The sequence below is a fragment of the Corythoichthys intestinalis genome, chromosome 15 (genome assembly GCF_030265065.1).
Source record: "Corythoichthys intestinalis isolate RoL2023-P3 chromosome 15, ASM3026506v1, whole genome shotgun sequence".
NCBI lineage: Eukaryota > Metazoa > Chordata > Actinopteri > Syngnathiformes > Syngnathidae > Corythoichthys > Corythoichthys intestinalis.
Window position 1 is genome coordinate 50,957,379 of NC_080409.1, and position 144,179 is coordinate 51,101,557.

Consider the following 144,179-nt stretch of genomic DNA (forward strand, 5'->3'; position numbering starts at 1 on the left):
GGAGAGAAAAACGGACCAAGATTAGTCCTGATCGATGTGCCAGACTGATCTGCAACTACATGAAGTGTCTGGTTGAAGGTATTGCTGCCAAAGGGGCGGGGGGGTCACAAAATATTAAATGTGATGATTCACTTACTTATTTTTCTCCCCTTCTGTCATTGTTTGCATACAATCCTCATTAAAATATGAAAACCTACAAATGTTTGGGTGGTTTTAGTGAAAGGAGACACTGTTTTTTCATCTGTGTGATTTTGACAAAGATCAGATGACATTTGATTGTGATTTTATGCAGAAATATGAGAAATTCCAAAAGGTTCATACCACTGTATGGGGTCCATATTGTCGCAGACAGCAAGGTGGCTGATGGCTAGAAATCCGAGTAGTTATTGAATGCGGCACGAGCAATACCTCGCTCGGTGGGCACACGACCGAGAACTTTCTACCTACTCCTTCCTTCCTTCTGCAACTCCGGTTGGAAAACACTGTGCTATGTCAATGGCAACTCCCTTTCTACTCATTTAGTGCCATTGAAAGCAAGAGACGTCCAATCAATTTGGCCTGGGAGGGTTGGCAGTGATAGGATAAAGCCTGAGTTATACTCCCGCGTTGCGGTGACGGCGTAGCGACTACGGCGTCATTCGACATTCGATAGTTCTGCGGTGAGGGAACGCGTTGTTCTGTAATTCACCGCCAAGCCACTAGAGGGATGTGGCGTTATGTTTGTACGGTTTTGGGGCATGCTTGTTTACTTCCGCTAGTCGGAGAAAAAATAAACAATGCAAGATGGAACTCTTGAAAGTAAATATTCTGCTCATCAACACTGAATAAATATTGAACATACAAATGTTGACGGGCAGGCGACGCAGAAGACGGTTTCGAGGCGGTCTGGCCGACTTTTGATGCCGCACAGAGAGTTTTAAAGACTCGGGTGGAGAGAGCTAGCTGTGGCGGCTAGCTTCAAACTGGCGTCGAGCACTGCGTTCAAGGTCTGCAAAGCCCTCCAGCCTGATTTGTTTGCCGTGTCCTACAACCAGCCAGTGGGAAGCCATAGCAGATTTCTGGCGTCTAGGGAACTTCCCAAACTGTGTTGGGAGGCTTGCTCATAAAAAGCACCGAGGCACTCTCAATCAGTGATGATGTATTGTGTGTGTGAACTGTCTGTTATTGAAAATTAAAGATCAAAACAACTCTTTTGACACCAAATCTGTGCTTTATTCTTCATATACTTGAAACATATGTACACAGTAAATGATGAAGTGCACCAACCAAAAATACGACATAAAGTGATAAAAAGTTGGCAGTTTTTGGCCGACTGGGTCACCGCTTCGTGTGGCCACTCGATTCCGAACACCCACGTCTCGGTGGTTCTTCCATTTTTTTTTTTCCGATCGCCGACCTTGCCATTTGGCAATCACAATAATAATGTCTTGACGAGACTTGCTCTTCGATGATACCCCCGTCGGCTTGGTGCATTTTTGCGTGTAGAAAATGATGTTTGATTCTATTCTACAATGGCGGTGTTTTCGCGGTAAACCGGAAACAACAGTCTGAGCGGACCAATCACAGTCCGTTTTCGCTACGTCATACGCGTCTACGTGACGCGAAGGTTAGAAAAATCGAGAGGCGCGCGTCAGGCTACGGCGTAGGGTCGTAACTCGATTCTTCCTTGACGGCGTAGGTCTGACGCGGAAGTATAACTCGGCCTTTAGGGTTTGAGAGATGTCGTCACACATTGTATTGCAACTTTTGAGACATTTCTGCTCAATTATATGACCCTGGTATTCAGAGCACAAATCCATTTTTCGAGATTTATGCGTAATGTCTGTATTGTATTGTTTGTATGTTTTGTTGTCATATCTGTTGAATATTTTCATGCGCAGCAGTCAAATAAATACAATGTTTCACGTATATTCTCTGAAACTTCAGAACACGGGCTTCAGAGGCCCCCCCTGTTCACTAATATCAGCAGGAGTGGCTCAAATCTAGAGCTGACGCCGTGGGATTTCCTATCCTATTAATATTGCTATTTCTAGCCATCTGGCCTACTGTGGACAAGACGCGCTATAACTGAGAATGTCTCTTCAAGTGACCGAAATAGACGTCTTACTTCCTTGACTGGAAGGCAAATGCAAGTCTGTACAAGCCACAAAAAAACACGAGGGGCCTACTTGTACAGGATGTTAGCCTTTATGTTCTTTCCTGTTGCCTACCTCATTTTGTGGTCATAAGGTTTTCCCCTCAAACAATATGATGGACAGCTAGCAAACAAGTTGAATTGGTGGATAAAATATTTTTTGTTCACCTCGACAAACTAATAAATGCGAACAAAATGGTAGAAAAAAGGCTCAATTGGAATGGTATATCTGCCACACCCGCTTCTCGTGTCCACTGTCTGGACGTCGTGCCAAACGATTGGACCATTTTTACCATGGCAACGTGATGACGTCATCTCCCTTGCGCTAATTGGAGGAAACCCCGTGCGACCAGCCGCTGCAGCGTTCCGGTCAACCGAACTACTTCTTGATATCCCACCCTTCACCCCCGCGCTCGATGCCAATTGGCCAGTTCCCCTACAACGATTTGTCATTCAAATGAGATGACGATTTACCATTGGAAAGCTTCCAGAAGATGACCCGCCTTCTCCCGTGATCAAGTTCAGTGGGACTTTAGCTGCCGCTGCTTGTTCTTTGCCTTTCTGCCCAATCCATCGAATCGAACCAATTTGTGAAGCGAATTCGGACCTCTGTAGGTGAGCTACATCGACGATTTTATTTAGTAGTTTCCCGTAACTGTTCGAGATAACATTTCGGTAGGCAATGTGATTAAATGGCTTGTGCTTTGTTTTAATGAGCTGCGCTTTGGCTGACACATTTTCATTGATAGGAGTGGCCCGTTAGCTGCGGATTTAGCATCTCGATGCTTCCAAGCTAGCTAGCCTGTTCAGACAGCTTTGTGGCGGGCTGCGGTACCGACGTGACTCAGCTCGGCCGTCTGAGTGGCTCGTTTTTGGTGCTGAAATTCAATTTTAGAAACGAGCTAAATTCATTCCGTTAGGTTCCTAAGATGAATTGATCGTTACGTAATCGCTTTAAAGCGCAATTGTGTCGAAACCTTCAGATTGTCTTTAATAATGTTGTAGCTTTACTACGCCTAGCGTTTTAAAACGGTGATTTTTTTCCTCAGTCTATATTTGCTTCAAATGTGGTTATTTTCTCTGCCTGTCACGCTGCGGTAGTAATAACGCCACTCCTTGTTCCACTCCCAGTTCACAGTCCCCGACTGTCGCTCGCCCCGTCCGTGCTGTCTGATCCCTCGCTCTCCAATCAAATATATACTCGTTAATAACAACCAAAAAATGGATAAAGTGGATCTTATCCAGAAGGCCAAGCTGGCAGAACAAGCCGAGCGTTACGACGACATGGCTGAATGCATGAAAGTGGTCACGGAGAAGGGCGACGACTTGACGAACGAGGAGAGGAACCTGCTGTCCGTCGCCTACAAGAACGTGGTGGGGGCCAGGCGGTCCTCATGGAGGGTGCTCTCCAGCATCGAAGCCAAGTCTGACGAGAAGAAGGTCCAGCTGGTTAAGGAATATCGGGAGAAGGTGGAGAAAGAGCTGCAGGACATCTGCAAGAACGTTTTGGTACGTGGCCTCCTTTTCTGTTCGAACCGGAGAGTCAGTCATATATAATTTAATGTGCCAGAGTCCTATTAGTGATTCGTTTGTCACTAACCCCCCCCCCCCCCCACACCCCCCAACCCTCGCTTCACTACCGTGAAGCGATAGATACACTTACAAGTCAAAAGCACTAGGTACACCTGTCTCAAGTAGTGCTGCAACGATTAATCAATTAACTAAAGGAAATCAATTAGGGGGAAAAAGCCTTGAATCAAAGTTTGCTGCTTCGAGAATATGTTTAATTCGAGTGGCGTTGTAATGGTTTGTTTTGAAAGTGTTTGCATTTACACTGATCCCTTGCGAAACTGAATGAGGTTTAGCAATGTAGCGATTTCCATCCGGGTTGGTTTAAAATTCTAGTGTTTTGGGGAACATATCTGGAAAGATTGACTTTTCATCGTGGGGCATACAAGGGAGTATTATGTAGATTTGATTGCCTTCTGGGAATCTCATATTTCCACTGATTATGATAAAGGTTGCAGCTATCTAATATTTCAGTAATCGAGTATTCAACTGAAAATTCTATCGATTAATCAAGAAATCGGATACTTTTTTTATAGAGCAATTACAAATATACATGAGGAATCATTTCACCTAATATTGAACCAGTTTTAGACAATCATTGTCTTTATTTTAAATGTACATTGTTAAAAACGGCCGACAATTGCATCTCAGATGGGACTAGAAAAAAAAAACACCAACAAATGCACTTCTTTCACTCAAAAAAACTTAAGATCTGATTTCTTACCCTAAGCATGTCAATACGCTTGATAACACACATCACTTAAAAGTTAGGTGTCTTTCTCACATGTTTCAATTAAATTTCTATTTGTGTCAAGCTATTTTTAACTTCTAGTCAGGTTTTAACTTGGCCAAAATTGTAAGTCCTGATGGGATTTTGTTTTTCCAATGTTCAAAATAAATAAAAATATGAGACCTGCTGTATTGGAGCACATTAAGCACCAGTGCTACTTGGTGTTTTATCCATCAATGACTACAGAGATAAAATTGACAGTTAGCTTTATTATGTTTTTATTTTACACTCTCATCACTCTACAGCGCTGTTTTTTTACGAATTAGATAAAGCCTGGATGAGATGTTAGCCACGCATAGATAGTAGGGGTGCAATGGTTCAGTTAGCCCACGGTTTGGTGGGAACCTCGGTTTTGGGATCACGGTTTCGGTTCGATTTCGGTTTGCGTTTTGCTTTTTTTTTTTTTTTTTTTTTTTTTTTAAACTGCCTTTATTTTGCTTTTAAGAAAGTGAACACTTAAAATGTAAACATTTTCGACTGTTAAAATGCCTCTTAGCTCTTTGGCTAGTGTAGTGACTAACTACTGAAATACACAATAGTAAAAAAGTTACCTGGCAAAGTAACTGGTGTTACCTTTCATGTTTTTTTTTTTTTCCATTTTTTCAAAAAAATACAAAACAAAACAAAAACATAGTAACCTTTGCTATGTTTGGAGGTCATTTAATGTTGTGAATCAACCGTTAAAGTAGAATAAAATTGCTCCCGTTTTTGCATTAGTTCCCTTCTGTCTACTTTCGACATGTGAAAATTTTAAAACTGTTTCATCCTTTAAAGATACTCAAGTCAAGATTTTGCAGATATAGGAGTATTTTAGATAAAACGTTACTTAGGTTCGCTAGGAAGGTTCACTACAACAGAGCCTTTCTGAGAAGTTTACTGCTCTAAAATGGCGGCTGTTTACTAACACTACCGAGTCTGTCATTTCGTTTGTAGTTCTATATGCTTGAGATATCTAGACGTACATTGTAGGCTGTCGGCTACAGTCAGGAAATATTGGAGCCACCTAGCCTAGCATCGCGTTTGCTACAGCGTCACAACAAAGACTCTTCCCTGTCCGTGTCTCTGACTTTTCTGGCGCCTGTTTACTCGCGCGGGAAAGTCCGTCATTTCGCATCTAGTTCTTGGTATATGTGATATCTACCATAGCCGTATGTTGCCGTATGTTTGTAGCAACTAGCAACTGTGCGCTGTTTGTAGCGGCTGACGGCCGCAGATTTAAAGATGGATTCAAGTTAAGATTTTGCCGATTTTGGAGTATTTTAGATATAAAGTTAATTAGGTTTGCTACAACAGAGCCTTCTAGAGAAGTCTACTGCTTTAAGATGACTGCTGTTAACAACGCGGCAACTACTAAACGGCAAGTCTGTCAGTTTGCATCTAGTTCTTTTTACATGTTCCACCGGCGCCGTCGTCTGTCATTTTGCATCTAGTTCTACATATATGTGATATCTACTATAGCCGTATGTGGCCGTATGTTTGTAGCAACTAGCAACTGAGCGTTGTCTGAAGCAGCTGTCGGCCGCATTCAGGTATTGTTTTGTTTTTTTTATCTAGCGGCATGAGTTGAACATGATATTAACTCTCGGTCCGTTCCTCATTGCGTCCCGAAGACTGCGCTGACTGTGTTTTAGATCTGCTTTACCTGGTTTAATTCAATAATCGGAATTTGGATTTTTGTGAGTCGTTCTCGAATCTTCCACGGCCGAATCGCGAATAATCTCAGAATCGTAAATTTCGCACGCCTCTATAAACAACACTGGTCGTTACCTCTATATTCATGCGTGATTGAAATCAAATAGAACCGCCCCCTCTCTGTTCTTTCTGTACGCACATGACGTCAGCATTTTGTGCCTTAATAAAAGTTGTCGGGGCAAAACGTCATACTTAAAGCTGGCACAGTTAGATTCCTTGAGGCGAAGAAAATTCCTCGATCGGTTTTTAGAGTTACTCGAATTATTTAATTAATCGATTTAGCGCTAATAATGTTATCAATTTAATATAAATGATTTTTTATAATTTATTAATGCTTTTGCCACCAAAAGTCCTAACCTTTTTATGGGATGCGGATCGATTCAATCTCATAATTTCCCTCTAATTTAATTGACTCGATTCAAAACGTAATGCAGGGACAGAATAAAACGTCACCAATCCTTCAACAGCGAATGTTAAAACAAGAAAAAAAGGAAAACCACTCACCTATGAAGATGTTGATAGACAACAGAAAATCTACAGAAAGGTCTTGGCAGAGTGCCGCTGTCACCTAGTGGTGTTTTATAGGCATTTCTGAAATTAATAGCTGAATAAGTGGATTTATGCTAGTTTTATCACTTTCCAATTGAGTGGCTGTCATTATAAGATATTAAAAGAGCCAGACCCTTTCCTATTAGTAAGAAAGTTGTCCGAAATATTTTTTTAACCAATACTCTGTTATTGTCCAACTCCGAAAATCTGATCCTGATGTCAAACCGAAACCGAGAGATGCGGTCTGGGACTTAACATATTATGGCTAATTGCATTGTGATGCCCCACTTGATACTGTAAAGCAGTGGTCTCCAAACTATTCCACATAGGGCTGCAGTGGGCGCAGGATTTCATTCCAACAAAACAAGACAACACCTATGCACCACTCGGGTGTCTTACAATTGTAATCAGTTGATTGCAGTCAGGTGCTGCTTGTTTTAGCAGAAACTTAATTGGTTAAACTGTCGGTAAACGATGGCCTGGAACAAAAACCAGGACCCACAGCGGCCTTTTAGGACCGGCTTGGAGACCCCTGCTTTAAAGCAATACTAGGTAACTTTTCGACCTTTATAAAATATTTTCATAACATAACTTGTTATATGTTGACTGACAACTAGTTAAATGACACCTCTTTTTATATCTTGAAGGGGTCTATCGCTTTCACCGGCACTAATTAACTTTGAAGAGGGTGGTAGGAACTCTGCCACACTGTTGCTAACCGGCATATGCTTATGATTAGCCACAACTGGTTTCATTACCTTATAACTATTCGTCTTTCACAGTCGCTAGAAACAGAAATGTTTTTAATCCATCTGCAGGCGACCGGGAGATTGATTTTTGATTCACTGATGATTTTACGACACTGCGGGTGTGCGCTGGTCCTCACGGGAAAAGCAGTCTCCCTTAAGGCAAAACACTACAGCTTTTGTCCACCGGCGCCGCTAAAATCAACCAAAACTTAAAAGTGACCAAGTGTTGCTTTAATAATATAATGCTCAAATAACAAATCCCAGGTATTTTGGTTTGGAGTCATCTAATGGTCACCACCAACACCACCACCAATAAGCATAACTGCTGTGCTAAACTGTGACCAGCCCGTGTACAAAGGCAGACGACTTCTCCATTCACTTTGAAGGCAACATCTATGTTGGCCCAAAACTGATGTCAATATTATCCAATATCCTTTTAAAATTCGTTTATCGGTCAGTATTATCAGCTGCCCGATAATATCAGACAACTCTAATTAGTAAGTTGAATTTGTCTTTGCATCACCAAAACCACTTGTGGATATGATCTAGTGCTGCAACGATTAATCAATTAACTTGAGTATTCGATTAGAAAAAAAATATTCGAATTAAATTTTGCTGCCTCAAGTATTCGTTTAATTAAAGTGGCGTTGTAATGGTTGGTTTTAAAAGAGCTTGCATTTAGTTGTATTGATTTGGGTGGATACATTGCCCTCTAGTCTGCCTCATTTCACATGGTTGAATCCAGCTGCCCCGTTAACACCAGCAAGTTTTTATTTGAGCTAATGTTTTTTTAATGCATTCGTAATTTAGTTTCGAGGTATATTTGGCCATTTTTTGTGGGAATATGTGAACTATTTATTAAGGGCATTGTATAAAAACGTTGGCATTCTATAGCATTTAAACTAGCGGACTTATGCTATGTAAGTTTGCCAATTGTTCTTTTTTTGTACATATATCCTCATTTATTTTTTATACCGTTTGAGGCTCAGGTCAGGTATTTTAATTTTTTATGTTCCTCATCCGATTACTCGATTATTCGAACGAACGACTTCATCGATTAATCGACTACTAAAATAATCGATAGCTGCAGACCTAATATGATCCTTTGATTGGCCACTTGGTTGAAGACTGGCGAGTCATGACACAGTGGAGATTTTGGGGCAGCAAAAGTGCTGCAATGATTAATCGTTAAACTCGAGAAAAAAATTATTCAAATTAAATTTTGCTGCTTCGAGTATTCCTTTATTTAAAGTGGCGTTGTAATGGTTTGCTTTTAAAGTGTTTGCATTTAGTTTTATTGATTTGGGCGGATACACTGCCCTCTAGTGGCAACAGTGAATATGACATAACTCATTTCACATGGCTGAATCCAGCGGCTCCTTGTTAAGACCAACATAAGCTCAGTTTTTGTTTGAGCTAATGTTTTTTTGAATGTATTCGTATTTTAGTTTATTAGTATATTTAGGTGTTTTTTTTTTTTTGTATGAATATGTGTTTGAACCATTTGTTAAGAGCATCTTATTTATAAAAAAAAAAAATAATAACAAAAAAAAAACATTAGCTTTTTATAGCTTTCAAGCTAGTGGACTTTTGCTATGTAAGTTAGCCAGTTGTTCTTGTACTTAGATCCTCATTTATGTATTTTTTGTAGCATTTGAGGCTCAAAACAGGTATTTTAATTTTTTTTATGTTCCTTATCCGATTACTTGACAATTCGAACTAACTAGTTTATCGATTAATCGACGACTAAAATAATCGCAAATGAAAGAACCCGGGTTATGCCTTGATACATTTCTCACAATGTATATATACAGTGTGCTCTGCAGTTCTGCGTGACTTGCCCCCATGGTGAAACTGATATTCTCCCAGACTACAGGAGGCACCATGAAGTGTCTATGGCATTTGAGTGACTTAATATTATAGGGAGAGAAAAAGTGAGAGAGGTAGAATCTGTTATCCTGCGCCGTAGGAGAGCTCGAGGAGGAACAACTTCTTTGTTGTTTGTTTGCATCGTCATTCCAGTGGTATTTATCGGCCGAATCGTATAATTATTTCTACTTTTGAACATTTGCAATTAGTAGTTCAGCCACCATATTTTGCCACTTGAGTTGATGAATCCTCTCCGCCCCCTCCACTCGCCTCCGCCAATAAGCAGCTTGCGTACCGTGCATCTTTCCGCATGGTTTAACATTTTCAGCAGGTACGCGGTGCGGAAATTTGACATGTTCGTGCGCCGCGCGGAGATGCGTGGTCGCTGATATGACGTCATTTTTCCACGTGAATGCCTCAGGAATAAACCAGCATTTACTATAGACCTATGTACCATAATTTTCGGACTATAAGGCGCAGATGACTATAAGCCGCCACCCATGAAATTTGACACGAAAAGGACATTTGTTCATAGATAAGCCTCACTGGACTATGAGCCGCAGCTGTCCTCGCTGTATGATGGGATATTTACACCTAAAGATATTTATCTGTAACACTTTATTTGACAGCAGCATCAGATAGTCATAAGACCAAATGAACCACCATGAAGCTTTGAACCAATCGGCTGCAAAGCTTCGTTGCTTCGAGAAGCTTCATTTTGCTCCCTTGAGGGAGACAGTCAACCTCTGCTGTCAACACTGTTGTCGTCCAACATGCCTCCTTGCATGCATTGCAGCGCTACAGATTTAAATAACAATCAAAATTCATGTTCTGTGCGAATTATTCTTCAGTTACTGTTCCAGTTGTTTCATTAATTGCTAGTTGTGGTATTTTGGTAACACATTTGACAGTGGTGACAGAAGACTGTCATAAGACCATCATAATTATGACATGACACTGCCATGAGCAATAATGAAGGCTTATAACGGATGTCATTTAGTGTTATTGAGCAAATGATCTCACTTTTGAATGGATGTAAAAGATCCGAGCTGGACATTAATGGAGTTAGTGACATAATTTGCTGGATGACACTTAACTCACTTAACTCCCAGCCATTTTCACCGGAGCAAGACCCTTCGCTCCCGGCCGTTTTACTGGATTTTGACTGATTTTGCAAGGCCCACAGAAAATTCTGTTCTATTGCTATGTAAACATGGAACACACCAAAAGAAAGATTTGACTCTCTTCTTTCAGCAGGAAAAAAAGTTCGTATCTTTTTCCATTCTTTACAAATCAGCATTAGAAAATAGCTCAGTTGGAGCAATTTTCCAAATTCTGATGAAAAAACAAATTGAGCTTTTTGTGAAAGCACACATTTCAAACATTGACTGTAACACAGCTATTTTTTTGCTTTAGTTACATCCCAAACATCTGAATGTTTTTCTTTTACAAAATAACATAACAAGACAAATAAAGCTTTTGATAGCAAAGTAACAATTTATTTACACATACTGAGAGATGACGCTGTTTTGGCCGCGACAGCCGGGCTGACTTTTCCCTCATCGCCGCCTGGCTCATAAAGATGGATTTTTTTGAGTCTCTGTGGGGTCTGCTCGGCGAGCAGCACAGACTCAACGACATCGTCCGCTGCACTGGTGGTCCCGGTCGTCCTGCTCAGTCGTCCAGTGCCTATCATCCAAGGCGTCCTCTCGGTTGTTCTGCTCGTTTATCCGCCGCCTGGCATCCTTCCGCCAGCGCCCCGGCTGTTTGTTGCCATTGAATCGGGTTGCAAGTTTTACCAAATGCGCTACTGCCCTCCAGTGGCCAGTTTTTTTTTTTTTTTTTGCTTTAAAATGGATTTTCAGCTTTGTGCTTTGGAGCTCAGTTGAATCAGAACCCAGGGATGTCTCTTACGGGGAAAAAAAACGTAAAAGATGTATAAATGTCTTTGGGACACTGAAACAATCAAAAATAGAATGTATTCATACGTTTTTGGGAGCAAATGAGTTAATGACATCTGTCATAAGCATTCATTAATGCCCATGATAATGTCATATCATAGTTATGACTGTCTTATGACAGGGTTATGGCAACGCTGTCAAATAAAGTGTTGCGATTAACCCAAATAAATTGACAAATAACCCGCACTGGACTGTAAACCACAGGGTTCAAAATGGGGGGGGTGGGGGGGGTAGCGGTTTATAGTCCGAAAATTACGCTTAATCTCCGTGTATCTATGCAGTCTCATCTGGCAGATGGATCGCTAATGTGGCAAGCCATGTGCAATAATTGACACGCACAAACAATTCCCACTAGTTAAGCAGTATAACTTTCAGCAGGGCCACGTTTCGAAGCTAATGACTTTGGCCTACATTTGAACTAGTCCCAAGCCTGGATTGAAAACTAGCGGGGGCGGGGCATGCTTTCACTTCTTGATTAATCTATCTCAACAGCAGCGATTGGGCTTTACATTGTTGCCATCCTGCCTTGAGTGGATTAGAGATCTGGTTGGAAGATTCCAGTTATGCCTGCGGGCTACCGTTTGCAATGAGCCGCCGCAGGGGCAGTTCACTTTCAGCATGCGTGTCCTCTGCCAGTGACTCAGCCTTTTGTGTTTCACCGCTGAGTGTTGCAGAAGGGTGTGTCTCCTAAGACTTAGACATGTCTTTGGAAGCCTTCCGGGCTGCCAACTTTCACCAAGTAATAAATCTTCCTACACCTAAATTGGCTGTTGATGGAGGATGGACGCAATACAGGTAGCTTGGGGTTACGTACGAGTTCCGTTTCTAGTTTACGCTGGCGACGCAACCCGAATTTCCGCATAAGTCGGAATTAACCCTTTAAAAATTTAAAATAACTATTTCAAAAGTATTATATCTTGTTTAATAGTGGAGGATACACTGCCCTCTGGTGGCAGCGTAAATTGCTTCAGCTAATATATGTTTGTGTATGCACTTATAATTGTTTAGAGCTACAGTTTGTGGAGTTATGTGTGAGCAATTTGCTGTGAGAATGGTATATACAGGTACTAGGGCTGTCAAAATTATCGTGTTAACGGGCGATAATTAATTTTTAAAATTAATCATGTTGAAATATTTGACACAATTAACGCACATGCCCCACTCAGATTAAAATGACAGCACAGTGACATGTCCATTTGTTACTTGTTTTTTGTCTCCCTCTGCTGGCGCTTTGGTGCGACTGAATTTATGGGTTTAAGCACAACTAGCATTGTGTAATTACTGACATCAACAATGGCGAGCTACTAGTTTATTTTTTGATAGAAAATTTTACAGATTTTATTAAAACGAAAACATTAAGAGGGGTTTTTAAATAAAATTTCTATAACTTGTACTAACATTTATCCTTTAAGAACTACAAGTCTTTCTATTAATGGATCGCTTTAACATTGTTAATGTTAATGCCATCTTGATTTATTGTTATAATAAACAAATACAGTACTCATGTACAGTATGTTGAATGTATATATCCATCTTGTCTTTCCATTCCAACAATTTACAGAAAAATATGGCATATTTTATAGATGGTTTGAATTGCGATTGATTACAATTAATTAATTTTTAAGCTGTGATTAACTCAATTAAAAATTTTAATCATTTGACAGCCCTTGTATATACGTTAGAATTCGTCACATTTAAGCTAGCGGACTTTTGTGAAGCAAATTAGGCTAATTTAGTCTACTAAATTTACATGTTCATCAAACTAGATGGACGTTTGAACACCACTTGTTTGTGTCAAGTGTTTTATTGTTACAATGTTTGTCTGTTTGAACGGACTTGTATATACAGTGGGGCAAATAAGTAGTTAGTCAACCACTAATTGTGCAAGTTCTCCCACTTGAAAATATTAGAGAGGCCTGTAATTGTCAACATGGGTAAACCTCAACCATGAGAGACAGAATGTGTGTGTGTGTGTGTGTGGGGGGGGGGGGGGGGACAGAAAATCACATTGTTTGATTTTTAAAGAATTTATTTGCAAATCATGGTGGAAAATAAGCATTTGGTCAATACCATAATTTCATCTCAATACTTTGTTATGTACCCTTTCTTGGCAATAACGGAGGCCAAGCGTTTTCTGTAACTCTTCACAAGGTTTTCACACACTGTTGCTGGTATTTTGGCCCATTCCTCCATGCAGATCTCCTCTAGAGCAGTGATGTTTTGGGGCTGTCGTTGGGCAACACGGACTTTCAACTCCCTCCACAGATTTTCTATGGGGTTGACATCTGGAGACTGGCTAGGCCACTCCAGGACCTTGAAATGCTTCTTACGAAGCCACTCCTTTGTTGCCCCGGCTGTGTGTTTGGGATCATTGTCATGCTGAAAGACCCAGCCACGTCTCATCTTCAATGCCCTTGCTGATGGAAGGAGATTTTCACTCAGAATCTCTCGATACATGGCCCCATTCATTCTTTCCGTTACACAGATCAGTCGTCCTGGTCCCGTTGCAGAAAAACTGCCCCAAAGCATGTTTCCACCCCCATGCTTCACAGTGGGTATGGTGTTCTTCGGATGCAATTCAGTATTCTTTCTCCTCCAAACACGAGAACCTGTGTTTCTCCCAAAAAGTTGTATTTTGGTTTCATCTGATCATAACACATTCTCCTAGTACTCTTCTGGATCATTCAAATGCTCTCTAGCAAACTGCAGACGGGCCTGGACGTGTACTTTCTTCAGCAGGGGAACACGTCTGGCAGTGCAGGATTTGAGTCCTTGGCGGCGCATTGTGTTACTGATAGTAGCCTTTGTTACTGTGGTCCCAGCTCTCTGTAGGTCATTCACTAGGTCCCCCTGTGTGGTTCTGGGATTTTTGCTCACCGTTCTTGTTATCATTTTGACGCCACGGTGTGAGATCTTGCATGGAGCCCCAGATCGAGGGAGATAATCAGTGGTCTTGTATGTCTTCCATTTTCTAATAATTGCTCCCACAGTTGATTTCTTTATACCAAGCGTTTTACCTATTGCAAAATCAAGTCTTCCCAGCCTGGTGTAGGTCTACAATTTTGTCTCTGGTGTCCTTCGACAGCTCTTTGGTCTTGGCCATAGTGGCGTTTGGAGTGTGACTGAATGAGGTTTTGGACAGGTGTCTTTTATACCGATAATGAGTTAAAACATGTGCCATTAATACAGGTAACGAGTGGAGCCTCGTTAGACCTCGTTAAAAGAAGTTAGACCTCTGACAGCCAGAAATCTTGCTTGTTTGTTGGTGAATTCTTATTTTCCACTGTAATTTGGAAAGCTTTAAAAATCAATGTGATTTTCTGTTTTTTTTTTGTTTTTTTTTTCCCCACATTGGTAAACCTCAACCATGAGAGACAATGTTGACAATGACAGGCCTCTCTCATCTTTTCAAGTAGGAGAACTCGCACAATTGGTGGTTGACTAAATACTTATTTGCCCCACTATATCTGTGTTACAGCTTTACATGTTGTCAAAAGTGAAGTAAAAAGCTTCAGAAAGCAAAATTGCTTTGTTTGCTATCTGTAAAGCTGAACAACTTCACGTTTAGTGAGGACAGAACACGTCATATTAAAGGGGATGTAGCGCCCTGGGAAATTTTTGATATTCCATCATTTATCCATAAACGCATGCCTTTTGTATTCATATCATGCCACTTCGTGTAATTACACACAAGAAAATGAGAGAAATTTGGCTCGATTGTCAAGCTAAAACGACCGGCGCCCGAGATCTGGCAGATTGTGTGCGTGACGTCACGTCAAGTGAAGAGAGTGCCACCGGCCACTAGGGGGGCAGCGCCTGTCTGCATCAATATACAGTGATACCTCGGCTCACGAACGCTTAAGCTCACGAACTTTTCGCCTCAAGAACATTAAATTCGCGAGCATATAGTCTCTGCTGGCGAACTAGTTTTCGGCGGACGAACCAAGCCACGCGGTCGGACAGCGCCACGAGAAGCTGACGCACGCTCACGGCGTCCCAGTTCGTCCCCTCCCTTTCGTTGAGTGCGGACGTGGTTTGTGTTTGATAGACATTTTGGACCATATTGAGTGTACTTTTGCTATTATGGGACCGAAAAAGAGTTACATACAGTCCTTATGGAAGGTGACTCGTGTTACCAATTCGCCCTCGACTGGTAATTGGCGGTGCTTTCAGCCTTCCACCGTCGTGAGAAGTGGACCGGCGAGTCACGTTGGCTCGTTGTCGTCGGTTGTCTTCGGTGCGCCCGATGGCGGCTTGCATACAAACACCCAGAGGTGTCGGATGGCTTTTTGTGGGCGCTTTTATTAACAACCAAAAGCATGCGGGGGGCACAGCAGTGGAGTCTACGCTAACTGCGCACTTTGCCGGTAACACTCTCCTTCCAAACAGTAACTCCCTCCCTCCTCCTCCCACTCCTCCCACTCCCATACCATCGCAAAGGTAAATAAAACAACTTTATTATACAGTACAGTTTATTTCTTTAATTATAATACAATAGCACACTTATTATACATAAAATAAGGTATATTTTTGTGTAGTTTTAAGGCTTATTTAGTAGAAAATTATGTTTTATGGGGACCTGGGAACGGATTATTCTCATTTTAATGGTTTCTTATGGGAAAAAAATGTTCGGAAGACGAACTTTTCGCCTCACGCACACTTTCTGGGAACCAATTATGTTCGTGAGCTGAGGTATCACTGTAATTCCTTCTAGTGTGGGGAGAATTGGGGGTGTTTTGAGCTGTTTATGCTGATGCATTGTGTTCGTCCTGCACATATTCCAGGTTCCCTCATGAAGAAACACCGCTCGTTGTCAATAAAAGAGAATTCAGAGTTGGCAGTGAGGGCTGTTTCTTCAACAAGAAAAAGGCTCAGTGCTTTAATACTGAATGGCGGCGATGATGGCAGACAATTTCGTTTCTAGTTTCAGCGACGAATCCGACGTAGAAGGACGTAACGAATGTTCATCTAATGGTGACGAGGAGAGTTGCAAAGCTTTAATCGGTGTTATAGGTGACCAATTTGAGCCCAAACGAACGCCAATGCAGCGTAATGAAACGGTCATTGAGGGGAGCAATGACACTGATGAAACATCGGCAGCAGATCGTGTGGGAAACACCAATGATTTGTTTAGCATTTCTTTTTGTGAAGCTGATACACCGTGACTGCAAAATAAAGGAATGCATAGAATAATTATAATTTATTGCGCTATCATAGCTTTTCGCTCTGCCAACAGACACAAATATGAACGGGATCAGAGGATTTGTTCTATATATTTTACGAACGATCATTTATACATGTGTCGAGTCCTGTATCCAAAGGCGTGACATTTTTTTTTATTAATTATAAAAGAGTACTCACTCTGGCCATTTCAAGCTTGGCTGCTCCCTTCTTTGCGTAGCTTTAGCCTCCTTTAGCAGTCATCGTCTCTCTCTTGAGATCTCGGGACATTTAGGTGGCTGTGCATCTATGGTCGGCACCGCATCTCCTTTGAGCAGCAATCTTTTAGCAAAACCCGATTTCTCTTGTCCATAGTTCGAGAAGCTTTCAGTTGGAAAATGCGCACCACAGAAAAGCGTGCCGGAGGCTGTGTCTAGAAAATTAGCCCTCTTTGCACGGACGAACTTTACCCATTTTCTGTGTAGTCCAGCTTTTTTTTTTCGCGTTCAGGAACTCATGGATACTATATTCCGATAAACAACTATTTGTACACCACATAGCACAGCAGTTTTGAACCATTGTTGTGATGTTTTGGTCAAACAAACCCCAACGCTACTCTCTCGTCGTTAAAAAACAATGGCACCTAGCTCCGCCTCGACTTTCAATCACTTGTCGTGACGTCGCCGCCCCATTCGGCTGTTTCCGGAACACTTTCGGTAGTGTTCGTCATTTTCGATCTATTTTCGATAATTGCTCATTAATGTGATTGATTTTTTTGTTAACTTTATCAATATTTGTTATCTTGGCGCATAACGGTTCTATTGATGTCTCACACCCCCTTTGCCGAAACATCCCCTTTAAGTAAAGTAAAAAGATACTGTGAGGTACAATTGGGGACTGTTTGTGTGACTAGACTGGAGACAAAATGGCGGACGAGACTCTGGCGTCGTGAAGTCGAAACTGCGCAAGTGGAATGCGTCGTAACCTGGGGACTACCTATACATTGTTCAGATGTTCGAATTTTGCTATTTCACATTTTATGTGGAAAAGTAGCAAAAAAATTCTTTTTTTGCACAATAACATTTGCTCTTCTGTATAATAGCGAATTAGCTATTTAGCTTAGCGCTCGGCACTAACTATTAACATCTCAAAAACAACAACAATAAAGGTTAAACAGTACAAGAGGGTTTGTGTACTCACCTCTTATAGACGCACACAGGTCTTAGCAACACACTCAAGACCCTAACCCTAACCCCTAACCCTTAAAACTACTGCTGGACATCTGAAAGACAAGGAGCAACGAACTCTCTCTTCCCCTCTCGCTCTAAAAAATACACAAATACACAATTCATACACAAATTTATTTTCCAGTCTTTTAAAAAGGAGTAAATCTCTCTCCCAGTAACCGGGAGCATCCATCATAACGTTGTGCATGCGTCAGTTAACGGTGTCCAGGCGGCAGACGTCATGAATTTCGTTCCGCTACGAGCGGCTGTCATAAAGTTATGAGGGGAAAATCATCGTTTTTGAACCTTTATGAATCGTAAAGGAATCGTCACGTGTTGAATGGATTTTTTTGGGAACTCTCATTATTATAATTAAATTAATTGGTTAATCCTTGCAGCACCAGTTGTTTCATCTAGTGCCGCAACGATTAATCGATTAACTCGAGTATTCGATTTAAAAAAAATATTCGAATTAAATTTTATGGCTTCGAGTATTCGTTTAATTACATTGGCGTTGTAATGGTTTATTTTGAAAGTGTTTGCATTTAGTTTTATTGTATAGGGTGGATACACTGCCCTCTGGTCTACCTCTTTTCACACGGCTGATTCCAACTGCTCCCCATTAAGACCAACGTAAGCTAAGTTTTGTTTGAGCTAATGTTTTTCTTAATGCATTCATAATTTAGTCTATAGGTATAATTAGCCATTTTTTGTGGGAATATGTGTCTGAGCCATTTGTTTAGAGCATTGTAAAAAGAAAAAAACTTTCGCATTTTATAGCATTTAAGCTAGTGGACTTTTTCTATGCAAATTAGCCAATTGTTCTTTAGTTTTACATAGGTCCTAATTTTTAAAAATTTATACTGTTTGAGGCGCAGCTCAGGTATTTTATTTTTCATGTTCCTTATCCGATTACTTGATTATTCGAACTAACTAGTCCATTGATTGATTGACTACTAAAATATTCGATAGCTGCAGCCCTAGTTTCATCATCCCCACAGTCTATCCTCACGTGGTATTGAGGTGCTGAAGCCTACCCCAGCCAGAATTGCCAGCCAATTGTAGGATAATCAATCTCTGTCACTCAAGGATAATTTATATTGTTTGAAAACTGAGGAAGGCTGGATCCAGAATTTGACGTCTTGATCTCAGAACTCTGAGGCAACATGCTAGCCAATCATAATTATTAGCCCCCTCCCCCCTTTTTTGATCAAATTCAATTTCCAAAAGCCATCAATGCTCGAAGGCAAATTCTTGTCCGATGTGTGAACTGAATCTCAACTAGTCACACCTTTCCATCTGGCCACGCCGTTTGCAGTCTCTCGTGAGCGCCGATGACTAAAATCGGAGCTTTGTGCGAAAGCGCTGTGAAGAGAGCATCCCTCCTCTTGTCTATTGTGCATAGCTCGGAGGGCAAAGGAATGCTCGGCACATGAGCCGTTTGCGTGGTCTGATCTAGCCAATGGTAGCTTGCGGACGTGACTTGGGAGTGGTTGCTAGGAGGGATTTGGCTCAAACAAGGACGCTTTTTTCCCTGCCAAAGCATGGATTCCAAACCTTTTTTTTTCCCTCATTAGGTTTGAAGTTGGTCGCGGTTCACAGATGGTTAATCTGGCCCATGCTTTAATTGAAGCAGCGCTCATATTTTCCCTCCTTTAATCTCCGTTGAAAGGTTTCCTAGAGGCCAATCGCAGGTTATGATTTTGTATTTTACCTTAGGCAATATGTTATTTATAAACCACAGAGTATTAAGTTCCTAGTGTTTTTTTTTTCTCTTTATGATACCTTTGGAAGAAGCAAAGGCCACCGATAAATCGCTAGTTGGATTGAAATCAGAAGTACATCTTGCACAGCTGTCATAATTCAGTAACCTTTTGTCTTTTAACCCTTTACACTCTGAGCATTTATTGTGAAATTGGGGGTTGATTTTTCTAAGTAGTTAGTTTCCTGTGCAAAAATAGGGCAGCACCATCTTTTGACATTTTCTTCTACGGACTTCCGGTTTAGACAGAACACCATGAATTGCGGTTGAAGTAGACAAAGATTTAAATTGCCAAATCAAACCAGAGGAACCCACGGAAGAAAAAAATAATAAATCTCCAAAAATGGATTCAGTGTGACGTAGTTGAGACTCCGGGACTTTCTTTGCTGTGCTTGGTTGTGTGAACTCCTGGAAATGCATATATGTATTAGGGTTGTCCCGATCCGATATTTGGATCTGATCAACCGCCAATATGCGCAAAAAATGTGCATCGGTATCTGATCGGCCGACACGGAAAAGTTCCGATCCAGACTCCCGATCCGATTTACATAAGCCATTCCAGTTTTTGCTTTGGTTTCCCTAAAATCCGGTCCACATTTTACGGCACACCTTCAGCACAGTAGCATTAACCTGAGTTATACTCTCGCTTTGCGTTGACGGCGCAGCGACTACGGCGTCATTCGACATGTGATAGTTCTCCGGCCAGGTGACACGTTGCTCTGTAATTCACCGCCAAGCCACTAGAGGGGTGTGGCGTTATGTTTGTACGGTTTTGGGGCATGCTTGGTGACTTCCTCTTGTCTAGTTTAACAGAGAAAAAATAACAGGGTACCCGCGGGTTATTAAAAGTATTAAAAAAAGCATTGAATTTAGTTTTCTATTATTAAAGGTATTAAAAGTATTAAATTAGCTGTCGTAAGTCTGGAATTTTTTCACCATGGTTTTAATTTTGAAGAACATCTCAGTGCAACCTAAATTATATCTGTGACGAAGTGTTTTTTTTTTTTTAAATCCATAACGAAGATGACGCGTAGAATTTTTACGATGCACTACACTACAAATCATAATGTACCTCGTGCGTGTGCGCTGTTAGTATCATTAGCTTCAACATCACAACAGCAGGCAATCGCACAGTACTGTTTGCTAACGTAAGGAACTGCTCAGATGCCTTGGTTGTTATGTTCGACAAAAGCCTCAACAAGACAACCAAGTCCAAACAGTTGGACCAGCATGTGAGGTATTGGATCGGCGACCAAGTCGCATCCAGATACTTTGGGTCGCAGTTTATGGGTCATGTGAAGGCAGTGGACCTGTTTAACATTTCAAAGTAAGTTGCCAATTTCGCCAATTAAAATGTGTTAGATGTAATGTATTTATGCACGGTTTGCCTTTCGAATGAATGTGAATTTCGTAGTTTTAACTCAAGAGTTAGCCATGTTCAATGGGGTATTGGCAGGTGCACTAGCCTTAGCATGGATAAACCGGAGTCGTAGATCAACAACTGTTATGCCGAAAAATTGCCGCCCCGCGTGAAATGTCCCCCCTGACGGGAACGCTTATTTATAACGCTTTATTGAGCGTTTATTTTATTTTATTTTATTTATTTGCGTATTTATTTTATTATTGAGCACCCACACGTCACTCGTACAAACAGCTTTTTCTTCCCAAACGGAAACAATTTTCTTGTACCGTGTACCGTGAATATGTATTATTTTACTCTGCTTGAACTAATAAATGTCATACCTTTGTGATTGTCATTGGGATATGGTCGTGAAAACCTGAAGACTAATACATTTCTGTTCAAAGATGGTTATGTGGCCCAGCCCACGATTTGTTAATAAAATACAGTACTACTACTTTGTGTAATTTATTTATTTAAAACTGATTTTACAGTCGTAAATCCATTCCTGTAATGCGTCCATGAAAACATTTGATGTTTTCACCTCAATAAAGCGTTATAAATAAGCGTTCCCGTCAGGGGGGACATTTCACGCGGGGGGGGGGGGGGGGGGCATTTTTTGGCACAACACCACCATCACCCTCAGATACACAACATGGTTGACACTATTATTGGAATGAGTGCGGGGTAATGTTGATCTGAATAACATGGCATGGTGATAGGCAAATTATAATGTAGGTGATAGTAAAACACCACCTGGTATATTTAAATGTTTTTCTTGATTGAATAAGAGTATGGATTTTCTCTATCTGATTAAAATACATTTCTTCAATTGCTAACAAAGGATTAACATGTGTTTTGTATACTTGTAATGTGATTAGACAAAAATTACCAAGGGAAATGGTCATGTGTAGCTTTATTATTTTGTGGTAATTATAGTAAACTGCTGCCATTTAGTGGCTGTTTTTTAAACTTTCACTGCCAATTGCAAGATTTTCTCAAGCCCTTTACAGTTAAGGTGACCAACGTGGCAATCACCAACCAACCTTGACTAGGTCCTCTTAAAAGGGAAACCTGTTGTATTGCAAATGTAATTTCTGAAGTTGCTTTACAAAAATAGTGTAAAATCCATTTTATCCTGGGGGAAAAAAATCTGAAAGACCTTATATTTAAATGTGTTTTAATTGTATCTTCAGTAAATGTGCATTCTTTTGTCAAACACACATAGTGAGGTTAAATTCGATGTTCAGTGCTTTATTTTTTTTAATGGTTCAATATTATCTAAATAATGGGTGCGAGAAAAGTATTAATTTTCAGTTGAAATGGGATTAAAAAAGGTCTTAAAAGTCTTGAATTTAGATTTATCAATCCTGGGGGGACCCTGAATAAACAATGCAAGGTGGAACGCTTGAATGTGGATCTTCAGCTCGTCAACACTGAATAAATGTTGATCATACAAATGTTGATGCGCAGGCGACGCAGAAGACTGTTTTGAGGCGGTCTGTCCAACTTTTGATGCTGCATAGAGCGTTCTAGCCTCGGGTGCAAACCAGCTAGCTTTAGCAGCTAGCTTCAAACTGGCGTCGAGCACTGCGTCCAGCGTTTTGTCCGAGGTTTGCAAAGCCCTCCAGCCCGATTTGTTTGCCGTGTCCTACAACGAGCCAGTGGGAAGCCATAGCAGATTTCTGGCGTCTATTGAACTTCCCAAACTGCGTTGGAAGCCTTGATGTTAACGTTATCATAAAAGCACCGAGGCACTCTCAATTAGTGATGTATCGTGTGTCAACTGTCTGTTGTTGAAAATTAAACATCAAAACAACTCTTTTGACACCAAACCAGTGCTTTATTCTTCATATACTTAAGTGTGAGACGTAAATAAGTCCGACTCACAGCAAACATATGTACACAATAAATGATGAAGTGCACCAACCAAAAATACGACATAGTGATAAAAAGCTGGCGGTTTTTGGCCGACTGGGTCACCGCTTCGTGTGGCCATTCGATTCTGAACACACACATACTGTATTTGTCTTGGTGGTTCTTTTTTTTTTTTTTTTTTTAAATTCAATCGCTGGCTGACCTCCAGCCCCGTATTTTCAGCAATCTCCTCCCCCGAATTGCTTGCCATTTGACAATCTTCATAATGTCTTGATGAGACATTGTAGAAGTTGTCGTATTTGCTCTTCGTTGATACTCTCGTCGGCTTGGTCCATTTTTGCGTGTAGAAAATTAATGTTTGAGAATGACGGTGATTTCGCGCTGAACCGGAAACAACAGTCTGAGCGGACCAATCATAGTCAGTTTCCACCACTTCATACTAGTGATGCACGATAATGCATTTTTCAGCCGATACCGATAACCGATAATTTCCTCCTCGTTCCAACCGATAACCGATAATGTCAAGCCGATAATTTTATTAAAGATTTATGTAAAAATTTTAAAGTATACACAAGAGAAAATATTGCTGTGCAAAAATAATATTGCTCTTTTTTTTTTTTTTCAACATCAAATGTGAACAAGTAGTAGTAGTAGTAGTAGTAGTAGTAAATTTCAACATCTAAATAAAGACAGATTGTCTGACATTTTGTAATGGTAAACTTTTGGCAACAATTACTTACGGAGTAAATACATAAGTTGCACAAAAATGGCTTTAAAAGTATGCCATTCCTAAAGTATAACATTATTACACAGCAAAAACACAGCTCCTTAAGACTAGTTAAAGTCCCTTGTTTTCAGTGTAAATCTATTGGAAATAAGTTAAATTAACTGCCAGCACTTCAAGTATATTTCACTCAGATTTCTTGAAGAAAAAGGGCCAGCTGAAAATAAGATTAACAGCCTTATTTTAAGCAATAAATTATTATACATAATCCTAAAAAAAAAAAAACTTGTCAGAAATGTTCTTTATTCAAGAATATGTATGGTTCAAAACATTATTTGAAAGCAATTTTTTCTTGATTTAGGTGAAAAATGACCTTATTTTTTTTTAGATGTTTGGGCTTAATAAGAACAAATTGCAATATTTAGTTGAAGTAAGTGGAATAATCTGGCGCATTCAACTAGTCTTCAACACTCAAACAAGATGGGGAAAATTATTTGACTAGATTTAAGAAGAATGATCTGATTAAGACGTCATAATGCGTACTGAATGCATTACTGACTGGATGACTTCTTTGTGTCGTTTGGTGCATGTTACAATTATCAACTAACCACTGTGCCGTCATGATAAACATGGTTTGTTGACATCACCTGTGTAAATGTCCGTGGTAAAACTGATGTGATCGACATGTCTTTCACGAAGAATCGTGGTCGTATAAACTGCATTATTTTTTCATCCAGGGGTTTGGCTATCGGGTCATTTCGGGAATTTCCTCCCGCCTGTGCCCTTCAGTCCGCCCGGCTGCCAAATTAGCACCCGCGCCAGGCCTCTGTCTTGAACCGGAGCGGCGGCGGCAGCAAAGTTCGTACCGTATATCCGCCCGCCCCGGCCGGCTCGCTGCGGCGCATTCGGTGCATGGCTCTGCTCTCATGCTCTACCCGCCTAGGGCGAGTCAGCGGCCTGCCGGACCGGCGGGCTCCGTCGGAAGACAGCTACTTGTCAACTATCGATCTCGTGAGGTGTTTAGCCATAGATGGGAGTTTACCACTGGCTTTGGGCTGCATTCCCAAACACCCCGACTCCGGGAGGACCGCAGCGTCTCTGTATCGTCACAAGCCCCGTAGCTTCCTTTATAGTTTATCTGTTAACAATAGCTTTAGCATTCGTGCTAGCAGCAGCATATTCGTTCCAAAAATCATTGTGATGCAGTTTTAAATGGCTGCTGGGTTAGTGCTAGTGGTGTTCAATGAGGACGCTTTCTTTAGGCCTTGAGGAACTGTTTTGTAGATGGCGAGAGCGTCGTTTATTTCATTTCACACACGGGAAAAGCAACGCACGCTAGTGAGAGCGCCTCAACACTGATGTGTAACACCGCCTCCTCTATGACGCCGTACTCCTAAACCCCTCCTCCCACAGGGGCTTCAGAGAGGGGAGGGGTTGAGCAGGCGGCAGTGAAGAAGTGGAGAAAACTGCTTGGTTGCGCACATTTGGAGACTAAATCAAGTATATAATTAACGGATTGCATTATCGGTTGATTTTTTTATTATCTGTGTGACGTCATAATTGCCATTATCGGCCGATAATTATCGGCAGCCGATATTATCGTGTATCTTTACTTCATACGCGTCTACGCGACGCGAAGGTTAGAAAATTCGAGAGGAGCGCGTCAGGCTACGGCGCAGGGTTGTAACTCGGGTCTTCCTTGACGGTGCAGGTCTGACACGGAAGTATAACTCGGCCTTTACCGTCTCCCAATTTGCCTCCGTGGCATCTCCTACATTACGACTTCAATGTAAATTTAAAGTTTATCGGTAAAAATGTCGGCTGTCACCTGAGCATCTTGAAATGCTTGTCTTTGTCAAAAAAAAATCTCGCCATCATGCTGGGACTACATTCAGGGCAAACAGCTGAAGGGAGTGTGTAGAAAAGATGGAGATGGAGCAACGAAGTGTGGAGAAGATTGGGGAGTAGAAGCCATTTTGGTTTAAAATGGTATTATTTGCACAGATTTTTTTAAAAGCCTTGGTGCAGTTGTTCAAGAGCAGAGAACTGATGCTGAGTTAATAGTTTATTTTCCACTGAGGTTGGTTGTGTGTTTTGCTTTTTTAAGACAGTTTACAATATTATTTGCACGTTTTACTGACTGAATATGCCTTTTCTGTTGGTTATTTATAATGTGTTTATCACTGAATAAACAGGTCAGTTTCTTGTTACCAACCACTGTGTTATTCAAACTCAACTAATTCAGCGGGCTAGTTATCAAGAGTACGAAAACCCTTTTCAACATGAGTCTGACAACTAAGGAGGCTAAATAACTTTAAACTTTAATACATGCTCAGATGGGCCCTTATCGGTATCGGCCAGTATCGGATCGGAAGTGCAAAACAATATCGGTATCTGATCGGAAGTGCAAAAACCTGGATCAGGACATCCCTTATATAATATATATATACACACACACAGTATATCCGTCTTGTCTTGTCTTTCCATTCCAACAATAATTTACAGAAAAGTATGGCATATTTTAGAGATGGTTTGAATTGAATTATGAGTAGTAGCAGTAATTTGTAGCGGCTGTCGGCTCCGGTGAGGTTTTTATTTATTTATTGTTTCTTCCTCTACGCACGTGACGTCAGCGCGTTGTCCCGCATTAAAAGTAGTTCGGGCTAAACGTGACGCTCAGAGCTGGCAAAATTAAACTATTCCTCAAGGTGAATAAAATTACTGGGACCAGTTTTTAGACCCGAGTTACTTGAGTTGCTCGAGTATTCATTTCAGCTGTAGTTCAGACACATATTCCCACAAAAAATGGCTAAAAATACCTATACCTATAACAAAATTACGAATGCATTCAAAAAAACATTAGCGCAAAGTATTTGTTTAACCATATTTGAGGTCTCATGCTGTCTGGTTCCATATTTTCTAGGGCTGTCAAAATTATCGCGTTAACGGGCGGTAATTAATTTTTAAAATTAATCACGTTAGAATATTTGACGCAATTAACGCACATGCCCCGCTCAAACAGACTAAAATGACAGTACAGTGTAATGTACGCTTGTCACTTGCTTTTTGGTGTTTGGCTCCCTCTGCTGGCGCTTGGGTCCAACTGATTTTATGGGTTAGTACTAAAGATGCACGGTAATATCGGTTACCGATAAATATCGGCCGATAATGGCAATTATGACGTCACACCGATAATAGAGATTTTAAAAAATTAAACCGATCATGCAATCCGATAATTCTATACTTTATTTAGCCTTCAATTGTGTGCAACCGACAAAGTTTTGTCGAATTCTGGGCTGGCACCCCAACCCCTCCTAAAGGTATTTTTTGTGCAATTAAGTAATTAATTTGTAAGCATTATGAATATTAATTAATATACAATGATTCGACGTTGGAATTTACTACTTGATCACATTTGATGTGGAAAAAGTAGCGATAAACTGTATTTTTGCACAGTAACATTTCGTCTTTTTTATAATTTAAATTTGTATGTATGTATATCTTTTCAATAGAGTTATCGGCTTGACATTATCGGTTATCGGCTGGAAGGAGGAGGTGATTATTGGTTATTGGTATCGGTTGAAAAATGCATTATCGTGCATCACCAGTTAGTACCATGAGTGAGCATGGTGTTATTATTGACATCAACAATGGCGAGCTACTAGTTTATTTTTTGATTGAAAATTTTACAAATTTTAATAAAACGAAAACATTAAGAGGGGTTTTAATATAAAAATTCTATAACTTGTACTAAACTTTATCTTTTAAGAACTAAAGTCTTTCTATCCATGGATCGCTTTAAGAGAATGTTAATAATGTTATTGCCATCTTGTTGATTTATTGTTATAATAAACAAATACAGTACTTATGTACCATATCTTGAATGTATGTATCCGTCTTGTGTCTTATCGATCCATTCCAATCATAATTTACAGAAAAATATGGCATATTTTTTAAATTGCGATTAATTAAATTAATTTTTAAGCTGTAATTAACTCGATTAAAAATTTGAATCGTTTGACAGTCCTAATATTTTCCCATTCCAGGACTTAGGGGTGTGACAGAATATCGAAGTGGCGATATTTCGTGATAGTTTGTATCCCAAAAGGTTATTGATATGCTCCTGTCAAAAATCGAAATATCGTTTTTAAAAAGGTGTCAATGTTAAAAACTTTTTTTTTTTTTTTTTTTTAAAGGACCATCAAGTTGCTACCAAAATCTTGCACTATAATAGTGTCTCAGTTAACTCTAAGGCTGCCATTGACGGTGCTCGACGCCCAATCCATTTAGACCAGGGGTGGGCAAACCGGTCCTCGAGGGCCGCAGTGGGTCCTGGTCTTTGTTCCAACTGATTCAGCACACACAGTTTAACCAATGAGGTTTCAGTGGAAACAAGGAGCACCTGACTGCAATCAACTGATTGCACTTGTAAGAAACCAGATTGGTGAAAGGCTGTCCTCATGATGGGTATGAACAAAAACCCGCACCCACTGCGGCCCTTTGTGGAATTAATTGCCCACCCCTGATTTAGACTGAGAATGTTCGTTCATTCAAAACCAGTCATTTGGTCCGATTTTTGGGGCATTTACAGGACACTTGCTGTTCATTTTCGGGCATTTACTGGTCATTTCCTGTTGAGTTTGAGTCACTGCCTATTCATTTGGGTGATTCCCAGGTCACTTCCTGTTCTGTAACTCAAAATAAATAGGAAGTGACCTATAAAATACCCCAAAATCAACAGGAAGTAACTGAAAATCAACAGGTAAATGGCCCAAAATTACCTCGTTACCTCGACCACCATGGACGTTCAATCCGCTGGAAGTTCGTTCATTCGCTGCCACCCTCCCAGTTCAATGGGATTGGACGTCTACTAGTGATAAACTCATTCCATTTCACAGCAGAAGCTTGTTTTTCTGTTTATTAATGGTTCGTAGAATATCCTAGAATGATTTTCTGACCAATGTATCGATAATCGTTGTATCGCCATATCGTCAGATCATCGTTATCGTGAGCTTTGTATAGCAAATCGTATCGTGAGGTACCAAGAGGTTCCCACTCCTATCTAAGACACACTTTCACATGTTTTGCCCAATGTGAAAGTTGCTCGCAACATTGAGTTCATTGCCGCCACTGGAACTGTGCGTCTAACCAAATGTTTCTTCGACCTCCACAGACACTGCTGGATAATTATTTAATTGGAAACTCCAAACAAGATGAGAGCAAAGTGTTTTACCTAAAGATGAAGGGTGACTACTACAGATACCTCGCCGAAGTTGCTTCTGGAGATGACAAAACAAGTGAGTAGTCAATATTTTCATATCTTCGCACTCTGCTTAGGAATGTGTTGTATTTCTCACGATCACCTGGAAATGATGTCATAGGGCCTCATTTCTGAAGGACAGTAGTGGGTGGGAGCTGACTCAACTTTCCACACAAATGATTGACTCGGCATTTTTCTGTCTGATTGACAGGTTCACCATGCCACACGATTAGTGCTGCGAACTATTAATTAACTCGAGTAATTCGATCAGGGGAAAAAAAGCTTTGAATCCAATTTTGAGGATTCGTTTAGAGTAGGGCTGTCCCAAACGACTAATTTTCTCCCGATTAGTCAGCCGACTATTTTTACGATTAGTCGACTAATCGAATAATATATATATATATATATATATTTTTTTTTTACTAATTTAGCAATGAAATTTTTGTTGACGCTTATCAATTCACAAAAAACATATTGGAACACTTAAATTATTTATTAAACCTTTAAGGTCTGGGCCTATTTTGTCTGATTTTGCATGCCTTTGAAGTTGCCTTTATATTTCAAAGAAAGAATTGTTTACGATGGCCTGGTTTGGTCCCTTTTTTTGTGACACCTTGAACTTCATGTCCAAACTGTTGTTTCCTTCACTGACCAATTATAAATCCTCATTTTGGGCCCAAAAAGAGCAAAAATTCCAAAATCGTTTTGTCAAAATTTTTAATATTGATGTCCAATTGACAACCAAACATGCGTAATGAACCGTTTTGAAACTTTATAATATTTATTCAACATGTTAGGATGAACATTCAACCAAAAAAATTTAGAATAAATAGTCTTATATTTGACAATTCAACATAAACAACAGGTATAGCCATAGGCGTTTTTTGCCTTTATACATGCTCTAGTCAAAACAGGTTATATACAGCAGACCGAACAGTGAAAAAATATATACCATCTAACACAAAAAGTGTTTAGAGGCCATCTCTTTGAGTTTAGGTATTGCGGCCCATCACCTGATGATAACTATGTACACACAATCAAGCTTCTTGAACACACATTTATATACACAAATTGAGAAGACTGATTGTGGGAAAAAATATATATATAACATTGGGGAAAAAAAGTATTTTCAAAAATATTTACAATAAACAAGTTAAATTTTTTTCAGGCATGCCACTCCGAAAAGCAGTTTCGTCCTGGAATTAGACACAGGGCTACATCACACAGCTCACACTTCCACGGGGTGTCGGTCCTCTTTCCACCCTTCCATTTTCATTTCACTTTACTTTCATTGTCACTATAAATGTACATGAAAAAAAGTCAGTATTTATGAAAATAATAAAGTATAAAATAAAAATATATACAGCAATAAATAATAATGGAAATCTATATGTATGACAATAGAAAGAATACCATAGCTGAATATATGCTACATCCCTAATCTTCATATAGAAAGAACACCACAAATTATAAATTCCTGCCTGGGATACACACAGTGCACGTACGACTTTGATCTGATTGCACATTTTATTATTATATACACAAACACACTTATATTGCATCAAAATTAACTTTGTCTTGCAATATCAAAAGAAACTTTCAAAAGAAACGTTTGCAGCATAAAAAAAAAAAAAAAGAGTGAGTTGGCTTACCTCTGCTCGTCGATGGCGTCACCCACGTGTTCAAATCCGTCACTATCTTCACTCGAGGACTCTTCCGAAGAAGACGATGACGAATTTGGACCATCCTCTTCCTCAAGTTGATCAAAAAGCACAATTGCTTGCTCTAAATTTAGTTTTCCGTTCATTGTCAAAGTCACACAAAGTTGCTGCTCGATCCAAACGGCCGTCGTTCGCCTCCTCGCTGCTTCAGTACACTCCTCCCTCTCGTTCGGTAGAACCTCGCACGGCAGTTATATTTATTAAAAAAAAAACACATTTTGTGCTTCCACTGTGACTTCGAAAGGGTTCGTTTGATTTGTGTTTTTTTTCATGGAGCTTCCGTTTTGAAAAAGGACAAGAAATGATGGAAATATAGACATAAACAAATGATCCATGCAGCGTTTTAATGTTTTTTGAGAGGACAATAAAACTATAAAACTTAAATGACAATATCTCACGTTTTAGTTGGTCGATTGACTTCAAATAATGAGAGTATACCGCAACTTCCGCACTTTAAAATGAGACCAACCAACGGCATGTGGGTGACGTAATTAAAACGTGAGGGCGCTTCAAAGACGACGTGCGCTGAGGACGCGCCGGCGCGTCCTTCGACTCTCAAGGGTTAATTGTAATCATTTTCTGTTTAAAAATTTGGTGTTCAAAAAGTTTTTTTTTTTTTTTTTTTTCTTAAACTTGAGTCTGGAAAAAGAGGGGGTCGTCTTATAATCAGGGACGTCTTATATTGGGGCCAATACGGTAATCGAGTTAATTGATTGTTACAGCACTACACTGTTAGAAAATCCTGATACGAATAGTAACATTAAAGCCCAACACATGATGTATTGAACTGACCTGAATCTGATTTGTGTTTGTTTGTTCATTAGCTATAATCGAAAACTCGCAGAAGGCATACCAGGATGCGTTCGACATCAGTAACACGAGCATGGAACCCACACATCCCATCCGCCTGGGCCTGGCTCTTAATTTTTCAGTTTTCTTCTACGAGATCCTCAACTCTCCAGAAAAAGCTTGTGAACTGGCTAAAAAGGTTTGTGCGGAATCTCTGGTTGCGGCCCACTTCTCGAAGTTGTGTTCTGCATTGAAATTCTGGATTTTTCTGGCAGGCGTTCGACGAGGCCATCGCTGAGCTCGACCAACTAAACGAGGAGTCTTACAAAGACAGCACCCTCATCATGCAGCTCCTCAGAGACAATCTGACAGTGAGTGGCAAATGCACACCTTTGCTGTCGGACGGTTATTACCATGAGTTAAACAGCATTGAAATAAAAACACTTTTTCCAGTAAACAAAAGTACTGTAGGTGTGTTATCACAACATGGTGGTGACTGCCATAATAATCGCACAATACCGCCATGTGATTGGCTGATTAGAAATTAAGTGTTAACGAGCAGTTGGACAGGTGTACCTAATAAAGTGGCGGGTGATGGATACAGCTCATATAATCATGTAACAAAAAAGACCAGCAAAACTGAGTAACATTGCAACATCAACTGCATGCCTGAAAGGGAGTGGGAAAAAGAAAACTTATTTAATCCCACTCCTATTCTCATCTAATTAAGAACAAAAAAAAATTCATGCTACTTCCTTCCAAAAATGTAGGCAACCAAAAAATCAGTCCAAACAGTTTTGCACATATACATTTTTGTAACAAATTTTGTCCCTTGTGATGAAGTTAGCACATGTAACACCCAAACCAAAAACAATTTTATCCCAACATGGTAAATGAAAGTAAAACCATACCAACAATGGTAAAGGCCACACACACACAGGACAACAAATTATAAATAGCAACAATAACTATACTAACAACGGTCACGGACAATATACAGTACCAGCAATGGTAAGAAACAACCAGCACTCATACAAAGACAATTTATTGATGAAATTAAGACCTTATATCAGTATACTGTGACCAGACCATAAGTTTGTATAACCTTTTAAATCTGTAGATAGTTTGGCATTGCTTGTGTTGCATTCCCAGATTATTCCAAAGTTTCACTCCACACAAAAACTCGCGTTTTTCGAATTTTTGGTATTAAGAAGTCTCCATATCCTCATAAGTTATGACTTCTCTTTCATTGTAAAAAAGCTTTGCAATTTAATTGGTAATACTTTGTTGAATGCTTTATAGAGGATTATTGATGTATTATACAGTGCCTTGCAAAAGTATTCGGCCCCCTTGAACCTTGCAACCTTTCGCCAAATTTCAGGCTTCAAACATAAAGATATAAAATTTTAATTTTTTGTCAAGAATCAACAACAAGTGGGACACAATCGTGAAGTGGAACAACATTTATTGGATAATTTAAACTTTTTTAACAAATAAAAAACTGAAAAGTGGGGCCTGCAATATTATTCGGCCCCCTTGCGTTAATACTTTGTAGCGCCACCTTTTGCTCCAATTACAGCTGCAAGTCGCTTGGGGTATGTTTCTATCAGTTTTGCACATCGAGAGACTGACATTCTTGCCCATTCTTCCTTGCAAAACAGCTCGAGCTCAGTGAGGTTGGATGGAGAGTGTTTGTGAACAGCAGTCTTCAGCTCTTTCCACAGATTCTCGATTGGATTCAGGTCTGGACTTTGACTTAGCCATTCTAACACCTGGATACGTTTATTCTTGAACCATTCCATTGTAGATTTGGCTTTATGTTTTGGATCATTGTCCTGTTGGAAGATAAATCTCCGTCCCAGTCTCAGATCTTGTGCAGATACCAACAGTTTTTCTTCCAGAATGTTCCTGTATTTGGCTGCATTCATCTTCCCGTCAATTTTAACCATCTTCCCTGTCCCTGCTGAAGAAAAGTAGGCCCAAACCATGATGCTGCCACCACGTTTGACAGTGGGGATGGTGTGTTCAGGGTGATGAGCTGTATTGCTTTTACGCCAAACATATCGTTTTGCATTGTGGCCAAAAAGTTCAATTTTGGTTTCATCTGACCAGAGCACCTTCTTCCACATGTTTGGTGTGTCTCCCAGGTGGCTTGTGGCAAACTTTAAACGAGACTTTTTATGGATATCTTTGAGAAATGGCTTTCTTCTTGCCACTCTTCCATAAAGGCCAGATTTGTGCAGTGTGCGACTGATTGTTGTCCTATGGACAGACTCTCCCACCTCAGCTGTAGATCTCTGCAGAGTGATCATGGGCCTCTTGGCTGCATCTCTGATCAGTTTTCTCTTTGTTTGAGAAGAAAGTTTGGAAGGACGGCCGGGTCTTGGTAGATTTGCAGTGGTCTGATGCTCCTTCCATTTCAATATGATGGCTTGCACAGTGCTCCTTTAGATGTTTAAAGCTTGGGAAATCTTTTTGTATCCAAATCCGGCTTTAAACTTCTCCGCAACAGTATCTCGGACCTGCCTGGTGTGTTCCTTGGTTTTCATAATGCTCTCTGCACTTTAAACAGAACCCTGAGACTATCACAGAGCAGGTGCATTTATACGGAGACTTGATTACACACAGGTGGATTCTATTTATCATCATCGGTCATTTAGGACAACATTGGATCATTCAGAGATCCTCACTGAACTTCTGGAGTGAGTTTGCTGCACTGAAAGTAAAGGGGCCGAATAATATTGCAGGCCCCACTTTTCAGTTTTTTATTTGTTAAAAAAGTTTACATTATCCAATAAATGTTGTTCCACTTCACGATTGTGTCCCACTTGTTGTTGATTCTTGACAAAAGAATTAAATTTCATATCTTTATGTTTGAAGCCTGAAATGTGGCGAAAGGTTGCAAGATTCAAGGGGGCCGAATACTTTTGCAAGGCACTGTACTTCACAAGATCGTTCAATTTTAGCAGCTTTGGTTGAATAAACAAATTATGTGTGTGGTCCAAAACCCGACCTTATGGATGATCCACACGGCCCGTTTCTGTAAGCGACCGTAGTTGACAAAAGCGACACTGTATGAATGATATTATGATACGAACTGAGAAACTGTTCAGTCGGTGTTGAATTGTATTGAAAACGCATTGTTTGTCTCTACTCAGCTATGGACATCAGACACCACCGGCGAGGAGGGCGAAGCCGGAGAAAGAGGCGACGGCGGCGAAACCGAGAACTAAAAGAACAAGTCCGCGATCTCCAAAAACGACAAAAGGATTAAAAAAAAAAAAAAAACTTTTTACACATCCGTCATTCCTTTATTTGCTCCAATCCAACATTCTTCCGATGAAACCCATTGCTGAAAAGAAATCATGTAATCATATAAAAAAAATAATAAATTGGAGAAAAGAAGAAAAAAAAAAAACAGATTAGGATGACCTGTAAAAGTAAAACCCTCCATTCCTTTGGTTTGTGTGTGTCCTGGCCTTTCAGTATGTGCAATTTCAGCTGTAGAAAAGTATTGATAGCTTGACATGGTATTACGCTCTTTCCTAAAGTTAGAGGCAGAAACCCTCCCGAGTCCCATCCGACAACTGGAAAATCATTTTCTGCGGAAGATTTCGTTTCCAGGTTAGGCTTTGTTCACACTATGACGTTTTTTCTGTCCTGCAAAATCCGATATGTAACAGCGAAATTCAATTTATTTAGATATTAATCAGATACGAGTGTACATCGTCAAAAGAGAACGTGCGAATCGGACAAACGAGCCGAAAACTGGAGGAAATCTTAGATTCAAGTTCAATTTTTGTATTGCGAGAACACAAAAACTAAAGATTTCAACCCCCTAAAAATCTGCAGTGTGAACATAGCCTTAGTTTTCCATTTCCTGCTGTGTCTAAAAAAAAAAAAAAAAAAAAAAGTGGTACGGTTACAGCATCTGAAATTCCACTTCAGATATCATGCTGCAGGGAATGCCAGTGTTTGACGCATGCTGGCAGCAAATACTCAATAGTGCCCAACGGATGAATCCTCACTTTACGATGCCACTCGTTCACTGAAGCATGTCTGTTTTGGGGAGGGCGGGAATCACGGGGCCTCGGCCGACCGACACCGTTTAAACGGGAAGATGAAGGCAATTCTGTCATTGCATGTCTCGAGATATTACACTGGAATGGGAACAAATGCTGTAACACACAAGTTCAAGTGTCAAGTTGAATATTTTTCAATGCAGGTTTGTACACGTCCTAAAAGAGGGTGGTCTGTTTGTCTGTCCAGTGATTGTCATTAGAGATTTGGACCACTATTGTTTTGCTATTCATTCAATTGTAGTCCCCTAAAGCCTTGTGAAACCATTTGAATCCCTGTGTAACAGCTATGTTAACATGAATAAATCATTTTATAAACCATTGGTGCTGGCGTGGGCTCGGTTTTGTTGCTTAACTGGGTCTGGTGTTTGTTCACCAACATCCACATTGTAAAAAAATATTTTTTGTGGGTAGTAACGTCATTATCGGACTATAAGCCACTACTATTTTCCTTCACTTTGAATCATGCGGCTTAGTGTCCAGTGGGGCTTATTTGTTGATTTATTTGGGTTAATAGGTAACATTTTATTTGAAAGCGGCGTCAAAAGACAGTCATAATTATCACATGAAACTATCATGGGCATTACTGATTGCTTATGATGGATGTCATTAAGTGTCATCTGGCAAATTATGTCACATTTACAGTGGGGCAAATAAGTAATTAGTCAACCACCAATTGTGCAAATTCTACTTTAAAAGATTAGAGGGGCCTATAATTGTTAACATGGATAAACCTCAACCATAAGGGACAGAATGTGGGGGGGGGGGGGGGGGGGTTGCAGAAAATCACATTGTTTGATTTTTTTTGATTTTTAAAGAATTTATTTCCAAATTAGAGTGGAAAATAAGTTATTTGGTCACCTACAAACAAGATTTCTGGCTGTCAAAGAGGTCTAACTTTTTCTAATGAGGCTCCACTCGTTACTTGTATTAATGGCACCTGTTTTAACTCATGATCGGTATAAAAGACACCTGTCCACAATCTCAGTCAGTCACACTCCAAACTCGACTATGGCCAAGACCAAAGAGCTGTCGAAGGACACCAGAGAAAAAAATTGTAGACCTGCACCAGGCTGGGAAGACTGAATCTGCAATAGGTAAAACGCTTGGTGTAAAGAAATCAACTGTGAGAGCAATTAATAGAAAATGGAAGACCTACAAGACTACTGATAATCTCCCTCGATCTGGGGCTCCTTGCAAGATCTCACGCCGTGGCGTCAAAATGTTAACGGTGAGCAAAAAACCCAGAACCACACATGGGGACCGAGTGAATGACCTACAGAGAGCTGGGACCACAGTAACATAGGCTACTATCAGTAACACAATGCGCCGCCAGGGACTCAAATCCTGCACTGCCAGAAGTGTCCCCCTGCTGAAGCCAGTACACGTCCAGGCCCGTCTGCGGTTCGCTAGAGAGCATTTGAATGGATCCAGAAGAGGACTGGGAGAATGTGTTATGGTCAGATAAAACCAAAATAGAACTTTTTGGTAGAAACACAGGTTCTCGTGTTTGGAGGAGAAAGACTACTGAATTGCATCCGAAGAACACCATACCCACTGTGAAGCACGGGGGTGGAAACATCAAGCTTTGGGGCTGTTTTTCTGCCAAAGGACCAGGACGACTGATCTGTGTAAAAAAAAAAAAAAAAAAAAAAGAATGAATGGGGGCATGTATCGAGAGATTTTGAGTGAAAATCTCCTTCCATCAGCAAGGGCATTGAAGATGAGACGTGGCTGGGTCTTTCAGCATGACAATGATCCCAAACACACAGCCAGGGCAACAAAGGAGTGGCTTCGTATGAAGCATTTCAAGGTCCTGTAGTGGCCTAGCCAGTCTCCAGATCTCAACCCCATAGAAAATCTGTGGAGGGAGTTGAAAGTCCATGTTGCCCAACGACAGCCCCAAAACATCACTGCTCTAGAGGAGATCTGCATGGAGGAAGGCCAAAATACCAGCAACAGTGTGTGAAAAGCTTGTGAAGAGTTACAGAAAACGTTTGGCCTCCGTTATTGCCAACAAAGGCTACGTGACAAAATATTGAGATGAACTTTTGGTTTTGACCAAATACTTATTTTCCACCATGAGTTGCAAATAAATTCTTTAAAAATCAAACAATGTGATTTTCAGTTTTTTTTTTCCACATTCTGTTTCTCGTGGTTGAGGTTTACCCATGTTGACAATTACAGGCCTCTAATATTTTCAAGTGGGAGAACTTGCACAATTAGTGGTTGACTAAATACTTATTTGCCCCACTGTATGTCCAGCTCGGATTTTTTACATCCATTCAAATTTCAAAAGTCAGATAATTTGGCGGATAACACTAAATGACATGTTATAAGCATTCATTATTGCTCATGACAATGTCATGTCATAATTTTGATTTTCTAATGAGTCTTTTGGCGCCTCTGTCAAAGTTTTACCAAATACCATAACTAGCAAATAATGAAACAACTAACAGTAACTGAAGCAATAATTAGCACAGAACATGACTTTTGACTCAAAAAACAAACAAAAAAAAAAAAAAAATTAAATCAAAGACTAATAGTTTTCAAGTACTTTTTTTGAGTCTCAATTTTTTTTTTAATTTTTGCATTCAAACACATTTTTTATTGTAAATATATCTTACCCATAATATGGCCCAAACACAAAAAGGATCGTTTCAATCAAAGAAAACAATTTCAATGAAAAATTAAGTGTTCAAATGCACATTTTTGAGTCTCAAATATTTTTTCGCATTAAAAAACTTTTTGCTATGATTTTTGTTGTTGGTCTGAAGCAACTTATTTTTTGATTAAATAATAGACACAAACGTCCTAGGCAAAATGTGGCCCAAACGCAAAAAAGCATTACTTAAATAAAAAATTTTTTAAAAAAAATAAGAAAAAATTCTCTTCAATTAAAAAAAAAAAAAAAAAAAATTAATTCAATAAAAAAAACAAAAACAAACATATTTTAAAAATATATATTTTTAGGGAAAGGCAATTTTATTTTTGCAAATGATTTTTTTCTTTGATTGAAAATATATTTTTGGATTGAAGCTTTTTTTAGGATTGGATGATTTAGACACAAATGTTCTACCCATAATATAGCCCACAAAAAGGATTCCCTCATTCTAAGAAAACATTTTCAATGAAAATTTGTTTTTAATGCAAATTTTTGATTCAGAAATATTTTTTTGCATTCAAAAACGTTTTTTTTTTCAATGATTATTATTATTATTTTTTTTATTATTAAAGTGTTTTTTTCTTTTAAAATGTTTATTTTTTGTTAAAGCAACTTACTTTTTGATTGAATAATGACAATACAAATGTCCTAGCCAACATGTGGCCTAAACACAAAACATTACTTCAGTTAAAAAAATAAAAAATTCAAATAAAATAGTTTTCAAATACTTTTTTTGGAGTCTCAAAAATGTTTTGCATTCAAACACATTTTTTTATTTTAAATATATATTTGGACTAGAGCAACTTTTTTTTTTATTAAAGTCATTTTTCTTTTGAAAATGTTTTTTTTTTGGTTTTTTTGAAGCAACTTATTTTTTGATTGAATAATAAAGACACAAATGTCCTAGCCAAAATGTGCCCCAAACGCAAATCATTACTTCAATCGAAAAAGTTGTTTTTTTTAATAATGAAATAAATAAATCACTTCAATCAAAAAAAAATATTTTAAAATATATATATTACTTTCAGGGAAGGGCAAATTTTATTTTTGCAAATGAATTTTTTCTTTGATTGAAAATATTATTTTTGATTGAAGCTTTTTTAGGATTGAATGATTTAGACCCAAATGTCCTACCCATATTTTGGCCCAAACACAAAAATGATTGCTTCAATCAAAGAAAAAAATTTTAATGAAAAATTAAGTGTTCAAATGCAAATTATTGATTCTCAGATATTTTTTCGCATTCAACAACTTGGTTTCGATGATTGATTTTTTAAAAAAAAATTTTTATCGAAGTGTTTTTTTTTTATTTATTTTTTTTTTTTTTGATTGAATAATGACAACACAAATGTCCTAGCCAAAATGTGGCCCAAAAACGAAACAACAAAAAAATTATTTCAATCAAAAAAAAAAAAAAAGTTTTCAGATACTTTTTTTCAGTCTCAAATTTAGTTTTTGCATTCAAACACATTTTTAAACATTTTAAATATATATGGACTAGAGCAACTTTTTTTGATTGAAGTGATTTTTCTCTTGAAAATGTTTTTGATTGAATAATGACAACACAAATGCCCTAGCCAAAATGTGTCCCAAACACAAAACATTACATTGATCAAAAAAGTTAAAAAAAAAAAAAAAAAAAAAAAAATCAAAGAAAAATAGTTTTCAGATACTTTTTTTGAGTCTCAAATTTATTTTTTGCATTCAAAGACATTTTTTTATTTTAAATATCTATTTGGACTAGAGCAACTTTTTTATTAATAAAGTGATTTTTCTTTTGAAAATGTTTTTTTTTTTGTTTGAAGCAGCTTATTTTTTTATTTAATAATAAGGACACAAATGTCCTAGCCAAAATGTAGCCCAAACGCAAAACATTACTTAAAAAAGTTCTTTCAAAAAAAAAAAAAAAAAAAATTCACTTCAATAAAAAAATAAATAAATAAAATAATTCAATCAAGGAAAAAGTTTTCAAATACTTTTTTTGGAGTCTCAAATTTATTTTTGCATTCAAACACTTTTTTTTTTTTTTTTTTTTATTGCAAATGTATATTTGGAATGAAGCAACTTTTATTTTTGATTGAAGCAAATTATTTTTTTTGACTGAACAGTAAAGACATAAATCTTCCTCCATACAAATCCTAATCTGTGACCTGATTTGGCAGTGTGTGAGTTAAAGTAATGACAATTTTGGACCACTGTCCCTGAAAGGGATAACAATCATTTCGCAGTAATCAAACGTCGTAATAAATGCCATATAGTAATTAAGTCAATGGTATACGTTTGGTCCTTAAAAATAACATTTGTCAAATGACGTAACATAACCATTACTGACGATTCTCCGGGCGGAAGTTGCCGTTCTCTCAACTTCCGCTTTAATCAGTGCTGCTAGCTTCCCTAACGAGCTGGCAAACTTTGGCACAATGTCGGCGACGTTGTAATATCGATCGTCGGCGACGTTTCACCATGTGGAGCGTGTTCCTATTTGGCTTTCTGGCTCATTTCTGTTTGAGCGGTGCCTTTAAATCAAGAATTGCGGCGGAAGATAACAGCGAAGCTAACACCGGAATTGGTAAATATTGCTAGCTTTCCCCCCACCCTGGTTTGCCATTCTGTCTTTAACAGGGGGAAAAATGCTGAAAAACTACAACTTCATGTTGTATTTCAAACACATGCCTTAATACAGAGTAAAAGTAATTTTGTTTATAATGTATTAGGTTTGTGCCATTTGCTAAATCGGACGAATGTATGGCATGACAGCTGTGCTTTTTGTTTTTTCTAAGCAATAAAATCGTACCAAGTTTTTTAATGACTGGCCCCGCTGTATGCCTTCCAGATGACCTTCATTCCATTTTGGCTGATTTTGAGGTTCTGTCAGTGTCAGACCTCCACTTGCACTCCGTGAGGAAGAGGGACGTGCACTCCCCGTCCCATTTAGAGCGCCTGGTCAGCTTCAGAGCCTTGCAAAGGTACTAGGGCTGCAGCTGTCGAATATTTTAGTAATCGAGTAATCGGTTAAAACTAGGGTTGTTCCGATCATGTTTTTTTGCTCCCGATCGTTTTAGTTTGAGTATCTGCCGATCCGATTGCTTTTTTTGCTCCCGATTCAATTCCAATCAATCCCGATAATTTTCCCCGATCATATACATTTTGGCAATGCATTCAGAAAAAAATGAATAAAACTCGGACGAATATATACATTCAACATACATAAGTACTGTATTTGTTTATTATGACAATAAATCCTCAAGATGGCATTTACATTATTAACATTCTTTCTGTGAGAGGGATCCACGGATAGAGAGACTTGTGACTTTGTATATTGTGACTAAATATTGACATCTAGCGTATTTGTTGAGCTTTCAGTAAATGATACTGTAGCCATGCCCAAATGTATGATGGGAAGTGGTACCATGACTGTGCGTAGTGCTACCAATTGATATACAGTGCCTTGCAAAAGTATTCGGCCCCCTTGAATCTTGCAACCTTTCGCCACATTTCAGGCTTCAAACATAAAGATATGAAATTTAATTTTTTTGTCAAGAATCAACAACAAGTGGGACACAATCGTGAAGTGGAACAACATTTATTGGATAATTTAAACTTTTTTTAACAAATAAAAAACTGAAAAGTGGGACGTACAATATTATTCGGCCCCTTTACTTTCAGTGCAGCAAACTCACTCCAGAAGTTCAGTGAGGATCTCTGAATGATCCAATGTTGTCCTAAATGACCGATGATGATAAATAGAATCCACCTGTGTGTAATCAAGTCTCCGTATAAATGCACCTGCTCCGTGATAGTCTCAGGGTTCTGTTTAACCCTTTAAGGTCTGGGCCTATTTTGTCTGATTTTGCATGCCTTTGAAGTTGCCTTTATATTTCAAAGAAAGAATTGTTTACGATGACCTGGTTTGGTCCCTTTTTTCATGTCCAAACTGTTGTTTCCTTCACTAACCAATTATAAATCATCATTTTGGGCCCAAAAAGACCAAAAATTCCAAAATCGTTTTGTCAAAATTTTTAATATTGATGTCCAATTGACAACCAAACATGCGTAACGAACCGTTTTGAAACTTTGTAATATTTATTCAACATGTTAGGATGAACATTCAACCAAAAAAATTTAGAATAAATAGTCTTATATTTGACAATTCAACATAAACAACAGGTATAGCCATAGGCGTTTTTTGCCTTTATACATGCTCTAGTCAAAACAGGTTATATACAGCAGACCAAACAGTGAAGAACAGTGAAAAAATATATACCATCTAACACAAAAAGTGTTTAGAGGCCATCTCTTTATGAGTGTAGGTATTGCGGCCCATCACCTGATGAAAACTATGTACACACAATCAAGCTTCTTGAACACACATTTATATACACAAATTGAGAATGCTGATTGTGGGGGAAAAAATATATATATAACATTGGAAAAAAAAAAGTATTTTCAAAAATATTTACAATAAACAAGTTAAATTTTTGTCAGGCTTGCCACTCTGAAAAGCAGTTTCGTCCTGGAATTAGACACAGGGCTACATCACACAGCTCACACTTCCATGGGGTGTTGGTCTTCTTTCCACCCTTCCATTTTCATTTCACTTTACTTTCATTGTCACTATAAATGTACATGAAAAAAGTCAGTATTTATGAAAATAATAAAGTATAAAATAAAAATATATACAGCAATAAATAATAATGGAAATCTATATGTATGACAATAGAAAGAATACCATAGCTGAATATGTGCTACATCCCTAATCTTCATATAGAAAGTAGAACACCACAAATTATAAATTCCTGCCTGGGATACCCACAGTGCACGTACGACTTTGATCTGATATGCACATTTTATTATTATATTCACAAACACACACTTATATTGCATCAAAATTAACTTTGTCTTGCAATATCAAAAGAAACTTCCAAAAGAAACTTTTTCAGCAGCATAAAAAAAAAAAAAAGTGAGTTGGCTTACCTCTGCTCGTCGATGGCGTCACCCACGTGTTCAAATTCACTCGAGGACTCTTCCGAAGAAGACGATGATGACGAATTTGGACCATCCTCTTCCTCAAGTTGATCAAAAAGCACAATTTCTTGCGCTAAATTTAGTTTTCCGTTCATTGTCAAAGTCACACAGAGTCGCTGCTCGAACCAAACGGCCGTCGCTCGCCACCTCGCTGCTTCAGAACACTCCTCCCCTCTCGTTCGGTAGAACCTCGCGCGGCAGTTATATTTATTAAAAAAAAAAAAACGCATTTTGTGCTTCCACTGTGACTTCGAAAGGGTTCGTTTGATTTGTGTTTTTTTCATGGAGCTTCCGTTTTGAAAAAGGACAAGAAATGATGGAAATATAGACATAAACAAATGATCCATGCAGCGTTTTAATGTTTTTTTGAGAGGACAATAAAACTATAAAACTTAAATGACAATATCTCACGTTCTAGTTGGTCGATTGACTTCAAATAATAACGAGAGTAAACCGCAACTTCCGCACTTTAAAACGAGACCAACCAAAGGCATAAGGGTGACGTAATTAAAACGTGAGGGCGCTTCAAAGACGACGTGCGCTGAGGACGCGCCGGCGCGTCCTTCGACTCTCAAGGGTTAAAGTGCAGAGAGCATTATGAAAACCAAGGAACACACCAGGCAGGTCCCAGATACTGTTGTGGAGAAGTTTAAAGCCGGATTTGGATACAGAAAGATTTCCCAAGCTTTAAACATCTCAAGGAGCACTGTGCAAGCCATCATATTGAAATGGAAGGAGCATCAGACCACTGCAAATCTACCAAGACCCGGCTGTCCTTCCAAACTTTCTTCTCAAATAAGGAGAAAACTGATCAGGGATGCAGCCAAGAGGCCCATGGTCACTCTGGATGAACTGCAGAGCTCTACAGCTGAGGTGGGAGAGTCTGTCCATAGGACAACAATCAGTCGCACACTGCACAAATCTGGCCTTTATGGAAGAGTGGCAAGAAGAAAGCCATTTCTCAAAGATATCCATAAAAAGTCTCGTTTAAAGTTTGCCACAAGCCACCTGGGAGACACACCAAACGTGGAAGAAGGTGCTCTGGTCAGATGAAACCAACATTGAACTTTTTGGCCACAATGCAAAACGATATGTTTGGCGTAAAAGCAACACAGCTCATCACCCTGAACACACCATCCCCACTTTCAAACATGGTGGTGGCAGCATCATGGTTTGGGCCTGCTTTTCTTCAGCAGGGACAGGGAAGATGGTTAAAATTGACGGGAAGATGGATGCAGCCAAATACAGGAATATTCCTGAAGAAAACCTGTTGGTATCTGCACAAGACCTGAGACTGGGACGGAGATTTATCTTCCAACAGGACAATGATCCAAAACATAAAGCCAAATCTACAATGAAATGGTTCAAAAATAAACGTATCCAGGTGTTAGAATGGCCAAGTCAAAGTCCAGACCTGAATCCAATCGAGAATCTGTGGAAAGAGCTGAAGACTGCTGTTCACAAACACTCTCCATCCAACCTCACTGAGCTCGAGCTGTTTTGCGAGGAAGAATGGGCAAGAATGTCAGTCTCTCGATGTGCAAAACTGATAGAAACATACCCCAAGCGACTTGCAGCTGTAATTGGAGCAAAAGGTGGCGCTACAAAGTATTAACGCAAGGGGGCCGAATAATATTGCACGCCCCACTTTTCAGTTTTTTATTTGTTAAAAAAGTTTAAATTATCCAATAAATGTTGTTCCACTTCACGATTGTGTCCCACTTGTTGTTGATTCTTGACAACAAAATTAAATTTCATATGTTTATGTTTGAAGCCTGAAATGTGGCGAAAGGTTGCAAGATTCAAGGGGGCCGAATACTTTTGCAAGGCACTGTATCTTCTCTGCGTTGGGGAATAACATAAGGTGTTAAGAAAAAGATCAATCGCTACCTTGCTTCCCCACATTGCTTCCCATTATATTTCTAATCGTAGGGAGAGGGATTGTAAGGCTTTAGCCAATTAAAAAAAGGCTCCAAAGGCTGCCAAAATTCACTCTATTCAATTTACGCTGTGTTTTATCTCTCTATATAGGTAAAACGGCGTCATTACAGATTGAGCGCGACAATGCGTGAGTGGGTCGTGCAGCGCATGCATTAACTGCGTTAAATATTTTAACGTGACACTTTTTTTTTTTTAATTAATTGCCGTCGTTATCGGGATAAATTTGATAACCCTACCTTAAGCCTAAACTTAAGACTCTGGATGAGTGTAACATATTATGTCTGTAACGTTAAATACAATTAGAAAACAATTAAAATATATATACATATTCAAAAAAGGCATGTCCGATATTTTTTTGCCGATTCCGATACTTTGAAAATGACGTGATCGGACCGATCGGGACATCTCTAGTTAAAACTTTTTTTTTTTTTTTTGGTAAAGTGCAATTATAAATATAGATGAGAAAACAAAGACATTTCATCTAATATTGAACCATTTTCATTCAATCGATGTCTTTATTTTCGATGTACATTGTTGAAAACAGCCAACAATTGCATCTCAAATGTGACTAAAAAATAATAGTAAAATAAAAATTCACTGCTTTCACTCAAAAACTTTTAGATCTTATAAAAAATTTCTTAACTAAAAATGTCATTACGCTTGACAACACACTTCACTTAAAAGTTAGGTGTTTTTCCCACGTGTTTCAATTTAATTTCCACTTGTGTCAAGATATAAGTTCTAGTTAAGTTTTAAGTTAGTCTAAACTGTAAGTCCTGATAGGATTTTGAGTTTTTGCAGTGTTCAAAATAAATGCTTTGCTGTATTGGAGCACATTAGGCACCAGTGCTACTTGGTATTTTTTCCAGCAATGACTACTGAGCTAAAATTTACAGTTAGCATTATTAAGTTTTTATTTTACACCCAATCACTCTACATCGCTGTTTTCACAGATTAAATAAAGCCTGTATGTAAGAATTAGCCATGCATCGACAGTGGTCATAATGAATAGAAACCTAGCCCTCCGCAGGGATAACGTTACGTGAGCAAATGACAGTAACGTTAATGTTATTTATGAGTGCTGAGAAGTGTACTGCTTTAAGATGGCGGCTGTTTTATTAACGCCGCCGAGTCAGTTATTTCGCATCTAATTCTACGTACATGTGATATCTATGACGCGCATCAGACACTACATGCTACCACCGTAGCAACATGCGGGCATAGTTTTTAGCAACGTCGGCGCAGTTTGTACCGGCTGTCGGCTGCAGTAAGGTATTTTTTTTTATTGCTTCTTCCTCTACTTACGTGACGTCAGCACGTTGTCCCGCATGTAGTCCGGGCAAAACGTGATGCTTAGAGCTGCTCAAGGTGGATAAAATTACTCGGATCAGTTTTTAAACTCGAGTTGCTCGAGTATTCATATCAGCTCTAGTTAAGACACATATTCCCACAAAAAACGGCTAAAAATACCTATACCTATAACAAAATTACGAATGCATTCAAAAAAACATTAGCGCAAACAAAAACTTGTCTTATGTTGGTCTTAACATGGAGCAGTTGGATTCAGCCATGTGAAATGAGGCAGACTAGAAGACAGTGTATCCACCCAAATCAATGAAATTCAATGCAAACACTTTCAAAATAAACCATTACAACGCCACTTTAATTAAACGAATACATGAAGCAGCAAAATTTAATTTGAATTTTTTTTTTTTTAATCGAATACTCGAGTTAATCAATTAATCGTTGCAGCACTATAATATTTGAGAACAAATTATTATTATTATTATTCTTAAGTATCCAGGAATGCAAAAAATAAACAATCGCTTAAGACCACTGAACATTGTCTGTCTCAATAAATACATGAAATATAACTGAAAAAAACTGAGCGGATAACAAAAATAGATGAAAATGGAGCATTCCTTTAGGCAAAACACTACTGCTTTTGTCCACAAGTAAAGCCAAACTCTACAAAAAAAAAAAGCCCCTTTGAGCTGCTTTAAGACCACATAAATAAAATAAAAATCAAAACTGGGGAAAAGTGGGTAAACCTGAGTTCACTACATTTCTTACAGTTTAATTAATGTTAACTAGGGCTGCAGCTATCGAATATTTTAGTAATCGAGTAATCGACTGAAAATTCTATCGATTAATCGAGTAATCGGATAAAACAAATATATTTTTAGGTGAAGAGCAATTATAAATATACATGAGAAAACAAGACATTTCATTTAATCTTGAACCATTTTCAGTCAATCAATGTCTTTATTTTTGATGTATATTGTTGAAAACAGCCAACAATTGCATCTCAGATGTAACTAGAATTAAAAAAAAAAAAAAAAAAAAAGACTAATTCACTGATCTTACCTAAAAATGCCGTTACGCTTGATAACACACATCACTTAAAAGTTTTTCCCACGTGTTTCAATTGAATTTCTCTTGGTGTCAAGCCATTTTTAAGTTCTAGTTAAGTTTTAAGTTAGTCTAAACTGTAAGTCCTGATAGGATTAAGAGTTTTTGCAGTGTTCAAAATAAATGTATGATACAAGCTGTATTGGAGCACATTAGGGACCAGTGCTACTTGGGTGTTTTATCCAGCAATGACTACTGAGCTAAAATTGATAGTTAGCAGTTTTTATTTGACACCCTCATCACTCCACAACGCTATGTAATGTTAAAGCCTGTATGTAAGACACGTTAGCCACGCATCAAAAGTGGTCATAATTAATAGAAACCTAGCCCTCCGCAGGGCTAATGTTACGTGAGCTAGTAGCGACAGTAACTTTAATCTTATTTACTAGCACTTAGCACTCTTTATTAGCGCTTAGTGCTCTACTGCTTTAAGATGGCGGCTGTTTACTAACGCTGCCCAGACGCGGCCGAGTCTGTCATTTTGCATCTAGTTCAACATACATGTGATCTCTATGAGACGCATCAGACGCTACCTGTACCAACATAGCATCGTGCGGGCTAGTATTTAGCAACGTCGGCGTCGTTTGTGGCGGCTGTCGGCTGCAGTAAGTTTTTTTTTTTCCTTCTTCCTCTCCGCACGTGACAGCGCATTGTCCCGCATTAAAAGTAGTCCGAGCAAAACGTGATGCTTAGAGGTGTCAAAATAAACGATTACTCGAGGTGAATAAAATTACTCGGATCAGTTTTTAAACTCGAGTTACTCGAGTTGCTCGAGTACTCGTTTCAGCTCTAATGTTTACAGTAGAAAACAAATACAGAAGGTTATTTCTTTCAAAGCAACTTCCTCCTCGAGTTCGAGAAATTCACACAGATTAATGTTATGCTAACTCTGATGCAGGTCGGTTTTTCAGTAGCAAAATTAGTGGTTTTTCCCGCACCACCACAACATTGACATCCTTTTACATTACTTACATATTTTGACTGGGAGGACTGGAAGCGTTCATTCGTGTCTATAGCTAGAATTTTTCAATATGTTGTCCTTTGCGTCCTCTTTAGACCTTTCAATCTTTACTTGACCACCAAGACTGATCTTTTCACCGACAACTTCCGAGCTGTGTTTGTGGATCGACTCGGAAAAGAAGTAAAATACGACGTTCAGCGTCAGAACTACTTCACGGGGCACGTGGTTGGTGAGTCGATGTGAAATATATTAAGTAGTTACTATTGACCAGATGACTGAGTCGAAAGAAGTATCGCCTTGAATTCGAGCCCATGAATACTTATGTTTTTGCTTGTTTTTAAGAGGAAAATTATCATCAGACCTAAGCTTTTTGTGTTTTCAGGTGAAGAGAATTCTCGTGTGCAAGCACACATTGATGGTGATGAGTTCTCAGCTCATATTCTAACTGACGAAGCAGAGTACAATGTAGAGGTAAGGAGACAAGTCATCTTTCATGAACTATAGAATTAAATGTGCTTTCACACATTGTTGGAATCTCAATTTGCTTTTTTTCCCCCATTATATCACCTTAAGTTGAAAACTGTCATGTAATCACAAACCCTTAAGTTGAAAACTTTCCTTTGACTGGGAAATTCTGGCAGTGCGTCATTCGCATACAGTTAAATACCCTACTGTAAATTAAAAGACACTGTTATGTTGGTAGGGGTGGAACAAAAAAGGACTTGAACTGGAATAATCACTTTTCCTTTAAAAAGCTTCCAACCCGATTCAGAATACAACCTACACCACAGAACAACATACACCATAGAATGGAACAGAACAGAATGTTACAGAACGGAATTTACACCATAGAACAGAACCGAATGTACACCATAGAACGGAGCAGGACGTAACAGAACAGAGCGTACACCACGGACCAGGACATACACCACAGAATGTTACGGAACAGAACGTAGACCACAAAACAGGACAGAACATACACCACAGAAACTAGAACACAGAACAGAATAATGTACACCACAGAACACAACAATGTGCACCACAGAACGTAACGTAAAGCACACCACTGAACGTAACGTACACCACACCACTGAACGTAACGTACACCACACCACTGAACAGAACGTTCACCACACCGCTGAACAGAACGTTTACCTTAAAAGACTCCACAGAACGTACAGAACAGAATAGGACGTACACCACAGAACATGCACAACAGACCAGAACGTACACCAAAGAACAAAGCAGAACGTACTCCACAAAACAGAACGGAACACCACTGACATAACATAGACTAAAGAACAGAAATTAAACCACAGAACAGGACAGAAGGTAGACCACAGGACAGAACGTAGACAGCAGGACAGGACGAAACGTAGACCGGAGGACGAAACGTAGACGTACGTTCACCATCCGTGGGACCATTAAACCACAGGACAGAAGGTAGACCACAGGACAGAAGGTAGACCACAGGACAGAACATAGACGGCAGGACGGAACGTAGACGACAGGACAGGACAACGTACACCACATAACTTACCGTACACCAACCGTGGAGCCATTAAACCACAGAACAGGACAGAAGGTAGGTGACAGGACGGAAGGTAGAGGACAGGACTGAAGGTAGAGGACAGGACGGAATGGAGACGACAGGACGGAATGCAGACGGCAGGACAGGACAGAACATAGACGGCAGGACAGGACAGAACGTAGACGGCAGAACGGAACGTAGACCACAGAACAGGACAACGTACACCACATAACGTACCGTACACCAACTGTGGAAGCATTAAACCACAGAACAGGACAGAATGTAGACCACAGGACGGAATGTAGACCACAGGATGGAAGGTAGACCACAGGACAGAACGTAGGCGGCAGGATAGGACAGAACGTAAACCGCAGGACGGAACGTAGACCACAGAACAGACAGACTTATACTACACCACATAACATACCGTACACCAACAGTAGAACGGAACGCTCACCGCAACACAGAACGGAACGCACACCACAGAACATAAACCACAGAATGCGCACAACAAAACAAAACAGAATGAATGTACACCACAAAACAGAATGTACACAGAACAGAACCAAACATAAACCGCAGAACGTACACCACAGAATGCGCACAACAGAACAGAAGGTACACCACAGTACGTGCACAGAACAGAACACCACAGAACAGAACCAAACGTACACCACAGAACATACGTAACATGGTTATATCAGTTAGCGCTGCACTCTGGCAACTTTATAGTCCAAAGTCTGTAAGAAAGTTGGATTTTATATGAATAATTGAACGTTGCTGCCATTAGAAAAGACCGTAAAACCGCGCTTAAGTAAACCAGCAGCACGACACATCTCCATACTCACGCATAAATAAGGAGGCTGGGACACAAAGACTAATTTACAACTTTTTCTAGCCAAAACTCACTCAACTTGACAATATGTTTTGAAGAATGAGGCCTATCGGGACACGATGAAAACATTACAACAGCCGTTGCACAATATCGGCTACGTTAACATGCAGACAGTATTCTAGTGTAAGGCTGGGCGATATGGCCTTAAGTACGTATCACGTTAAATTGAGCAGATTTACCTCCACTTCAAATAGACAACTTATTGTGAATGGCTGCTGTGACATAATTACTCAACGCAAGTGTTTACTCCAATGTGTCAGTTTTTTTTTTCTAGAGCATTTTTAATACATGCACTCACACATGCACCCCCCACACAGACACAACCACGTTAACGTTATATTGCTCTTATGCCAATGAAACATTTAAGATTTTATGATGGCAGTAATGACACAGAATAAAGCAAGCACATACAGAAAAACAGCTCTGGTCATTAAACGGTCATATTATAGGCTTCATTGTTGGATAATACTTTATGCTGAATGTTTTACCATGGTAAAAGTTATCAGAGAAATCACACACACACACACACACACACACACGTGCCCGATCCTCTCATTAAGTTCATCCGTTTCGACAAGGTTAAAGCCACTATCCGACTCCCATCACGTTCATTTGTAGCGTTAGCTGCTAGCATTAACCTGTGGCCATTAGAAAGCACTGAAAATCAAATTGAGTTTTGAGCTGCATAGTATTTGTCATTAACACTCATTCAAGTACAATTTTTGAATGTCTCTCATTCAGATATTATAAACATTCATAAGTCAACTTTTTGTCAATTTTGCCAGCCGTTATGGAGGTTCACAGACAGTGTTAGCGACGGCAGGTTGCTGGTGTATCGTTCGGAAGACATCAGGAATCTGAGCCGCATCGCTTCTCCAAAAGTATGTGGTGACATGCACGCCAAGGACTTGCTGCCTGAGTCCATTGAGACAGTTTGGGAGGAGCCCAACGTGACGGACAAGATGAACGGTGTGTCTGCTTTTACTTGTCTCTTGTATTTGAGTCTTGAAACATCTAAAGAAATCATTAACTTCTTTTCAATTTGAAATATGATAGTGTAATGGATTAAAATTTTGTTTGCTGTGTCTTGATCTCTCTGGGAAAGTTACAAGTCAAGTCGTGGAATGTGACATCATTGTTTGCTTTAAGGGTGTATGCTTGTGTATTTATTCTCTTGTCAGTGAAGCCCTTACTGATGTTGGCTCAATTTTGAGATTTTATGAACTCCTAAACTGCCATTGACTGCATTTGACGTCCATTCCATTTGAAGTGGAAGGGCTGGCAGGGAATAAACATACGTGCATTCGCGCCCACCCTCCCAATTCAAATTTTACGTGTGACAAACACATTTGACTTGACAGCAGAAGGAGGATTGGACGCTACTATTATCTATTATCGTCAATCGCACTGAGAGCGGCAATAAAAAATAACATGTATTTTTTTGTCATTCATGGAGTACTGAATTTGGGTCTTCAGTTGAAAATTTTAGTATCGTGCACACTAAATTAGCGCTGCAACGATTAGTCGATTAACTCGATTAGTTTGAGTCAAAAAAAGATTTGAATTAAATTTTGCTGCTTCAAGTTATCGTTTAATCAAAGTGGCGTTGTAATGGTTTGTTTTAAAAGTGTTAGCATTTAGTTTTATTGATTTGGGTGAATACACTGCCCTCTCATCGCAACAGTGAATATGACATAACTCCTTTCACATGGCTGAATCCAGCTGCTCCCTGTTAAGACCCACATAAGTTTTTGTTTGAGCTAATGTTTTTTAACGCATTCATAATTTAGTTGATAAGTATATTTAGCCGTTTTTTTTTGTAGGGATATGTGTTTGAATCATTTGTTAAGAGCAACAAAAAAAGTTAGCATTTATTCTGAGGGGAAAATAAATTAACTCTTTTATATACACAACATATACACACAGACTACTCTTCATTGTGTCATTTTGTCAGTGTTGTCTAGGGCTGTCCCAAACGACTAATTTCCTCCCGATTAGTCAGCCGACTATTTTTACAATTAGTCGACTAATCTAATAATTTTTTTTTTTTTTTTACTACTTTAAAAATGAAATTTTTGTTGAAGCTTATTAATGCACAAAAAACATTTTGGAACACCCAACTTCTTTATTAACGTATAGACAAATAACATAAATATCAATAATAAATCACAAACAATGAGTCAAATGCTGCTGGCATTAACTACTGCAAAAAAAAAAATGCAAACGGAAACACTGTGACTTCACCACTTTAACAGGAGTCAAAACAATTCTGACTCTTTTTGTGGTATGTCATTGTCTACAGTATATTGTTCTAAATGTTAAAATGAAATGCAATGTCCCGGACAACCATTTTCAGAATACTTTGTGTGAGTTCAGATGCTTTTTCTGGTGTGCATTCTGCATTTTAGATAAAGTAGAGGGCACGCTGAAATATTACCACAATTATTTTGAATGAAAGGCACACATACTCACAGTAACAAAAATTAAATATATAGTATTAATTGTAATAGTATACTACTATATGTATATACACAATAATACTTTATAATATAAAGTAACTAACATTAGTGCAGTCATGGATTACAGTAAGCAGGCCAGTGCTGTTTCCATATAAATTTTTATTATACTATGTATATACAGGATATATGTATATATTTTCCCCAAGTGGGAGCGTCCATGATCCAAATAAATTTAATAATAATTAGAAAAAGTATTATGTAATTATATTATATATATATTATTTTTAGGGCTGTCAAAATTATCGCGTTAACGCGCGGTAATTAATTTTTTAAATTAATCACGTTAAAATATTTGACGCAATTAACGCACATGTCCCGCTCAGACAGTATTCTGCCTTTTGGTAAGTTTTACAGCTAGGCTTTTTGTGCTGTCTAACAGCGAACTCTTGTGGTCGCTTTGCGACATGGTTTATTGTTGTCTTTGCCATTTCAATATGGCTGCACGACGTCTCGGGCTGACGCCTACGTTGTAATGTTGTGCTTATATGATCCTTGGACAAGATTTGTCCGTAAGTATGGTTGTTGTAAATAATGTACATATTATGTTAGTAAGCGAAATGTTATATTTTTTTGTATGAGACGCTTTTTGTTTATGTTTAGTGAACCTGTATAGCGTGCTAAGCTAACATTGTTGCTAATGCAACGCTTGTGTACATTTTTTTTGTAGTTTTACGAAGGTCTAAAGAGGACAATGGTTTGAGGCCGTTTTATTAATAAATCAGATGAAAAATGAAGAAGTCTGATTATTATGGCGTCGTTCACTAGCTGTCTAGCTTTGGAAAAAGTAGACGCTTCGGAGTGAGGACAGCATACACAGATTTAAATGACAGTAGAGTGAAATGTCCACTACAGTCCTTATGTACCGTATGTTGAATGTATATATCCATCTTGTGTCTTATCTTTCCATTCCAACAATTTATTTTACAGAATATATATATATATAATTTACAGAAAAATATGGCATATTTTACAGATGGTTTGAATTGCGATTAATTGCGATTAATTACAATTAATTAATTTTTAAGCTGTAATTAACTCGATTAAAAATTTTAATCGTTTGACAGCCCTAATTATTTTATTAAATAAAAATGCACGTTGATACGACGCACATAAAGGCAACTTCCATTTTTAAAAAAATCGTTAGAAAGTTGTATGGACTTAACAATCCGCTAGCTTGTTGTTTCTTGTTGTCTTCGAAAATTACACTTGGGTGACGGCGCTTCAAGTGTTCGTTCATAGCCAACGTGCTACGGTGGTATGCGAACTCAGTTTAGCAAAGCGTACACACAGTGGCACACCCCATATTTTCCTTGAAATAATTCCAGGCTCTGGCTATTCTGGTCCGCTTTTTATGCTTTATGCCGCTTTCACGTGTTACCAATTCTGCCCTTTTTGGTAATTGGCGGTGTTTTGCCGAGGTAAGGAGTGAACCGGCGATTGGCTCGTTGTCATCAGTTCGTCCAATTTCGTCCTCAGAAAGGCGGCGGCGTGCATAAAAACACAGAGAGGCATCCGATGGCTCTTAATGGATACTTTTATTGACCAAAACAAAAACGTGGGGGATGCAGCCACTCAACTCCGCGCTACCCGCGCCCTTTGCCAACTCACCGATCTCGCTCCCTCTCTCTCGCTCGCCCACTTTCTTCCTCTTAGCTTGATCTGACAATGCCGGTCACATTGAAATAACAGTGGCCCCTTTGAGGGTGCCAGTAACAACCGCTTGCATCGCGAGCGCCCGCCATTCTAGACTTATCCGCATGTAATTTTTTTTAACCCGTCATTACCCGTCGACGGTATGTTTTGCCCGTCGACGCATTTACATCATCGATGACGTCGACTAGTCGGGACAGCTCTAGTGTTGTCCCATGAAAAGATATACTTAAATATCTTCAGAAATGCGAAGGGTGTACTCACTTTTGTGATACACTGTATTACTACCAAAGCATTTGTAACTGTAATCATTTTCTGGGAGAAATTGAGCATTATCTCATCTGACAGAATTGCAGGGGTGCCAATACTTTTGGTCAGCACTGTATATGGTGTTTTTTGTTGTTGTTGTTATCGTATCGTGACCCTGCCATATAGAGTTGTATCATATCGGGAGTTCCCTAGAGTACACATCTGTTATTTTTTTCCCTTTCCTTTCAATCTGTTATTAAAATATCCCCTTTCCCTTGGCAGATTCTCTCCACAGAGAAAAGCGCCAAGTCCACGACCACAACAAAAACACCTGCCCTCTGTTGCTGGTGGCGGACTACCGCTTCTTTACACACATGGGCCGTGGACAGGAGAGTATCACGCTTAATTACCTGGTCAGAAAACCTAAAACATCTACTTTTCAGCTTGTAAAATGCATTGCTTGCTGTAATATTTCTGCACATGTTCAGATCGAGCTGATCGATCGAGTCGACGACATTTATCGAAACACGACGTGGAATGACGAATTCAAAGGCTACGGAGTGCAAATACAACAGGTTGGTGCAGCGTGCCGACGAATCCTCACCTCACAGGAAGTGACTAAAATAGTCCTCTCCCTCAGACATACATATTTAAGAGGAACTGAAAGCTTTTGTTTGCGGCTCATTAAGTTTGTTCCACTGGCATTGCGAATGAATGGACACAGTGTTTGTTGTACTGTGACTAGCCTGTTCTCACTCAAGAGATATGCATTCATGATTCAGCCATGCTACGTTATCCTCGGGTTTACACTCAATGTGAAGAACGTTTGACCATATGTATACCAAGTTTAAAGTGCGTACCACAGAAGGAAAAAAGTCTTAAATAGGATTGATATGTGAATCAGAATCATATTTTGAGACAATTCGACTATATACAACAATTTAGTAAAGCGCAGATGACCAGAAATTGGTCTTTTAATCTGCCTGTTAGCCACGCCAACCATTATAGGGCTCTAGCGTCCCCAACAGGTGGATGACGTCAGCGGAATCACGATTTCATCTGATTTAGTATGCAGCGCATTAAGGGGAAATTATTCATAACAAGGAAAACATGACGAAGAGAGCCGCAAAATGTCATTTTTTTCCCCCGTCTCTCTACTCCAATATTTTTACAGGATATTGTTTTTATCCAAGTATTTTCCCCCAATAGCTAAATAAATGGCATGGTCATGACAAATAACAGTCTTGTGCTGAATGGAATATGAAATAATAAAAATTAGGGCTGTCAAAGTTATCGCATTAACGGGCGGTAATTGATTTTTTAAATTACCGTAATTTTCGGACTATAAGCTGCTACTTTTTTCCGTCATTTTGAATCCTGCGGCTTATTGTCCAGTGCGGCTTATTTGTTGATTTATTTGGGTTAATTGGTAACATGCCTCCTAACATGCATGCAGTGCTACAAATGTAAATTACAGTCAAAATTCATGTTCTTTGCTAATTATTTCTTCAGTTACTGTTCCAGTTGTTTCATTAATTGCTAGTTATGGAAATTAGTAAAACTTTATTTGACAGCGGCATCATGAGACCGTTATAATTATAACATGGGCATCATGGGCGTTACTGATTGTTTATGAAACATGTCATTAAGTGTCAACGCCACAAAATATGTCACTAACTCCATTTGTGTCCAGCTTGGATCTTTACATCCATTCAAAAGTGAGATCATTTGCCTGATAGCACTAAATGACATCTGCTATAAGCATTTATTGATGACAGTGTCATCATAATTATGATAGTCTAATAGTGCCGCTGTCAAATAAAGTGTTACTAAATACCATAACTAGCAATTAATGAAACAACTGGAACAGTAACTGAAGAATTAATTTGCAGAGAACATGAATTTTGACTGTTATTTACATTAGTACCACTGCAATGCATGTTAGGAGGCATGTTGGACAACAACAGTGTTGACAGCAGGTGGCAGCAGAGATTGACTGTCTCCTCCAAGGGAGCAGTGATGGCCAAATGAAGCTTCTTGAAGCAATGAAGCTTTGCAACTAATTGGTTCAAAGCTTCATGGTGGTTCATTTGGTCTTATGATGTCATATAATGTGGCTGTCAAGTAAAATGTTACTGGTTAATAACTTCTGGTGTAAACATCCCATAATACTATGAAGACAAATGTTGTTTTTGTGTCAAATTTGATGGGTGGCGGCTAATAGTCAGGTGCGCCTTATAGTGCTAAAATTATGGTAATCACGTTAAAATATTTGACGCAATTAACGCACATGCCCCGCTCAAACAGATTAAAATGACAGTACAGGGTCATGTGCACTTGTTACTTGTGTTTTTGGAGTTTTGTTGCCCTCTGCTGGCGCTTGGGTGCGGCTGACTTAGTACAGGGTCATGTGCACTTGTTACTTGTGTTTTTGGAGTTTTGTTGCCCTCTGCTGGCGCTTGGGTGCGACTGATTTTATGGTTTTCAGCACCATGAGAATTGGTGGTGCTGAACAATGGCGAGCTACTAGTTTATTTTTTTGTTTGAAAATTTTACAAATTTTATTAAAACGAAAACATTGATGGGTTTTAATATAAAATTTCTCTAACTAACACTAACATTTATCTTTTAAGAACTACAAGTCTTTCTATCCATGGATCGCTTTAACAGAATGTTAATAAGGTTAATGGCATCTTATTGTTATAACAAATGCAGTACTTATGTACAGTATGTTGAATGTATATATCAGTGTTGTGTCTTATCTTTCCATTCCAATAATAATTTACAGAAAAATATGGCATAATTAATAGATGGTCTGAATTGCGATTAATTACGATTAATTAATTTTTAAGCTGTGATTAACTCAATTAAAAATTTTAATCATTTGACAGCCCTAATAAAAGTGCATTTATTCAGGACGACGTGGCAAAATTACTCCATAATGGTGAAAACTGTTGACTTCACCTTTACGGTCGCACCTCCCGAACGATATCGGGTTTATGTCATTTCCCTTCCCCGGCTTCAGAGAATGTAAACAAACCAAGAGGCGGGAGAGCTAGCCGACACGCTAACCCGAACCGAGTGATGTTTCAAAGTCTTCGAAGCGGAAAATCACACATAACTAGCCCGGATTATTTCACATGATGACTGGGTTGTCCATTGTCTTCGCCGATCGCCAACCCGCCCAGCGGAGAGCAATTTACAGTTCGTTCCCCTGCTACTACGGATAGGAGAGCTCGCCGAGCAAGCAGCTGGACAATGACCACCGAACAAACCGGCCGTGTAGCTGCCAAATGGTCAACGCGAATATGGCAAAATAATGCTTTACTACACGGCAAAGTCGTAAACAGCGAGAGACTCAGTGGAGGAGGGTGGCTCCAGTTGTTGTGCAGCTATTATGTATGAGGAGAGCTTTTTACATGCCCATCTATGATCAAACTGAAGTAGTCCTTTATTTAAGGAAGGTTTGTAGTGTTTACTTTGTAATCACTGTATTCACGGCTATTTTTAACACAAAATTGCAATTTATGATCGGTCGGAAAATTTGACAGAACACCAGGCACACGAAGACGGCAATAAGCCGAGTATAGTGCTCTCCCGGCGGGGGATGTGCGACAAGCCGCCGGTCGTCGGCCAAGGGGACAAGGAGCACATCAGCCACAAAATGCAAGCCACCTACATATTAAAATGATCCCAGTATTGACATGGTCCCACAGTAGTAGGGCTTGTTTTAGCCAATATCCACCTGTGAATGGGAACCTTTTGAAACCCCAAAAACAACGCTTTTGGGGGGGGGGGGGGGGGGGGTCTGATCTGGACTCGTTATCGGCAGATTCTCAAAATCAAGTGACTCTGACTCGGGTGCAAAAATATGCAATTGGCACATCCCTAGAGGTTGCGGTTTCGATTCCCCTCCCTGGTGACCTCGCCTAAGTATACGTGAGCAAGATACTGAAACCCACGTTGCTCCTGATGCTGCGTCCTATTCCCATTCCATATTTTATCACTGCCAGATGATCATCCACAAGGAGCCCACTCAACCTCCAACTGGTCGTGCTGGCACCGGCTGGGTCCACTACAACATGCAGAACAGCCCAGTGAAAGGAAAGGAGGTTTGGAATGTCAAGAAGCTTCTGGAGGTAAATGGGAGACTGCTTTAGACGGCACATCTTTAGGTGAAATAATAATGATCTAACTCTTAAATTGTCTCCAGCAATTCAGCTCGGACATAGCTGACAACGCATCTCGAGTGTGTCTGGCCCACCTTTTCACATACCAGGATTTTGATGAGGGTACCCTGGGCCTGGCCTATGTGGCCCCTTCCAAAGCGCAAGCCCTCGGCGGCCTCTGCCCAAAACGTAAGGACAATTTTTTTTTCCCTTTATGCCATTCTTGCGATGTTGCTTCTATCCTGTGTTTATATTTAATAGCAAGTATGTGTGCTGGATACGTGTGAGCGGGACAAACACTTGTCTTGTATGTTTTTTTTCAGCTTATTATCCATCTCAGTATGCCAAGAAGCCCAGTTACCTCAACACCGGCTTGACCAGCACCAAGAATTACGGCAAAACGATTCTCACCAAGGTCTACAATATATTAATATGAATAGAATTATTTCCAGATGTGTCATGGCAGAAATTAAGTATCTGACATACATCTAAATTAGTAATAAATAAAATTAATCACGTTAAAATATTTAACGCAATTAACGCATGCACGGAATGACCCGTTCATGCGTTGCCTCCAACAGTTCACAATGACGCCGTTTTAGCACATTGAGAGCGAAAAGGCAGAGAAATGCCAGACCGCGCATTTTATTGGCTTAAGCTTTGGCAACCCTTTCACATCAAATATAAATATTGTGGCGAACGATGTGGGGAAGAATGACAGGAAGCGATCTATTTCTTAACACGCTTAATTAAACAACGCAGATCATACTGTATACCATTTGCAGCCGCCCCTGACAGTCATGGTTGTCCAACTTCCCATCATGCATTTGGGCGGAACAGTTAAGTCGCTACAGTTTTGTTTAGTGAAAGCACAACAAAATAAATATTCCTATCACTAACAGGAGACGATCTTTTTCTTAACACGCTTAATTGAACACAACGCAGAACATACTTTATACCATTTCCAGCCACCACTGACAGTCATGGTTGCCCAATTTCCCATCATGCATTTGGGCGGAACAGTTAAGTTGCGACAGTTTCAATTAGTGCAAGCACAACAAAAATAAAATTCCTATCCCTCACAGGAGACGATCTTTTTGAACACAACTATACCATTTACAGCCACCACTGACAGTCATGGTTGCCCAATTTTCCCATCGTGCATTTGGGTGGAACAGTTAAGTCGCTACAGTTTCACTTGGTGAAAGCACAACAAAATAAATATTCCTATCACTCACTGGAGACTTTTTCTTAACACGCTTAATTGAACTCAACATAGAACATACTCTATACCATTTTCAGCCACCACTGACAGTCATTGTTGACCAACTTCCTATCATGCATTTGGGCGGAACAGTTAAGTCACTACTGTGTCATTTAGTGAAAGCACAACAAAAATAATATTCCTATCTCTCAAAAGAATAATGTTCAAAAAAGAAAAGCGCTCAACGCAAAGAGAACTGGTATTCCCAATCAAAATAGCTATGCAAAATACTCATAAAACTTAATCAGACTTTGCCTTGGCTAGATCTCTAATTAATTTAAAACTCGCCATTGACACCTTGTGAATTTCAATCACTACCATACGTAGTTAAAGACACTGTGGAAGAACGGCAGGGAGTCCATGTGACGTCCCAATGGCGAGCTATTAGTTTATTTTTTGATTGAAAATTTCACAAATTTTATTGAAACGAAAACATAAAGAGGGGTTTTAAAATGAAATTACTATAACTTGTAGTCAAATTTATCTTTTAAGAACTACAAGTCTTTCTATCCGTGGATCCCTTTAACAGAAAGAATGTTAATGCCATCTTCTGGATTTATTGTTATAATAAACATGAGTAAACGTGAGTGGGTTGTGCAGCGCATGCGTTAATTGCATTAAATATTTTAACGTGATTAATTTTGAAAAAATTAATTACCACCGTTAACGCGATAAATTTGACAGTCCTACTTTAAGCCAAAACTAAAGACTCCGGATGAGTGTAAGACAAACGATTTAATAAAAAAAAAAAAAAAAAATATATATATATATATATATATATATATATATATATATATAATATATATTTAAAAAAAGGCTTGTCCGATATTTTTTTGCCGATTCCGATACTTTGAAAATGACGTGATCGGACACGATCGATCTGCATCTTTACTGATAAGTGTTTCAACTGAGATTTATTAAGAAGCTTTTCATTTAGCGAGCTTTGCCTAGTTGTTTTTTTTTTGGGGGGCCTAAACTCTTATGTATGCTTTTCATCCTATCAGGAGGCAGATTTGGTGACCACACATGAACTGGGTCATAACTTCGGAGCCGAACACGATCCGGATGACATTCCGTTTTGTGCGCCCCCTGATGAACTAGGAGGGAAATATGTCATGTACCCAATTGCTGTGAGCGGAGACCATGTCAACAACAAGGTTCACACCTCAATCTCTTTTTTTTTTTTTTTCTCCTTGAATGAGTTCATAGAACAAAGTTTTATTTGACCTACCGTACTCGAGTTTAAAAACTGATCTGAGTAATTATATTCACCTCGAGTAATCGTTTATTTTGACAGCTCTAAACATCACGTTTTGCTCGGACTACCTTTAATGATGTCACGTGCGTAGAGGAAGAATTTAAAAAAAAAAAAAAAAACTGCAGCCGACAGCCGCTACAAACGACGCCGACGTTGCTATATTCTAGCCCGCACGATGCTACGTTGGTAGCAGGTAGCGTCTGCTGAGTCTCATAGAGATCACATGTATGTTGAACCAGATGTGCAATGACAGACCGCGTCTGGGCAGCGTTCGTAAACAGCCGCCATCTCAAAGCAGTAGAGCGCTAAGCGCTAATAAATAAGATTAACGTTACTGTTACTAGTTCACGTAACGTTAGCCCTGCGGAGGGATAGGTTTCTATTAATTATGACCACTGTCGATGTGTGGCTAACGTGTCTTACATACAGGCTTTAACATATCATAGCGATGTGGAGTGATGAGGGTGTAAAATAAACACTCAATAATGCTAACTCTCAACTTTAGCTATGTGGTCATTGCTGGATAAAACGCCAAGTAGCACTGGTCCCTAATTGTGCTCCAATACAGCCTATATCATACATTTATTTTGAACACTGCAAAAACTCAAAATCCTATCAGGACTTAGTTTAGACTAACTTAAAACTTAACTAAAACTTAAAAATGGCTTGTCACAAATAGAAATTCAATTGAAACACATGGGAAAAAATCCTAACTTTTAAGTTATGTGTGTTATCAAGCGTAACGGCATTTTTAGGTATATATATATATATATATATACATATATATATATATTTTTTTTATTATTAAATTTATTAGGATCATGGAAGCTTCCACTTGGGGAAAATATATACAGTATATACAGTATATCCTGTATATACATAATATAATAAAAATATACAGTACTGTGCAATTAATTTCCCTGTTGACTCGTCTCAGATTTTATTTGCCGTTAGTCGACGAGTCAATAAACTACAAAACTCGCAATTTAATACACATATTAAATCAAAAGTTTAAAATGCAAAGGTTTTGTGTATTTAATATACTTAACTCTTTCACTCCCAGCCATTTTCACCGGTGCAACCCCCTTCGCTCCCGGCTGTTTTACTGGATTTTGACTGATTTTGCAAGGCCCACAGAAAATTCTGTTCTATTGCTATATAAACATGGAACCCACCAAAAGAAAGATTAGACTCTCTTCTTTCAGCAGGAAAAAAAGTTCATATCATTTTCCATTCTTTAGAAATTAGCATTAGAAAATAGCTTAGTTTGAGCAATTTTCCATTTCCTGATGAAAAAACTGAGAAATTGAGCTTTTTGTGAAAGCATACATTTCAGACTTAACTTTGATTTTAACACAGCTATTTTTTTGCTTGAGTTACATCCCAAACATCTGAATAATGTTTTCCTTTTACAAAATATCATAAACAACAAGACAAATAGAGCTCTTGATAGAAAAGTAACAATTTATTTACACATCACTGAGAGATGACGCTGTTGTGGCTGCGACAGCCGGTGTAAACTTTTTCCTCATCGCCGCCTGTCTCTGCTCGGCGAGCAGCACGGACTCAACGGCATCGTCTGCTGCACTGGTGGTCCCGGTTGTTCTGCTCGGTCGTCCGCCGCCTGGCATCCCGGACGTGGCATTCGGTCGTCTTCCGCCGGCGCCCCAGCCGTGCGGCCCAGTGTTGTGCCCAAAAATATCCGTGCCGTGGAATCGGGTTGCGGGTCTTACAAAATGCGTTTTTGCTCTCCAGTGGCCAGTTTTATTGCTTTAAAATGGATTTTCAGCTTTGTGCTTTAGAGCTAAGTTGAAACAGAACCCAGAGATGTCTCCTGTGAAAAAAAAACAAAAACGTAAAAGACGTATGAATACGTCTTTGGGACACTGAAACAATTAAAAATAAAAGGTTAAAAAAAGGTTCATTACGATTTACACGGAAATTCTGGTTACGACGCCAGCGTAGGAACGTAACTCGTTCGTAACCTGGGGGCTACCTATATTTAAGCCCGTCGACAGGGGGGTTGGGGAACTGGGTATGTTGTCCCGGGCCTCAGGACCATAGGGGCCCCTGAATGACCCTTAATTTATTTTACTTTACCATTTAAATCATTGTCTGATTAAATATTGTCTTCCACTCGATATATACCCTAATTTTCGCACTATAAGGTGCACCTGACTATAAGCCGCCACCCACAAAAACTGGCATGAAAACGGCATTTGTTCATAGATAAGCCACACCGGACTATAAGCCGCAGCCGTCCTCACTGTATTATGGGATATTAACACCAAAAGATATGAACCGGTAATACTTCATTTGACAGCAAAATCAAACGACTTTCATATGACCAAATAAACCCCCATGAAGCTTTGAACCACTTGGTTGCAAAGCTTCATTTGGTCATCACTGCTCCCTTGGGCGAGACATTCAACCTTTGCTACCACTTGCAGTCAACACTGTTGTTGTCCAACATGCCTCCTAGCATGCATTGCAGCGCGACATATTCAAATAACTATCAAAATTCATGTTCTGTGCTAATTATTTCTTCAGTTACTGTTCCAGTTGTTTCATTATTGCTAGTTATGGTATTTGGTAACACTATATTTGACAGTGGCGCCATAAGACTGTCATTAGACAATGATAATTATGATATGACACTGTCATGAGCATTTATGAATGCTTATAACAGATGTCGTTTCGTGTGATCTGGCAAATTATCTCACTTTTGGACGTAAGAATTCAAGCTGGACATAAATAGAGTTAGTGACATCATTTGCCGGATGACACTTAATGACATAAGCATTCAGTAATGCCCATGACAGTGTCATGTCATAATTATGATGGTCTTATGACAGTCTTATGACACCGCTGTCAAATAAAGTGTTCCATTTTAACCGAAATAAATCAACAAATAAGCAGCACTGGACTATAAGCCGCAGGATTCAAAATGATGGAAAAAAGTAGCGGCTTATAGTCCGACAATTACGGTACTTAAAAACTTTCACGTTAGATATTTCAAATATATATTTTTTCCTTTTTTTGCACAACACCCCCTCCCTCAAAATTTGGTTTGACCCCACTCTGGTGCAGTCAAGGCTACACTACGTATGTGCCCTGAAGCGGGAAATCTGTCATTGTTATAAACTCTACATGGTGAGTCGTCATAAATCAGGGGCGTAGAAAAGAAAAGAAAAAAAAGAGATGAAGATCATAGAGGTGAATGACAAAAAAAAATGAAGTTTTTTAAAGTGGGACAAGAAGCCAGAAAATTATGACAAGAGTTGGCTGTGGACAGTAACGTCGGTAAGTGAACAACAGCCGCTAACACTGAACGTTTACATTAGCAATCACCGTGACCAAAGCCCGATTCGAGTCTGTCACCGGCCGCTTGTAGCGTGAGCTTGCTCAAAAACTGTATGAACATATTGAATACTTCACATATACAGTTAAAGAGCATACGACAGGAGAAAAAAAGTCTTAAATGGCATTATTATGTGAATTAGAATCATATTTTGAGACGATTCGACTATATAAAACAATTTAGCAAAGCTAAGATGACGAGAAATAAATCTTTTAATCTGCCGGTTAGCCACGCCTACCGTTATAGGGCTCGAGCGTCCCGAGCGTCCCCAACAGGTGGATGACGTCAGCGGGAGACTGGGCTCATCGGTTTTACTATTCAGCCCATTGAGGGGGAATTATTCAGAACGAGGAAAACGCGATGAAGAGAGCCGCAAAATGTCATTGTTTGAGTCTCTCTACTCCAATATTTTTACAGGATATTCTTTTTATCCAAGTATTTTTCCGCAATAGCTAAATAAATGGCTTGAGAAGGACCAGTAAGCCCCTCGAGGGGGAAGTATTCCCAACAAGGAAAACGCGACGAAGAGAGCGGCAAAATGTCATTGTTTCTGTCTCTTTACGTCAATAGTTTTACAGAATATTCTTTTTATCCAAGTATTTTCCCCAATTACTAAATAAATGGCATGGTCATGACAAATAACAGTCTTGTGCTAAATGGAATATGAAATCATAAAAATGCACTTATTCAGGACGACATGGCAAAATTACTCCATAATGGTCAAAACTGTCGACTTCACCTTTACTGTCGCACCTCCCGAACGATATTTTATGACACCTAAATCGGACATATGTCATTTCCCTTCCCCGGCTTCGGAGAATGTAAACAAACCAAGAGGCGTGACAGCTAGCCGACATGCTAACCCGAACCGAGTGATGTTTTAAAGTCTTCGAAGCGGAAAATCACACATAACTAGCCCGGATTATTTGACATGACGACTGGGTTGTGGCATTCGTAGCATTTAAGTGAGCCGGTTTTGTTTGGCAAATTAGGCTAATTTAATCTACTAAATTTTCATATTGATCAGAGTAAATGGATTTTTGAACACCAGTTGTTATGTGTCAAGTGTTTTATTGTTGAAATTAAAGATGCACCGATACCGATACTAGTATCGGCAGGGGGCGCCGATCCGGCCCGAAATGGTGGTATCGGTATCGGCGAGTACCAACAAAGACGGCGCCGATACCATTTACCGGTCCATTATTATAACATTTGACCGCAGGCTTTTTTTTTTTCTCCTGGCACTCACTACACTCTGTCCAGTGTTGTGTGATGACACGTGAACACCAAGTAGCCAATGAGAGCGGGCCAATAGCCACTCCTGACCAATCAAAAGGGGGCTTTTTCATATGGACGAAAAACAAACCAGGAAATATGGCGGCGGTCGGGAAATATTTCCAAATGGAAATCCCGTCGATTAAAATCAATGGCTGCATGCAAGATTTGCGGCCTGAAAGTTTGGAGATGTGGAGTTAAATCGGCCAGTTTTAATACCTCGAACTTGATAAAACATTTGAAGACGAAACGTGAACGAACACAACGAGTTTGAGCCTGCAAGAGCAGGACTGCTATCCAGAGGAAGAAGGCCGCTGGACCGGAGCAACAATCTCTGGTCAGTTCACTTCGTCTACTTTACTTTTATTGTCTTTTACTGAAAGAAATGCCACAGTAATTTGGGAAGTGTTTCCAAAGTATTGTTGCCACCTTTCAGAAATAGAAATAAGGGACTCCCACCTCCCGAAAAAAAGGAGAGACGGGATGCTGTGGTCAATTATTATTACTTATAATTGTTAGCGTCCGCAAATGCGGAAACAAGGTTGAACCCCGAAGCAGACAACAAGCGGGGGATGCATAAAAGGGTTTAATGATTGCAAACAAAAAATAACACGCGATCGCGGGACAGTAGAAATAACAAAAGGAGTCCGTGACAGCAGGTCGACGGACAAACTAAGACGATAGGCAGCGGTTACAAACGAGAGCAGCACACTAACAGAAAAACCCAATGCAGGGGCATAACAAGCAAATGTAGCGAGATTATTGTGCCAGATGTCAAATAGCGATCAGCAAGGCAAATATCTCGGCAGCCTTCTCTGAGATCACCCGTGCTTAAATGCTGGGTTGATGAGCCTGCATTGGATTCAAGTGCCACGCCCCCACGCCCAGCAACAAAACACAATCTAACCAGCAGCAGAATGTGACAATAATTTCATGAAAGTTGCACTGTTTGGACTTTGAGAGGTTTAAAAAAGTTTATTCAGTTCATTCAGAGTTTATTATTATGAATTTATTTTTACTTTCTTACTGTTGGGCTAGTATTATACATGTTTTATTAATTTCACAAATTTAGCACTATTTTGGCCTTTGAGAGCGGAAGGTTTATTCAACTATTGTCTACTAGGGTTTAGTGTACTTTTTCCTATTTTGCAAAGGTAAGCAACAGCCTGACAAAGCCTTGACAGCAATGATTTAACATCCAATTATGTAGCTCTTTGGAAAAAAAAAAATTAAGAAAAAAAAAAAAAAAATATATATATATATATATATATATATATATATAATCAAGGTGGTATCGGTATGGTATCGGTATCGGCCGATACTGCACAGCCAGGTATCGGGGCCAAAAAATGGTATCGGTGCAACACTAGTTAAAATGGGTGTCGTGTTTGAACATAAGTTTACATATGTATGTTCCAGCTTTACAAATTGTCAAAAGTGAAGTAAAATGCTTCAAAAAAGCATATTTGCCTTGTTTGCTGTCTGTCAAGCTGAACAACTTTACATTTAGCACAAGTCGAGTGCGTTGTACAGGGACTACCTGTACTGTCAAATGCTGTATTTAAATCTATTTACAGTAATTACTGTCATTATACAGTCACCCTGTAATGCGTGGGGGAAGCTTGGCACACCTCTTGGATGTTGTGGAGGACCACTCACGAGCATGTAGCGGGGATATGATGCTTCATTTGATGTCTATCGCGGTTGATGGCAGCCAAAAAGTTATTCGTATACCAACTTTTCCAACTTTAGTTTAACAATGTACAGTGGGGCAAATAAGTATTTAGTCACCACTAATTGTGCAAGTTCTCTCACTTGAAAATATTAGCGAGGCCTGTAACTGTCAACATGAGTAAAGCTCAACCATGAGTGACAGAATGTGGGGAAAAAAACAGAAAATCACATTGTTTGATTTTTTAAAGAATTTTTTTGCAAATCATGGTGGAAAATAAGTGTTTGGTCAATACCAAAAGTTCATCTCAATACTTTGTTATTTACCCTTTGTTGGCAATAACGGAGACCAAACGTTTTCTGTAACTCTTCACAAGATTTTCACACACTTTTGTTGGTATTTTGGCCCATTCCTTCATGCAGAACTCCTAGAGCAGTGATGTTTTGGGGCTGTCGTTGGGCAACATGGACTTTGAACTCCCTCCACAGATTTTCTATGCGGTTGAGATCTGGAGACTGGCTAGGCCACTCCAGGACCTTGAAATGCTTCTTACGAAGCCGCCCTTTTTTTGCCCTGGCTGTGTGTTTGGGATCATTGTCATGCTGAAAGACCCAGCCACGTCTCATCTTCAATGCCCTTGCTGATGGAAGGAGATTTTCACTCAGAATCTCTCGATACATCGCCCCATTCATTTTTTCCTTTACACAGATCAGTTGTCCTGGTCCCTTTGCAGAAAAACAGCCCCAAAGCATGATGTTTCCACCCCCATGCTTCACAGTGGGTATGGTTTTCTTCGGATGCAATTCAGTATTCTTTCTCCTCCAAACACGAGAACCTGTGTTTCCACCAAAAAGTTCTATTTTGGTTTCATCTGACCATGACACATTCACCCAGTCCTCTTCTTGATCATCCAATTGCTCTCTAGCGAACCGCAGACGGGCCTGGATGTTTACTGGCTTCAGCAGGGGGACATGTCTTGTAGTGCAGGGTTTGAGTCCTTGGCGGCACATTGTGTTACTGATAGAAGCCTTTGTTACTGTGGTCCCAGCTCTCTGTAGGTCATTCACTAGGTCCCCCCGTGTGGTTCTGGGATTTTTGCTCCCCGTTATTGTTATCATTTTGACGCCACGGCGTGAGATCTTGCATGGAGCCCCAGATCGAGGGAGATTATCAGTGGTTTTGTATGTCTTCCATTTTCTAATAATTGCTCCCACAGTTGATTTCTTTACACCAATCGTTTTACCTATTTCAGATTCAGTCTTCCTAGCCTGGTGCAGGTCTACAATTTTGTCTCTGGTGTCCTTCGACAGCTCTTTGGTCTTGGCCATAGTGGAGTTTGGAGTGTGACTGACTGAGGTTGTGGACAGATGTATTTTATACCAAATCATGATTTAAAACAGGTGCCATTAATACAGGTAACAAGTGGAGCCTCATTAGACCTCGTTAGAAGAAGTTAGACCTCTTTGACAGCCAGAAATCTTGCTTGTTTGCAGGTGACCAAATACTTATTTTCCACTCCAATTTGGAAATAAATTCTTTAAAAATCAAACAATGTGATTTTCTGTTTTTTGTTTTTTTTCACATTCTGTCTCTCATGGTTGAGGTTTACCCATGTTGACAATGACAGGCCTCTCTAATCTTTTCAAGTTGGAGAACTTGCACAATTGATGGTTGACTAAATACTTATTTGCCCCACTGTATTGACTAAAACCTCAAATCAAATTATTCTGTAGTATGTCATGTAAAGACTTCTTTGTTTGGCCGTCCTTGTCGCGGCCATCGGCACAGATTGCTGATGTAGGCGACTTATCAATTTGCCAGAAGGCTTGCGCAGTTTGCATAAATTAAAGCCGAAGCTTGGGCGACGCCCCTCCAGACTGACAGGGTTTGTGGAGATAGAAATTAGTCCAACGTTGGATGCCACTGAAGGCGTTGAATCGATGATGCAAAGTGTGATACAAAGTGTGAAAGGCTCTGTCTTCAACTGATCACTTTCCATTAAAGTACTGCATGTAGTAACAGCAAAGTAGCCTCGACTTTGGCTTTAACAGCAATTATTTTCAATATTTATTTTTTAACGTTGTCGCTCTTTACATGTTTTTGTATTTTTTAATTTGTTTTGATTGCTCTATAAGGGTACTCCAGTGGCAATCAGATTGAACCCATCCAATTTCTTTCAGCGTTTCTCCATCTGCAGCAAGAACTCCATCGCAATGACGCTGCGTCATAAGGCGCACATGTGCTTCAAGGAAAAAAACAGCAAGGTGTGCGGCAACTCCCGAGTAGAGAAAGGCGAGGACTGCGATCCCGGCATGCTCCACCTCAGCAACGACCTTTGCTGCACGTCGGACTGCAAGTTTAAACCTGGTTCCCAGTGCAGGTAAACCAAACAATAATGTTTTTTTTTTTTAAAGGGCGAGTGACTCTTTTTGGTAAAAAAAAAACAAAAAAACCTCATAGAATATTCATATGTTGAAACAATACACTTGAAGCCACTAGTTTCGAAGGTAACTAGTTTACGTGTATTTTTTTAGGGCTGTCAAACGATTAAAATTTTTAATCGAGTTAATTACAGCTTAAAAATTAATTAATCGTAATTAATCCCAATTCAAACCATCTATAAAATATGTTCTGTAAATTATTGTTGGAATGGAAAGATAAGACACAAGATGGAAAAATACATTCAACATACGGTACGTAAGTACTGTATTTGTTATAACAATAAATCAACAAGATGGCATTAACATTATTAATAGAGGTGTGCAAAATTTCCGATTCTTAGATTATTCGCGATTCGGCCGTGGAAGATTCGAGAACGATTCACAAACATCCAAATTCCGATTATTGAAATATGCCAAGTAAAGCGGAAGTACACAACACTCAGCGCGCCGAGCGGTCTTCGGGACGGAACGGAGCGAGAGTAGCTAAACATCATGCTTCCCATTACCCGGCCCTTCGGGTAATGCCAATGCTCAACTCACGGCTCTAGCTCAACTCATGCAACGAGATAAAAAAAAACACAACAACATACCTGACTGCTGCCGAAAAGCTGCGACAAAGTACATCCATATAATGTTATGGTGGATATCATTTATATAGGACTAGATGCAATATAGATTTGGTAGTGTTAGCAGCACATCTACAAAAAGCTAGATGCCGGCGTAATAGACGGCCGCCTTCTTAAAGCAGTACACTTCCCTGCAAGGCTGTTGTAGCGAACCTTCCAAGCAAACCTAATTCACTTTTTATCTAAAATACTCCTAAATCGGTAAAATATTGACTTGAAACTATTTTTAAAATAGTTTTAAAACTTTCACATGTCGAAAGTAGACAAAAGGGAAATTATGGAATAACGGGAGCAATTTTAACAACGGTTAATTCACAACATTAAATTAATTGAATGTAGTTTAAAGCTGCTGATACAGAATGGGGACTGGAGTTTTTTATTCAATGTTATTTTTGTATATTTGTTTACTGCTATATGTTAACTTGATACTGAAATAGTAGTGTGGTTTAGCCTGAGAGTATTTTTGAACAATTTTGGAACTAATGTACAAAACATAAAAAAAAAAAAAAAAGAAAAAAAAAGGAGGGGGGTGCATCAATAATTGTTTTATAATCAAATCGGAGCCTCTGAATCATAATCGAATCGTTAGGTGCCCAAAGATTCCCAGCTCTAATTATTAACATTCTGTGAAAGCGATCCATGGCTAGAAAAGACTTGTAGTTCTTAAAAGATAAATGTTAATACATTAAAACCCCTCTTAATGTTTTCGTTTTAATAAAATTTGGCAAATTTTCAATAAAAAAATAGACAATAGCGGGCTACTAGTTTATGTCAATAATTACACAATGATCATGGGTGCTGAATCCCATAAAATCAGTCGCACCCAGGCGCCAGCAGAGGGCGACAAAACTAAAAAAAAAAACACGAGTAACAAGTTGACATTGCACTGTGCTGTCATTTTAATCTGTTTGAGCGGGGCATGTGCGTTAATTGCGTCAAATATTTTAACGTGATTAATTTAAAAAATTAATTACTGCCCGTTAACGTGATAATTTTGACAGCCCTAGTATTTTTAAATTAAAACATGCTGATAATGTCAGTTAACCTTTAGGGAACCACAGATATCTACAGTGGTATGAAAAAGTATCGGAACCTTTTGGAATTTCTCACATATGTATCTGCATGAAGTCACCATCAATTGTGAGCTGATCTTGGTCAAAATCACACAGATGAAAAAATAACCACCCAAACATTTATAGGTTTTCATATTTTAATGAGGATAACATGTAAACAATGACAGAAGAGAGAAAAATAAGCAAACCCTCTGCCTAAAGAGACATAAAGAGCAATTGAAACCAATTTTTAACAAACAATTTAAGTCAGGTGTGTGCCCAATCACTGATGAGTTGTTTAAATCTGCCCTGCCCACTATAAAACACACACTTGGTAAGAATTGTCTTGATAAGAAGCATTGTCTGATGTGCATCATGGATCGGTCAAAAGAGCTGTCTGAAGAACTGAGATCAAGGATTGTTGATTTGTATAAAGCTGGGAAAGGATACAAAACCATCTCTAAAAGTCTGGATGTTCACCAATCAACAGCCACATAAGTTGTCTACACATGCAGAGTTTGGCACTGTTGCTTCTCTCCCAAGGAGTGGCCGTCCACCAAAGATGACGCCAAGAGTTGAGCACAGAATACCCAGAGAGGTAAAAAAGGAACCCAAGAGTGTCTGCAAAAGACTTACAGAAATCACTGGCACAGTCCAATATCTCTGTGCACACATTAACTATATGTAAAACTATGGCCAAGAATGGTGTTCATGAGAGGGCTTCACGGAGGGACTGATGAAACCAAATCTGAATTGTTTGGGAGTAACACACAACGTCATACGTAGAAATGGAACAGCTCACCAACATCAACACTTCAAACTCAACGTGAAGCATGGTGGAGGGAGCATCATGATTTGGGGCTGTATTGCTACCTCAGGGCCTGGAACACTTGCTATCATTAATGGAGGAATGAATTCAAAAGTTTATCAGGATGTTTTGGAGGAAAATCTGAGGCCGTCTGTCAGACAGTCGAAGCTAAAAACATGATGGATGCTGCAACAAGACAATGATCCAGAACAAAGAAGTCAATCAACTTCAGAATGGTTTCAGAAGGGACAAAATACACGTTCTGGAGTGGCCAAGTCAATATCCAGACTTGAACCCCATTGAGATGCTGTGGCATGACCTAAAGACAGTGATTCATGCCAGACATCCCAGGAATCTGACTGAACTACAGCAGTTTTGTAGAGAAGAATGGGCCAAGATTAGTCCTGATTGATGTGCCAGACTGATCTGAAGCTATAGGAAGCGTCTAGTGCAGCGGTCTCAAACCGACTCCACAAAGGGCCGCAGTGGGTCCTGGTTTTTGTTCCAACAGATCCAGCACAAACAGTTCAACCAATGAGGTTTCTACTAACATAAGCAGCACCTGATTGCAATCAACTGATTACACTTGTAAGAAACCAGATTGGTGAAAAGGTATTTGTCTCGTTTGGTTGGAATGAAATCCAGTACCCCCTGCGGCCCTTTGAGGACCGGTTTGAGACCACTGGTCTAGTGGAAGTTATTCAAGTGACAGTGACAAATCTATGTCATCACCCCGAGCGTCCATAAAACATGACGCCCTCTGTAGGTCAAAACGTACTAAAAATTATAGATTTTTAAATCATTGGCAATAATTTGTGTTTCTAGTAACATATATCCGTCAAAGAGAACAATTGTGGCTTATTGGAGCCTGCAAGTCTTTAAGTCCGAGGTTCCCTTCAAAGGGTTGATTGCTTGTAATTATACATGATTTCTAATAGGAAAGAACACTACTTCACGTTTTTTCACTTTACGCGGTCGGTTCTGGTCCCTATCACCAGCGATAATTGAGGGATCACTGTATTTCACTCTTACTTTTCTCCCTTAGTGACCGAAACAGCCCTTGCTGTAGAAACTGCAAGTTTGAGAGGGCAGGGAAAACGTGCCAAGAGCCTATCACAGCTACCTGTAAGGGCATTGCCTCTTGCACAGGTGAGTAGGCGCCACCTGCTGGCCGCTTTCAAACAAACGTACCGTAACAACATGGCTTAGCACAGTGTTTTTCAACCTGTTTTTACATTGGAAAAAATCTTGCATCACACCACAAATGTTCCAAAATGACTTTCTGTACAGTGTATTTATAATATAATTGCTCAATATTTGTGCTTACTCTGTGTGATATTTGATGGAACATGAAACATAATGGAGTACGTTTCGTCTCATCCCCTGTAAAAGTAAATCTGAACAAAACATGGCTTTCACTGCATTGCCTTGCCTTTGAGCTCTCGGTCTTCGCTTTTCTTTTCTTTTTTTTTAAAATCACGACTCATACCAGGGCCTTCATCTGGGTCAGAATCTAGTCCAGGGCTCAGTTTGGATTTCAAAGTTGTCGTTTTTCGAAAACTAATATAGAATAGAATAGAATAGAATAGAATAGAACGCCTTTATTGTCATTACACAAAGTGTTACTGCTCGGAATTATAGCCGTCAGCCACCTTGCTGTCCGCGACAATGTGGATCCCAGCACGTGGTACTGTACATCATTTGATGAGACTCCTCAAGTGTCGATATACAGTGGGGCAAATTTAATCAACCACCAATTGTGCAAGTTCTCCTACTTGAAAAGATTAGAGAGGCCTGTCATTGTCAACATGGGTAAACCTCAACCATGAGAGATAGAATGTGGGGGGGGGGAACAGAAAATCACATTGTTTGATTTTTAAAGAATTTATTTCCAAATTAGAGTGGAAAATAAGTATTTGGTCACCTACAAAAAAAGCAAGATTTCTGGCTGTCAAAGAAGTCTAACTTCTTCTAACAAGGTCTAACGAGGCTCCACTCGTTACCTGTATGAATGGCACCTGTTTTTACTCATTATCGGGATATGACACCTGTCCACAACTTCAGTCAGTCACACTCCAAACTCTACGATGGCTAAGACCAAAGAGCTGTCGAAGGACACCAGAGACAAAATGGTAGACCTGCACCAGGCTGGGAAGACTGAATCTGCAATAGGTAAAACGCTTGGTTTAAAGAAATCAACTGTGGGAGCAATTATTAGAAAATGGAAGACATACCAGACCACTGATTATCTCCCTCGATCTGGGGCTCCATGCAAGATCTCACCCTGTGGCGTCAAAATGATAACAAGAACGGTGAGCAAAAATCCCAGAACCACACGGGGGGACCTACAGAGAGCTGGGACCACAGTAACAAAGGCTGCTATCAGTAACGCAATGCGCCGCCAGAGACTCAAATCCTGCACTGCCAGACGTGTCCCCCTGCTGAAGCCAGTACACGTCCAGGCCCGTCTGCGGTTCACTAGAGAGCATTTGGATGATCCAGAAGAGGACTGTTATGGTTAGATGAAACCAAAATATAACTTTTTGGTAGAAACACAGGTTCTCGTGTTTGGAGGGGAAAGAATACTGAATTGCATCCGAAGAACACCATACCCACTGTGAAGCATGGGGGTGGAAACATCATGCTTTGGGGCTGTTTTTTATGCAAAGGGACCAGGACGACTGATCTGTGTAAAGGAAAGAATGAATGGGGCCGTGTATCGAGAGATTTTGAGTGAAAATCTCCTTCCGTCAGCAAGGGCATTGAAGATGAGACCTGGCTGGGTCTTTCAGCATGACAACGATCCCAAACACACAGCCAGGGCAACAAAGGAGCAGCTTCATAAGAAGCATTTCAAGGTCCTGGAGTGGCCTAGCCAGTCTCCAGATCTCAACCCCATAGAAATCTGTGGAGGGAGTTGAAAGTCCGTGTTGCCCAACGACAGCCCCAAAACATTACTGCTCCAGAGGAGATCTGCATGGAGGAAGAGGCCAAAATACCAGCAACAGTGTGTGAAAAGCTTGTGAAGAGTTACAGAAAACGTTTGGTCTCCGTTATTGCCAACAAAGGCTACATAACAAAGTATTGAGATGAACTTTTGGTATTGACCAAATACTTATTTTCCACTCTAATTTGGAAATATTTAAAAATCAAACAACATGATTTTCAGGTTTTTTTTTTTCCACATTCTGGCTCTCATGGTTAAGGTTTACCCATTTTGACAATTACAGGCCTCTCTAAAATTTTTCAAGTGGGAGAACTTGCACAATTAGTGGTTGACTAAATACTTATTTGCCCCACTGTACAGGAAAAAATCCTTTCCTGTTTTTCCAAATGTGACAACAGTCAATACTCCCCCTGTGTCTTATTCCAACACATTGTCAAGGACAGCAAGGTGGCTGATGGCTAGAAATCCGAGCAGTTCTTGAACGCGACACGAGCAATAACTCGTTCGCCAGCACACAACCGAGAACCTTCCACCTACTTCTGGCTTGCAACCACAGCTCCGCCCGATGACGTCCACGTGCTGTTAACAAGGCTGAGTGTCCTTCAAAATACCGTCAGGGGCCACAATGTTATAAATGATTTTTTTAATAAAAAAAGCGATATTGGATAATTTCTCGTGGCAAAACAGTTGAAAAACACTAGCTTAGCAGAACCAACACTTCAGGTTTCTGACACTGAATTTCATGTCAAGGCAACAGCAGTGAGTGTCCTCCCCCTGCAAACGCTGCGGACAACACAGTTTGCGTAGACAACGGCCGGTGTCACAACGGAGAGTGCAACCCGTTCTGCGAGGCCGTGCAGAACCTTCAATCCTGTGCCTGCAATTGTAAAAAAAAAAAACACTGGATAAGCCGCAAAGCTAACATTTCTTTCCTGCCCCAATGTAACCAAAATTATTCCATTCTTATATATACAGCAATAGAGGATTCCTGCAAAGTGTGCTGCCGGGGTCCGAATGGCTCCTGCTCGCCATTTAAATTATCCAATGGCAACTTCCTTTTCCTACGTAAAGGGAAGCCTTGCACTGTGGGCTTCTGCGATGGGAATGTGAGTATGGCAACGTACATGCAAGGTGCGAAACTGTCGCAATCCCATTGATTGATAGTGCTGTTCCTGCAGGGAAAGTGCATGAAGCAGGTGCAGGACGTCATTGAACGTCTCTGGGACTTCATTGACAAACTGGACATAAACACATTTGGTAAGTGTTTAACTTACAAATAGAGGTGCGCCGATCACCAATTGTTGAAAACTGAGACTTCCCGATCTTGATTTTTGCTGGGTTTTTTTTATTTTTTTTTTTATCGACAACAGCGTGCACCTTTTAATCCTTTACACTGAGCATTTTTGTGTGGAATTGGGGGTTGATTTTTCTGTAATTATTTACAATGGTATAAAAAAGTATCTGACCCTTTTGGAATTTCTCACATTTCTCCATAAAATCACCATCAAATGCGATCTGATTTTTGTCAAAATCACTCAGATGAAAAAACAGTGCTTTAACTAAGACCACTCAAACATTTATAGGTTTTCATATTTTAATAAGGATAGTATGCAAACAATGACAGAAGGGGGGGATAAGTAGGTGAACCCTCTGCCTAAGGAGACTTCAAGAGCAATTTAAACATTTTTTACGAAATAATTCAGTCAGGTATGTGCCCAATCACTGATGAGTGGTTTAAAGTTGCCCTGCCTACTAGAGGAGGGAATATTTGGGCACCTAACGATTCGATTACAATTCAGAGGCCACGATTCGATTAAAAATCGATTATTGATGACCCCCCCCCCCCCCCCCCATTAACTGCTAATGTTTTGTACATTAGTTACAAAATCTGTTTAAAAAAAAAAACAAAACAAAAAAACGCAGGTTTAAATAAATTACTATTTCAGTATCAAGTTAACATTTGTTAACATTTTAAAACAGTCAATAAAATACTCAAGTCCCCATTCTGTATCAGCAGCTTTAAACTACACTCAATTAATTTAATGTTGTGAATCAACCGTTAAAGTTGTTAAAATTGTTCCTGTTATTCCATAATTTCCCTTTTGTCTACTTTCGACATGTGAAAGTTTTAATACTGTTTTGAAGGTAGATTCAAGTCAATATTTTCCCGATTTAGGAGTATTTTAGATACAAAGTTAATTAGGTTCGCTTGGAAGGTTCGCTACAACAGCCTTGCAGGGAAGTCTACTGCTTTAAGATGGCAGCCATTTACCAACGCCCGCATCTAGCTTTCTGCACATGTGCTGCTATCGCCACTGAGTATTTTGCATCTAGTACTATATAAATATGATATCTACCTTAACATTATGTGGACGTACTTTGTAGCAGCTGTCGGCAGCAGTCAGGTATGTTGTTGTTTTTTTATCTCGCGGCATGAGTTGACCTAGAACCGTGAGTTGAGCATTGGCATTACCCGAGAGGCCGGGTAACGACAAGCATGATGTTTAGCTACTCTCGCTCCGTTCCTCATTGCGTCCCGAAGACCGCGCAGCACGCTGAGTGTGTTTTACTTCCGCTTTACTTGACATATTTCAATCATCGGAATTTGGATGTTTGTGAATCGTTCTCCAATCTTCCACGGCCAAATCGCAAATAATCTAAGAATCAGAAATTTCGCACACCTCTACTGCCTACTATAAATCACACACCTGGTAAGAATTGTCTTGATGAAGAAGCATTGTCTGATGTGCATCATAGTTTGGTCAAAAGCTCTTTCTGAAGACCTGCGATCAATGATTGTTGATTTGTATAAAGCTTGGAAAGGATACAAAACCACCTCTTAAAGTCTGGATGTTCATCAATTGACAGTCAGAGACGTTGTCTACAAATGGAGAGAGTCTGGCACTGTTGCTTCTCTCCCAAGGAGTGGCAGTCCACCAAAGATGACGCCAAGAGTTCAGTGCAGAATACTGAGAGATGTAAAAAAGAACCCTAGAGTGTCTACTTAAGGCTTATTGAAATCACTGGCACAGTCCAATATCTACAGTGGGGAGAACAAGTATTTGATACCCTGCCAATGGGTTTTCCCATTGACTGTGTATCAAATACTTGTTCTCCCCACTGTATGTGCATTCATCAACTATATATAAAACTGTGGCCAAGAATGGTGTTCATGGGAGGACTCCACGGAGGAAGCCACTGCTGTCTAAGAAAAAAACATTGTTGCTTGTTTAATGTTCGCAAAAAGGCATTTGGACACTCCACATAGGTTTTGGCAAAAATTTGGTGGACTGATGAAACCGAAGTTGAATTGTTTGGGAGTAACGCACAACATCATGTGTGGAGGAACAATGGAACAGCTCACCAATATCAACACCTCATTCCCACCGTAAAGCATGGTGAAGGGAGCATCATGATTTGGGGCTGTTTTGCTACCTCAGGGCCTGGACAAATTGCAATCATTATAGGAAGAATGATTTCAAACGTTTATCAGGCTTTTATTTGCTGGTAAACCTGAGGCTGTCTGTCAGACAGTTGAAGCTAAAGAGAGGATGGATGCTGCAACATGACAATGATCCAAAACACAGAAATAAATCAACTTCAGAATGGTTTCAGAACAACAAAATACACGTTCTGGAGTGGCCAAATCCAAGTCCAGACTTGAACCCCATTGAGATGCTGTGGCATGACCTCAAGACAGCGATTAATGCCGGACATCCCAGGAATCTGACTGAACTACAGCAGTTTTGGTGAGAAGAATGGGCCAAGATTAGTCCTGATCGATGTGCCAGACTGTTTTTGAGTCCATCAGATCTCTTGAGTGATAGATCGGGGCACAGTTGACTTGTCTTTATTTACTGCTGTCTTCTCTGCTATAATAATAACAATAATACAAAACCCTCCTACCACAACAAAACAAGTAGGAACTAATATTCACATCGGAACTAAAGTTATACAACATAAAATATACAATATCAATGAATACTACATCACATTAGTAAAATATAAACATAATGAAATAAATAATAACCCATTTAAATAAAATAAATTGAAATGAGCTAAAGCACCTGTTATTAAATAATAAGATCCTGCTTAAACAATTAAATTTATTAATTTCTGTGTAGCGCTTTAAGTTAAAATCCATCAATAAAGCTTTTGAAAATCGTTCATAAGAAGAAAAAAAAAAAGATTCATTGAGGCATTTCATCTGGAAAATACATGTTAAAATCTTTGTCATTGGGATTACTTTTCTCTTTAGCACAGGACTTCTTTTTTCTTCTTTCTTTCAGAAACAAAGCTGTCTAATACGCGGGGTCTGAAAGGCAAATTGTTGTTGGATTATTATCTTTAAATACCCGTTACTTTTTGAGCAGAATTCTAGCTTTGTATAGGCTAATGTTCCTATTGTTTAAAGCACAAAAGTGTGTAATAAACAACTAGCACGTTTATATTTTGTTTTCTCACTGTACCGAAAATGAACCGAACCGTGACCTCAAAACCGAGGTACGTACCGAACCGAGATTTTTGTGTACCGTTAAACCCCTAGCTATTGTATTAATTAGTAATGCACGATGCATCGATAATCGCGATAATAGTGATAACCTCGATCATCGTCAATACCGAGATCATCGTTCAACAATTCAATCTTAGCACCCTGAATCGAATCGAATCGTGGGGTGCCTAAGATGGCACACCCCTAAAGTGCACTCATATGCTAGTAATGTCTGAGACCAAATGCCAGGAGGCTAATGTGGCTAGCTGACTCAAGACTCTGGTCCCCCAAATTGTATAAAATCGAACAATCGATCAGCGTACCTTTATTTTTCTGCATCTTTTGTGTTCATGTCCCTTCATTAGGTAAGTTCCTGGCGGATAATATTGTAGGTTCTGTTGTCGTCTTCTCGCTCCTCTTTTGGATCCCTCTCAGCATTCTGGTTCACTGCGTGGTAAGAAACTCACTTTGATTCTGCCGCATGATTTCAACTCTATTTGATCTCATCACATTTCTGCTCTCTTCAAGGACAAAAGACTTGACCAGCAGTACGAGGAGAACACAATGTCGCTGTGCCGCCCAATGAATGTAAGTAGCATAGCTTACGTGATATCAGTGTGCATTTTGAAATTCACTTTTTTTTATGGAAGAGGTTTAGTTCAACTAGAATATATTTTTTCGGAGTGCAAAAACAGATATGGAACTTTTCGTCAGATGAAATTGAATATGGAGTACAGTAGGGGTGGGAACCTCTAAATTATACAAATTATAAATTAGCATGTATCTTAACAAAAAAAACATCTCATTTGAAATGCGTGGCAGCTTTTATTTTGGTGTGGCGGTGCGCCACAATCTTTTGTGTGTAGGGGATACCCTGCGATATATCACCATTTCGATATTTTGTCACACCCCTAGAGTACTGTAGAAGAGGAAATACAAAAATAAGTCACTGATTTTTAAAAAATTGTGTTGCGATATGAAAGAGAGGCATATGATCCAGTATGGTTTTATAATATTCTTATGCATATACGCGTTAACTTGGGGGATAGATAACTGAAAAAGCTTTCAAGTTGTCGTTTGGCTAGCTGGTTAGCTGTGGGCTGTCAATGACCTTTCTATCACTCTTGGCCTTTTCTTACTGGAACTGCAGCAGACGCTTGAGGTTTGTAATAGAGCGCCAGTCGTAGGTGAGTGCGCGTCCCATGGCTTGGTGTCACGTCACCATCGAGTTCATGATGATGATGATGCATGGTCCGTGGGCCCACGTTTGGGATACTCCTGCACTCCTTGACGTAATCGCTGATCGCCTACAATGTCACATAGAGGAAGTCTCGCATGCTATTCGATCAGAAATTACCTCAAGAACGCAAGACTGCATCTCGGGAGTACTCAAACAAAGACTCTTTGTCGTCTGTTAAATTTGATGCAGTGTGTGTCCACATTTTCAGTTTGCATCTACCGTGAGCAGAGCACGGTGGTTTCATGATTGTTATTTTTTTTTTGAACAACTTTTTGTCTTGACTCCTTTTGATTTTTAGTTATTTTTTGCACAGCGTTGACTTATTTTGAAGGGGGAGGGGACAAGAACTTCTTCATAGGACGCTTTCTAATACAGAGATCCAACAGTATTATGTCTGTAACGTTAAATACAATTAGAAAACGATTTAATTAAAAAGCATATATATATTTAAAAAAGGCATTTTTTTGCCGATTCCGATACTTGATGACGTGATTGGACCCCGATCGATTGGGACATCTCTAATATATATATATATAAATAATCGATAAATATAATTTTTAGGGCTGTCAAACGATTGAAATTTTTAATCGAGTTAATCACAGCTTAAAAATTAATCGTAATTTATCGCAATTCAAACCATCGATGAAATATGCCATATTTTTCTGTAAATTATTGTTGGAATGGAAAGATAAGACAGATTATAACAATAAATCAACAAGACGGCATAACATTAACATTCTGTTAAAGCGATCTATGGATAGAAAGACTTTTAGTTCTTAAATGGTAAATGGTGTTATACTTATATAGCGCTTTTCCACCTTTCAAGGCGCTCAAAGCGCTTTGCACTATCTCGCCATCTACCTACTGGTGACGCAGCACCAGGAGCAACATGGGGTTCAGTTTCTTGCTCAAGGACACTTAAAAGATAAATGTTAGTACAAGTTATAGAAATTTTATACTAAAACCAGGGATCGCGTTAACCGAATATTTTCCGTCGTTGACCGGTTTGTTACAACGGTGACGGAAAAAACTGAAGTCCATCTGTCATTTTGACAGGTTGCAATTCACACCCCAGACCACAGGGTGGCGAGTGAGCATATTAATTAGCTATTGTCTCTCTTGATGCATGACGTCGTTGGCCTTACTCGGAAAAATGTCAAGGCAACTGAGTGTCCGAAGTTTCTTCAAAAAGCCCCAAAACGACGATGGTGTTGATAAAAGAGGTGAAAAAAGAGGGACTGATGCAGCGGAGGATGAAGGATGACAACGAATCAAGTGAATCGCCGGTTCACTCCTCACTGCAGCGAGCAGTTGAAAACGCCGCCAATTACCAAGAAGGGCAGAATTGGTAACACGGTGAAAGCGGCATAAAGCCAAAAAAGCGGACCAGACTAGCCAGAGCCTGAAATTATTTCAAGGAAAATATGGAGGGTGCCACCACTGTGTGTACTCTTTTTGCTTAGCTGAGCTCGCATACCACGGTAGCACATCGGCTATGAACGAACACTTGACGCGCCGTCACCCAGGTGTATTTCGGAAGACAACAGGAAACAACAAGCTAGCGGATTGTAAGTCCATACAACTTTCTAACGATTTTTTTAAAAATTGGAAGTTGCCTTTATGTGCGTCATATCAACGTGCATTTTTATTTAATAATAATAATAAATTAATAATAATTATATATATATATATATATATATATATATATATATATATATATATATATATATATATATATATAAAATGGAATTATATAATATTTTATTATTATTAAATGTATTAGGATCATGGAAGGTCCCATTTGGGGGGGGGAGATATATATATAATATCCTGTATATACATAATAAAAATATATATGGAAACACAGTGCTGGCCTGCTTACTGTAATCCATGACTGCACTAATGTTAGTTACTTTATATTATAAAGTATTATTGTATTATTGTGTATATACATATAGTGATTGCATTAAGATATAGTCATTTTAAAAATTTAAGTGACGGGTAAAAATAGATTATGACTGGATTTTTATGACCCTGTCAGTCAAAATGACAGACGACGAAAAAGTCTAGCGCAACCTCTGATTAAAACCCCTCTTAATTTTTTCGTTTTTATAAAATTTGTAAAATTTTCAATCAAAAAATAAACTCGTAGCTCGCCATTGTTGATGTCAATAATTACACAATTCTCATGGTGCTTAAACCTTGCCTGGTATACCAGACTCACCGCTGTTCCAGCGATTGAGCCTGCGACTGTCCGGCGGATCAAATTCCGAGGGCGGAGCAAGCCACAGCAAACAGACAGCGGAGCGGACCAATCAGCGACGGGCAGACGTGACGTTGTTAAAGCGACAAGTAATTAGCCTGAGCGGAGAATGGAGAAGTTTATTCAACATGGCTAGCGCGAGCCATGATGACTGTTGTCAATGACTTGTTTCGATGTGTTTTTGGTCATTTTAAACTGGTTTTACCGTGGATTGTAACATATTCTCGGCTCTCCCGTTCGCCATCTGTGTTGTTGTAGAGACGACTTTCAGCGCACAAGAGTGACGTTACTCGTTCAGAACACGTCACGCAAATAAAAGAATCCGATTGGACGGTTGATTTTGTACCTTACTCGAGAGGCCGTTAATGGGCTGGGTCCCAGACGATTTCTCACAGTGTTTGAAAAATACAGGAAGAATAGTTTGGCTGTGCCAGGCAAGCTAAAACCCATAAAATCAGTCGCACCAAAGCGCCAGCAGAGGGAGACAAAAAAACAGTAGTAACAAGTGGCCATGACACTGTGCTGTCCTTTTAATCTGTTTGAGCGGGGCATGTGCGTTAATTGCGTCTAATATTTTAACGTGATTAATTTAAAAAATTAATTACCAACTGTTAAGGCGATTGAATTTTGACAGCCCTAATAATTTTTTAAATGTATAACCTGAGTTTTTTAACACCTGGAGGTTTAAAAAAAAAACTCGTGGTGGATTCAACATAGATTTGCCTTTGATCTCACCAGATTTTTCATAATGACATGAACAAAACAGTGCGTTTCACTTCTGCACTGCCCGACAGCCAGCTAAGAATGAATGCACTTCCATAAACCACAAGGCTTGATCTTTTCTTGCTTTTATGGAAAGACACTCATCTTAATATTGTGAAAGTACAACTGAAAAATACATATATTCAAAACTCAATATCCAACTAACTGCACAATACACTTATATACACAACTATTATATGTATAGCATAGTACACCAGCTTGAGCTACTAAAGCATTGGCTGGCTTCTACAACACAACAACTGATGAAGTTTTGTACATACGACCCTTCACTACAGAAGTAAACATATATTGCACATCCATATGTTGTAGTAAACATAAAATACGAACATATATTTCCGAGGCGGAAACGTAACAGAAAGCATTCACAATTGTCAATGCTACCGCGAGACTCCGCAATGTGTAAGTGAATGAACCAAACTACTGTAACTAAAAATAGATGCAGCGAATTATTCTGACCAGCAGGTGGCAGCAATGCCCCGCAAATGGTCAACTGATTTCCCATACTAGTGTGTGAACTGTAAAACCAGCGCAGTACATATTATCGGTCCTATTAATAATGTTAGTGGATTTATCGGGATGACTTCATAATTCCTATTATCGGACCAATAATTATCGTGCACCAGTACTACATATGCTGCAAGATTTGTTGGTAGTCTTCTGATGCCATACACACGGTCAAGCAGTCCAGTGCCAGAGGTAGCAAAGCAACCCCAAAACATTAGGGAACTTCCGCCATGTTTGACTATGGGGACCGTGTTTTCTTTGAAGGCCTCGTTTTTTTCCCCTGTAAACTCTATGTTGATGCTTTTTCCCAAAAAGCTCCACTTTTGTCTCATCTGATCAGAGAACATTCTTCCAAAACATTTTTGGCTTTCTCAAGTAAGTTTTGGAAAACTGGCTTTTTTATGTCTCTGGGTCAGAAGTGGGGTCTTCCTGGGTATCCTACCATAGAGTTCCTTTTCATTCAGGCACTGACGGATAGTACGGGTTGACACTGTTGGACACTCGGACCGCGGGACAGCTTGAACTTGTTTGGATGTTAATCGAGTTTCTTTATCCACCATCCGCAAAATCTTTCGTTGAAATCCCTCGTCAATTTTTCTTTTCCGTTCACATCTAGGGAGGTTAGCCACAGTGCTGTGGGCTTTACACTTATTGATGACACTGCGCATGTTATACACAGGAACATTCAGGTCTTTGGAGATGGACTTGTAGCCTTGAGATTGCCCATGCTTCCTCATAATTTTGCTTATAAAGTCATCAGACAGTTCTCTAGTCTTCTTTCTTTTCTCCATGCTCAATGTGGTAAACGCAAGGACACAAGACAGAGGTTGAGTCAACTTTAATCCATTTTAACTGGCTGCACGTCTGATTTAGTTATTGCCACCACCTGTTATATGCCACATGTAAGTAACAGGTGCTGTTAATTACACACATTAGAGAAGAATCACATGATTTTTTCAAAGGGGTGCCAATACTTTTGTCTGGCCCATTTTTGGAGCTTTGTGTAAAATGATGATAATTTAATTTTTTTTCTCTTTTGTGTTTTTTCATTGCAAGAAAAAAAGAAATAAAGGATGATATTACTACCAAATCATTTGAAATTGCAATCATTTTATGGGGGAAATTGAGCATTATCTGATAGAAATGCAGGGGTGCTAATTAGAGATGTCCCAATCGATTGGGTCCGATCACGTCATTTTCAAAGTATCGGAATCGGCAAAAAAATATCGGACATGCCTTTTTTAAATATATATATATATACAGTGGGGAGAACAAGTATTTGATACACTGCCAATGAGAAAACCCATATATTTTAATTAGGGCTGTCAAAATTATCGCGTTAACGCACGGTAATTAATTTTTAAAATTAATCACGTTAAAATATTTGACGCAATTAACGCACATGTCCCGGTCAGACAGTATTCTGCCTTTTGGTAAGTTTTACAGCAAGGTTTTTTGTGCTGTCTAACAGCGAACTCTTGTGGTCGCTTTGCGACATGGTTTATTGCTTTCTTGCCAGTTCAATATGGCTGCACGACGTCTCGGGCTGACGCCTACGTTGTAATGTTGTGCTTATATGATCCTTGGACAAGATTTGTCCGTAAGTATGGTTGTTGTAAAGAATGTACATATTATGTTAGTAAGCGAAATGTTATATTTTTTGTATGAGACGCTTTTTGTTTGTTTAGTGAACCAGTATAGCGTGCTAAGATAACGTTTTTGCTAATGCAATGCATGTCTACTTTTTTTTGTAGTTTCACTACGGTCTAAAGAGGACAGTGGTTTGAGGCCATTTTATTAATAAATCAGATGAAAAAGGAAGAAGTCTGATTATTAAGGCGTCGTTCACTAGCTGTCTAGCTTTGAAAAAAGTAGACGCTTCGGAGTGAGGACAGCATAGACAGATTTAAATGACAGTAGAGTGAAATGCCCACTACAGTCCTTATGTACCGTATGTTGAATGTATATATCCACCTTGTGTCTTATCTTTCCATTCCAACAAATTATTTTACAGAATATATATATATATAATTTACAGAAAAATATGGCATATTTTATAGATGATTTGAATTGCGATTAATTGCGATTAATTACGATTAATTAATTTTTAAGCTGTAATTAACTCGATTAAAAATTTTAATCGTTTGACAGCCCTAATTTTAATTAAATCGTTTTGTAATTGTATTTAACGTTACAGACATAATATGTTACACTCATCCAGAGTCTTTAGTTTAGGCTTAAGATAGGGTTATCAAATTTATCCCGATAACGGCGGTAATTTTTAAAAAATGTATAACGTTAAAATATTTAATGCATGCGCTGCACGACCCACTCACGCATTGTCGCGCACAATCTGTAATGGCACCGTTTTACCTATATAGAGAGCTAAAAGGCAGCGTAAAATGAGTAGAGTGAATTTTGGCAGCCTTAAGAGCCTTTTTTAATTGGCTAAAGCCTTACAATCCCTCTCCCTACAATTAGAAATATCGTGGGAAGCAATGTGGGGAAGCAAGGTATCATTTACTGAAAGCTCAACAAATACACTAGATGGCAATATTTAGTCACAATATACAAAGTCACAAGTCTTTCTATCCGTGGATCCCTCTCACAGAAAGAATGTTAATAATGTAAATGCCATCTTGAGGATTTATTGTCATAATACACCAATACAGTACTTATGTACTGTATGTTGAATGTATATAGTTGTCCGAGTTTTATTCATTTTTTTCTCAATGCATTGCCAAAATGTATATGATCAGGAAAAATTATCGGGAATGATTGGAATTGAATCGGGAGCAAAAAAAAGCAATCGGATCGAGAAATATCGGGATCGGCAGATACTCAAACTAAAACGATCGGGATCGGATCGGGTGCAAAAAAACATGATCGGAACAACCCTAGTGCTAATACTTTTGGCCAGCAGTGTGTGTGTTCGCAAACTATGGGACATAAACGTCACATTGCTAGCTTAATATATTAGCATTCGTAACGTCCCGTTTCCCAGATTTGACGACCATCGCCATCAAAAGGATTTGTTGTTCCGTAATCGACAAATCAATATGATAGTCATATTTTTTTTTTCCCCCCCTTCGGTATCCTAACCCCCCGCATAAAATTGAAGCCAACTGTTTCGCTTGGTGGAAATGAAGCTAAAATGTTTTAAAACTGATTTGAGTACTAACGGAATTATGCTTTTTCCCTCTCTTTAGCAAGAAATCCTGAACAATCTGGAGTCGGCGTCAGTGAAGATCGTCAAGCCTCCGTCTTTCTCCTCCGCCGGCCCGACCGCGCCGTTCGCGCAGCACCCGCTCTCGGCCGTCTCAAATCTGACGCCCGGCCCGAGCTACGCGCCCACGCCGGACAGCGGCGGCGGGCTCCGGATGGCCACCATTCAGGAGGACAACAGCGGCGAAGAGAAGCCGATCCAGGGCGACGGCTACCCAATCGCAGGAGCCTGCTCGTCGGTTACGAGATCCTCCTCCGAGGACGGGAGCGATCAGAGCCCGTCGGGTCGGGAGAGGCGGCGCCTCAAACGCCAGGAGTGCTTTGACGCCAAAGAGACAGAGTGCTGAGTCCAACCATTTACTTCAATTTACATTCACGTGGATGCTTTTTTTTGTTTGGTTTTTCAATGGAAAGCCATTTGACCATTTTGTAATAGCCTCTTCAACTCAATGGCTGCTATTCACCGTGTTCGACAACCAATCACTTTTGACTGATCCAGTCGAAATGGATTGCACGTTTATGGCAGGTAACGAGTTGAGGCCCGTATAGACCAATCCGAGTCGACGTCGCACTCTACACTGCGAATTTATTACGTTTTCATCAGATTATTTTTCTTAAATCTAGTCCAATAGTTTTTTCCAATTAGTACGTTAGATTGTTCCACTTTAAGTAAATATTAGTATTTGTTCTTAATTAGCCCATCTAAAAACTGGTAATTTTTCACTTAAGGCAACACTAGGTAACTTTTTAACCTTACATTTGTGATAATGTCGACTGACAACTAATGGCGTACCGCACGCAGGCTATTTTTAGACTGTGACGTCGCATCGTAAAGCGGAAGTAAAGCCCAAGTAGGACATTATAGACCCGCCCTCGCATAGACCCAACGTAAAAAGTGCTACTTTTCTCCGGTAATCTTTCAAAAACAAACATGCCGATCACGCATTGCTTTTTTGGAACTTGTAGAAACGACTCTAGACATTATGACACATGAAGGTGTTTTCTTCATACGTTTCCGAAAACCAAAAACTCGGGAGGAAAAAATGTGAAGACTGAATCAACTTGCGCAGACTTTAACACCAGCTCGGCGAATCCATTCACGTTTCATATGCAGTAAACATTATGTTGGGTTGGCATGGTCTTTCAGAGGACAAAGAGGTAAGCCATTTTTATATTTTTAACTTATTTTTTTTAGCGTAATGTTGTGCCATACTGCTTCTGTCTGACAATGAATGACCTGAAAAGAATTACAATGGTATCTGACTGCCACTGTTACCCTCTCTGTTATACTGGACTGTCTCAGGAAATTACACAATATTCTAATTTTTTGAGACAGTCCTGTGTATATATACAGGACTGTCTCAGGAAATTAGAATACACAATATTCTAATTTCCTGAGACAGTCAGGAAATTAGAATATTGTGTATTCTAATTTCCTGAGACAGTCCTGTATATATACACAGGACTGTCTCAAAAAATTAGAATATTGTGTATTCTAATTTTCTGAGACAGTCCAGTATATATAAAAAACAACTTTAGTAAGGAGGAAGTGTACATAAATTATAGGATTAAGCTGTGTTATCAATGAAAAAATTTAAAGTGTTCGTTGGCTGTCACTGAGTAGCATTTGCGATCGCTACACAAAGCTAACTAAATTACCCCCAAGAACGGTAAGAGACGTAGGACAACCAGAGGATATATAAGAAAGACAGGGCTGATGGTAAAGGATAGCTTGTTGAAACAGGAGAATGTCATTGTCAGTCGCGTCGATGAAAAAGCTAAAGCTATGCTTAGGTCACCTCGTTTTTTTCGTCTTTTTCAGCCTTCGACACTAAAGCCATCTCTTTAACTGAACATTAAATTGTTCTTCCACATCTTTGCCAGTGAATTTGGCACCAGGCACATCATTTTCGCAGAGAATTGGTAGGTTTAACTCTGTAAACATCTCCTTCGTACACGATTTTCATTCATTTCCTATTAGGGACAAACGGTGGCTTGTCCTTAGTTAGCAACAGTAGCTAATGTCATGAATATTAATGAGCGGAAGTGACGTGTTGCTTGCGGTACGCCATTGAATGACACCTCTTTTATATCTCGAGGGGGGTCTGTATCGCTTTCATCGGCGCTAATTAACTTTGAGTGGCAGGAATGCTGCCACACACAAAAAAAAAACTACGGATCCACGGATAGAAAGACTTGTAATTCTTAAAGGATAAATGTGACTTTGTATATTGTGACTAAATATTGCCATCTAGTGTATTTGTTGAGCTTGCAGTAAATGATACTGTGGCCATGCCCAAATACATGATGGGAAGTGCAACCATGACTGTGCGTAGTGCTACCAATTGATATAGACCCTACCCACCTACGTCACAAAACCACGTGCTCGCTGTATGGTTCCGCCCACTTGTCCGTCATTTTGACTCTGTATTAGCATTGTTTTCAATTGATGGCGGAATTTAAAATGCATTTCATGGAAGACCCGGTGCTTTCTGATGCCGCAAACTCACTGGATCTGTTGCATAAAAGGCGTTATGAGGAAAAGCTTCGTTCTATACAGTCGCCAGATCCATATTTGATGCCCAAATCGATGTTTTTCGACCCACTGTCTTCGCCCTGTCTGCCTGACATCTGCTACGCTGATATTATCTTGTCCACACTAAATCAGCCTATTCTCACGAAAATATGAAAAACTTCAAGAGCTTGGAGGCTTATAAATACTTCGTTGCTGGTTGGGTGAAACAGGTCCTCGTCCACGAAAATTCGGCAGGAATCTATCTTGTGCTTGGAAAGGTGAGTTACGAAATTTTCAATTCAAAATCTTTTGTTATTGCTAACATCCACTGTCAAGTCTAATGTAGTTCATGTCGTTTGTCAATGGAGTTAAGGCTTTTAATGTTTATATGGTTTAGCGATAGCACTCTCACTACATACATACGTGTATGTTGTCGGCGATTAGCCTAGCAATGATCTTAATTGTGGTTATTTGTCAGCCCCGTAGACGAGGCCAGTTTCTTTCACTTGGTACCAGCTAAATATTATTCAAAAAATAACGATGGTGGAAGAAAGGGAAGTCAAAAACATCTTGAATTTGAAACTATGTCGTACTACGTCGTATGTTGTCGGCGATTAGCCTCGCAATGATCTTAATTGTGGTTATTTGTCAGCCCAAAACCCTCTAAGTATATCTTAAATGCATCTTACCGGATATAAAATGACTACTTCATAGTCTGTGGTGATTTTTTGGTGCCCAGTTTTCACGTCGAATTGCAGCCGTCCATTTCGCTCTCCTCTTTGGATCCCTCGGAATACGGTAAAACTTCTAGTCTCTCCTTCCATCTTCTCTGTTAGTGCAACCAACAGCCACACACGCCTTCACCATTTTGATTATTAATGTTAAGGAGCAGAAAAACACGCCGTAAATAGGAGAAATGTACGTAGCCGTAACAGGTTAACACTATGTTTTGATGGACAAGTGGGCGGTACCATTCAGGAGAGCGGAGTTGTGACGTCACGTGGGTAGGGTCTATATCTTCTCTGCGTTGGGAAATAACATAAGGTGTTCAGAAAAAGATCAATTGCTACCTTGCTTCCCCACATTGCTTCCCATTATATTTCTAACCGTAGGGAGAGGGATTGTAAGGCTTTAGCCAATTAAAAAAAGGCTGCAAAGGCTGCCAAAATTCACTCTACTCATTTTACGCTGCCTTTTATCTCTATATATAGGTAAAATGGCGCCATTACAGATTGAGCGCGACAATGCATGAGTGGGTCATGCAGCGCATGCATTAATTGTGTTAAATAGTTCAACGTGATATATTTTTTAAAAAATTAATTACCACCGTTATTGGGATAAATCTGATTACCCTACCTTAAGCCTAAACTAAAGACTCTGGATGAGTGTAACATATTATGTCTGTAACGTTAAATAAAATTAGAAAACGATTTAATACCCCCCCCCCCCCCAAAAAAAAAATGTAAAAAAGGTATGGCCGCTATTTTTTTGCCGATTCCGATACTTTGAAAATGACGTGATCGGACAATCGATCGGGACATCTCTAATCATAATGTGTTAATAATTTCACACATAAGTCGCTCCTGAGTATAAGTCGCACCGCCAGCCAAACTATGAAATAAAACGGTGACTTATAGTCCAAAAAATACGGTACCTCCTTTGTGAGCAAGAATGAGCAAAAGCATTTCTTCATTGTAAGCAGCACCAAGAAAAAGCATTTCTTCATTGTAAGCAGCTATGGATTAGAGCAATTATATCATAATTATCTAATCAAATACATTTCATGAAGCAATAGCATTATTATAGCAATCAATACTTTATTATGAGCCTTCATTGGTAAAAGCAAATATTTAATAACCATTTAATAATTAGACCGATTGCGTCCCTTGTAAGCTTAATACGGGACTATCCCGTATTTCAATAGACGGTAGGGTTGTTCCGATCATGTTTTTTTGCTCCCGATCGTTTTAGTTTGAGTATCTGCCGATCCCGATATTTCCCGATCCGATTGCTTTTTTTTTCTTTCTCCCGATTCAATTCCAATCATTCCCGATAATTTTTCCCGATCATATACATTTTGGCAATGCAATCAGAAAAAAATTAATAAAACTCGAATGTATACATTCAACATACAGTACATAAGTACTGTATTTGTTTATTATGACGATAAATCCTCAAGATGGCATTTACATTATTAACATTCTTTCTGTGAGAGGGATCCACGGATAGAAAGACTTGTAATTCTTAAAGGATAAATGTGACTTTGTATATTGTGACTAAATATTGCCATCTAGTGTATTTGTTGAGCTTTCAGTAAATGATACTGTAGCCATTTAACTGTTCTGTCCAAATACATGATGGGAAGTGCAACCATGACTGTGCGTAGTGGCACCAATTGATATATCTTTTCTGCGTTGGGAAGTAACATAGGGTGTTAAGGAAAAGATCAACCACTACCTTTGTTCCCCACGATATTTTTAATTGTTGAGAGAGGGATTTTGAGGCTTTAACCAATTGAAAAAAAGGCTCCAAAGACTGCCAAAATTCTCTCTACTCATTATATGCTGCCTTTTAGCTCTACATATAGGTCAAACGGTGCCATTATAGATTGAACGTGACAATGCGTGAGTGGGTCTTGCAGCGCATGCGTTTAATTGCATTAAATATTTTAACGTGATTAATGTAAAATAAATTATTACCGCCGTTAACGCGATAAATTTGATAGGCCTACTTTAAGTCAAAACTAAAGACTCTGGATGAATGTAAGACATTTTGTCTGTAACGTTAAATACGATTAGAAAACGATTTAATTAAAAAATATATATATACAGTATATATTAAAAAAAGGCATGTCCGATATTTTTTTGCCGATTGCGATACTTTGAAAATGACGTGATTGGACATCCCGATCGATTGGGACATCTTTAATAGACGGTTGGCAACTCTAGCGTCTGCTGGCTGTGTGTGCACCCTAGCAATGGTGGATGAGGTACTTCCGGTCGTTTTGCTCGGATTTGTCTATACGACGCTCTTTGTCCTCACTAAAAAGGCAACTGTCATACAAACAGGACGTTACTAGTAAAGCAAAACTGAAGCTGTTTGTATATTTTTTCCTACTACTGCACTGAATTGTGTATAAGTGAGGACAAGGAGCATAATAGTACATGAATGCAGGGGCGGAACTTAACACACACGGGACGATCGTCTTGAGGGGCCCGCGAATATTTCGAACATTTGTTCCGCCACTGCACGAATGAACCTTAAACTGGAGAACATGCTCAAATGACTTTGCATACCATACACAGGATGAACCACCACTCATCAAAGTGTCATTTCCTCTTTTAATGTACCTCAAGCACATTTTTTTGACAGTATTTTCTCAATCACAAGGCAGCATGCTGCACTTTGAAAACATTTCCACTGCGTATTTGTATGCAAAACCACTGGATGAGTTGTCTTACTGTACTTGAAAACCAGTGTCCAATTGCCGATATTAATTCAAATGAATTGGGCATCTATAGCCATTTTAACTGTGCTGTTGAAAGAACATACAGTGCCTTGCAAAAGGATTCGGCCTCCTTGAACATTTCAACCTTTCGCCACATTTCAGCCTTCAAACTAGGGCTGTCAAACGATTAAATTTTTAATCGAGTTAATTACAGCTTAAAAACTGATGAATCGTAATTAATCGCAATTCAAACCATCTATAAAATATGCCATATTTTTCTGTAAATTATTGTTGGAATGGAAAGATAAGACACAAGACGGATATATACATTCAACATACGGTACATAAGTACTGTATTTGTTTATTATAACAATAAATCAACAAGATGGCATTAATATTAACACTCTCTTAAAGTGATCCATGGATAGAAAAACTTGTAGTTCTTAAAAGATAAATGTTAGTACAAGTTATAGAAATTTTATATTAAAACCCCTCTTAATGTTTTCGTTTTATTAAAATTTGTAAAATTTTCAATCAAAAACTAAACTAGTAGCTCGCCACTGTTGATGTCAATAATTACACCATGCTCACTCCCCAAACCCATAAAATCATTTGGACCCAGGCGCCAGCAGAGGGCGCCAAACAAAAAAAAAAGCAAGTAACAAGCGGACATTACACTGCTGTCTTTTTAATCTGTTTGAGCTGGGCATGCGTCAAATATTTTTTGAAAAAAATAATTACCGCCCGTTAATGCCATAATTTTGACAGCCCTACTTTAAACCTAAAGATATAAAATTTATTTTTTTTGTCAAGAATCAACAACAATTGGGACACAATCGTGAAGTGGAACGAAATGACAGAGGTGGGTAAATAAGTAAGTGAACCCTCTGCCTAAAGAGACTTAAAGAGCAATTGAAACCAATTTTTACCAAACAATTTAAGTCAGATGTATGTGCCCAATCACTGATGAGGGGTTTAAAGCTGCCCTACCCACTGTAAAACACACACCTGGTAAGAATTGTCTTGATGTGAAGCATTGTCTGATGTGCATCATGGCTCGGTCAAAAGAACTGTCTGAAGACCTGCGATCGAGGATCGTTGATTTGAAATAAAGCTGGGAAAGGATACAAAACCATTTCTAAAAGTCCGGATGTTCATGAATCGACAGTCAGAGAAGTTGTCTAAAATTGGAGAGAGTTTGGCACTGTTCCTTCTCTCCCAAGGAGTGGCCGTCCACCAAAGATGATGCCAAGAGTTCAGCGCAGAATACTCAGAGAGGTAAAAAAAAAAAAAAAGAACCCTAGAGTGTCTGCTGAAGGCTTACAGAAATCACTGGCGTAGTCCAATATCTCTGTGCACACATCAACTATATCTAAAACTATGGCCAAGAATGGTGTTCATAGGAGGACTCTGCAGAGGAAGCCACTGCTGTCTAAAACTATTGTTGCTAGTTTAATGTTCGCAAAAAGGAAATTGGACACTTAAGTTTTGGCAAAATATTTTGTAGACTGATGAAACCAAAGTTGAATTGTTTGGGAGTAACACACTATGTCATGTATGGAGGAAAAATGAAACCGCTCACCAACATCAACACCTCACCCCGTGAAGCATGGTGGAGCGAGCATCATGATTTGGGGCTGTTTTGCTTTCTCAGGGCCTGGACAACTTGCAATCATTAATGGAAGAATGAACATAAAAGTTTAACAGGATATTTTGCAGGAAAACCTGAAGCCGTCTGTCAGACATTTGAAGCTAAAAAGAGGATGGATGCTGAAACAAGACAATGACATAAAACAGAAGTAAATCAACTTCAGAATGGTTTCAGAAGAACGAAATACACGTTCTGGAGTGGCCAAGTCAAAGTCCTGACTTGAACCCCATTGAGATGCTGTGGCATGACCTAAAGACATGCCAGACATCCCAGGAATCTGACTGAACTACAGCAGTCTTGTAGAGAAGAATGGGCCAAGATTAGTTCTGATCGATGTGCCAGACAGATCTGTAGCTACAGGATGCGTTTGGTTGAAGTTATTGCTGCCAAAGCGGGGGCCACAAATATTTAATGTGATGGTTCACTTATTTTTCTCTCTTCTGTCATTGTTTGCATGCTTTCCTCATTATAATACGAAAATCTATGTGTGGCTTTAGTTCAGTTTTTTCATCTGTGTTATTTTGACAAAGATCAGATCACATTTGATGATTTTATTCAGAAATGGGAGAAATTCCAAAAGGTTCAGATACTTTTTCATAACACTGTATTTGTTAAAAAAGTATAAAATATACAAAAATCTGCATTCCGCTTCCCGATTGTTCCAATTGTTGATTCTTGACAAAAAAATTGAAATTTGAAGCCTGAAATTTGGCGAGAAGTTCAAGGGGCCTGAATACTTTTGCAAGGTACTCTGTATAACGTATCAGCTATTTAACAGAATTTAAAATATGCAGGGGATTACTATTTACACTTGTATGTCATAGTTAGCTCTTTTCAAAATGTCCTTTCCAGTCACCCCTCCGACTGCAAAACACTTGTGCCTTTCTCGGACTGTTGTTTCCCCTCATCTGGACCAAGGCAGAAAAAAAAATGGAAACTGTTGCGAAAGCTGTGATGTGCTCAAGTAGTCATTTTTTAGTTTTTGTGCTCCTGTCAAGTTGTAATCGGGACGTTTCGCCACTGATGCCTGCTATTTATGTTTCGGCCAAAACGACATGAACTGAATGGATGTGAAACCATTACGAAACATTTTTTTATTCATTGCTTGCATTTACTTATACACACCAATAAATGGTTTTATTGTCAACTAAAGTGTGATGGCGTTCCAAATGAGAGTCCTCGTGACGTCTTCTTGTTCATTGGTCACACAGAAGGCTGCTCTCCGGGATCCCGGCGTCCACGTCCCCCCAGTAGGGCAAAATGAAGGGCAAATGCGCCACTCTGCTCTCCAGCAGCTCCCAAAGGTGCTTCATTACAAACTGGCCGCCTTTCTCAGAAAGGTGGAGGCCATCTGACAGGTAGACCGTGAAGTCCTGTGGAGATGTGAAACAATGTGAATAAACCAATTTATTCACACTTTAACTAGAATATTGATAAAAAGCAAAGGTGGGTAGTGATGCTTTACATTTACTTTAATAAAACATTTTAAGAGTAGTTACTTTTAGTTGAGTAGATTTGTGTGTAGAGCTGCAGCTATCAATTATTTCATTACTCGAGTAATCGGATTAGGAACATTTAACACAAGTGCTGCAACGATTAATCGATAAGCTCGAGCGATTCGATTAGAAAAATTCGAATTAAATTTAGCTCAGAATTCGTTTAAAGTGCCGTTGTGATGGTTTGTTTTGAAAGTATGCATTTAGTTTCATTGATTTGGGTGGACACGCTGCCCTCTAGTGGCAACAGTGAATATGACATAACTCATTTCACATGGCTGAATCCAGCTGCCCCCCGTTAAGACCAACATAAGCTAAGTTTTTGTTCGAGCTAATATTTTTTTAGTACATTCGTAATTTAGTTTATAGGTATTTAGCTGTTTTTTATGGGAATATGTATTGAACCATTTGTAAAAAAAAAAAAAAAAAATTTTTTTTTATTTAAAAAATTTGCATTTAAGCTAGCGGACTTTTGCTATGAAAGTTACTTACATCCTCATCTATTTTTATACCATTTGAGGCTAAGCCCAGGTATTTTATTCTTTTATGTTCCTTATCCAAATAATCGACTATTAAAATAATCGATAGCTACAGTCTTAAACACGTTGCAGAATAAATTTTAGGAGATGTAAAACCAAGGCTTGCTAAGCTTGAATTTTAAAAAGTGCATTAAATGTGAATACGAAATTCCCAGGTGTTTTCAAACTATGCAGAGTTGCACTTTCATTTCACGAGAGCAATAAATGCATTTCAAAATAAAATACATGAGCTTAGTTAATTTATGAATTAATAAATGAGGATCGAAGTGTAACGTAAGAACAATTGGCTGACTTCTATAGCAAATGTCCGCTAGCTTAAATGCTATGAATTGCAAACATTTTTTTTTTGTTTTTTTACAATGCTCTTAAATCATTCAAACATATATTCCCACAAAAAAAAACTACAAAATATACCTCTAAACTAAATTATGAATGCATAAACGATCATATTAGCTTAAAACCCTACAACCTTATGTTGTTCTTAACAGGGAGCCACTGGATTCAGCCATGTTATAAGAGTTATGTCTCGTCACTGTTGCCACTAGAGTAATGTATCCACCCAAATCGATACAACTAAATGCAAACACTTTCAAAATAAACTGTGTTGCATTCACAATGATTGGTTCCTCTGCCCAATTTATGTATTTAGGCTACGTTACTTAATCAAAATGACAAATTACACTTTTGAGGACAAATGAGAGAGAGGTTATAGATCATAAATTTTAAGACCCAAATATGAACAGGCATGAAAATTGGTCAGGGGTTAAAAAGTTGTGAGGGCAGTGGAGGAAATCTGTTCGGGTCGCTGTACTACTAAGGCTGCCCCGAACGACTAATTTTCTCCAGACTAGTCAGCTGACTATTTTGCGATGAATGGACTAATTTTTTTTTTTACTGTTAGCAACGAAATTTTTGATGGTGCTTATTAATTCACAAAAATGTTTTGGAACACTTAAATTCTTTATTTAAGTACAAATAAACACGCACATAACAACACTAAATCGCAAACAATGAGGTCAAATGCTGATAGCATTAACTAGTGCAAAAGAATTTAAACAGATTCAGAACACCGACTTCCAACATGATTCAAAACAATTCTTAAAAAAATATATAGCATTAATATTATAGAATATATATAATATTATAATTATTCATTGCCAATCAGATTTTCCATAAAGCGTGTCAATTTAAAGGTATTCATTGTGTAGAATCTGAATTCTGAAGTATGTGGGATTAACTCCAGAAATCATTATTTATATGACGAACATGACGTGCTTTCATTTTGAAATGTTCACTGGAAGTAAGTTCGCTAAACCGCTAACCATAAGCTTTACACTCGGCAAAAACAGCTTTTTGTCATTGCATGTGATGTCAGTAATCATTTTTTTTTTTCATTTTCTTCATTTGTAAATGCTGTTAAGCAGCGATTTTTCATGTTTGAAGTGTCACCTTTTAACTCATTCACTCCCAGCCATTTTCACCAGAGCAAGGCCCTTTGCTCCCGGCCATTTTTCTGGATTTTGACTGATTTTGCAAGGCCCACAGAAAATTCTGTTCTATTGCTATATTAACATGGAACCCACCAAAAGAAAGATTAGACTCTTTTCTTTCAGCAGGAAAAAAGTAAGTTCATATCTTTGTCCATTCTTTAGAAATCAGCATTAGAAAATAGCTTAGTTTGAGCAATTTTCCAATTTCTGATGAAAAAACTGAGAAAATTAGCTTTTTGTAAACGCATACATTTCAAACATAACTGATTTTAACAAAGCTATTTTTTGCATTAGTTACATCCCAAACATCTGAATGTTTTCCTTTTACAAAATACCATGAACAACCAGACTAGTGGAGATTTTGATAGCAAAGTAACAATTTGTTTACACATGACTACTGAGAGAGGACAGTTTGTCGCCGAGATGACGCCGTTGTTGCCACGTCAGCCGTGTAAACTTTTCCCTCATCGTTGTCTGTCTCACAAAAATGGATTATTTCTGCGTTCCTGCGGGGTCTGCTCGGCACTGGGGGTCCCACTCGTTTTGCTCTGTCGTCCAGCGCCTGGCCTCCCAGGCGTCCTCTCGGTTGTTTTGTTCGGTCGGCGCGCCGCCTGGCATCATGCCGCCAGTGCTCCGACCGTGCTGCCCGGCTGTTCGTTGCTGTTGAATCAGGTTGCCTGGTCTTATAAAATGCGCTACTGCCCTCCAGTGGCCAGTTTTATTGCTTTAACATGGGTTTGGAGCTTTGCTCTTTGTTTCTCAGATAGAGCGGAAGCTATATATGCTTCTTATAAAAAAAATTTGAACGCAAAAGACGTATAAATATGTTTTGGGGACAATGATGCATTTAAAAATAAAACGGATTTACAGTGCCTTGCAAAAGTATTCGGCCCCCTTGAACCTTGCAACCTTTCGCCACATTTCAGGCTTCAAACATAAAGATATAAAATTTTAATTTTTTGTCAAGAATCAACAACAAGTGGGACACAATCGTGAAGTGGAACAAAATTTATTGGGTAATTTAAACTTTTTTAACAAATAAAAAACTGAAAAGTGGGGCGTGCAATATTATTCGGCCCCCTTGCGTTAATACTTTGTAGCGCCACCTTTTGCTCCAATTACAGCTGCAAGTCGCTTCTATCAGTTTTGCACATCGAGAGACTGACATTCTTGCCCATTCTTCCTTGCAAAACAGCTCGAGCTCAGTGAGGTTGGATGGAGAGTGTTTGTGAACAGCAGTCTTCAGCTCTTTCCACAGATTCTCCATTGGATTCAGGTCTGGACTTTGACTTGGCCATTCTAACACCTGGATACGTTTATTTTTGAACCATTCCATTGTAGATTTGGCTTTATGTTTTGGATCATTGTCCTGTTGGAAGATAAATCTCCGTCCCAGTCTCAGGTCTTGTGCAGATACCAACAGGTTTTCTTCCAGAATGTTCCTGTATTTGGCTGCATCCATCTTCCCGTCAATTTTAACCATCTTCCCTGTCCCTGTTGAAGAAAAGCAGGCCCAAACCATGATGCTGCCACCACCATGTTTGACAGTGGGGATGGTGTGTTCAGGGTGATGAGCTGTATTGCTTTTACGCCAAACATATCGTTTTGCATTGTGGCCAAAAAGTTCAATTTTGGTTTCATCTGACCAGAGCACCTTCTTCCACATGTTTGGTGTGTCTCCCAGGTGGCTTGTGGCAAACTTTAAACGAGACTTTTTATGGATATCTTTGAGAAATGACTTTCTTCTTGCCACTCTTCCATAAAGGCCAGATTTGTGCAGTGTGCGACTGATTGTTGTCCTATGGACAGACTCTCCCACCTCAGCTGTAGATCTCTGCAGTTCATTCAGAGTGATCATGGGCCTCTTGGCTGCATCTCTGATCAGTTTTCTCCTTGTTTGAGAAGAAAGTTTGGAAGGACGGCCAGGTCTTGGTAGATTTGCAGTGGTCTGATGCTTCTTCCATTTCAATATGATGGCTTGCACAGTGCTCCTTGAGATGTTTAAAGCTTGGGAAATCTTTTTGTATCCAAATCCGGCTTTAAACTTCTCCACAACAGTATCTCGGACCTGCCTGGTGTGTTCCTTGGTTTTCATAATGCTTTCTGCACTTTAAACAGAACCCTGAGACTATCACAGAGCAGGTGCATTTATACGGAGACTTGATTACACACAGGTGGATTCTATTTATCATCATCGGTCATTTAGGACAACATTGGATCATTCAGAGATCCTCACTGAGCTTCTGGAGTGAGTTTGCTGCACTGAAAGTAAAGGGGCTGAATAATATTACACGCCCCACTTTTCAGTTTTTTATTTGTTAAAAAAGTTTAAATTATCCAATAAATGTTGATCCACTTCACGATTGTGTCCCACTTGTTGTTGATTCTTGACAAAAAAATTAAATTTCATATCTTTATGTTTGAAGCCTGAAATGTGGCGAAAGGTTGCAAGATTCAAGGGGGCCGAATACTTTTGCAAGACACTGTATGCTTCTTATAAAAAAAAAAAAAAAATAATAATAATCATTTTTAAACGCAAAAGACTTATATGTTTTGGGGACAATGAAGCATTTAAAAATAGAACGTATTTATATGTTTCTGGGAGCAAATGAGTTAACTACAAGTTTGCGTTTTGGAGAAGACTGCCAATGTTTTATAGCAGGCTAAAGTAGGTTGTCTTTTTTCCCCATTAGCCTCAATGTCGCAATGCTAATGTTTACAGTGTTTAATGTAGATGTGTTTCCTTATTTTGTACATCTGAAATATAATTCTACCGCGTGTTGACCAATAAACATCTGTGAAAAGAACTGGAGTCTCATATGCCATCAACACGCACAAATGTATGCACGCACGCGACGATAAAACGCAGCCGAGAAAATTACCGCCCTCATTTTAATTTACTGTGCGATAAATGGACTCATTGCATATCGCTTCCGTTTACCAACCCTTAAGAAAGGGACAAGGGGACATGCCACCGCCCACCTGGACCGACCACCAGCCACGTTCCTTCCGAATATATTTTTGTCTAATTAAAGTTCAAATACATTTCATATGTTTTGATTCCATCAAATCACATGATAGAACAACACCTGTCCATCCTTCTGCATGAGCGTCCACAAGTCCAGGACATCAGCGCCGCAGTGAGAAGCTGCCTGGACGCACGCCTGAGCGTACTGGCCCGCCACCGAGTTTAGACGGTTGAGAGGACAACCTATCACGCAAGCAAATACTCCGGTGAGTTTTAGTGCAGACAAAGACGTACGTGTAAAAAGGCCACCTTTTAGCTTGCACTCTTTTTCCCAAGCTGCTTCGTGGATAGGTGGCGGCGTGATGAAGATGACCTTCCCGGCCGGGACCCCCGCTGCGGTCAGGTACTTGCTGATGGCCTTCAGGTTTTCCGAGTACTCGTCCAGTGGCACGTGCTGCTGAGAGTTCTTATCTACAAGGGAATTGGATGTTTCAAGAACATTTCTACAAAACTAATAAACAGAAAAACAAGCTATTTTCATCCTTCTGCTGTGAATTGGAATGAGTTTATAACTAGTAGACGTCCAATCCGTTTGAAGTGGGAAGGATGGCTGCCATCCCTCCCACTTCAATCGGATTGGACACCTACAGTGGGACAAAAAAGTAACAACCTTTTGGAATTTCTCACATTTCTGCATGAATCACCATCAAATGTGATCTGATCTTTGTCAAAATCACACGGATGAAAAAACTGCTTTAACTAAAATAGGGCTGCAGCTATCGAATATTTTACTAATCGACTGAAAATTCTATCGATTAATCGAGTAATCGGATAAAACAAATATATTTTTAGGTGAAGAGCAATTATAGATATACATGAGAAAACAAGACATTTTATCATTTTCAGTCAATCAATGTCTTTATTTTTTATGTATATTGTTGAAAACAGCCAACAATTGCATCTCAGATGTAACTAGAATTAAAAAAAAAAAAAAAAAAGACTAATTCACTGCTTTCACTCAAAAAACCTTTAGATCTTATTTAAAAAAAATATATATATATATATACACACACACCTAAAAATGCCTTTACGCTTGATAACACACATCACTTAAAAGTTAGGATTTTTCCCCACGTTTTTCAATTGAATTTCTATTTGTGTCAAGCCATTTTTAAGTTCTAGTTAAGTTTTAAGTTAGTCTAAACTGTAAGTCCTGATAGGATTTTGAGTTTTTGCACTGTTCAAAATTAATGTATGATACAGGCTGTATTGGAGCACATTAGGTATCAGTGCTACTTGGTGTTTTATCTAGCAATGACTACTGCGCTAAAATTGATAGTTAGCATGATTAAGTTTTTATTTTACACCCTCATCACTCCGCAATGCTATGTTATGTTAAAGCCTGTATGTAAAACACGTTAGCCACGCATCGACAGTGGTCATAATTAATAGAAACCTAGCCCTCCGCAGGGCTAACGTTACGTGAGCTAGTAGCGACAGTAACGTTAATCTTATTTACTAGCGCTTAGCACTCTTTATTAGCGCTTAGCGCTCTACTGCTTTAAGATGGCGGTTGTTTACTAACGCTGCCCAGACGCGGCCGAGTCTGTCATTTTGCATCTAGTTCAACATACATGTGATCTCTATGAGACGCATCAGACGCTACCTGTACCAACGTAGCATCGTGCGGGCTAGTATTTAGCAACTTCGGCGTCATTTGTGGCGGCTGTAGGCTGCAGTAAGTTTTTTTTTTTTCCTTCTTCCTCTCCGCACGTGACATCAGCGCGTTGTCCCGCATTAAAAGTAGTCCGAGCAAAACGTGATGCTTAGAGCTGTCAAAATAAACGATTACTCGAGGTGAATAAAATTACTCGGATCAGTTTTTAAACTCGAGTTACTTGAGTTGCTCGAGTATTCGTTTCAGCTCTAAACTAAAACCACCCAAACATTGATTGGTTTTCATATTTTAATGAGGATAGTATGCAAACAATGACTAAAGGGAGAAAAATAACTAAACCATCAAATTTAATATTTTGTGTGTATACATATATATATATATATTTTTTTTTTTCAGATACTTTTTCATACCACTGTATATCATCATCAATGGCACTGAAAAAAAGTTAATTAGCTATGCGCTCCTCCGACATCGGCCGACTTGTCCGGCGGTCATTGTCCAGCTGCTTCCCCGCAAACGAGCCCTCTGCCCGCAGCGGGGGAACGACGAGCTGTAACTTGCTCGCTGCCGGGCGGGTTGCCGATCGGCTAACAACTGACAACCCCGCCGCCGTGTGATATGATCCGGCGTAGTTTTGTGTTATTTTTCGCTTCGAAAAGTGAAAATAACACTCTGTTTGGGTTAGCATGTCGGCTAGCTGTCACGCCTCTTGGTTTGTTTACTTTCTCTGAAGCCGGCAGGGGAATGACAAAAGCCGGACTGACGACGGTGGCATAAAATATCATTCGGGAGGTGCGACAGTAAAGGTGAAGTCGACAGCTTTGACCATTATGGAGTAATTTTGCCATGTTGTACTGAAAGAATACATTTTTAACATTTAATATTCCATTTAGCACAGTACTGTTATTTGTCATGACCATACCATTTATTTAGCAATTGGGGACAAATACTTGGATAAAAAGAATATCCTGTAAAAATATTGGAGTAGAGAGATTCAAACAATGACATTTTGCTGCTCTCTTTGTCGCATTTTCCTCGTTATGAATAATTCCCCTTCAGTGGGCTGAATTTTAAACCAGATGAAACCATGACCCTGCCAACGTCATCCTCCTGTTGGGGACGCTAGAGCCCTTTAATGGTAAGTGTGGCTAAAAGACAAATTCCTCGTCATATGCGCTTTGCCATATTGTTGAATTCTAATTCACATAAGTGTCGTACGCACTTTAAAGGAAAACTACGACATCAGTCAAGGGACAAAACGCACTCATTGACTTGATCCCTAATTGATTTCAAACTTGCCATTGACACCTTGTAGCGGATTTAAATCAATACTTTACATAATTAAAGAGTGACACGGTTTTTCTTTTTAGAGTGACACTGTGAAGTACGGCAGCGTGGCCCTGTGACGTCAAGAACAATGGCGACCTACTACCATATTGGCCCGAATATAAGACTGTGTTTTTTACATTGAAATGGGACTGAAAAAGAGGGGGTCGGCTTATATTGTCTAGACACTATACCCATCCACGACGCTAGATGGCGCCAGATATCATTGAAGCGATGTTCTGTCATGACAGATCTCAGCTACTCTCAAGTTTAACCAGTTAGCATTATTTTATTGCAATGTTTTTCCTTATTCAGATTTGTTTCAAGACTACAGTTACAGTTAGACTTCACTTTGATGGTTCATGCAGTTCTTGCAATTTTGTTGTTTTATAGATATTTACATTTCAAAAACCAGAAGCCATTCATTTTCAAATGTGATTGCACTTTAGTTTACATTAGGGCTGTCAAAATTATCGCGTTAACGGGCGTTAATTTTTTTTAATTAATCACGTTAAAATATTTGACGCAATTAACGCAGATGGCCCACTTAGACAGATTTAAATGACGGTACAGTGAAACGCTCACTTGTTAATTGTGTTTATGGAGTTTTGCCGCCCTCTACTGGCGCTTAGGTGCGACTGATTTTATAGGCTTCAACACCCATGAGCATTGTGTAAGTAATTATTGACATCAACAATGGCGGGCTACTAGTTTATTTTTTGATAGAAAATTTATACAAATTTTATTAAAACGAAAACATTAAGAGGGGTTTTAATATAAATTTCTATAACTTGTACTAACATTTTTCTTTTAAGAACTACAAGTCTTTCTATCCATGGATCGCTTTAACAGAATGTTAATGCCATCTTGTTGATTTATTGTTATAATAAACAAATACAGTCCTTATGTACCGTATGTTGAATGTATATATCCATCTTGTGTCTTATCTTTCCATTCCAACAATAATTTAGAGAAAAATATGGCATATTTTATAGATGGTTTGAATTGCGATTAATTACGATTAATTAAATTTTAAGCTGTGATTAACTCGATTAAAAATTTTAATCGTTTGACACCCCTAGTTTACATATTTAAATGTTCAGATATTAAGATTTGAATGAGGCAAAATAACATGCTTTTTCCCTCAAATATATTGTTATAATCATTTGTTTCAGAAGTACAGTATTTTGTGTATAAAAAATTAATTTGGTGTTCAAAGTCTTTTTTCAAACCTGAGTCTTGAAAAAGGGGGTCGTTTCATAATCAGGGCCGTCTTATATCCGGCCCAGAACGGTAGTTAAAATAATTTTACAAATATTATTGAAATGAAAACAATAAGTGGGGTTATAATATCAAATTATAATAACATTTATCTTTTAAGAACTACATGTCTTTCTATTCGTGGATCCCTTTAAAGTTTATTCTCCAACGCATCCAATGTTCCTAATCTGATTACGTGATTATTCGAACTAACTAGTCGATAGATTAATCGATAGCTGAAGCTCTAAAGTTTTGAGTCATGGATTTGTATGACGAAGTTTTTCAATGAAAAACAAACATGCACTTAAATGTCGATGAAATCGTAAGGTCAACCTTGCAAGGCGCAGTCGTTGGCTCCAAAGAAGACAGTCACTGCAGCAATGTTTCCTGCCTCTTCTTCATTCACCATCCTGGGAAGAACAATCCTTCCCCATCGCGAGTTGTAGCCCGACAGTCCTCTGTTTAAGACGTCACACTTCCTGGTCGGACAACACGCATTCAAATCGATTCATCTCTCAAAAATATACAAAAAAGGTGCTAGTCTCGAAACAAAAGGGTGAACTAAAACCTTGCTAATTTATCGGCGATAGCCGAACCCCATCCGTTGGCTTGGAAGGAACCCTGAAGAACGAAACAACAAAGTGAGCTAGCAAAAGCAGAGCGGTGAAACAACAGTAGTTACATTTCTTAAATGAACTCTTACGTAGCTGCTTACCTGAGTGATAGAATCCCCGAACAAAATCACTTTGGGCCAGATTAAACTTTTGCACTTGGACATGGTAGCTTTGTTGTCATGCCATTCATTCAAGCTGAACGCTTGATAACGCGCATGCGTGCGCACGCTAACCCTTTCGCTTTGATAAGATGAACAATGCGCATGCGTGCGGACGTCGAAGCTTTCATTTTGATATTCTGATGCGGGAGATTTCATACAACTGAAAATTAAAACTAATAAATTAAAGATATTGTTATAGTTAAATTTACACATAAAAAGCTATTCTGTGAGGGGTTGGTTATTAATAATTATTAAAAGACTAAACGTTAACTCATTCACTGCCATAGACGACAAAATCCATTACAACTGAGATAACTTGTTTTAACAATAACCCCTAGTGGTCGATGAAGTACTCACTTTTTTTTCTACTTGAGTGAAAGTACAATGTTCATTTGGCCTCGAATGTTTCTTTCTAGCATTAATTTGAATAAAAAGTATAAAAAGTTGACTACAACCCCTAGCAAAAAGTATAGAATCACCAGTCTCGGTCGAGCACTCACTCAGACATTTTATCATGTAGAACAAACTCGGATAAAAAGCTTGAAAAATAATGAATTAGTTCAAAAGTGCAACTCTTTAGCATTCAGAAACACTAAAAGAAATGAATGAAAAACATTGTGGTGGTCAGTAAATGTTACTTGTGTAGAGCAAGTGCAGGGAAATGTATATGGAATCACTCCATTCTGAATATATATATATATATATCTGAATATAAATATGGAATCATGAGAAACAAACAAAGAAATAAGAATCAAAACACATCTCTAGTGTTTAGTAGCACCGCCTCCGGCTTTTATGACAGCTTGCGGTCTCTGAGGCATGGACTTGATGAGTATTCTTCATCAATTTGGTGCCAACTCTCTTTAATTGCATTTGCCAGATCACCCTTGCAAGTCGGAGCCTTGCTGTGTACCATTCTTTTTTTTTTTTTTTTTACAATTTCCACCACAGGTTATCAATAGGGTTGAGATCTGGGCTATTTGCCGTCCATGACATTGACTGGATGAGTCTTTCTCCAAGGAATGCATTAACGGTTTTAGCACTGTGGCATGATGCATTGTCAACTTGGAAAATGACATATTTTCAATTGAAGGGATAAGAAAGCTGTCTAAAATTTCAATGTAAAATGTGCATTTATTGAAGATTTAACCACAGCCATCTCCCCAGTGCCTTTGCCTTACATGCAGCCCTATATCATCAAGGACTGAGGGGAATTTTGATGTCTTCTTCAGGTAGTCATCTTTGTAAATCTCACTGGAACAGTACCAAACAAAAGTTCCACCATCATCACCTTGTCAAGAGTCAAGGATCTGCATTGGACAAGGTGATTCCATACTTTTTGCTAGGGGTTGTACATATACAGGTGGAAAAAATTCAGTAAAAAAAAAAAAAAAACATCGTATGCAGTTACTCACAACATTACTCATTTCTTGAGTATTCTTTTCACCAAATACTTTTTTACTTGTACTTGAGTACATTTTTGGCATGACTACTTTTACTTGAGTAATATAATTTTGAAGTAATGCTACTTTTACTTGGGTAAAATCTTGCTACTCAACCCACCTCTGTATTTAACATTTACAGCATACATCAAAATGTATAATACATAATAAGTTTTAATAATTTATGAATAAAACTAAAAATAAAGCAAAAAAAAAAAAAAATCACGAAAATAGTTAAAAATAAAAATACATTCAAATATAGGAACTTAATTGAAAATAAAATAATTTATAACATTATTTTTTATTAATTTTCCATATTATTAATGTATTTTCAAATATTTTTATAGGTTAAGGATTTTCTCATTTTTAGCTGTATTTTATTTTTTCAAATTAACATTTTTTTAATTTATGATTTTTATAATAATACTGTTTTTATGCACCTATGCATTCCGCCAATGTTTTATAGATTTATGTTGTTGTTGCTAGATGTAAATTTAGCTATCGAGGGGTTAAGTAAGGGGGTTAAGTTTCACTGCCTACCATTGACAGCGATAGACGTCCAATCCAATTTGACTAAGGGCCATCAGCGATTGAACGCTGTCAAAATGGATCGGACATCTATCGCCATCAAATATATAATAAACATCTTAATAATTATAATAATATTAATAATTAGCTCATCAAATACATTTCATGAAGCAATATCATTTGGCAAGTAAAAAATGCAACAACATGATTTCTTAAATGTCCCATACAGTTTAGTTTCTTAACGTCTGTGGCTTGTCCTTGAAGTTGACCTGTGCAACCTAGGCCGGTTTAAAATGGTCCGAATGACAAGGCAGTTTTATCAAGAGCTAAACGTGTCTATAGTTATCAATCACTAAAATGTCTCTTTACTGCAATCATGGAACATCCTATTATAGCAATTAATACTTTATTGTGGTCCTTCATTGGTAAAAGCAAATATTTAATAACCATTCAATAATTTTATCAGATGGACAATGAGTTACAAAAAATTGAAAAATTAGCGTATTATTTTAGAGTGATAGAAATCAGTAAAATATACTAATTTCTTGCATTATGTTAAAATGTAAAATAAATTTGCTTAAAAATATAGATGAAGATTAATTAGAATGCAACACGGAATCAACAACATTTGATTTTTAATTTATATTTTATCTTGTTTCTTTGGCAACACATTCATTAAGTAGCAATAAGACATCCACGACAACAGGGGGCAACGTTTTCCCCAAAACACCACTGAAAGATTTCAACTTCCCGTTCGAGTCTAAACATGGCGGAGGTCATTCTCCGCTCCGGCAGCAGAACTTTAAACATTTCGCAGAAACTGTACAACTATTCACCGCTGAAACCTCAAAAGAAACACGGAAAAGGTACAGAGCATTTATCGACGTTCCCCACTGACTATTTATTCGTGGATTTGAACCGTAACCGAACGTGCAAAGTCGTAAACAAGTCGGTCGCAACCGTTCGTGATGTTAATGGACGTGGCGTTAAGTGTTGTTTCGTGACAAAAGATGAGAAAATAACAAATTACGGACATGGTTTCATCACGTGGCATTGCCACGCCGACTCTTTAGGTATTTTCAGCGCTCGTCGGGGCTCCTGTTTGGGACATTTAACGTTCACCAGGACGTATGGAAACTGCGCCCGAGAGGAGCCGCTTTACAGAACCAAAACGGGCTATTACGACATCCTCGGCGTGACCCCGACGGCTAGCCAAGCTCAGATTAAAACCGCCTACTACAAGCAGTGCTTCCTCTACCATCCTGATAGGAACGCCGGCAACGAGGAGGCCACCGTGAGGTTCTCGGATATCAGCGAGGCCTACTCGGTGCTGAGCCACAAGGCCCTGCGGAGGAAGTACGACCGAGGCCTCTTGAGCCAGCTCGACCTGACCACCAAGACCAACACCGGACCCTCCGCCGCCTCCAAGTCCGAAAGCGGGAGCTCTTCGGCGGTGTACCGACGAGGGAGCATCTTCGACTTTGACCAGTTTCTTCGCTCGCATTACGGCGAGCAGCTCAAGAAGGAGAGAGACATTCGGCAAAAGAAGGAGGAGATGTTGAGGAGACGCCGGGAGACGATGGCGGAAAGAAACAAGGAGAGGACAATGGAGGTGGGCGTTGTTTTGCTGCTGTTGGCCGCAGTCACACTGGTGGTCACCTTGAGAGGAGCGTCGAGATGATCTCATCTGGACAGCTTTCCGCTTTAAAACTGTTCATATTTCAGGCAGAGGCGTTGCGTCCCATTAGGCAAACCAGGCAATTGCCTAGGGCCCCCAGCCAGCAGGGGTCCCCAGATGGCCAACAGAAGTAGCACACGCAGCGACATGTATAGGGAGTGTTTCAATACCATGGAATCATTTGGTAGATTATCTAACGACTCTGTTATCAATCCCAATCAGCACTAACCATGTCTCGCAGATTATACTGTACATGTTTAAGAAAGTTCACTCAGCTATTAATACCAAATGATTGTCTAAATAGTGACTCATCAAGTACTGATTGGAAAGTCCTTGCCGGATTGTTTTATGTTGATTTTCACAGGCCACCTCATTATTCATGTGACTACTTAAAGAAATGGTAATTTTTCCTAAAAAGTCTATTAACGGGTCTATCGTATTCCTCGTCGAATACTCTATAAGAAAAATATAACATATATGCATCTAAAATAATCCTAAACAATTTTATTAGCAAATTTAATACTCATTTCGGTCGGTAGTCCACCAATCAGTGTTTTTTACGGAATAATTTGAATTTGGTGGGTCGTAGGGCCAATCTAACTGATTTCATATTTTTGTGTTGGTACTCTTCCATTGCTTCAAGTCCAATTGTCCACCTTACTTGCACACGCTCGAAGGGCCCCATGTTGGTTGTTGCCTGGGGCACCCAGGGACCCTCGCTACGCCTCTGATTTCAGGCACACTTTGTAATAAATCTATGTCTTTGCGTTATAGCCCGCCAGAAATGAATAGAATAATCAGCAGCGCAGTCTCCATGAGATGATTGGCTGGATGTTCATCAAGTTTTTGTGCCAATGACAGCGATATTTCTAATTTCATGTTCCTTTTGGGGCATGTACAGGTCACTTCATGTTGATTTTGAGTCACTTCCTATTCATTTGGGGGACGTTCCCGGGTAATTTCCTGTTGAGTAACCCAAAATTGACAGGAAGTGACCAAAAAATCAGAAATTAAAGAATGATTTTTGTTGAATGTGCCTATTTATTAATACGTTTTTTTATGAAATAGAGATTACAGAGTATTATATTTGAGAGAATTCTTTCCGGGCACACAAGAAGTGCAATTCTACTTTACCTCATTAAGGCCGCCGAGGTCGTGTTGTGATCACACTTATTGCGTTTTTAAATTAGTATTCAATATAATTCAGAAATGAGGGAAGTCTTTTTTTTTTTAAAGGAAAAAATGTTCATCTTTGAATGGTTGCTGTGGATGCAATGTCAGGAACTGCTTCATGTAGCAGTGTTTTTCAACCTTTTTGGGGTCACGGCACGTTTTTACATTGGAAATTGCGGCACACCTCAAACCAAAAAGTTGGGTCTAAAACTCGTTCTTTTAACTTAAGGCAAGCTGACAAAAGGCAGGGCACGAAGTGAGGCAGAGTCAGAGAGTTTACGTTTTTCAACCTGCAGGTTGGGAGAGCCAGGAGACAAGGGTTCCGCGACCAATGCTGTCTCATCAAAGTCTCTCTCCGAGCTCCCCCGCGCTGCTAACTTTTATTGAGGGCTTGTTGCTGGGCAGAATACAGTTACGACACTATTGTCCAACGTGGCAGTTTTGATCGGGCAAGTTCCTTATTCGAGTCATTGATTTAACAGTCACTCTTGATTGAATTAACAGTCACACTCTTGAGCGGGCAAGATATCTTTGTTTTGAACACACATTTGCACTCAAAGTACTGTAGCTTGGTGGAAAAGTACTGAGACGTTGTGTGATGAATCAACATATGCGTGTGTATCTATCAGCGGGATGTGAGCAATTGCCGGTAATAAAAATGTAAGCACATGATTATTGGCTAAAACTGTATTCTTCATAATAGCTTGAGAGTGAGCGTATAATAGCTGTGGGAGAGCAATCTTGTATGACCCGCATACAATTAAGCATATCTTACAGTTCCAAAATTATTTTCTGTACAGTATATTTAATTTTAAAATAATTTCTCAATATTTATACTTATTCAGTGTGAAACTTGAAACTTAGATGAACACAAAGCCGATATCCTAGCAGGAATCATCGTCAACAGCTCTCAGTCTCGCTCTGTTGTTATTTTTTCATTGCAGCTAGGCTTGAAAACCTAAGAATTATCAGACAGGTGGACTTAAGCAATGTCTTTAACCGCACCAGGGCCGAGCATCTCGCTGACAATAGCTTTGCAGGCAGGTAATATTAAGGTCTCTGCCACAGAGTGGGACTTTTTGGATTTAGCAACAAGTTCAGCAACAAGGCTTTAAGGGCTTTCTCATTTACCTTTGTAGTTTTTCCCCAAAAAGTGTTTTCACTAGGGCTGTCAGACGATTAACATTTTTAATCAAGTTAATTACAGATTAAAAATTAATCGTAATTAATCGCAATTCAAACCATCTCTAAAATATGCCATATTTTTCTGTAAATTATTGCAAATTCTGCAAAGATGGCAGAGCAACAAAAGAGACAAAAGTTTTGTCCAACGAGGGGAAAAAAAGGGAGGCTAGTAGACTAACAGGATACTCAAGAGTAAACATTGGCCTGGCTTTCGCTGGCGTGACACCCAAGTCCTTAATCAAACGAGTTCGGGTTAGCCACACTAAAGCCACATGCTTGCTAACCATCATATTCGATTGGATTTATTACCTTATTACTATGCACCTTTCACACAGCCGCTGGAAACAAATGTCGTTTAATCCATCTGTAGGAGACGGGAGATCATGATTTTATGACACTGTGCGGGTGTGCGCTGGTCCTCATGGGAAACATGATCTTCCTTTAGGCAAAACACTACCACATTTGTCCACCGGCGTTGCTTAAATCAACCAAAACTGAAAAGTTGCCTATTGTTGCTTTAAATTCAATTTGTTTAACAGACGTTTTTCTTTGAGTATCAAGAATGTGCAACTCCAGCTTCTGAACCAGAAAGATTTCTGTAGCATGGCTAAGATATATTAAAATGACTGCTATTGATAGTTCTGAAATGTGCCTTTTGTTCAGAAAAAATGCATTTTCTTTCTATTTAAGGAATAAATTGGCCTCACCTGAAAAAGCACTGGATTGTTTGTTTTGTGTTCTTATATTCACATACTGCAACGATTAACTCGAGTAATTCAGTTAGAAAAATTTCGAATCAAATTTTCAGTTTCGAGTATTTGTTTCATTAGAGTCGCGTTGTGATGGTTTGTTTTGAAAGTGTTTGCATTTTTATTTGGGTGGATACACTGCCTTCTAGTGGCAACATTGAATACAACATTTTTAACGTGTCTAAATCCAGCTGCTCCCTGTTAAGACAAACTTGAGGTAAGTTTCTGTTTGAGCTAATGTTTTTTAATGCATTCGTAATTTAATTTATAGGTATATTTGGCCTTTTTTTGTGGGAATATGTGTTTGAACAATTTGTTAAGAGTATTGTAAAACAACGTTAGCATTTTATAGCATTTAAACTAACGGACCTTTGCCATGCTAAGTTAGCCAATTGTTCTTTTGTTGGACTTTAAAGCTTCAACTCAAATTTTGCTGCTTCAAGTATTCAAGGTATTGTAATGGTTTGTTTTGAAAGTGTGCGTTTTTATTTGAATGGATAAACTGTCTTCTATTGGCAACAGTGAATACGACATGTTTAACAAGTCTGAATCTACCTGCTCCCTGTTCAGACCAACTTAAGGTAAGTTTTAGTTTGAGCTAATATGTTTTTTAATGCATTCGTAATGTAGTTTATAGGTATATTTAGCCTTTTTTTGTGGGAATATGTGAACAATTTGTTAAGAGTATTGTAAAACAACGTTAGCATTTTATAGCCAGCGGACGTTTGACATGCTAATTTAGCCAGTTGTACTTTAGTGTAAGCTTCGATTCAAATTTGCTGCTTCAAGAATTTGCTGTGTTTTTTTTCTTATTTGGGTGGATACACTGCCCTCTAGTAATAGCAGTGAATATGACATGTTTATTATGTGTAAATCCAACTGCTCCCTGTTAAGACCCAACGTAAGTTAAGTTTTTCTTTGAGGTAATGTTTTAATCCAACTGCTCCCTGTTAAGACCAACATAAGGTAAGTTTTTGTTTAAGCTAATGTTTTTTTTCTTCTAATGCATTCGTAATTTAATTTATAGGTATACTTGGCCTTTTTTGTGGGGATATGTGTTTGAACAATTTGTTAAGAGTATTGTAAAACAACGTTCGCATTTTACAGCATTCAATTTAATGGACTTTTGCCATGCTAAGTTTGCCAATTGTTCTTTTGTTGTACTTCAGTGTAAACTTCAAATTTTGCTGCTTCGAGTATTCTTTTCATTAGAGTGGTGTTGTAATGGTTTGTTTTGAAAGTTTTTGCATTTAGTTTTATTGGGTGGATACACTGCCCTCTAGTGATATCAGTGAATACGACATGTTTAACATGTCTGAATCCAGCTGCTCCCTGTTAAGACCAACATAAGGTTTTTGTTTGAGCTTTTTTTTTTTTTTTTTTTTTGCTATATTTAGCTTTTTGGGGGAATGTGTGAACGAGTTGTTCAGTTCATTTGTAAAAAAAAAAAAAAAAAAAAAAATGTCAGCATTATATAGCATTTAAGCTAGGGGACTTTTGTTATGCTAGTTAGCCAATTTTTCTTTTGTTGTTCTTACGTCCTCATATATTGATTTATACCGTTCGAGGCTAAACTCGTATTTTAATTATTTCTAAATAAAGTGCAATTCTGCAAAGTTTGACAAAACACTTGGAAATTTTATTTTGTATTTGCATCCAATGCTGTTTTGAAAGTGCAATCAATTCATAAAATTTATTCTGCAATGCATTGAATGTTCCTAATCCGATTATTATTTTTACAAACTAGTTGACAGATTAATCGACTACTAAAATAATTAATAGTTGCAGCCCTATTCTTAAATGATTGTTTGTATATACGTGACAAAAGATGACAATCAATCCAAATTTGTTAAATACTGAACATTTAGTGCAATTACAAATTCAGAGTTCACATTAAAGGTCAAAATAACTATGTCAGTGCACGTGGTTTCAAGTTTGACAACGTATACAAGAAGTAAAAACGACAGATGCTGAAAATGACTAAAAGTGACATCCTTTGATGGGGTTGAGGGCGTCGAAGAGACGCAGCACAGCCTGCTCCACCAACTCCCGAAGAGAATCGTCCTCTGTGCTCTCATCCTCGTAGCTCACCGACTGTTCGAGAGGAACAAACGAATCATAATTTGGAGAAATTTTACAGTATCCATCAAGATTATCTTGAGCAACCTCACCCGTGTTTCCAAGCAAATGTTAACAGTCTTGCCGTCGACCGTCACCGAGATGTTTTGGCCATCGCCGACGTCCACGTAGTCTTGTCCAAACATGTCCCTGAAGACGCAAACCGAGCAAAGCTTTGAAACCCTACCCATTTTGACGATATGAAACGCAAACATAGTGCGAGGCTACTCACTGTAACATTACTTCTAGTCGGCTTTGAAAGACGTCCATGTCCAAAACGGAACTCTGGTTTTCCATGACTAAACAAAGTCAAACACACTAAGTATTAGGCCGTGTGAGAAGATTAATTACGACTTTATATATATACTTTGTAGCCCAAAAAGGTTATCGATATGTTACCTCCAGGAATCAATATTGTTTTAAAAAGGTGTCCTTGTTGGAATAAAATCAAAAACAATAAAGGACCCAACAGGTTACTACATAAAATCTTCCATTAGAATAGTGTCTACATTAGCTCACTGGCTCCCATTGAAGGTGCTAGATATATTGTTTTGACTGGATTGGACGTCTAGCACCGTCAATGGCAATGAATTTTTCAGCAGGGCCGAGGACCAAAAATGGTCTTTGCCATGTGGCAAAATTGATTTTGCAATGTGGCATTTTTTGCCATGTGGCAAAATGGATTTTGTCATATGGCATTTTATTTTGCCATGAGGCATTTTTTTACCATGTGGCAAAATGGATTTTGCCATGTGGCATTTTTTTTGCCATGTGGCCAAATGTATTTTGTCATGTGGCATTTTGTTTTGCCCTGTGATAAAATGGATTTTGCTATGTGGCAATTTTTTTGCCATGTGAAAAAATGGATTTTGCCATGTGGTATTTTTTTGCCATGTGGAAAATGGATTTTGCCATGTGGTATTTTTTTTGCCATGTGGCATTTTTTTTCCATGTGGCCAAATGGATTTTGCCATGTGGCATTTTGTTTTGCCATGTGGTAAAATGGATTTTGCCATGTGGAAAATGGATTTTGCCATGTGGCATTTTTTTTGCCCTGTGGCAAAATGGATTTTGCCATGTGGTATTTTTTTTGCCCTGTGGCAAAATGGATTTTGCCATGTGGCATTTTTTTTGCCACGTGGCAAAATGGATTTTGCCATGTGGCATTTTTTTTTGCCATGTGGCAAAATGGATTCCGCCATGTGGCATTTTTTTTTTTTGCCATGTGGCAAAATTGATTTTGCAATGTGGCATTTTTTATTGGGGGGGGGGGTGTATGTAGCTTTTTTAATTTTTGGTTATATGGCAGTTTTTGCAGGTCATGCACGTCCATGCCATTGATGGCTATGCACGTCCAATATGCGCTGTAATAGTAAAAAATCCCACATGTTTTTCTGCCATTTAATATGAATGGAAAATTTGGACGTTCATAGCCCACATTGGCATAGCCTTACTTGGGTGCCAGTTGAATGTCAATGGTCTGTATAAGTGTATAGTCAAAAATCAGAGCCACACAAGTTTTTCTGCCATTTAAGATAAGAATGGAAAAATAGAAAATTTGCATATGCATAGCCATCAGTGGCATGGTCGTGCATGACCTGCAAAAATGCCATATAACCCAATAAAATTTCACATGTCAAAATTCATTTTGCCACATTTTGCAGGTTACTAGTTGTTTTTTAGGATATCTTAGAATGATTTCCCAATTCCATTCAATTTACATTTATCCATAATTGTTCAACCGCCATATCACGAGATAATCATCATCGTGAGCATTATATCCAGGGGTGCACATAAGTGGTGGACGTAGACAAATGCGCTGGCCCTCAACGGCTTCCATACGCGTTTGCGTACCGATGGCTGACCACTGTATTTGCGGCGGACACGAGAAAATAACTTCTCAAAATTTTGAAGAGGCAGGCCACACTGAGTAATTACTTTAGTGATGGGACGAAATGAGCCGAGGTTCCGAAGCCTGTGTCGAGTAATGGGAGGGGGGTTTCCACGAAGCTTGTAGCGAGGCGCGCTTCATTTCGGCAAAACCCGGAAATGATGACGTGGGAAGCCTCGCCGGCGGACGGCTGAATCTCGTGAGTGCTTCGGAAGTGATCCAACGTTTGGCGCACATTGCAAAAACAGGACAGACTACGGTATAAATTGGTTGCAAAACGCAATGGCGATCGCCTGTTATCTCACATTTTGTGGATTTCGGGCTCCTGTACTTGTTACATCTGTGCACAACAGTGCAACCAGTGCAATCTTTTTTCGAGCCTTGTCCTTTGCTTGCGATGGAACCTGCGCGAAAAGAGCGATCCTCCCCTGTATGGGAACATTTTGATTTGATTGCTTTCAATAAGGTAAGGGAGAAAAACTACTTTAATATAAATGTGAGTGTGTGTGTGTACCTACGTATCTGAACCAAACATCAACAGAATGAACAATCCATTAGTGTACTGGGAGGCACAAAAGAATACCTACCCAAATTTATATAAACTGGCACTCACATTTCTCTGCACCCCAGCTTCATCTGTGCCTTGTGAAAGAATATTTTCTAAAGCTGGTGAAATATTTTCCAACAAAAAAAGAAACTGTTTAAAGCCAGCCACTGTGGGAAAGCTATTATTTCTAAATAAAAATGAATAACAAATTACCCTTAGCACTTGTTGTATTTTGTTCACATACTAAATGACTAACAAGCACATTCATATCTTTGTCTTAAGCAAATAGCCATTGAATTCTTAACAATGTTGACCTCTTGGGCTTCTAGACCACTTGATGGCGCCATAGGGTCAATGAAGCACCATGAAGCTTTGCTACATGTGCAAACCAATTGGCTGCAAAGCTTCATTGCTTCATGAGGCTTCATTTGGCCATCACTAAATTACTTCCGTGTTCCCCCACCCCCGTCAAAAGACAGACAGACGACAGAGACGTCACCGGAGCTACCAAAAAAAAGGACTTTAGCTGAAAAGTGGCTACAGGAGGTACCATGGCTAGAAGCAAATGATGCTCGCACGGAAATGCGGTACAAAATGTGCCGTGAGAATCCAAATGTCGCCGATAAGAGCAGCGCATTTTATGTAGGGTCAAAGAATTTCAGCCATCCAAACTTTGAAAAGCACGAAAAAAACAGAGAGCATGTGGCAATTAAGCAAACTATTGATGTCAAACAGGACCCCACTCGCCCTATGGACAAGTGGCGGAATAAAGGTAATGAACAGCGACATGCACTGACAAACGTGTTTTTGCTCGCATTTTACAAAGCTAAACATGCACGTTCAATGAGGTCTTATGAGGAGGATATCCCACTTTTAAAAAGGCTTGGAGTTAATGTGGGAGCCGCATAATGCCCTTTATTTTGAATTGGTGCTTCTTATTTCTTTACATTTCACTTCAAAGTAATGGCAATTTTGTTGTGCCAGTTGATGTTAATCAAGCATTAATTGTTAATATAATTAATTAAAGTTAATTGGCTCTAAGTAAAGCTTGTCATAAATTTATCGCTTCAGGCGGGTCGGCTCTCAAGCTCAATGAGGACCATCTCCAGGTCCTCCTCTGAGAACCTGGGCAAAAAAATTATGTGCACCCCTGATTATATCACTACCCAGAGGTTCCCATACCTAATCTGCATTTCATTGGAAATCTACAATAACAAAATGACATAAAACGTGAAGATTTTAAGCATTTTTTGGCCCAACCTTTCTGAGCCTTGGGGTTGGACTGGACTTCCAACACCACTGTGGTGACGGCATCAGCGTACATGTCGTTGAGGGGGTTAGCGATCCACTGAAAGAAAAAAAAAATGAAAGACTGACAATAGCGGTGTCAGATTTTCTCTTTTGATTATTCAAATTAGTGCTTCAACGATTAACTCGAGTAATTCGATAAGCAAAGAGGCATACACTTTAAAAATCTATTGACCTGACACTTCGTTATTCTGTGCATCACGCCTTGCCGTAGGGGGCTGTACCAAAGTCCGCTTTAAGGCCAAAATAAATACCGTATTGGCCCGAATATAAGACGGCCCTGATTATAAGACGACCCCCTCTTTTTTAAGACTCAAGTTTGAAAAGACTTTTTGAACACCAAATTATTTTTTTATACAGAAATGAATTACAGTACATCCAAAACAAATGATTATAACAATATATTTGAGAGATAAGGCATGTTATTTTGCCTCATTCAAATCTTAATATCTGAACCTTTAAATATGTAAACTAGGGCTGTACAAATGATCGCATTAACGGACGGTAATAAATCTTTTAAATTAATCACGTTAAAATATTTGACGCAATTAACGCACATGCCCCGCTCAGACTAAAATGACAGTACAGTGTAATGCCCACTTGTTACTTGCGTTTTGGTGTTTGGCGCCCTCTGCTAACTGATTTTATGGGTTAGTACCATGAGTGAGCATGGTGTAATTATTGACATCAACAATGGCAAGCTACTAGTTTATTTTTTGATTGAAAATTTTACAAATTTTAGTAAAACGAAAACATTAAGAGGGGTTTTAATATAAAAGTTCTATAACTTGCACGAACATTTGTCTTTTAAGAACTACAAGTCTTTCTATCCATCGATCGCTTTAACAGAATGTTAATGTTAATGCAATCTTGTTGGTTTATTGTTATAATAAACAAATACAGTACTTATGTACCGTATGTTGAATGTATATATCCGTCTTGTGTCTTATCTTTCCATTCCAACAATAATTTACAAAAAAATATGGCGTATTTCATAGATGGTTTGAATTGTGATTAATTACGATTAATTAATTTTTAAGCTGTAATTAACTTGATTAAAAATTTTAATTGTTTGACAGCCCTAATGTAAACTAAAGTGCAATCACATTCGTAAATGAATGGCTTCTGGTTTTTGAAATGTAAATAAACCAATCTATTGTGATAAAACAACAAAATTGCAATAACGGCAATAACCATCAAAGTGAGGTCTAACTAACTGTAGTCTTGAAACAAAACTGAATAAGGAAAAACATTGCAATAAAATAATGCAAACTGGTTAAACTAAAAAGAGTAGCTGAGATCTCTCATGACAGAACATCGCTTCAATGATATTTGGCGCCAACTAGCATCGTGAATGAGTATAATGTCTAGACCGCGAATATAAGACAACCCCCACTTTTTCAGCCTTATTTCAATGCAAAAAACACCGTCTTATATTCGGGCCAATACGGTATTATTGCAAGCATTAACACTTGTTTATTTGTTTTACATATCCTAAATTTTATTCTGCAGCGCATTAAACATTCGTAATCCTTATTACTCAATTATTCTAGCTAAAGATGTCCCGATCGATCGGGTCCGATCACGTCATTTTCAAAATATCGGAATCGGCAAAAAAATATCGGACATGCCTTTTTTTTTTAACATATATATATATATTTTTTATTTAAATCGTTTTCTAATTGTATTTAACATTACAGACAAAATGTCTTACACTCATCCAGAGAAGTTTTTGCTTAAAGGAGGGCTAGCAAATTTATTGCGTTAACGGCGGTAATTAATTTTTTCTAATTAATCGCGTTAAGTAATTAACGCATGCGCTGCATGACCCACTCACGCATTGTCGCGTTCAATCTATAAAGACGCCATTTTACCTATAGTTAGCGCTAAAAGGCAGCGTATAATGAGTAGAGAGAATTTTGACAGTCTTTGGAGCCATTTTTTATGTGGCTAAAGCCTTACAATCCCTCTCCCTACGATGAGAAATATCATGGGAAGCAATGTGGGGAAGCAAGGTCGCAATTGATCTTTTTCTTAACATCTTATGTTGTTTCCCAACGCAGAGAAGATATATCAATTGGTAGCACTACGCACAGTCATGGTTCCACTTCCCATCATGCATTTGGGCATGGCTACAGTATCATTTACTGAAAGCTCAACAAATACACTAGATGGCAATATTTAGTCACAATATACAAAGTCACAAGTCTTTCTATCTGTGGATCCCTCTCACAGAAAGAGTGTTAATAATGTAAATGCCATCTTGAGGATTTGTCATAACAAAACAAATACAGTACTTAACTACTGTATGTTGAATGTATATATTCGTCCGAGTTTTATTTATTTTTTTCTTAATGCATTGCCAAAATCTATATGATCGGGAAAAATTATCGGGAATGATTGGAATTGAATCGGGAGCAGAAAAAAAGCAATCGGATCGGGAAATATCGGGATCGGCAGATACTCAAACTCAAACGATCGGGATGGGATCGGGAGCAAAAAAACATGATCTGAACAACCCTAATTCTAACTAATGTATAGATGAATCGATTAATCCAATCCAATCTTAATCCAAATTTTTACCTCCAGCACGACCATGCCGATTTCGTGGATCAACGTAATGCTTTGGAAGATCTTCAGGGTTTTCTTCTCCATTCCGTCCAGCTCCTCCACGTCACCTGATGGAGAGAATGATCAAACCCGAGACAAAACCAGTGTTTCCTAAACCAAAAAAATCAACTTTTGGCGCACCTGTTAGGTTCCTTAGGTGGCAGACGAGCAGCGAGTACGGTCCAGTGAAGGGGATGGCCTGGGTTTGCTTCACCGTGCTCATGGACAGCTCCGTGTACACTACGAGAACATACAGTGTGGTGAGAACGCGTGGAATGAAGTATGGACTGTTGAGCACTCACGTGAAAGGTCTGAGGGGTTAAGGATGTGGTAGTTGAAGTTCTTCTTCACCAGGATGCCGGACACCCTCTGACCTTGAACGCACTTCTGATCCGCCAGAGAACCCATCACCTGAAAACGGTAGAAGACAATCACATTACAGTTCTGAGGGAAGATATTTGCTTCTCTCATTTGAGGAGTTTTGAGACCTTGGCAAGTTTCTCCCCTCTGAAGTTGAGGGTGACGGACTCGGTGTTGCGGGGGTTGTGGACTTCGATGTCAACCTGATCGTTGTCCTCGTACTCTCGGATCAGCGCCGCCTTCAGTCGCGCCATCTCGTTCTGCTCGCCGTGGACCAGGATCTGAAAGCGACGAGAGCCTGTTTTCAACAGTTTCGGTTTGACTTTGGATCCTCTTTCCTACCACGTGCGGAGGTTTGAGAGCACGGATGAACTCGCTGGTCTGCTGGTAGTCCGTGTGGGCTGAGAAGGAGATGTAGTCCACCGACATCTTCAGCTGTAGCTTCTGTCCCGACATGGTGGTGATCTCCTCTGGCTCGGACATGATGTGCTGCGAAATAAACGCGGATGCTACCGTAAGTTGTATTCACCTTCGTACTGGTGTTGTTTTCGTCAACGAAGATGTTTTTTCATGACGATGATGAGACGATAACAAGCTAAAAATGTGTTTTGGGAGACTAAAAGTAAAACGTAATGAGACAAAAATGCGCAACAGTTTCTGTCACGTGTACAGTAAGCTTGAGAACGATAAACTGATACGACCGGGTATCCGGTTTTAAAGGTGAGAGATACAGCTGTATCGATAGTAAAGTTATCATTCCACAGTAATTAGCTATTAAATATTCAATGAACCGATAGTAGAGATAGAATTCGGCTATTGCGAGCACAAGAACCGGCTTCTAATGCCTAGTTCAATGCATTGCTTAATATTATAATAAATTAGCTTTTACTTCACATGCTGCGCTTGTGTCATTCACCACCCAGCGCACTTAGATCGAGACCGCACGCATGATATAATATGGACAAGCACTACTCACAGTCGTGTTTGCCTCAACTTCCCATTAATTTCGGCAGAACCGCTAGTAGTCGCCGTCATTACCCGATCGTCACGGGCGTGTCATAACAACACAAGAGCTAACAAAACCACTGTAACGCACGCTCCGTCGCGATTTTTTCAGAGCCCAAAACGAAACTAGTAGTGCCAACAAAGCAACATGCTAAATAATGGAAAGTTTGATCACCGACGCCAGCGACGTGCAGCGATTGATTTTTAACGCACCCACGAAAACAAAAGTCGGACTTTGAAGTGATGAAGGCAGGCAGATCTGTTCGCATGGGACAGAGCTTGTGTGAAGTGTGGAGCGGTACAGAGATCGTGAGTTTTTAACCCTGAAAAATAAGCCACTACAATGGTGGAAAGGGCGGCATATTGTTTCCACGAAACGCAGTCTACTTAAACATGAACATGTGGATTAGTTGATCTTCCTCAAGAAAAATCTGCCCTTCAAAAAAGATATGTACAGTGATGAGGAATAAAAAATGAGGAAGCACAGGCATATGGTAACTGCATATTGTAATCTAGAATTCCACTATTTAGTCCCTCCCGCACTCCTTGCGCAAGTTCACAAAAACTGAGTGCCTTCTCTCCTTATTTAGTGTAATATTATAACTGTCTATCTAAGGATTTTGTTTGAACTTGACATTTAATTGGTCCTTCGAGCCGGATTGCGAGATACCTGGAGTTTCCAGAGGCGGAGAGGACCTCCAGTCAAGCCCGTGCACGGCCTCGGTTTGCGAGGTACTGGCCTCACCTCCGCATCTGGAGGCGAAGGGTTGATTCAAAGCCAAAGGAATGAAGCCTTTAAAGCAGGGGTCCCCAACCTTTTTTGCACCACGGACCGGTGTGATTTGGGTCTTTTTTTCCACGGACCGGTGTTCTGACAAATTTTGCAACCCATCAAAAATTGCAACTATGCGGTTCTGCGCATGCGCGTAACGCTAAAAATGGCCGCGAATGCAGCGATTCCAAAGTAAAAACTACAACATTTCTTTAATGAAAGGAATATTAACTTACGTTTCATCATGGACGGACATGGAAAAAAGTTATCCTCAGACACATCCTGCCATGTTAGCTGCACACAACAACAGCACACCGCTCTCTCACCGTTAACAACTTTGCCGTGTCGTTAAGCATTAATTAAGAAGCCCGCTTCGCATTGATACGATGTTGGAAATTGTAGCAAGGTTTTCAGCGCTGTTTTTGCGATGTCAGGATATTCCACACTGACTTTAATCCAGAACCTCGGTAGAGTTGTTGTCTCAAATGTACGTTTAAGGTTGCCGTCATTTGCGATCTCTACAGGCTGATCCTCCTGTTGCACAGACATGCTCAAATCACTCGGTTTATTCACAAACGGGTCACGAATCCACTCCTTTGGAGTTCGTGGGTCTTCGAGGTTGTAGGCTCATCTTCTGGCTCGTCATGTGCCCTTTTCGCAGTAAAAAAATCTCTCCAAAGACGTCTGTTTTCCAGTCATCTTTGATCGTGTGGGGCAACAAATTTGCTGCGCCAGCAGCCTAGTCATACAAGGACAAGCGCACATAGATATATATACTAAACAAGATGTCCTGCTAGCAGTCCAATCAATGGATTTCTATGACGACATTCTAATCTATCCTGTAGTATTATATCTAAAGTAGACAGGGATATTGGTGTGTTAAGCAAGTTAATTCAGCTAAAATGCGGTCGTTAATAAATTATTATTTCTGTGCAGCCCGCTAGCAAATGCGCCGCGGACCGGTACCGGTCCATGGCAGATGGGGACCCCTGCTTTAAAGGTCTGTGCTGAGCAGCAGTGTTGTTTTCGGCAGCCCTTTTAATTTTCGTCTTAGTCTTTTGAAAGACAATCTTTATTTCTCTTTGTCATATTTGAGTCATCTCAAAATGTGTTTGTCTTTGTCTTCTTTTTGTTGACGAAAACTCAAGAGTAATTTTGTCTAGTTTTAGTTGACGTGTAATATAAATGTTTTTATCTGTAAAATGAAAAAATATATATACCAAACAGCACTCCATGAACTGTATGAAAAAAAAATTGAGTTTAAAATGACGCTTGGCGTTAGCAATAGCCTAATGCTAACACGAAAGTGATCGCTATGCTAACGCTACAAGTTACATTTGGTGTGTGATGATCACTCATCACAGAGAGTTTCAGGGTTAGCAATAGCCTGATGCTAACGCAACTGCTGTGCTAACGCTACGAGTTACAATCAATGTCTGATGATCACTCACCACAGACCTGTAAAGGCTAAAGCAACATTGCATATTCTCTCTTCTTGCGTGTGTATCTAAAAACAGGCAATGGGAAGACTGGAGAGGAAACTAGCGGGTGAATTGGGGTGGGGCGCAGCACGTCACATGAGTGACACAACCAGACACACATTGTGAACATGTGACAAAAACTATGGCGCATTTTCGTCTCGTTCTCATCAGACGAACATTGGCATTCGTGTCGTTATGTTTTAGTCTCCCAATAAACGTTTTTAGCTTGTTATTGTCTTGGCATCCTCATGAAAAAATTGTTCGTCGACGAAATATTTTCGTTACAGTCGTCGTTGACGAAAACACTACTGAGCAGAGGTGGGTAGTCACGCGCTACATGTACTTTTTCGACTTTTTGTACTTCTAAGAGTATTTTTACGAAGCCATACTTTTTACTTTTGCTTCAGTAAATTTGTGAAAAAAAAAACAACTCTTACGTCGCTACTTTGGGCTACACAAGAGTCGTTACATTTTTCCTCTTTATTCTACGTATTAAACTTTTTTTGCTAGCGATGCTATTTCCAAGAGGAGCGCTACTAATTTCACCAATGAGACGTCGCAACAATAATTACATTACTCTATTACACCAATCACGCGCAAGCTTGCCGTTCTACAATCACGAGAGCCTGTTCAATCACGCGTCTTTAAAGCACTGTAACAAATGAAGTATTTGAAATCGAGCACTGCCCTCGACATGAATCGAAAGCGCGGATTTAAAACTCTCGCAGTTATTATTTGGCACAAACATTAATATAATATTGTTTCATAGTACTGGAAAAACTGTCAAATTGGTCTTGAAAGTCCTTAAAAAGTGCTTAAATTTGGACATGAAAAAGGTGTACGAACCCAGTTTGTAATACTGCTAGCTGACCTTAGCTAGAGTTCCCTCCACACAGTATCCGGCGATGATGACTCCATTCCTCTTGTCTGTGCACCAGCTTTCAAAAAGCTCTCTGGAGAGGCCGCTCTGCATCATTCCGGGGGAAGCCATCACTACACTGGGTCCGATGTCGTCAAAGTGGTCCATGCTCTAGAAATTTTGCATGGTTGAAGTTTTCATATTCATCATATTTAATACTTAACATACCTTGAGGTTGCTGATGTGCTTGAAAACAAAAGGGTTGTTAATGTTGATGGCCTTGCGGATCTTGTCGTTCATGGCATTGACGTAAGTCTGGTACACGGCCATGCACTTCTTGGCCAGGGACGAGGCGTAGTAGATGGGGATGTCATGGAGCTCCGGGTGGTTTTGCCAGTACTCGTCTGCAGTGATGTGGTAGAAAGGAAATCGACGGGACGTGACAGAATTTATAACAGAGACATTGAGTTGCAGGTTTTACACCAAAGTAATTGGCATACAAATATTTTACACTACAAAAGAACTCTTCAAAGTTGAAGTCAATTTGTTCTTTGATGCCAGTTGACTTCCAAGTTATTTAGTCGTTGGCTGTAATGATCTATGGATTGGACGTCTAGCGCTTTCCATGGCACTTGAAGAGGAAAAATTTGATTTTCTCTTTTTACAGGTTCTTTAATTCTCTTAACGAATGGGATGATGACACACAATTCAGGAACAAAAGGAAAGCAATAATCACCTAAGCTATATTTATTAAGAGAAGGAGAAAAGCTGGCCCAGGTGCCTTCCAGAGGATTCCATCTCAACCTTCCAATGCATAGACTTTTTTTTTTTTTTTTTAATACTCCAAACACAAATAAGCAGGCCCCCATATTAACCCATGAAGTGGCTCACAAGAAAGGGGAATTTTACTAACAGCTATGTCATGTTCTCTGCTTTGACCTTGCTTCAGAGAAGAAGCTGATAGCTGCACTCATATCCAAATAAAGTCAGAACACAAAACAATATGGAAATGAATATATCAAATTAACAAATATATGGCAATAAATATCTACACACTAAAGAAATGATCATCCACTACCAGTCCCTTCCACCACTTCAAATCATTTTTGACTTCCATTACTGATTTTTATAACAAACAAATAAGCTAGTTGAGTCGTAGAAGAGGTTAAAGAAAAAAAAATTGTAAAATAATTAATTGTTATTTAAAAAAAAAAAAAAAAAAGTACAGTAATTAAATTAACGTACAGTTGTTGTCAAAAGTTTACATACACTTGTGAAGAACATAATGTAATGGCTCTCTTTGAGTTTCCAGTTATTTCTAAAACTCTGATTTTTCTGTGATAGAGTGATTGGAACAGATTCTTCTTTGTCACAAAAAACATTCATGAAGTTTGGTTCTTTTATGACTTTATTATGGGTGAACAGAAAAAAGGGATCAAATCTGCTGGGTCAAAAATATACATACAGCAGCACTAATATTTGGTAACATGTCCCTTGGCCATTTTCACTTCAATTAGGCGCTTTTGGTAGCCATCCACAAGCTTCTGGCAAGCTTCTGGTTAAATCTTTGACCACTCCTCTTGACAGAATTGGTGCAGTTCAGTTAAATTTGATGGCTTTCTGACATGGACTTGTTTCTTCAGCATTGTCCACAAGTTCTCAATGGGGTTTAAGTCAGGGCATTCGAAAACCTTAATTCTAGCCTGATTAAGCCATTCCATTACCACTTTTGATGTGTGTTTGGGGTCATTGTCCTGTTGGAACACCCAACTGCGCCCAAGACCCAATCTTCGGGCTGATGACGTTAGGTTATCTTGAACAATTTGAAGGTAATCCTCCTTCTTCATTATCCCATTTACTCTCTGTAAAGCACCAGTTCCACTGGCAGCAAAACAGCCCCACAGCATAATACTACCACCACCGTGCTTGACGGTAGGCATGGTGTACTTGGGGTTAAAGGCCTCACCTTTTCTCCTTCAAACATATTGCTGGGCATTGTGGCCAAACAGCTCGATTTTTGTTTCGTCTGACCACAGAACTTTCCTCCGGAAGGTCTTATCTTTGTCCATGTGATCAGCAGCAAACTTCAGTCGAGCCTTAAGGTGCCGCTTTTGGAGCAAGGGCTTCCTTCTTGCACGGCACCTGTGTTCCAGCAGCTTCTAATTCTTGGCAGATCTGCTTTTTGGTGATTCTCGGTTGAATCTTCGCCCTCCTGACCAATTTTCTCTCAGCAGCAGGTGATAGCTTGCGTTTTCTTCCTGATCGTGGCAGTGACAAAACAGTGCCATGCACTTTATACTTACAAACAATTGTTTGCACTGTTGCTCTTGGGACCTGCAGCTGCTATGAAATGGCTCCAAGTGACTTTCCTGACTTGTTCAAGTCAATGATTCGCTTTTTCAGATCCATGTATGTATATTTTTGACCCAGCAGATTTGATCACTTTTTCTGTTAACCCATAATAAAGTCATAAAAGAACCAAACTTCATGAATGTTTTTTGTGACAAAGAAGTATCTGTTCCAATCACTCTATCGGAGAAAAATCAGAGTTGTAGAAATAACTGGAAACTCAAGAGAGCCATGACATTATGTTCTTCACAAGTGTATGTAAACTTTTGACCACAACTGTGTTACCCATTTTAAAAATGATTTTTTAATCAAATTTTTTAAGTATATTGGCATCAATAGAATCGAGATACATGGTTGTCAATGGCACGGACGTACACGACCGTCAATAACATGGCCGTACATGGCTGACAATGGCATAGTTGTACATCAGTGTCAATGGCATGGACGTACGTGGCTGTCAATGGAATCGAAGTACATTGGTACGTCCATCCATGGACGTACATGGCCGACAATGGCATAGTCGTACATTGATGTCAAAGGCATGGATGTACATGGCTGTCAATGGAATCAAAGTACATTGGCATCAATAGAAGCGACATACATGGCCGTCCATGGCATGGACCTTCATTGTCATCAATGGCATGGACGTACATTGGCCATCAATGGAATCGAAGTACATCGGCATAAATAGAAGGGACATACATGGCCGTCAATGGCATGGAGGTACACTGGCCGTCAATGGCACGGTCGTAGATGGCCGTCAATAGAAGCGATATACATGGCCATCATTGGCATTGACAAACATGGCCGTCAATGGCATGGACTCGCATTGCTGTCAATGGCATGGACGTACATGGCTGTCAATGGAATTGAACTACATTGGCATTTATAGAAGCGACATACATGGCGTTCAATGGCATGGACATTCATTGTCGTCAATGGCATGGACGAATATGGCCGTCAATATCATGGTTGTACATTGGCCTTCAATGGCATGGACGTACATTGGCCTTCAATGGCATGGACGTACATAGCCGTCAATGGCATGGACGTACATGGCCGTCAATGGCATGGACAAATATGGCCGTCAATGTCATGGTTGTACATTGGCCATCAATGGCACGGTCGTAGATGGTCGACAATGGCATGGACGTACATTGCCATCAATAGAATTGACATACATGGCCGTCAACAGCATTGACATACATGGCTGTCAATTGCATGGCCAGCTGAATGTCAATGGGCTGGATTGGTAAATTTTTAGTCAAAAATCCCAACCACACAGGTTTTTCAGTCACCATAAAGAGTTCTCCATGCTATTTTGTCACACATTATGGTTTTACAGCAAGTTCTATTTGAATATTGTTCAGAAATACTGTATTGTGTTCCAGTTCTCACCCAGTATGAGCAGCAGTTCCTGGGCTCGCCCCAAAGCAAACACAGGGATTAAACAGCGACCTTCTCTATTGACGATGTCGTGGACCGTGTTACAAAAGCGAGCCTCGCGTTCCTCGCGCTTCTCGTGGATGTGCGTGCCATAGGTGGACTCCTGCAGCGGGACGCAAAGATGTCACCTCAACCGCTAACAAAAAAAACAATCGTTGAATTCGGAGGGCGTACGATGATTAAGATGTCCGGTTTGACACTGGGGATCTCGGCCGCCATTAGGTGTCTGTCTTCCTGTCGTGAGAAGTCTCCTGTGTACAACAGCTTTGTGACAAATAGAGCAAACACATAACATGTTAATTATTAAAAAATAATAATAGTCAGAGGTGTGTTGAGAGACATGCAAAACTTCAATAGCAAACCATCAAATTACAAATACAAACAGGCGAAAGGCAAGTCCAGACAATATATTGTCAATGAGTAATGCATTTTTCTGGGCTTTTTTTTCCAGATTTTTGTATTTTATTACTTTTCTTAGAGACTACTTCTTTCTGGTAACGTGATAGTTATATGTAATGAGTTTATAATTCACTATTTTTCAATCACTTATTGTTTAATTTTTGCACCATGAATCCAAACGGTCTGCTCACATAACAAATCTTAGTTTGGAGACATCTAATGGTCAATAAGCATAACTGCTGTACTAAGCGGTAACCAACCCTTGTACAAAGGGCTTCACTCTGAAGGCAACATGCAAATTGGCCTAAATCCTATAATGAAAAACTGATGTCGATATTATCCGATATTAATGCTGCAACGATTAACCAATTAACTCGAATAATTTGATTAGAAAAGAGATTTGAATTAAATTTTGCTGCTTCGAGTATTCCTTTGAAATGGGTGGATATACTGCCCTCTAGTGGCAACAAGGACTATGAAATAACTCATTTTACCTAGCTGAATCCAGCTGCTCCCTGTTAAGACCAACATAAGCTAAGTTTTTGTTTGAGCTAATGTTTTCTGAATGCATTCGTAATTCAGTTTATAGGTATATTTTTGGTGGGAATATGTGTTTGGACCATTTGTTATGAGCGTTGAAAAAAAAGTTAACATTTTATAGCATTTAAGCTAGCGGACTTTTGCAATGTAGCCAATTGTTCTTTTGCTGTACTTAGATCCTCATTTATTTATATTAATGGCTACCAAATAATATCGGTCAACTGTCATTTTAGCCAATCAAATGTCAGTATCTGAGAGTGCCCCGCCTACTCGTCATGCAACAGCTACCCACTTTGCCCTGTTAATGGCCAATACATGCTTTCATGCAGGGATCTCCAACCGCTATCAGTCCATGGCACATTTGCTACCAGGCCAAACAACAATAATAAATAATTTATTAACAATCGCATTCTGGCTGAATTAACTTTGGCCTGTGCCTTACCACACACACCAATATCCCTGTCTACTCTAGATATTATGATAAAAATGGATAGGTCATCATAGAAATCCTTGGAGCTAGCATCTACTGTATGTGCCACCCTGGTGAATCCGCCCCTGACAGGCATGAGCCTTATATTCTTGAAACCACCATCTTTCAGTTACACTAGGTCTTGTCTTCAGTCAAATGTTATTTCTAACACAAGTATCCTTTGGTCGTCGGCGCGCTTACTTTGACCCCGGCTATTTCAATCATAAACATGGCAGCTCCCAATACGTGGCCGGCGTGGTAGCACCAAAACTTGATCCCCGCCACCTCCTTGACCTCGTGAAAGTTAATGGTCTCAATTTTATCCATGCTGTCCTCCAGGTCCGTCTCGGTATACAGCATGTCGTCTGCTGAAATGTTGCTAAAAAGAGGGGAAATGACACAAAAGATAGAACTTTTGTTTCGTTTAAGACCGCAAAAGGGTTTTATAGCTTACCTGACTTTGACATAGTCGGACAGGAGCCAGCGGTAGATGGCCTTGGTGGCGTGGGTCATGAAAGTTCTACCTTTAAAGCTCGTTTTCTGGAGGAACCAAGGCAAAGCTCCACAGTGATCTAAGTGGAAACTGGAAACACATAGGCGGAGTTTGACTTTTGGGCCGGGGGGGGCGACAACATGTTGATGACCCCAAAACGCAGTGTCAGCAATAAAATTAACTTACAAGAATATGTAAGTTGAAAATGAGTGTTTTCTTGTTTCCCATCATTCTTGAGGGGAATTCTAAATAAGGCTGCTTAGGACAGCAATACTTTTCGCCTAAATCGTCATCCGTTGAATATGGTACCCCGCTGGTGTCATGCCAATGTAGTTACCCCAGTCAAAAATTGTATTCCCTGGGCGGAGCAATGCAAAAATGAATGCAAAAATAAATTTGAAACTCAAAACAATGCAATTGAAAGCTATTTTTCTTTGAATTTTTGATTTAAGTCTTTTTTTTTTTAATTGAAGCAACTTTTTTGATTGAAGTAATGTTGTTTTGCGTTTGGGCCACATTTTGGCTAGGACATTTGTGTCTTTATTATTCAACCAAAAAAAATAAGTTGCTTCAAACAAAAAAATATATATTTTCAAATTGAAAATCATTTTAATCAAAAAAAAAAAGAAAAAAATCCAATCATAGAAAAATGTTTTTGAATGCGAAAAAACATTTGAGACTCAAATATTTGCATTTGAACACTTAATTTTTAATTTAAAAAGTTTTCTTTGATTTTAGCAATCCTTTTTGTTTTTGGGCCATATTATGGGTAGGACATTTGTGTCTAAAGCTCTAAAACATTCGATACCCAAAAAAGTTGCTTTGATACCTCTAAAATATTTTCAAACAACGAAAAAAATCATTTGAAAGATAAAATTGCCCACCCCTATTTTTTTTTAATAATATGCAAAGCAAATGACCGTTTTAGGTGATAGTCACATGGTCTGTTTGAAAAATAATTTTGACCCATTATAAAAATCTTTTTTTTGTTCATTTCATTCATTTTTGGTTTTTGCTTTAATGCTTTACAACTTTTACACATATATACAGTACATTAGGGCTGTCAAACGATTAAAATTTGTAATCGAGTTAATTACAGCTTAAAAATTAATTAATCGTAATTAATTGCAATTCAAACCATCTATAAAATATGCTACATTTTTCTGTAAATTATTGTTGGAATGGAAAGATAAGACACAAGATGGATATATACATTCAACATACGGTACATAAGGACTGTATTTGTTTATTATAACAACAACAAGATGGCATTAACATTCTGTTAAAGCGATCCAATGATAGAAAGACTTGTAGTTCTTAAAAGAAAAATGTTAGTACAAGTTATAGAAATTTTATCTCTTAATGTTTTAGTTTCAATAAAATTTGTAAAATTTTCAATCAAAAAATAAACTAGTAGCCCGCCATTGTTGATGTCAATAATTACTTACACAATGCTCATGGGTGCCTATAAAATCAGTCGCACCCAAGCGCCAGCAGAGGGCGGCAAAACTCCATAAAACATAGTGAGCGTTTCACTGTACTGTCATTTAAATCTGTCTGAGCGGGGCATCTACGTTAATTGCGTCAAATATTTTAACGTGATTAATTTTGAAAATTAATGCCCGTTAACGCAATAATTTTGACAGCCCTAATATACATATATAGGAAAGTCAACTACATGCAATGACACTTTTCGGCCACTGGGGGGCCTGCCCCCCCCTTAAACTCCGCTTATGTGGAAACAAGTAAATGTACTATTTAATCACATTTTTAGGCTTCAAACCAGGGTATGACCATATTTCGAAAAAGGTGAAAATATTGCGATAAGTTATAGCACAAAGGAACTGACATGTTGCCACATCATTTTCAATGGCAAGAAGAAAAAAAAAAAATGTCCCCAAATCAACAGGAAATGACCAGACATCAATAGGACATGTCCCCCAAATGTCCCTAAATTATCTGATATGACCAGGACATGTCCCTCAAATGACCCGATATGACCAGGACATGTCCCCCAAAGGTCCCCAAATGACCCGATATGACCAGGAGACATCCCCCAAATGTGTCCTAGCGCCCTTATCATTACATAACGAAACTTTTTTTGTTTTTGTTTTAATTATTTAGGATTTGTCTGCGAGCCAGATGCAGCCGTCAAAGGAGCTATATCTGGCTCGCGGGCCATAGGTTCCCGACCCCTAAATTAGACCCAATTTTTATTTTCAGCTAGAAAAGAAATCTAGTAAATTTAAGCGATTTTTGTTTTGTTTGTTTATTTGGACGAATGTCCTATACATGTCCCAAAATATTATTTCTTCTGAGGAGCTACAGACTTACTGGCTGATGAGCAGCAGGTCGATCTCTGCAGGGTCGATCAAGTCTATGTAAGGGAGGGCATCCATTCCCTCCAAACCAGGGTGAATGCCACAATCCAGCTGACAACACAATACATTATAGGTTTAAAAAAAAAAAACACACACACTAATGACGTACAATTGAAGTATTCATTACCATAATCTTCCTTCCTTTGAACTCCAGGATAATACATGATCTCCCAACCTCCTGCCCAGCACCCCTAAAGAAAAAAAAAAAAACGCATCTGAAATATAAACATTCACAGCCACTACACACTGTGTAAATGAATTGGACGTCTATCGTTGTCAATATCAGGCAAGGGGTCATTATGCAAACGTTTTAATAGGTTATGAATGAATATGTTATCTTACAGCGGACGAATATGCAGCTGGTCACTCTCTTCTGCTGGGACCACAACTTCCACTTTGCGTTTTGAAGCCATAGCTGCCGAAAAGCACAAATATTACAATCAAATCATAGCGCAGTTTTCTCAAAATGAATTACGAGGAGGCGGCCCTTCACCTAATCATAGATATTACATAGAAAGGGCGTTAGATGCAAAAGTCAAAGTCGGTGGGGTTATAATCGACGGCCATCTTGCAACAGATACACTTCTCTGAGCCCGCTCTTTTGTAGCGAATCTTCGGTGAGTGATTTTCTCAACTAAAATACAGGACTCTTAACTAGGTAATATCTTGAAGGAATTTCAACATTTGTGGGGGGGGGGGGACAAAAAACAACAACAACATATTAACGTCAGTTTAATTGCGTTTATCTCAGAGGTGGCCTGTAACCAGTGACTTGAGTAATTTTTTGAGAAAAATTTGAAGAGTAGTTTTACAACGCCGTATTTTTTTTTTATTATTTACTTTTACTTGAGTAGATTTGTGAAGAGGAAACACTACTCTTACTCTGCCATGTTGGCCTACACTAGAATTGTTACATTTTTTGTCTTTATTCTACATATAACTTAATTCATAGCTACTTTAAAGTACATGCTCCATTGACTATCACGTTAGCACCTGAGTTGGGTGGAGTAGCCAAAAATTTGACTCAAGCAAGGGTAGCGTTATTTTAAAATAATATTACTCAAAGTAAAAGTAGTCATCCAAAAAATGTACTCAACTACAAGTGAAATGATATTTGGTGAAAAGAATTCTCAAGTAATGAGTAAAATTGTGAGTAACTGCTTACGATGGTTGGTTTTTTTTTTTGCTCAGTACAAAGTTATCTATATGAACCGTTATCATTATACTGTACTATAACCTGTTACATAACCACATTTGGCATAAGAAATACCCCCCCCCCCCAAAATCATTGAATTCTGGGCGAGAAAAAAAAAGTCAACAAAAATGAAGTGTCATTCATCCGAAGAGAGTGACTGCCCTCTAGTGGAGAAAATATTATTTTGTATAATGAAATCAAAAGGATCATATCTCCGATTTTTCATGGTCGGTGGGTGACAAATAAAAATTGAGAGAGAGGTAAAAATCAGCACTTTGAGTCATGTGGACAGCAACGCTCTTTTACAATTTTTTTTTTTTTTTTACGGTGCTTTAAAGACGCCACATGACTGAACAGGCCGGTGTGATCTTCGAACAGCAACCTTGAGTCTGATTGGTGTAATGAAGTCATGTGATTATTGTTCCGACGTCTCATTGGTAAAGCTGGAAGACCCACTAGCAAAAAAAAAGATTAAAATCTGATGTGTAGAATAAAGAGGAAAAATGTAACGACTAGTATAGCCCAAAGTAGCAAAGAGTTGCGTTTCTTCTCCACAAATCTACTGTAGTAAAAGTAAAAATTTAGAAGTACGTTTTTCTCAAAAAGCTACTCAAGTAAATGTAACGAAGTAAATGTAACGCGCTCTGGTTTGTACTGACACAAAATGGCCGACACGAAATAACGGTCGCCCTCATGTGAATTCTAACCTGCTAATGTGCTGTAAACGTCCTGTCAACGGTTCATTTAATCAGGCTTTTAATCCTTTTAGGACAGATATACTGAAATACTGAGTGCATTAATGGGTTTTAATTAAAAAAAAAAAAACATTTGCACGGTCAAAAGAATAAAAATAAAATAAATTGGTTCACAAAGCACATTATGCATCTAGCTCAATACATATGTGATGTCTATGCGCCAAATTAGACGTTTCCGGTCGTCTTTCAAAATACCGCCGGTAAGAATAACGGGCAGTGACACAGGTTCCGACTTGAATTATCCGTTACATAAGAACATTTATTTTTGTAAAAATGAACGCAAATTATTCAGATTGTATTTGAAGTAAAGACTTGTGCGGGTTTACTGGTTTTAAATTTCATTTATTTGAACAATAGCCTAATTTTGAAAGTGTCGCTGACTAAAATTGGGTACGACCCCTTTAAGAAACGTTAGGCGGAGGCTGTGGAACTTCAAGAAGCTAAACTGAGCGTGAATAAAAGCCGACAAACGCCAGGTGGAAGGCTGGGCAAAGTTAGTTAACGGGTTTATGTTAACGGAACATTGACACAAGAACGCCACTGATAGGTATGCATGTGCTGGATTTATTTTTGTCACTATTGGGGGAGGGAAAGTTAACCAACTTCATGAAATGAAAGCGTGGGTGGTGAATTATGAATGTTTTTGCGTTGCGAGTATGAACGCTGGTTTATAACAACTTTACCAGGCTGTATGTCATTTTAAAAATAACTACCAATTATACTCAAGCTAACAATGTAAGCGATATTTGACTTCTAAATATTTTATGGCTCACGTACGGATGAAGTTGCATTGAGTTTGCAGGAAGCTGAGATGGAAACATGCAAACATAATAAAATCGTCATCCAGGGGTGGAACGGTAGACACAAGTCACGGTTCGACATGTACCTCGGTATGGGGGTCACGGTTCGTTATTGGTTCGGTACAACAGGGAAAACGGCTCCTTTTTTTAATTGAAACATTTTTTTTTTTTTTTTTTACGGTTGGAGCATTCTGGTGGCCCTGATGGTTTTAAAAGTATGCCTGGGCCGGGTGGCTATTTATATTGCCGACCCCCACATTTATCTTTTTATATCTACATTACTACACAAAATGTTAAGCGAGTCACTAGTGATGCAATGACAGCTTTCTTATTCCTTCAATTGAAAATATGTTTGTCATTTTCCAAGATGACAATGCATCATGCCACAGAGCTAATACTGTTAAAGCATTCCTTGGAGAAAGACTCATCTAGTCAATGTCATGGCCTGCAAATAGCCCAGATCTCAACCCTATTGAAAACCTGTGGTGGAAATAAATTAAAAAAAAAAAGGTCCACAGCAAGGCTCCGACCTGCAAGGATGATCTGGCAACTTTAATCAAAGAGAGATTGGCACCAAATTGATGAAGAGTACTCCATGCCTCAGAGACCACAAGCTGTCATAAAGGCCAGAGGTGGTGCTAATAAATACTAGAGATATGTTTTGATTGTTATTTCTTTGTTTGTTTCTTATGATTCCATATATTTTCCCTCAGAATGGAGTGATTCCATATATATTTCCCTGTACTTGCTCTATAAAAGTAGCATTTGCTGACCACCACAATGTTTTTTATTCATTTCTTTTAGTATTTCTGAATGCCAAAGAGTTGCACTTTTGAACTAATTCATGATTTTTTTCAAGCTTTTTATCTGAGTTTGCTCTACATCAGGGGTTCCCAAACTATGGCCCGCCTCCACATTTGGTCCGGCCCCCTGAACAATACCAGAGACAATTTTGATTTTTTTCTTTTCTTCAATAGTGTTATTTTTTTCCTGGCTTTTTTCTGTGAAGAACCCAGAGAGGGTTATTTGGTTATTATCTATTTAATTAATAGTGTTATTTTTATATTATATTATGGTATAGTATAGTATAGTATTATTATTTTATTTACTTTTGATCCGTGAAGAATCCAGAAAGGGTTATTTGATTGTGGCTTTCTGAAAAACAATAATTTTTTACATTTAGGCACTCCTGCAATTATCACAACTTTTCTGTTACAAACTGACCCCGGCCCCTCATCAGAGAAGGAAAAATTATGTGGCCCTCACAGGAAAAATTTTGGGGACCCCTGCTCTACACGATAAAATGTCTGAGTGAATGCTCGTCCAAGACGGGTGATTACATACTTTTTGCCAGGGTTGTATTTTTGTTGAATTTTTTTTTTTTTTTTAAACAATGGTATTTTTTTTCTGAACACAAAGTTATCTATTATAATGATACTATACAATAACCCATTACATCACAACATTAGCCAAAGGGAAAAGAAAAAGAAAATCGTCGAATTCTGACGAGAGAAAAAAAATTACATAAATGAAGCATTATTCGTTTAAAAAGCACGAGTGCCCTCTGGTGGCCAAAATAGTTCCTACTTCCTAGTTTGAATAGTGAATAGTTCCTTCATAATTACTATTATGAAATGAAAAGGATTAAATCTCAGGTTTTACGTGGTCAATCGGTGCCAAATAAAAACTGGGAGAGAGGTTAAAATCCGTGCTTTTGAGTCACTTTGAGTGCAGCGCTCTATATCAAATACCTATTTTTTTTCGGTGCTTTAAAGACACCACATGATAGAACAGGCTGGCGTGAAGATAGAACGGCAAGCTTGCGTCTGATTGGTATTATAGTCATGTGATTATTGTTGTGAAGTCTCATCGATGAAATCGGTACAACTACTCTGGTAATACACCAGGCGCGTCTCTACTTTTGGCATCGCTGGCAAAAAGAAAAATCCCGTATATAAAATACAGAGGAAAAATCTTAACGACTCTTGTGTAGCCCAAAGTAGCAGAGTAAGAGTAGTGTATTTTTCTTCACAAATCTACTCAAGTAAAAGTCAAAAGTATAGCTTAGTGAAATTGCTCGTTGAAGTACATTTTTCTCAAAAAGTTACTCACGTAAATGTAACAGAGTACATGTAATGCGTTACTACCCAACCGCTGCCAATTGCAATCTAAAGCACAATGTCAAACAGCATTTGATATGGTTACATATCTACTGGTGTTCTTCAGGTTGGCGGTGGCCCAGGATGCATCATTCCAGGATGCCAATGTGAACGATGTTCCGTAAGGTGAAAAAACGCCACAGCAGCAGCAGCTCTCAGAGCAGTGAAGTCAGCACCAAAAGTAAGGTATGGTAAGGGTTAGGCTTACACCCACGTCAACATTATCAACTCACAACACATTAAACCTAAATCCAATGTCTGTATCTTCTGTAGTCCGTAGATTCCAGCGTGGGAGGACTCTCCAGGTCCAGCACCGTCGCCAGCCTCGACACGGACTCTACCAAGAGTTCAGGTCTGTGAGACTCGATCTGGATTCTCTTATTTACTTACTTCTTGCTTATTCATGGCAAAACCTCTCCAGGAAACCATGTATCAGAAACATGTGCAGAGTTCCGGGTAAAGTACGTGGGATCCATTGAGAGATTACAGTTTGACATGAGTAAGACGCTCAAGGAACCTCTTGACCTCATCAACTACATTGATGCTGCCCAGGTAAGGAAACATGAACAAATGAAGTCCAGTATAGAATCCCTTGGAGTTTTGATCAAAGCTTTTATTTAAATTGCGCTGCATCTGTGCGATTGACTGGGTAGGGGCCATGGACCTGGGGTGGTCACCGCGCAGCATGTCTACTTGTCTGCAGGGCTATCACACGCCTGATGGGATTCACGCATGACTGGGTGCAATTAGATAGACTCAAGTAGAGAAACAGTCGGTGCCAGGATTAGCGATCAGGCAGCATAGAATAGGATGTCAATGTATCCACACTTACAAGTGATTCACATTAACCCTTTAACACCGAACGTGTCGGCAGCGACGCGTTTACGCATATCATCTTTGAAGCTTCGTCACGCTGTAATTACATCACCCACGTACTGCTGGTTGGTCTCTGAAAGTGCGGAAGTTGATGTCCACACCAGTTTTTATTTGAAGTCAATCGGCCAAGAAAAACGGGAGATAATGTCATTTGAGTTTTATAGTTTTATTGCACTCATAAATATGCATTAAAACGCTGCATGGACCATATTGTCATCATTTCTTGTCCTTTTTCAAAAGCGAAAGCAGCACAAAAGACTACTTATCCCAAGAGTCGTTGTGATGTCAGGAAGGACGAACCGAATGTGATTTTTAATAAATTTCCGAGCGAGGCGCCAACTATTGAAAGGGAGGCATGCGAAGCAAGCAGCGGCTGGTGCCGTGCCGAAAAATGCACAACACCGGTTGGTTTGAGCGAGCGACTTTGAAACGTGCAGAATGAATCTAAAACTACATTTAGCACACGCTAATGCATTATTTCATTAACTCAAGGAAGAAGATGAGTCGTATTTGTCGTTGTTTTCCTCTGATGAATCGGCGTCTCGGCGAGTAGAAGTGACAGTAGAGCGCAAACGGCGAAAGAGTAGGCTGTGTGACGTTGTGTGTGACGCAGCTCCGTGACCTGTTCAAAAAGAAGCTTTATTGAGTGCGCAAACAAAACAAAAAAAACTTTATTGGGTCGCATGCCTTAAAAATCCAAGAAATTTAACTACTTGTCAATATTTTTTAAAACACTTTTTTTCAATGTTATATATATTTTTTCTTCACTATAATCTTTTCAATTTTTATGTAGATGTGTGTGCGAGAAGCTTGATTGCATGTACGTATATACTTTTGATAAGGTGATGGGTACAACACCTAACTTCACAAAGAGATACCTTCCAAACCCTTTTTGTGTTAGATGATATATATACATTTTTTTCCCTCACTATTTTGCACACTATATAGCCTGTTTTGACCATAGTATGTGTAAAGGCCAAAAACGCCTATGACCATACCTGCTGTTTGTGTTGAATTGTCAAACATAAAACTATTCAATCTTATTTTTTTCTATTGAATGTTTATCCTAACAAGTTGAATAAATATTATCAAGCTTCAAAACGGTTGGTCGAGCATGTTTGGTTGTCAATGGGACGTCAACATTACAAATTTTGAAAAAAGATTTTGGGATTTTTTTGTCTTTTTGGGTCCAAAATATGGATTATAATTGGTCAGTGAAGAAAACAACAGTTTGGACATGAAGTTCAAGGTGTCCTGAAAAAAGGGACCCAATTTGGCCATTGTAAACAATTTTTTCTTTGAAATATAAAGGCAACATCAAATGCATGCAAATTTGGCCAAAATAGGCTTAGGTGTTAAAGGGTTAAACAGGGTTAGGTTCTACACCTCACATTGCTCCACTGCGCCTAATCACATCTCTTATTGACTACCCCCTCGTCTTTCTCCTCGGTTATCAGGCACAAACCACATGGTGTCCACCGGACCTCCAATCCCCAATTTTTAAAAAAAAACTTTTTTTAAATATGTAAATATATGAACCCCAAAAAGAATTTTTTTCTTTCCTTCAATAGAGAATGTTCAGGTCGAACACTCTGGCAAACACGCGCCTGTGCAAGTCCAGCCCGGATTCCCCGAGCCTCTGCCTCTGCTTGGCAAAAAGGCTTTTAAAACCTACTTAAGACTTGCTTCTAACGTTTTTTATATTTCTTTTGCTGATTTGTTGGGTCAAACACTCGTTACTTTCTTTGTGCTCATACATATGGAGGACTAGGAGTGCAAAAATTAAATAAATACACAATTAATTAAATAATTATAAGTGCCATTAAAATGCTTCTATTTTAATATTTATATATCTATTTAATTTATACTTATTCCAATATATATTTGTTTTCAAGTATTTCAATTTTTAATTTTCATTTCCATTTTAATTCATTTTTTTCCACATTTATTTATTCCAATATATATTTATTTATTTCCATATTTATTTATTTACTGGATTTCCATATTTATTTATTGATTTCATCATTTTTTTATTTCAACATTTATTTATTTCACTTTTATTTATTTCATTCTTGCACTCTTGTTCCCCGTGTGGCCGCATCAAATAATTTTATCTGTCATTGACTCATCAAACTCGGTGGGTAATAAATAAATAAATGTTGAAATAAATAAATATTGAAATAGGAGCATTGAAATGACACTTTTAATTATTTATTTATTTAATTTTTGCACTCCTGCTGGTCCTCGGTACATACAAACATGCTGGCCATGCACAAGCTTAACACAGGCTCCAGTTACGCTCTAGGCCACAGGTGGCAGTAGCGAGTAAGACTCCCAACTGGCACCTTTCAAAATCAACGTGATCAAAACTAATTGTCAAATTATATCCAGACCTAAACTGCATTTTTTTTCTTAAAGCAAGATGGAAAGCTGCCATTTGTGCCAGGAGACGAGGAGTTGATCCTGTTTGTATCGAAACACGGAGTGAAAGTGGCCTCGCTGGACCAGTGTGTAAGACCTGCTTCTTCTAATCCTACCAAATCAATTCAGCTGTCTTGAATTCAGGTTGAACACCACTAGTGTATTTCGCTTGTTCAGCATATTACATCAAAAATGGTTTCGTTTTTTGAACACCTATTTGCCTCTGTAGTAATAATGTGACCAGATAATGTTTACCGTAACTTTGGGACTATAAAATGCACTGGATTACATTGGTTATTCGGAATACCAAAGCTTTAGTACAGGAAAAAATCATTTGAGAAAAGGTTTATTTCTAGCTTTTTCCGCTTCACAGTAAATAAAATGATCATACGAAAGACAATGCGTACTGTATTAGAAAATTCCCAATCACAGCAATGCAGTAATGACCATAAATGTGAATAACTGATATGTACACACAACAATGTGCTAAACAAAGCTCATGTAT

The 144,179-nt window shown here is 39.0% G+C and overlaps 6 protein-coding genes across 9 annotated transcripts in view; 4 read left to right on the plus strand and 2 right to left on the minus strand.

Annotated features, from left to right (window-relative positions):
* Positions 1-2,584: 2,584 nt before the first annotated feature.
* LOC130930995 (14-3-3 protein beta/alpha-1-like) lies at positions 2,585-35,634 on the plus strand. Of its 2 annotated transcripts, none has more exons than XM_057859406.1 (6): positions 2,585-2,749; positions 3,266-3,643; positions 28,636-28,759; positions 31,268-31,431; positions 31,508-31,603; positions 34,391-35,634. In XM_057859406.1, the coding sequence occupies exons 2-6, from the start codon at positions 3,356-3,358 to the stop codon at positions 34,463-34,465; spliced, it is 747 nt and encodes a 248-aa protein (XP_057715389.1). In that variant the 5' UTR covers positions 2,585-2,749; positions 3,266-3,355; the 3' UTR covers positions 34,466-35,634. The 2 variants fall into 2 exon arrangements, with proteins under 2 accessions (XP_057715389.1, XP_057715390.1); XM_057859407.1 differs by having other exon boundaries at positions 2,638-2,745.
* Positions 35,635-40,169: 4,535 nt separating this feature from the next.
* adam17a (ADAM metallopeptidase domain 17a) lies at positions 40,170-89,877 on the plus strand. Of its 2 annotated transcripts, XM_057859852.1 has the most exons (20): positions 40,170-40,545; positions 40,810-40,942; positions 48,411-48,544; positions 48,698-48,786; positions 51,527-51,710; positions 55,442-55,572; positions 55,648-55,734; positions 59,173-59,298; positions 59,373-59,517; positions 59,652-59,743; positions 61,597-61,749; positions 70,339-70,538; positions 74,131-74,234; positions 76,783-76,917; positions 77,008-77,138; positions 77,211-77,289; positions 80,890-80,978; positions 81,053-81,112; positions 81,675-81,711; positions 88,524-89,877. In XM_057859852.1, exons 1-20 carry the CDS (start codon positions 40,440-40,442, stop codon positions 88,862-88,864), a joined length of 2,556 nt encoding a protein of 851 aa, XP_057715835.1. In that variant the 5' UTR covers positions 40,170-40,439; the 3' UTR covers positions 88,865-89,877. The 2 variants fall into 2 exon arrangements, with proteins under 2 accessions (XP_057715835.1, XP_057715836.1); XM_057859853.1 differs by lacking the exon at positions 81,675-81,711 and having other exon boundaries at positions 40,173-40,545.
* A 6,833-nt stretch (positions 89,878-96,710) lies between these two features.
* On the minus strand, positions 96,711-107,774 carry iah1 (isoamyl acetate hydrolyzing esterase 1 (putative)). Of its 2 annotated transcripts, none has more exons than XM_057860059.1 (6): positions 107,626-107,774; positions 107,479-107,531; positions 107,244-107,389; positions 102,956-103,117; positions 102,768-102,889; positions 96,711-97,526 (listed from the first exon to the last, which is right to left on the minus strand). In XM_057860059.1, the coding sequence occupies exons 1-6, from the start codon at positions 107,686-107,688 to the stop codon at positions 97,350-97,352; spliced, it is 723 nt and encodes a 240-aa protein (XP_057716042.1). In that variant the 5' UTR covers positions 107,689-107,774; the 3' UTR covers positions 96,711-97,349. The 2 variants fall into 2 exon arrangements, with proteins under 2 accessions (XP_057716042.1, XP_057716043.1); XM_057860060.1 differs by lacking the exon at positions 96,711-97,526 and adding an exon at positions 98,154-100,338.
* Positions 107,775-110,421: 2,647 nt separating this feature from the next.
* LOC130930636 (dnaJ homolog subfamily C member 30, mitochondrial-like) lies at positions 110,422-115,761 on the plus strand. Its single transcript, XM_057858618.1, has 2 exons — positions 110,422-110,521; positions 110,729-115,761. Exons 1-2 carry the CDS (start codon positions 110,422-110,424, stop codon positions 111,334-111,336), a joined length of 708 nt encoding a protein of 235 aa, XP_057714601.1. The 3' UTR covers positions 111,337-115,761.
* Positions 115,762-116,186: 425 nt separating this feature from the next.
* On the minus strand, positions 116,187-138,251 carry LOC130931481 (cleavage and polyadenylation specificity factor subunit 3). The gene is made up of 19 exons (XM_057860330.1): positions 138,196-138,251; positions 135,811-135,883; positions 135,596-135,659; positions 135,422-135,519; positions 133,049-133,177; positions 132,796-132,973; positions 131,361-131,450; positions 131,139-131,289; positions 127,620-127,795; positions 127,404-127,562; positions 123,617-123,763; positions 123,403-123,555; positions 123,217-123,325; positions 123,056-123,154; positions 122,888-122,982; positions 120,257-120,344; positions 116,791-116,857; positions 116,612-116,708; positions 116,187-116,534 (listed from the first exon to the last, which is right to left on the minus strand). The coding sequence occupies exons 1-19, from the start codon at positions 138,245-138,247 to the stop codon at positions 116,421-116,423; spliced, it is 2,139 nt and encodes a 712-aa protein (XP_057716313.1). The 5' UTR covers positions 138,248-138,251; the 3' UTR covers positions 116,187-116,420.
* Positions 137,691-144,179, plus strand: part of itgb1bp1 (integrin beta 1 binding protein 1) — a 9,726-nt gene continuing 3,237 nt past the window's right edge. The window contains exons 1-5 of the mRNA XM_057860331.1: positions 137,691-137,965; positions 140,445-140,563; positions 140,651-140,729; positions 140,799-140,929; positions 143,672-143,764. Of these exons, the coding sequence (XP_057716314.1) occupies positions 140,492-140,563; positions 140,651-140,729; positions 140,799-140,929; positions 143,672-143,764 (375 nt within the window). The 5' untranslated portion in view covers positions 137,691-137,965; positions 140,445-140,491. The remainder of the gene's footprint in view (positions 137,966-140,444; positions 140,564-140,650; positions 140,730-140,798; positions 140,930-143,671; positions 143,765-144,179) is intronic.

Bases quoted from the DNA above. Each gene is read 5' to 3' on its own strand.
- LOC130930995 (XM_057859406.1), top strand. From the start codon at position 3,356: ATGGATAAAGTGGATCTTATCCAGAAGGCCAAGCTGGCAGAACAAGCC. The intron at 3,644-28,635 runs GTACGTGGCCTC...CGACCTCCACAG, and splicing joins ACATCTGCAAGAACGTTTTG to ACACTGCTGGATAATTATTT. The intron at 28,760-31,267 runs GTGAGTAGTCAA...TTTGTTCATTAG, and splicing joins TTCTGGAGATGACAAAACAA to CTATAATCGAAAACTCGCAG.
- adam17a (XM_057859852.1), top strand. From the start codon at position 40,440: ATGTGGAGCGTGTTCCTATTTGGCTTTCTGGCTCATTTCTGTTTGAGC. The intron at 48,787-51,526 runs GTAAGGAGACAA...CAATTTTGCCAG, and splicing joins AAGCAGAGTACAATGTAGAG to CCGTTATGGAGGTTCACAGA. The intron at 80,979-81,052 runs GTAAGAAACTCA...GCTCTCTTCAAG, and splicing joins GCATTCTGGTTCACTGCGTG to GACAAAAGACTTGACCAGCA.
- iah1 (XM_057860059.1), bottom strand. From the start codon at position 107,688: ATGTCCAAGTGCAAAAGTTTAATCTGGCCCAAAGTGATTTTGTTCGGG. The intron at 102,890-102,955 runs GTGGCCTTTTTA...CTTGCGTGATAG, and splicing joins AAAAGAGTGCAAGCTAAAAG to GTTGTCCTCTCAACCGTCTA. The intron at 97,527-102,767 runs GTGTTGTTCTAT...ACATCTCCACAG, and splicing joins TCATGCAGAAGGATGGACAG to GACTTCACGGTCTACCTGTC.
- LOC130930636 (XM_057858618.1), top strand. From the start codon at position 110,422: ATGGCGGAGGTCATTCTCCGCTCCGGCAGCAGAACTTTAAACATTTCG. The intron at 110,522-110,728 runs GTACAGAGCATT...CCGACTCTTTAG, and splicing joins TCAAAAGAAACACGGAAAAG to GTATTTTCAGCGCTCGTCGG.
- LOC130931481 (XM_057860330.1), bottom strand. From the start codon at position 138,247: ATGTTTGCATGTTTCCATCTCAGCTTCCTGCAAACTCAATGCAACTTC. The intron at 135,660-135,810 runs GTAAGATAACAT...TTTTTTCTTTAG, and splicing joins CAGCTGCATATTCGTCCGCT to GGGTGCTGGGCAGGAGGTTG. The intron at 132,974-133,048 runs GTAAGCTATAAA...CCCTCTTTTTAG, and splicing joins TCCGACTATGTCAAAGTCAG to CAACATTTCAGCAGACGACA.